Source organism: Bombina bombina, chromosome 7 (assembly GCF_027579735.1).
Source record: "Bombina bombina isolate aBomBom1 chromosome 7, aBomBom1.pri, whole genome shotgun sequence".
Taxonomy (NCBI): domain Eukaryota; kingdom Metazoa; phylum Chordata; class Amphibia; order Anura; family Bombinatoridae; genus Bombina; species Bombina bombina.
Window position 1 is genome coordinate 413,183,616 of NC_069505.1, and position 143,628 is coordinate 413,327,243.

At 40.5% G+C, this 143,628-nt stretch overlaps 1 protein-coding gene across 1 annotated transcript; it reads right to left on the reverse strand.

The window, feature by feature from the left end:
* Positions 1-51,173: 51,173 nt before the first annotated feature.
* On the reverse strand, positions 51,174-119,304 carry CSF2RB (colony stimulating factor 2 receptor subunit beta). Its single transcript, XM_053689426.1, is given in 14 exon segments — positions 51,174-54,005; positions 60,397-60,460; positions 60,801-60,862; positions 62,007-62,094; positions 63,664-63,916; positions 69,159-69,321; positions 82,700-82,880; positions 82,959-83,055; positions 83,057-83,128; positions 83,672-83,817; positions 83,911-84,074; positions 90,385-90,514; positions 91,516-91,598; positions 119,234-119,304. Coding segments are annotated over 13 exon segments (2,259 nt in total). The 5' UTR covers positions 91,595-91,598; positions 119,234-119,304; the 3' UTR covers positions 51,174-53,245.
* Positions 119,305-143,628: the final 24,324 nt, after the last annotated feature.

Below are 143,628 nucleotides of genomic sequence, written 5' to 3' on the forward strand. Positions count from 1 at the left end.
TCTCTGTTGTCTGTTTGTCCAACAAAGTGCCCCTAAGCTTCTTGAATTGACTAAGTCGTGTTCCAATTTCACCCACTCCTTATTTTTTGCGTTTTTACACCAGTCAGCCACTATAGTTAGTTGTGCCGCTTGCTTGTAGAAGGCCAGATTAGGGACTCCAAGTCCCCCCCTGTCTTAATTTCTATATAATGTAGGCTTTGCTATTCTGGGTTTTTTATTTGCCCAAATGAATGTATTGGCTAATGTTTGTGCTGTACAGATATATTGTGGGGGTAGTTGAATCGGAATTGTCTGGAATAGGTAAAGAAAACGAGGCAATATACTCATCTTAAAAGCTTGTATCCTGCCCAACCAGGAAAGGTATTTGTTTTGCCAAACCTTCAAATCCATGCAAACGGTTTCAATAAGGTTTTGATAATTCAGCTTGTACAATGAGTCTATTGATTTAGTTATCTGTAACCCCAAATATTTTATGGAATTGTGCTTTTGAGTGAACTGGTATTGCGTTGTAATCTGACTATTCATCTGATCAGTTAGCCCAAAGCCCAGGAATTCTGATTTAAGTGTATTCAAGTTATATAAAGTACTGTACTTTTCTATTTCCGGCATTAGTGAGGAGAGGGACTGTTGAGGTGAGGTTAAGGTAAATAGGATATCGTCAGCATATAACGTTGTTTTATACTGTGTGTCTCCTATTTGAATCCCATTTATATCGTTATTATTTCTAACCCTGGAAGCTAAAACCTCCATGGCCATCACGAACAGCAAAGGAGAGAGAGGGCAGCCCTGTCTCGTTCCGTTAAGAATAGGAAAGGGGTCTGATAGAGTATCGTTTAATTTGATACGAGCTGTTGGTGCGTGGTATAGGGCGAAAATTTTTCCTATGAGCTTGTCACTTATTCCAAATCGAGTTAATGTAGCTTCTAAAAATTACCAATCTAATCTATCAAAAGCCTTTTCGGCATCTATAGCTAGGAGAATTGAGGGGATATCGTGAGTTTGGGAATATTCTAGCAAGTTTAGAACCTTAATGGTGTTGTCTCTCGCATAATTGATTGAGGTGTATGAGTTGTGGTAGGAATCTATTAAGTCTGGAGGCTATAATTTTAGCGTAGAGTTTGATGTCTATGTTTAATAGGGAGATAGGGCGAAAGTTGGCAGGAGTATCTGTTTGCTTCCCTGGCTTAGGAATTACTGCAATGTGGGCTTCCAGCATAGTGGAGAGAAAAGGGTGATGCTAGTCTGCTTTGTTGAAAAGCAAACATAAGAGGGGAAGTAGGATGGACTATAAACCCATCTGGGCCCGGACTCTTTCCCGTGGGCATTTGTTTGAGGGCCATTTGAATTTCTGCTACTGTGAAAGGTGCTTCCAGCTCGTCTGCTTGTTAGTCTGTTAATTGAGGTAGGAGGGTTTCTGACAAATAGGTTTTTACAATGTTCCCTATGTCTGCTGGTGGGAAAACTTCAGTTGGGGGGAACAGTTTGCAGGCTTAACTGCATTAAGGTATGTTTCAGTCATCTTTTTTCTAGTCAAGACACGATAATGCTAGAAGACTGACAGGAATCCCCATGAGGGAAGGGTAAGCCATGTTCTGAGACTTAGTATAGAATAAGGGCTTATTTAACAGGGCTCAATAGGCTGGTGGACACTGTGAGAGGGCAATCAATTATTTTATTCAGCAAATACTCATTGGTAGACACTTTTAAACACCTTTGGGGTGTTTATTAAGGTCTTTTTTATCCACATGGCATATATTTAGTCACCTAAGTGTGACTTTGAGGGCCTCACAACTCCGGAGTGGAGTGGGAGGGGCCCTAATTTTGCGCCTCTGTTGCGCAGTTCATTTCTCCAGACAGTTCATGCTGCTTCACGTGGAGGTTCCAGAGACTGCTTGAGGGACTCACAGAAGCTGTTTTCCCCCTAAGCTAATACATAAGGGAAGGTAGGGCCACAGCAGACTGCTGTGGCAAGGTGCTGTAGTTTTGAAACCGGTTGTGGGCTTTAGACTGCTCCGGTTTGGGCATTAAGGGGTTAATCAGGCTGAAACTTGGTGTGCTATCATATCAAAGCATTAGGCACATACTGTTTTCAAAAGATTTGGTGCATTTTTCACTGTTTTGTAAAATTGTGTGCGCTTTTTATTTCTTAAAGGCACAGTACCGTTTTTTTCAAATTGTGTTTTTTATTTGATTAAAGTGTTTTCCAAGCCTGTTTGCATATAATACTAATCTGTTTAACATGTCTGACACTAAGGAAAAGCTTTGCTCTATGTGTTCAGTAGCCATGGTGGAACCCCCACTCAAAATGTGTCCCAAGTGCACTAATATGTCTATACAAGTTAAAGATCATACTGTGTCACTTAAAAATGTAGCCCAAGATGATTCTATGATGGAAGGTAATGAAGATAGTCCACCTTCCTCTCCCCAAGTGTCACCACCAGTTACGCCCGCGCAAGCAATACCTAGTACGTCTAGTGCATTGGCACCTATTACATTGCAACAACTAGCGACAGTTATGGATAATTCCCTTGCGGCCTTTCTATCCAAACTGCCAGTTTTTCCTACAAAGCGAGATAGCTCTGTTTTAAGAACAGATTATGAGCAGTCGGAAGCTTTGGGAGGTTTATCTGACGCACCCTCACAACACTCGGATGTAGGGGCGAGGGATGTGATGTCTGAGGGAGAAATTTCTGACTCAGGAAAGGTTTCTCAACGGGCAGATTCAGATTCATTAGCTTTTAAATTTAAGTTGGAACACCTCCGCGTACTGCTTAGGGTGGTTCTATCCACTCTGGATGATTGTGACCCTATGGTGGTTCCAGAGAAATTGTGTAAAATGGACAAATACCTAGAGGTCCCTGTATACACTGATGCGTTTCCAATCCCTAAAAGGGTTGCGGATATTGTTACCAGGGAGTGGGAAAGACCAGGTGTCCCTTTTGTTCCCCCTAATATTTTTAAGAAAATGTTCCCCATTACTGACCCCAGGCGGGACTCGTGGCAGACGGTCCCTAAGGTAGAGGGAGCAGTTTCTACGCTGGCTAAGCGCACAACCATTCCAATTGAAGACAGTTGTGCTTTTAAAGATCCTATGGATAAAAAATTGGAAGGTTTACTAAAGAAGATTTTTGTTCAACAAGGGTTCCTTCTACAACCGATCGCCTGCATTATTCCTGTAACTACTGCAGTGGCTTTCTGGTTTGAGACACTGGAGGAGTCGCTCCAGAGGGAGACCTCATATGACGAAATTATGGATAGAATTAAAGCTTTAAAACTGGCTAATTCTTTTATCACTGATGCCGCTTTGCAATTAGCTAAGTTAGCGGCAAAAAATTCAGGTTTCGCCATTATGGCGCGCAGAGCACTTTGGCTCAAGTCATGGTCGGCCGATGTGTCGTCCAAATCAAAATTACTAAATATCCCTTTCAAGGGAAAGACCCTTTTCGGGCCCGAGTTGAAAGAGATTATTTCGGATATTACCGGGGGAAAGGGCCATGCTCTCCCACAAGATAGGCCTTTCAAGGCTAAAAATAAGGCTAATTTTCGTTCCTTTCGCAACTTCAGAAGCGGTCCTGCTTCAACCTCTGCAACCGCAAAGCAAGAGGGTAACGCTTCACAGCCCAAGGCAACCTGGAAGCCTTCGCAGGGCTGGAACAAGGGTAAACAGGCCAAAAAGCCTGCAGCTGCTACTAAGACAGCATGAAGGGGTAGCCCCCGATCCGGGACCGGATCTGGTAGGGGGCAGACTCTCTCTCTTCGCTCAGGCTTGGGCAAGGGATGTTCACGATCCCTGGGCGTTAGAGATCGTTACTCGGGGATATCTTCTAGAATTCAAGGACTCCCCTCCAAGGGGAAGGTTCCACATTTCTCGTCTGTCTACAGACCAGACAAAGAAAGAGGCGTTCTTACGCTGTGTAGAAGATCTACTCAAGATGGGAGTGATATGTCCAGTTCCAATTACAGAACAAGGACTGGGTTTTTACTCAAACCTGTTGGTGGTTCCCAAAAAGGAAGGAACTTTCAGGCCAATCCTGGATCTAAAAATTCTAAACAAATTCCTCAGAGTTCCATCATTCAAGATGGAGACCATTCGGACAATCTTACCTATGATCCAGGAAGGTCAATATATGACTACCGTGGATCTAAAGGATGCGTACCTACATATTCCTATCCACAAAGATCATCATCAGTTCCTAAGGTTCGCCTTTCAGGACAAGCATTACCAGTTTGTGGCCTTTCCCTTCGGGTTGGCCACTGCTCCCAGAATTTTCACAAAAGTGCTAGGGTCTCTTCTGGCGGTACTAAGACCGCGGGGCATTGCAGTAGCACCTTATTTGGACGACCTCTTAATACAGGCGTCGTCATTTCCTAGAGCCAAGGCTCATATGGAGATTGTTCTGGCCTTTCTAAGGTCTCACGGGTGGAAGGTGAACACAGAAAAAAGTTCTCTGTCCCCGCTCACAAGGGTTCCCTTCCTGGGAACATTAATAGACTCGGTAGAAATGAAAATATTTCTGACGGAGGTCAGAAAATTAAAGCTTTTAACTACTTGCCGAGTTCTTCATTCCATTCCTCGGCCATCTGTAGCTCAGTGCATGAAGGTAATCGGATTAATGGTAGCGGCAATGGACGTAGTCCCTTTTGCTCTAATACATCTTCAGGCATGGCCTCAACTAGCGGCGGCCAAATTCATCAGATTTCAGTCGGACAACATCACGACTGTGGCATATATCAATCATCAGGGGGGAACAAAGAGTTCCCTAGCGATGAAGGAAGTCACCAAAATAATCAGGTGGGCGGAGGATCACTCCTGCCATCTATCTGCAATTCACATCCCAGGAGTAGACAACTGGGAGGCGGATTTTCTAAGTCGTCAGACTTTTCACCCGGGGGAGTGGGAACTCCACCCGGAGGTCTTTGCTCAGCTGACCCAGCTATGGGGCATTCCAGAATTGGACCTGATAGCGTCCCGTCAGAACTCCAAACTTCCTCTCTACGGATCCAGGTCCAGGGACCCCAAGGCGGCATTGATAGATGCTCTAGTAGCACCTTGGTCCTTCAATCTGGCTTATGTCTTTCCACCGTTTCCCCTTCTCCCTCGTCTGGTAGCCAGAATCAAGCAGGAGAAGGCTTCGGTAATTCTGATAGCGCCTGCGTGGCCACGCAGGACTTGGTATGCAGAACTAGTGGACATGTCATCTGTCCCGCCATGGACACTGCCAATGAGGCAGGATCTTCTAATACAGGGTCCATTCAAGCATCCACATCTAGTTTCTCTGCAGCTGACTGCTTGGAGATTGAACGCTTAATTCTATCTAAGCGTGGTTTCTCTGAATCAGTTATAGATACTCTGATTCAGGCTAGAAAGCCTGTTACCAGGAAAATTTACCATAAGATATGGCGGAAATATCTTTGTTGGTGTGAATCCAAGGGTTACTTGTGGAGTAAGATTAGGATTCCAATGATATTGTCTTTTCTCCAAGAAGGATTGGAGAAAGGTTTGTCAGCTAGTTCCTTAAAGGGACAGATATCTGCTCTGTCCTTTTGCACAAGCGTCTGGCGGAGGTACCAGACGTTCAAGCATTTGCACAGGCTTTAGTCAGAATCAAGCCTGTCTATAAACCAGTTGCTCCGCCATGGAGTCTAAATTTAGTTCTTTCAGTTCTTCAAGGGGTTCCGTTTGAACCTTTACATTCCATAGATATTAAGGCCTAGATTTGGAGTTCGGCGGTAAAAGGGCTGTTAACGCTCCGCGGGCTTTTTTCTGGCCGCACCATAAATTTAACTCTGGTATCGAGAGTTCAAACAAATGCTGCGTTAGGCTCCAAAAAAGGAGCGTAGAGCATTTTTACCGCAAATGCAACTCTCGATACCAGAGTTGCTTACGGACGCGGCCGGCCTCAAAAACGTGCTCGTGCACGATTCCCCCATAGGAAACAATGGGGCTGTTTGAGCTGAAAAAAAAACTAACACCTGCAAAAAAGCAGCGTTCAGCTCCTAACGCAGCCCCATTGTTTCCTATGGGGAAACACTTCCTACGTCTGCACCTAACACTCTAACATGTACCCCGAGTCTAAACACCCCTAACCTTACACTTATTAACCCCTAATCTGCCGTCCCCGCTATCGCTGACACCTGCATATTTTTTTTAACCCCTAATCTGCCGCTCCGTAAACCGCCGCAACCTACGTTATCCCTATGTACCCCTAATCTGCTGCCCTAACATCGCCGACCCCTATATTATATTTATTAACCCTTAATCTGCCCCCCTCAACGTCGCCGACACCTGCCTACACTTATTAACTCCTAATCTGCCGAGCGGACCTGAGCGCTACTATAATAAAGTTATTAACCCCTAATCCGCCTCACTAACCCTATCATAAATAGTATTAACCCCTAATCTGCCCTCCCTAACATCGCCGACACCTACCTTCAATTATTAACCCCTAATCTGCCGACCGGAGCTCACCGCTATTCTAATAAATTGATTAACCCCTAAAGCTAAGTCTAACCCTAACACTAACACCCCCCTAAGTTAAATATAATTTTTATCTAACGAAATAAATTAACTCTTATTAAATAAATTATTCCTATTTAAAGCTAAATACTTACCTGTAAAATAAATCCTAATATAGCTACAATATAAATTATAATTATATTATAGCTATTTTAGGATTAATATTTATTTTACAGGCAACTTTGTAATTATTTTAACCAGGTAAAATAGCTATTAAATAGTTAAGAACTATTTAATAGTTACCTAGTTAAAATAATAACAAATTTACCTGTAAAATAAATCCTAACCTAAGATATAATTAAACCTAACACTACCCTATCAATAAAATAATTAAATAAACTACCTACAATTACCTACAATTAACCTAACACTACACTATCAATAAATTAATTAAACACAATTCCTACAAATAAATACAATTAAATAAACTAGCTAAAGTACAAAAAATAAAAAAGAACTAAGTTACAGAAAATAAAAAAATATTTACAAACATAAGAAAAATATTACAACAATTTTAAACTAATTACACCTACTCTAAGCCCCCTAATAAAATAACAAAGCCCCCCAAAATAAAAAATTCCCTACCCTATTCTAAATTAAAAAAGTTACAAGCTCTTTTACCTTACCAGCCCTGAACAGGGCCCTTTGCGGGGCATGCCCCAAGAATTTCAGCTCTTTTGCCTGTAAAAAAAAACATACCATACCCCCCCCAACATTACAACCCACCACCCACATACCCCTAATCTAACCCAAACCCCCCTTAAATAAACCTAACACTAATCCCCTGAAGATCTTCCTACCTTGTCTACACCATCCAGGTATCACCGATCCGTCCTGGCTCCAAGATCTTCATCCAACCCAAGCGGGGGTTGGCGATCCATAATCCGGTGCTGAAGAGGTCCAGAAGAGGCTCCAAAGTCTTCCTCCTATCCGGCAAGAAGAGGACATCCGGACCGGCAAACATCTTCTCCAAGCGGCATCTTCGATCTTCTTCCATCCGGAGCGAAGCGGCAGGATCCTGAAGACCTCCAGCGCGGAACATCCATCCGGACCGACGACTGAACGACGAATGACTGTTCCTTTAAGGGACGTCATCCAAGATGGCGTCCCTCGAATTCCGATTGGCTGATAGGATTCTATCAGCCAATCGGAATTAAGGTAGGAATTTTCTGATTGGCTGATGGAATCAGCCAATCAGAATCAAGTTCAATCCGATTGGCTGATCCAATCAGCCAATCAGATTGAGCTCGCATTCTATTGGCTGTTCCGATCACCCAATAGAATGCGAGCTCAATCTGATTGGCTGATTGGATCAGCCAATCGGATTGAACTTGATTCTGATTGGCTGATTCCATCAGCCAATCAGAAAATTCCTACCTTAATTCCGATTGGCTGATAGAATCCTATCAGCCAATCGGAATTCGAGGGACGCCATCTTGGATGACGTCCCTTAAAGGAACAGTCATTCGTCGTTCAGTCGTCGGTCCGGATGGATGTTCTGCGCTGGAGGTCTTCAGGATCCTGCCGCTTCGCTCCGGATGGAAGAAGATCGAAGATGCCGCTTGGAGAAGATGTTTGCCGGTCCGGATGTCCTCTTCTTGCCGGATAGGAGGAAGACTTTGGAGCCTCTTCTGGACCTCTTCAGCACCGGATTATGGATCGCCAACCCCCGCTTGGGTTGGATGAAGATCTTGGAGCCAGGACGGATCGGTGATACCTGGATGGTGAAGACAAGGTAGGAAGATCTTCAGGGGATTAGTGTTAGGTTTATTTAAGGGGGGTTTGGGTTAGATTAGGGGTATGTGGGTGGTGGGTTGTAATGTTGGTGGGGGGGGTATGGTATGTTTTTTTTTACAGGCAAAAGAGCTGAAATCCTTGGGGCATGCCCCGCAAAGGGCCCTGTTCAGGGCTGGTAAGGTAAAAGAGCTTGTAACTTTTTTAATTTAGAATAGGGTAGGGAATTTTTTATTTTGGGGGGCTTTGTTATTTTATTAGGGGGCTTAGAGTAGGTGTAATTAGTTTAAAATTGTTGTAATATTTTTCTTATGTTTGTAAATATTTTTTTATTTTCTGTAACTTAGTTCTTTTTTATTTTTTGTACTTTAGCTAGTTTATTTAATTGTATTTATTTGTAGGAATTGTGTTTAATTAATTTATTGATAGTGTAGTGTTAGGTTAATTGTAGGTAATTGTAGGTAGTTTATTTAATTATTTTATTGATAGGGTAGTGTTAGGTTTAATTATATCTTAGGTTAGGATTTATTTTACAGGTAAATTTGTTATTATTTTAACTAGGTAACTATTAAATAGTTCTTAACTATTTAATAGCTATTTTACCTAGTTAAAATAATTACAAAGTTGCCTGTAAAATAAATATTAATCCTAAAATAGCTATAATATAATTATAATTTATATTGTAGCTATATTAGGATTTATTTTACAGGTAAGTATTTAGCTTTAAATAGGAATAATTTATTTAATAAGAGTTAATTTATTTCGTTAGATAAAAATTATATTTAACTTAGGGGGGTGTTAGTGTTAGGGTTAGACTTAGCTTTAGGGGTTAATCAATTTATTAGAATAGCGGTGAGCTCCGGTCGGCAGATTAGGGGTTAATAATTGAAGGTAGGTGTCGGCGATGTTAGGGAGGGCAGATTAGGGGTTAATACTATTTATGATAGGGTTAGTGAGGCGGATTAGGGGTTAATAACTTTATTATAGTAGCGCTCAGGTCCGCTCGGCAGATTAGGGGTTAATAAGTGTAAGCAGGTGGAGGCGACGTTGTGGGGGGCAGATTAGGGGTTAATAAATATAATATAGGGGTCGGCGATGTTAGGGCAGCAGATTAGGGGTACATAGGGATAACGTAGGTGGCGGCGATTTGCGGTCGGAAGATTAGGGGTTAATTATTTTAAGTAGCTGGCGGCGACTTTGTGGGGGGCAAGTTAGGGGTTAATAAATGTAATACAGGGGTCGGCGGGGTTAGGGGCAGCAGATTAGGGGTACATAAGTATAACGTAGGTGGCGGTCGGCAGATTAGGGGATAAAAATTTTAATCGAGTGGCGGCGGTGTGGGGGGAACTCGGTTTAGGGGTACATAGGTAGTTTATGGGTGTTAGTGTACTTTAGGGTACAGTAGTTAAGAGCTTTATGAACCGGCGTTAGCCAGAAAGCTCTTAACTCCTGCTATTTTCAGGCGGCTGGAATTTTGTCGTTAGAGCTCTAACGCTCACTTCAGAAACGACTCTAAATACCAGCGTTAGAAAGATCCCATTGAAAAGATAGGCTACGCAAATGGCGTAGGGGGATCTGCGGTATGGAAAAGTCACGGCTGAAAAGTGAGCGTTAGACCCTTTAATCACTGACTCCAAATACCAGCGGGCGGCCAAAACCAGCGTTAGGAGCCTCTAACGCTGGTTTTGACGGCTACCGCCGAACTCCAAATCTAGGCCTAAGTTACTATCTTGGAAAGTTTTGTTTTTGGTAGCTATATCTTCTGCTCGAAGAGTTTCTGAATTGTCTGCTTTGCAGTGTAATTCGTCCTATCTGGTGTTCCATGCAGATAAGGTAGTTTTACGTACCAAACCTGGTTTTCTTCCTAAGGTTGTTTCTAACAAGAATATTAACCAGGAAATCATTGTTCCTTCCCTGTGTCCTAATCCAGCTTCTAAGAAGGAACGGCTATTACACAATCTTGATGTGGTTCGTGCTTTGAAATTCTATTTACAAGCAACTAAAGATTTCAGACAAACATCATCCTTGTTTGTCGTTTATTCTGGTAAGAGGAGAGGTCAGAAAGCGACTGCTACCTCTCTTTTCTTCTGGCTGAAAAGCATCATCCGATTGGCTTATGAGACTCCTAGGCAGCAGCCTCCTGAACGAATTACAGCTCATTCCACCAGAGCTGTGGCTTCCACATGGGCTTTCAAGAATGAGGCTTCTGTTGAACAGATTTGTAAGGCAGCGACTTGGTCTTCACTGCATACTTTTGTCAAATTTTACAAATTCGATACTTTTGCTTCTTCGGAGGCTATTTTTGGGAGAAAGGTTTTGCAAGCAGTGGTGCCTTCCGTTTAGGTTACCTGTCTTGTTCCCTCCCTTCATCCGTGTCCTAAAGCTTTGGTATTGGTATCCCACAAGTAAGGATGAATCCGTGGACTGGATACACCTTGCAAGAGAAAACAGAATTTATGCTTACCTGATAAATTACTTTCTCTTGCGGCGTATCCAGTCCACGGCCCGCCCTGGCAATTAAGTCAGGTTAAATTTTTTTTTTTTAAACTACAGTCACCACTGCACCCTATGGTTTCTCCTTTTCTCCTAGCCTTCGGTCGAATGACTGGGGGGTGGAGCTAGGGGGGGAGCTATATAGACAGCTCTGCTTTGTGCTCTCTTTGCCACTTCCTGTAGGGAATGAGAATATCCCACAAGTAAGGATGAATCGGTGGACTGGATACACCGCAAGAGAAAGTAATTTATCAGGTAAGCATAAATTCTGTTTTTTTCCAGCGCACCCTTAAAGGGCCACTAAACCCAAAATATTTTTTTCATGATTCAGATAGAGAATACAAATGTAAACAACATTACAATTGACTTCTATTATTTATTTTGCTTCATTTTTTAGATATCCTTAGTTGAAGAAAAAGCAATGCACATGGGTGAGCCAATCACACGAGGCTTCTATGTGCAGCAACCAATCAGCAGCTACTGAGCATATCTAGATATGCTTTTCAGCAAAGAATATCAAGAGAATAAAACAAATTAGATAATAGAAGTAAATTAGAAATATGTTTAAAATTGCATTCTCTTTCTAAATCATGAAAGAAAAAATGTGAGTTTAATGTCCCTTTAAGACAATGCTGGTATTTAGAGTTGTCTGAGTGGCTGCGTTAGGCTCAGAAAAGGGAGCGTTGAGCATAATTTAGCGCCACTTCAACCCTCAATACCAGCGTTGCTTACGGTAGCGGTAAGCTGGAAAAACGTGCTCGTGCACTATATCCCAATAGGAAACAATGGGGCTGAGCTGGCTGAAAAAAACCTAACACCTGCAAAAAAGCAGCGTTCAGCTCCTAAAGCAGCCCCATTGTTTCCTATGGGGAAACACTCTCTAAGTCTGCACCTAACACCCTAACATGAACCCTGAGTCTAAACACCCCTAACCTTACACCTATTAACCCCTAATCTGCCGCCCCCGCTATCGCTGACACCTGCATAATATTATTAACCCCTAATCTGCCGCTCCGGACACCACTGCAACCTACATTATAGCTATGAACCCGTAATCTTCTGCCCCTAACATCGCCGACACCTATATTATATTTATTACCCCCTAATCTGCCGCCCCCAACGTCGCCGCCACCTACCTACACTTATTAACCCCTAATCTGCCGACCGGACCTCGCCGCCACTATAATAAATGTATTAACCCCTAAACCGCCGCACTCCCGCCTCGCAAACAATATAATAAATTGTATTAACCCCTAATCTGCCCTCCCTAACATCGCCGCCACCTACCTACAATTATTAACCCCTAATCTCCCGCCCGCAACGTCGCCGCTACTATAATAAATGTATTAACCCCTAAACCTAACACTCCCCTAACATAAATATAATTTAAATTAAACGAAATAATATTCCTATAATTAAATAAATTAATCCTATTTAAAACTAAATACTTACCTAGAAAATAAACCCTAATATAGCTACAATATAACTAATAGTTACATTGTAGCTATTTTAGGATTTATATTTATTTTACAGGCAACTTTGTATTTATTTTAACCTTTTAACGCCGTTATGCCGTTCTATTCCGTCATATTTACACTGGGCTTTAAAGCCGTTATGACGGAATAGAACGTCATATCAAACGGCTGTCCTGAAGCCTTCTGCGCTTCAAGGACTTGATCGCGGTCTGGAGGGCGTTCCTAGGGTTGTAGGGACGCCCCCCAGATGCGATCCAATAATTGAAATCTCGCGATCGTATGCACGATCGCGTAGTTTCAATTTGTCTACATCGGAACAGGTGTTCCGATGTAGACACTTTAACCCTGTCACGAAAGGGTTAACTAGGTACAATAGCTATTAATTAGTTATTAACTATTTAATAGCTACCTAGTTCAAATAATTACAAAATTACATGTTCCAATCAGCCAATAGAATGTGAGCTCAATACGATTGGTTGATTGAATCAGCCAATCAGATTTTTCCTACCTTAATTCCGATTGGCTGATAGAATCCTATCAGCCAATCGAAATTGAAGGGACGCCATCTTGGATGACGTCACTTAAAGGTACCGTCATTGTGTACGAAGACTCTGGATGAAGAGGATGGCTCCGCGTCGGCTCCTTGGAAGATGGCTCCGCTCCGGGTGGATGAAGATTGAAGACGCCGCCTGGATGAAGACTTCTACTGGATGAAGGACCTCCTCTGCGCACCTTGGATGAAGATTTCTGCTCGGCTGGGTGAAGACGACTCAAGGTAGGGAGATCTTCAGGGGGTTAGCGTTAGGTTTATTTAAGGGGGTTTGGGTGGGTTAGAGTAGGGGTATGTGGGTTTTAATGTTGGGGGGGTTGTATTTTTTTTTACAGGTAAAAGAGCTGATTACTTTGGGGCAATTCCCCGCAAAAAGCCCTTTTAAGGGCTGATTACTTTTGTAATTTAGAATAGGGTAGGGCATTTTTTTATTTTGGGGGGCTTTTTTATTTTATTAGGGGGCTTAGATTAGGTGTAATTAGTTTAAACTTCTTGTAATTTTTTTTGTAATTTAGTGTTTGTTTGTTTGTTTTTGTATTATAGATTAGTTTATTTAATTGTATTTTAGTTTAGCTAATTGTAGGTAATTTATTTAATTAATTTAATGATAGTGTAGTGTTATGTTTAGTTGTAACTTAGGTTAGGATTTATTTTACATGTAATTTTGTGATTATTTTAACTAGGTAGCTATTAAATAGTTAATAACTATTTAATAGCTATTGTACCTAGTTAAAAAAAATACAAAGTTGCCTGTAAAATAAATATAAATCCTAAAATAGCTACAATGTAACTATTAGTTATATTGTAGCTATATTAGGGTTTATTTTCTAGGTAAGTATTTAGTTTTAAATAGGATTAATTTATTTAATTATAGGAATATTATTTTGTCTAATTTCAATTATATTTATGTTAGGGAGTGTTAGGGTTAGGGTTAGACTTAGGTTTAGGGGTTAATACATTTATTATAGTAGCGGCAACGTTGCGGGCGGGAGATTAGGGGTTAATAATTGTAGGTAGGTGGCGGTGATGTTAGGGAGGGCAGATTAGGGGTTAATACAATTTATTATAGTGTTTGCGAGGCGGGAGTGCGGCGGTTTAGGGGTTAATACATTTATTATAGTGGCGGCGAGGTCCAGTCAGCAGATTAGGGGTTAATAATTGTAGTTAGGTAGCGGCGACGTTGGGGGGGGGCAGATTAGGGGTTAATAAATATAATGTAGGTGTCGGCGATGTTAGGGGCAGTAGATTAGGGGTTCATAGGGATAATGTAGGTGGCGGCGGTGTCCGGTCGGCAGATTAGGGGTTACATTTTTTTATTATAGTGTTTGCGATGTGGAGGGGCCTCGGTTTAGGGGTACATAGGTAGTTTATGGGTGTTAGTGTACTTTGTAGCACAGTAGTTAAGAGCTTTATATTCCCGCGTTAGCCCATAAAGCTCTTAACTACTGACTTTTTTTGGCGGTAGGAGTCTTGTCGGTAGAGGGTCTACCGCTCACTTCTTCCAAGACTCCAAATACCAGCGTTAGGCAAATCCCATTGAAAAGATAGGATACGCAATTGACGTAAGGGGATCTGCGGTAGCCTGGAGTCGCGGAAAGAAAGTGAGCGGTAGACCCTTTCCTGCCTAACTCTAAATACCAGCGGGCGGTAAAAAGCAGCGTTACGACCCCTTAACGCTGCTTTTGACGGCTAACGCCAAACTCTAAATCTAGCCGTTAGTTTTTAATGCCAATATGTTAGCTTCTTTTATTAATTGATCATGCACTAGTTTCCTAGCGCTCTCTAACTCAGCAAGGGTGTGAGGTTCTAAGGGATTTCGTTTATGTTCATATTCCAATTTAGATAATGAATCTATCGATTTCTTGTAAATAAACGTGCCTTCTTCCTGATATATGCCTGCTGCTCCTCTGATAAAGCATTTGTGGGCCTCCCAGACCACAAAAGGGTCTGTTTCGGGTAGAGAGTTGAACTGGAAATATTCTGGAAGGAGTGTTTCTATCTTTTTTTTGGAATTCAGGAGAATTTAATAGATTCTCCTCCAATTTCCACAGAAAAGTGTTTTTTGGTGCCGAAGGCCAATTGAGTTGTGTGAGTACTGCAGAATGGTCTGACCATACAGTGTGTGACAATCTGGAGAGCTGAACATTAGTCAAACCTTTTTGATTAGTGAGTTGATAGTTGATTCTGCTATAGGAATGGTATGGAGAGGAGAAGAAGGTATAATCCCTTTGTGTAGGATGTTTAAATCTCCAGATATCAAACAACGTCTGATCTCTCATTAACTTCCATAGCTGTTTAACTGTACGTCTAGGTATGGAGGGTTTGGGATTTGTGGTGTCTAGGTTCGTTTGGATAGGAATATTAAAATCCCCCCCTATATAGAGCGCACCTTTTGTGTGGTCCAAAATTTGGGCAAAGTATTTTTAAAAAAAGGGAAGCTGTTTTGTGTTTGGTGCGTATAGATTAACCAATGTAACCGGCGTACCATACAGTAGACTGGTCACGCACAGGAACCTACCCTCTGAATCTGTATGCGTTTGTATGTGGGTGAAAGATATATGCCTGCTTATAAGAATACTCACACCATTACGTTTGTGATCGAATGAGCTGTGAAAATGCTGCATGTAATGGCTCCCTAGATATTTAGGTTCTTTGGATTTTAAAAAGTGAGTCTTCCTGTAAGAAGAGAATATCACCTCCCTTCCTTCGGAGATCTTGTAGAGCTATAGAGCGTTTCTGCGGTGAATTCAAACCTCTAGCGTTCTGGCTTATCAAAGTAATAGCTTTATTGTTATTTGTTGTAGGTGTTTATACGTGAAACTGCTTATTGAAGCCAATGATCAGGCTTCTCTAAAATGCTCTGTGTATAAATGTAGCTTTCGTTGTGCATCTCTAAACCTGCATTTCGGATACGTAACAATAACAAAATAAACAATAAACAAGATTTTAATGAACAGTATATCTTTTTTTTTATATATATAATTTTTTTATTGAGGATTTTCAAACAATACAATAAATGGTGATAATCACAAGTGTTACAATATTTAGATACTAAAACATACATAGTACATGGACAAGTTATATTAAAATTAGAAATTGAAATAGTGAGTGATATGAGCTTCTGAATCCTCTATTTTGTAAAAAGAATAGCATATTGGGATGACTACTGAGTTAACCACTTGTGGGTCATATGGTCATGGAAATAGAACATATATGGTAGTTTCTGGAAAGGCCTCTCCTGGACATTATGATGAATATATATAAGAGGGGGGGGATAGTCAGCAGGCAAAAAGCCGCTCTGAAATATAGGGTGAAAGGGGGGGGGGCGGAGCCGTTTATATCAAAACAGTAGGTTAGCCAGAGAGATGGGGGAGGAAATCAGTGATGTACATAAAACAAGGACTCTACATAACGGTAGGTACTAACAGATTGGAGTACAAGTGGTAAGGACTTACAATACAGCACTGAGGCCCTTTCTTAAAATAAAAGTAACAGGCACAAAATACATATAACAAATAGGACGCAATGGTATGGGAAAACAACAAGAACCTATCTAGTTGGCCGATCTGCCACTCCTTTTTAGACAATTACTGTAGGCATAGCAGAAAGAGACAGTAAACCAATATCTGGATTGTCACAGACATATAGTGTAGTAGATAAGTAAACATGTACAACCATCTATTCTTGATATATGAGTACTAGCAAGATATGCATAAGTTAGTAGGGTAACTAAGGGCTAGATTTATCAAGCCCTTGCGGCAGCAAGTTCTCACAAGAACTTGCTCGCCACAATTTATCAAGCAGCGGTCACCAGACCGCTGCTTCCCTAACATCTTCGCCACCTCTATTGTGGCGAAATGAAATCTCCTCGGTCGAGTCCGACCGAGGAGATTGACAGCTCCTGCCCGCGCGTGATTGGCTGTGCGCGGGCAGGGGGCGGGATTGCACGCGAGCGCAAAATTGCGCTCGTGTGCAATGTTAATTACCTGCGGGTAATTTCGCCCCGCCACAGGCGAGCTATACGCGCCCCTGTACGCCTCAGCATTGATAAATCTAGCCCTAAGGGTTAGCATGATATTCCCTTTACTTAGTAGTGTACAGAACTCTGATATGGAGATTGAATAACAACAGTGCTGTACATATCTAGTGAAAAAGTCTCGGGTATGGATCAACACTTGATCAAATCTGGTAACTATAGTATACCTAACATAAATTTGGCTGATGATAATGGTCTGAATTAGACATACACAAGCTGTACCTATTTACTAGAGGTATTGTATGGGACTTGTTACTATACGCAAGCTGTACCTATATACTAGAGGCACTATATTAGACTTGCTACCATACACAAGCTGTACCTATATATTAGAGGGTACTGTATTAGACGTATCACTATACATAAGCTGTACCTATATACTAATGACACTTTATTAAACTTGTTACTATATCCAAGCTCTACCCAGTCACTAGAGACCCTGTATCATATTTATCACTAAACACAAGCTGTACCTACATATTAGAGGCACTGTATTAGCCTTGTTACTATACACAAGCTGTCCCTATACACTAGAGGGCACTATATTAGACTTGTTACTATACCCAAGTTGTATCTACACACTAGAGGCATTGTATTGAACTAGTTACTATACACAAGCTGTACCTATTCACTAAAGGCACTGTATTATACTGATTGCTATACACAAGCTGTACCTATATACTAGACGCACTGTATTATACTTGTTACTACTATATATATAAGCTGTACCTATTTACTATAGGCACTGCATTAGACTTGTCACTATATACAAGTTGTACCTATATTCTAGAGGGCACTGTATTAGACTTGTTATAATTCCCAAGCTGTACTTATATATCAGAGGCAGTGTATTAGACCTGTCAGTAAACTCAAGCTGTACCCTTGTACTAGAGGGCACAGTATTATACTGGTTACGATACCCAAGCTATACCTATATACTAGAGGCCCTGTATTAGACTTGTTACTATACATAAGCTGTACCTATATACTAGAGATACTGAATTAGACTTATAACTATATACAAGCTGTACTTATATACTAAAGGGCCCTGTACTGGCTTTGTTACTATACACAAGCTGCACCTATATACTACAGGCACTGTATTATATTTGCTACTATACACAAGCTGTGCCCATACACTAGAGGGCACTGTATGAGACTTGCCACTATACACAAGCTGTTCCTATATACCAGAGGCATAATATTAATCTTGTTACTATACACAAGCTGTACCTATATACTAGAGGCACTGTGTTAGGCTTATTACTATATACAAGCTGCACCCATGTCATATGAGATAGATTACACGCAGCATTCAGATTGATAAGCACATGTAGAGTTTGATCATGAAAAAAGGGAGTGCCACTTGAAGACTAAGCAAAGAGAACATATTTCTCCTGTTAAGTGTAGTCAGTCCACGGGTCATCCATTACTTATGGGATTATATCTCCTCCCTAACAGGAAGTGCAAGAGGATCACCCAAGCAGAGCTGCTATATAGCTCCTCCCCTCTACGTCATACCCAGTCATTCTCTTGCACCTAACTAATAGATAGGACGTGTGAGAGGACTGTGGTTGTTAAACTTAGTTTTTATTTCTTCAATCAAAAGTTTGTTATTTTAAACAGCACCGGAGTGTGTTGTTTTTTCTCAGGCAGCATTAGAAGAAGAATCTACCTGAGTTTGTGTATGATCTTAGCGGTCGTAACTAAGATCCATTTGCTGTTCTCGGCCAATCTGAGGAGTGAGGTAACTTCAGAACAGGGGACAGCGGGCAGGGTTCACCTGCAAGGAGGTATGTTGCAGTATATTATTTTCTAAGGAATGGAATTGACTGAGAAAATACTGCTAATACCGATGTAATGTAAGTGCAGCCTTAAATGCAGTAGTAGCGACTGGTATCAGGCTGATATGTATGTATGTTTACACTGAGGTATTTCTAGGGAATGGAACTTCACTAAGAAAATACTGTATACATTTAACTTATATTTGAGCCTCCACTGCAGCGAAAGCGACTAGCAGCAGGCTTATTAATAACATTTCATAATTTTATTTTTAAACGTTTACTGGCATGTTAATCGTTTTTCTCTGAGGTACTTGGTGATAAAACTTTTTGGGCATTAATTTTCCACATGGCTGTCGTTTGTTTCTGAATAAAATCAGTTTACTGAGCTTCCCCACTGTTGTACTATGAGTGGGAGGGGCCTATTTTGGCGCTTTATTGCGCAGTAAAAATTCAGTCACAGTCTTCCTATTTCTTCCTCCATGATCCAGGACGTCTCTACAGAGCCCAGGGGTCTCCAAAACTAGTTTTGAGGGAGGTAATCACTCACAGCAGACCTGTGAGACTGTGTTTTTGACTGTGATAAAAACGTTTATATTAAATCCGTTTTTGGGTACTAAGGGGTTAATCATCCATTTGCTGGTGGGTACAATCCTTTGCTAACTTAATGCATTTACTGTGAAAATTTGGTTGCTATAACTAATTTGGTTCATTGTTATTTCAACTGTGACAGTTTTTTTGTGCTTCTTAAAGGCACAGTAACGTTTTTTATATTGCTTGTAAATTTATTTGAAAAGTATTGCTAGTTTGTTTAAACATGTCTGACACAGAGGAATCTCTTTGTGCAATATGTTTAAAGGCCAATGTGGAGCCCAATAGAAATTTGTGTACTAATTGCATTGATGCTACTTTAAATAAAAGCCAATCTGTACATGTAAAGAAAATTTCACCAGACAACGAGGGGGAAGTTATGCCGACTAACTCTCCTCACGTGTCAGTACCTTCGTCTCCCGCTCAGGAGGTGCGTGATATTGTGGCGCCAAGTACATCAGGGCGGCCCATACAAATCACTTTGCAAGACATGGCTAATGTTATGACTGAAGTATTATCTAAATTGCCAGAATTTAGGGGTAAACGCGACCACTCTGGGGTGAGAACAGAGTGCGCTGATAATAATAGAGCCATGTCTGATACTGCGTCACAATTTGCAGAACATGAGGACGGAGAGCTTCATTCTGTGGGTGACGGATCTGATCCAAGTAAACTGGACTCAGACATTTCAAATTTTAAATTTAAGCTTGAGAACCTCCGTGTATTACTAGGGGAGGTATTAGCGGCTCTGAATGCTTGTAACACGGTTGCAATTCCAGAGAAAATATGTAGGCTGGATAAATATTTTGCGGTACCGACGTGTACTGACGTTTTTCCTATACCTAAAAGGCTTACAGAAATTGTTAACAAGGAGTGGGATAGACCCGGTGTGCCTTTTTCACCCCCTCCTATATTTAGAAAAATGTTTCCAATAGACGCCACCACACGGGACTTATGGCAGACGGTCCCTAAGGTGGAGGGAGCAGTTTCTACTCTGGCTAAGCGCACCACTATCCCGGTGGAGGATAGCTGTGCTTTTTCAGATCCAATGGATAAAAAGTTAGAGGGTTACCTTAAGAAAATGTTTGTTCAACAAGGTTTTATATTACAACCCCTTGCATGCATTGCGCCTGTCACGGCTGCGGCGGCATTCTGGTTTGAGTATCTGGAAGAGACCATTAGCTCAGCTCCATTGGATGAGATTATAGACAAGCTTAGAGTCCTTAAGCTAGCTAATTCATTTATTTCTGATGCCGTAGTACACTTAACTAAGCTTACGGCTAAGAACTCCGGATTCGCCATTCAAGCGCGCAGAGCGCTGTGGCTTAAATCCTGGTCAGCCGATGTGACTTCTAAATCTAAATTGCTTAACATACCTTTCAAAGGGCAGACATTATTCGGGCCCGGTTTGAAAGAAATTATCGCTGACATTACTGGAGGTAAGGGCCATGCCCTGCCTCAAGACAGAGCCAAACCAAGGGCTAAACAGTCTGATTTTCGTGCCTTTCGTAACTTCAAGGCAGGAGCAGCATCAACTTCCTCCGCTCCAAAACAGGAAGGAACTGTTGCTCGCTACAGACAGGGCTGGAAACCTAACCAGTCCTGGAACAAGGGCAAGCAGGCCAGAAAGCCTGCTGCTGCCCCTAAGACAGAATGAAGTGAGGGCCCCCGATCCGGAAACGGATCTAGTGGGGGGCAGACTTTCTCTCTTCGCCCAGGCTTGGGCAAGAGATGTCCAGGATCCCTGGGCGTTAGAGATCATATCTCAGGGATATCTTCTGGACTTCAAAGCTTCTCCTCCAAAAGGGAGATTTCATCTTTCAAGGTTGTCAGCAAACCAGATAAAGAAAGAGGCGTTTCTACGCTGTGTACAAGACCTTTTACTAATGGGAGTGATACACCAAGTTCCGAGGTCGGAACACGGACAAGGGTTTTACTCAAATCTGTTTGTGGTTCCCAAAAAAGAGGGAACCTTCAGACCAATCTTGGACTTAAAGATCCTAAACAAATTCCTAAGAGTTCCATCGTTCAAAATGGAAACTATTCGGACAATCTTACCTATGATCCAAATGGGTCAGTACATGACCACAGTGGATTTAAAGGATGCCTACCTTCACATACCGATTCACAAGGATCATTATCGGTAACCTAAGGTTTGCCTTCCTAAACAGGCATTACCAGTTTGTAGCTCTTCCCTTCGGGTTAGCTACGGCTCCAAGAATCTTTACAAAGGTTCTGGGCTCTCTTCTGGCGGTACTAAGACCGCGAGGAATATCGGTAGCTCCGTACCTAGACGACATTCTGATACAAGCGTCAAGTTTCCAGACTGCCAAGTCTCATACAGAGTTAGTTCTGGCATTTCTAAGGTCGCATGGGTGGAAGGTGAACGTAGAAAAGAGTTCTCTATTGCCACTCACAAGAGTTCCCTTCTTGGGGACTCTTATAGATTCTGTAAAAATGAAAATTTACCTGACAGAGGACAGGTTAACAAAACTTCTAAATGCTTGCCGTGTCCTTCATTCCATTCAACACCCGTCAGTGGCTCAATGCATGGAGGTAATCGGCTTAATGGTAGCGGCAATGGACATAGTACCTTTTGCACGCCTGCATCTCAGACCACTACAATTGTGCATGCTAAGTCAGTGGAATGGGGATTACTCAGATTTGTCCCCTATGCTGAATCTGGATCAAGAGACCAGAGATTCTCTTCTATGGTGGCTTTCTCGGCCACATCTGTCCAGGGGGATGCCCTTCAGCAGGCCAGATTGGACGATTGTAACAACAGACGCCAGCCTGTTAGGTTGGGGCGCTGTCTGGAATTCCCTGAAGGCTCAGGGATCATGGACTCAGGAGGAGAGACTCCTTCCAATAAACATTCTGGAATTAAGAGCAGTTTTCAATGCCCTTCTGGCTTGGCCTCAGTTAGCAACTCTGAGGTTCATCAGGTTTCTGTCGGACAACATCACGACTGTGGCTTGCATCAACCATCAGGGAGGGACAAGGAGTTCCCTAGCGATGATGGAAGTCTCAAAGATAATTCGCTGGGCAGAGTCTCACTCTTGCCACCTGTCAGCGATCCACATCCCAGGCGTGGAGAACTGGGAGGCGGATTTCCTAAGTCGCCAGACTTTTCATCCGGGGGAGTGGGAACTTCATCCGGAAGTATTTGCCCAACTGCTTCGGCGTTGGGGCAAACCAGATCTGGATCTCATGGCGTCTCGCCAGAACGCCAAGCTTCCTTGTTACGGATCCAGGTCCAGGGACCCGGGAGCGGTTCTGATAGATGCTCTGACAGCACCTTGGGTCTTCAACATGGCTTATGTGTTTCCACCCTTCCCGATGCTTCCTCGATTGATTGCCAGGATCAAACAGGAGAGAGCATCGGTGATTCTAATAGCGCCTGCGTGGCCACGCAGGACCTGGTATGCAGATCTAGTGGACATGTCGTCCTGTCCACCATGGTCTCTGCCTCTGAGACAGGACCTTCTGATTCAGGGTCCTTTCAATCATCCAAATCTAATTTCTCTGAGGCTGACTGCATGGAGATTGAACGCTTGATTCTATCAAAGCGTGGATTCTCGGAGTCAGTGATTGATACCTTAATACAGGCTAGGAAACCTGTTACCAGGAAAATTTACCATAAAATATGGCGTAAATACTTGCATTGGTGCGAATCCAAGAGTTACTCATGGAGTAAGGTTAGGATTCCTAGGATATTGTCTTTTCTACAAGAAGGTTTAGAAAAGGGTTTATCTGCTAGTTCGTTAAAGGGACAGATCTCAGCTCTGTCCATCCTTTTACACAAACGTCTGTCAGAAGTTCCAGACGTTCAGGCTTTTTGTCAGGCTTTGGCCAGGATTAAGCCTGTGTTTAAAACTGTTGCTCCGCCGTGGAGCTTAAACTTAGTTCTTAACGTTTTACAGGGTGTTCCGTTTGAACCCCTTCATTCCATTGATATCAAGCTGTTATCTTGGAAAGTTCTGTTTTTAATGGCTATTTCCTCGGCTCGAAGAGTCTCTGAGTTATCGGCCTTACATTGTGATTCTCCTTATCTGATTTTTCATTCAGACAAGGTAGTTCTGCGTACTAAACCTGGGTTCTTACCTAAGGTAGTCACTAACAGGAATATCAATCAAGAGATTGTTGTTCCATCATTGTGCCCTAACCCTTCTTCAAAGAAGGAACGACTTCTGCACAATCTGGACGTCGTCCGTGCCCTGAAATTTTATTTGCAGGCAACTAAAGATTTTCGCCAAACTTCTTCCCTGTTTGTCGTTTATTCTGGACAGAGGAGAGGTCAAAAAGCTTCGGCTACCTCTCTCTCTTTCTGGCTTCGTAGCATAATACGTTTAGCCTATGAGACTGCTGAACAGCAGCCTCCTGAAAGAATTACAGCTCATTCTACTAGAGCTGTGGCTTCCACTTGGGCCTTTAAAAATGAGGCCTCTGTTGAACAGATTTGCAAGGCTGCAACTTGGTCTTCACTTCACACCTTTTCGAAATTTTACAAATTTGACACTTTTGCTTCTTCGGAGGCTGTTTTTGGGAGAAAGGTTCTTCAGGCAGTGGTTCCTTCCGTGTAAAGATCCTGCCTGTCCCTCCCGTCATCCGTGTACTTTTAGCTTTGGTATTGGTATCCCATAAGTAATGGATGACCCGTGGACTGACTACACTTAACAGGAGAAAACATAATTTATGCTTACCTGATAAATTCCTTTCTCCTGTGGTGTAGTCAGTCCACGGCCCGCCCTGTTTTTACGGCAGGTCTAAATTTTAAATTAAACTCCAGTCACCACTGCACCCTATAGTTTCTCCTTTCTCGTTTGGTTTCGGTCGAATGACTGGGTATGACGTAGAGGGGAGGAGCTATATAGCATAAATTATGTTTTTGTGAAAAACAAACAATATTGGACATACAGTCTATAAGTCAGAAGTAACTTGCTCTATACCCTAGACCTCTGAGCTGAAAAAGTGGATTTTCGTAGTGTATACTTTACATCAAAGTCAACCTACAACAATTTACAATGATAATAGCAGTTAACACTCTATTGAGTGATAGTAAGTACATATTGTGCTAGCGACTAAACTTAGTAAGGAGAGGGATCTATAATAAAATGTTTTGTTTAAGGTTAGAGTGAGATGATATGAGGGGTAGGTAACAAGTAACTGTTAATATATATAGTAAGATAGAATATTGGTGTTAAGCAGTATCTATCCAATATTCAGTATACACATTGGCCTAGATTTGGAGTTTGGCGTTAGCCATGAAAACCAGCGTTAGAGGCCCCTAACGCTGGTTTCTTACGGACTCTGGTATTTCGAGTTCAGTTACCGACACTCAAAAAACACCTAACGCTCAAATTTCTACCGACACCTCAGACCCAGTAGTAAACATATACCGACAAAAAAAAAATCCACGAATCACAAAACAATTATTACACAAAGTACACTTACACTCATACAAACACTACACTATATTTATTTTTAATATTTAATAATTTTTCATCAAAATACAAAGGATTAAAGTTGCGAGATCTCGGGTGTTAGAAAAAAAACAACACAAATCCATTTTCCCATTGACTTACATTGACACACGGGAAAAGACCCTCATATACCTACATCTAACTAATAACATTATCACAAACATACACTCATCGATGCATACAAACAATATACACCACATGACATACCCAAAATATTTATTTATCACAAAAAGAACACGATTTAGTTACTTTTTCACACAAGCTCATGACGTCACTCACTTTACGAGGAAAACCAGTCTTAGAAAAAAAAAATTACCAATTTTTAGAGCCTCCATTGACTTCTATTGGGAAGACGTGCTCGTGCACGCGAAACCCTCATTTCCCTAACGCACGCAAATAGCGTAGACAGAAAAACTCCAAATACCTGCGCTAGACCCAGCTATGATAAATAGATCAAGAAATGACTATTTCCCTATGGTGGATTTATGGATTTTACTGTTTGAATATTCACAACACCATTAAATTGTTTCAGACTTTTATATTACATCAACTACAAATCAACATCACTAGTAACAAACTTTTATTTTTAAAAATATTACATTTAAACGGACACAAAAATAATGTCAACTTTCCAGGATTCACAAACACTACACAATGGGAAACAATTCTCATTTACCTTTATTATTGCATTTCAGTTATTCAACTCATATGCTTGAAGCAACAGCATATCTACATAGGCTTAACACATGATCAGTCATGGATGCACATACATTACTTTTAACATTCACTCATACATGTGCATTCAAATGATGGGGGAAAAACACATTACATTCTCTATAGGAATCACAAAACAGAACATATGGATTTTACTGTACTTTTAACTTCATGATTCCATCACCAGAAACCATTAGTAATTACGTACAACAAGAACATCATTACACCAGATTACAGATGTCACTTTATGGGAAGGAACAATAATGCCAGACCGCTATATAGAAGTCAGCATATGTGGGACACAATCACAATATATACGTACATGTACATAACACGCATCACCCATCACGCAACCACAAAGCACACATTTAGATTTTATTCAGCACACAATAACAATGAAGCACAATACAACAACACAATGAGGATTTCAGAACTACATAGGCAGGTTAATAATATCATGACGTCATTAGAAGATTCAACCATACACATCACAGATTCACGACTGTACCGCCTCTTTTGGAACTTTAACACTCAATACTACAATACAACATATACGTAAAGAACAGTTTGGAACAGCATTATTAGGGCGATTTCAATGGGACAATTAATAAATATTGTCAGATCGCAAATCACTTATATATACAATACTACATATGACAGCCGGAAGTTATTCAGTATTATTGAGATTTGAAAGGGACGCATACAATATTGATATCTCGGCAATCACTTATATATACAATACTACAAATGACAGCCGGAAGTTATTCAGTATTAGTGCCATTTGAATGGGACGCATACAATATTTACAGCTCGGCAATCACTTATATATACAATACTACAGATGACAGCCGGAAGTTATTCAGCATTAGTGCGATTTGAAAGGGACGCATACAATATTGACTGCTCGGCAATCACTTATATATACAATACTACAGATGGCAGACGGGAAGTTCTGAATTCTTATTGCGATTTGAAAGGGACGCATACAATATTGACAGCTCGGCAATCACTTATATATACAATACTACAGATGGCAGCCGGAAGTTATTCAGTATTAGTGCGATTTTAAAGGGACGCATACAATATTGACATCTCGGCAATCACTTATATATACAATACTACAGATGGCAGACGGGAAGGTCGGAATTATTATTGCGATTTGAAAGGGACGCATACAATATTGACTGCTCGGCAATCACTTATATATACAATTCTACAGATGGCAGACGGGAAGTTCTGAATTATTATTGCGATTTTAAAGGTACGCATACAATATTGACAGCTCGGCAATCACTTATATATACAATACTACAGATGGCAGACGGGAAGTTCTGAATTCTTATTGCGATTTGAAAGGGACGCATACAATATTGACAGCTCGGCAATCACTTATATATACAATACTACAGATGGCAGCCGGAAGTTATTCAGTATTAGTGCGATTTTAAAGGGACGCATACAATATTGACATCTCGGCAATCACTTATATATACAATACTACAGATGGCAGACGGGAAGGTCGGAATTATTATTGCGATTTGAAAGGGACGCATACAATATTGACTGCTCGGCAATCACTTATATATACAATTCTACAGATGGCAGACGGGAAGTTCTGAATTATTATTGCGATTTTAAAGGTACGCATACAATATTGACAGCTCGGCAATCACTTATATATACAATACTACAGATGGCAGACGGGAAGTTCGGAATTATTATTGCGATTTGAAAGGGACGCATACAATATTGACTGCTCGGCAATCACTTATATATACAATACTACAGATGGCAGACGGGAAGTTCTGAATTATTATTGCGATTTTAAAGGGACGCATACAATATTGACAGCTCGGCAATCACTTATATATACAATACTACAGATGGCAGACGGGAAGTTCGGAATTATTATTGCGAATTTAAAGGGACGCATACAATATTGACTGCTCGGCAATCACTTATATATACAATACTACAGATGACAGCCGGAAGTTATTCAGTATTATTGAGATTTTAAAGGGACGCATACAATATTGACAGCTCAGCAATCACTTATATATACAATACTACAGATGGCAGACGGGAAGTTCGGAATTATTATTGCGAATTTAAAGGGACGCATACAATATTGACAGCTCGGCAATCACTTATATATACAATACTACAGATGGCAGATGTTACTTTATCGTTTACAAACAATGTTGCAGCAACATTGATCGATCACATTCGATGCACATTATACACAACTATGCACTTTCATTCATGTTAGCCTGGACGTGTGCTTTTTACTATAAGATCGCGTTTAAGAAATATTGATTACGCATATGATCAAATATTACAAACATGCAATGTATGTGTGATATTTGACACTTTCACATTGAGATTCATTGTTGCAAAATAACATTTCAGCAAACAACAAATAAACGCCCACTGTGAAAGCATTCGCGCCGCTCACATACAAACAGGTGAATACAATCAGCAATCATTACAAACTCACTACCATTGGACTAATTGTACTATAAATCCCCCAAACAACATGGCCAAAGCATCACTTGTGATCCACATCAGATCAAGTGCATACCTTGTTACGCTGTTTTGAAAGATGGATGACGATGCCATGGTAGACGCTGCTGGTGCTGCTATTGGCGAACTAGCTGTTGGTCGAATCAGGCAGCCTCGGCGGCTCAGACTGAGACGAAGGGGTCGTCTGGTTCGAGGTCCTCCTGTCTACAGGGTGAGACCCACCTTGGAAAACATGAGCGACTTTGAGGTTTATGATAAGTATCGGCTCGATCGCGAACAGCTCATTGGCCTTTACGATCTTCTTAAACCTCATTTGGAGCCACGTATAAGAATAAGGACTGCTGTTCCCGCCATGAGTAAGATGCTAAGCTGTCTATACGTCCTGGCCTCTGGGAGTTTTCAATCCGGAGAACTGTACATGCATGGCCTGGCTCAAGGTACATTCTCTGTGGTTTGCATACAAAGAGAGAAGCGCTCTACCAGGAACGAACAACAGCTCAGTGGCTTGTTCTATGGCGATTTACCACCCGGAAGCAGCCTCTTTTAGACCAGTGTGCTTTTCACAGAAGAAAACTTTCCTGAAGTATATCAGTCTGATCCCGCCAAGTAAGGTCAGTCCAGCCCCGAAATACCAGGCAATTCTCCTCTGAACAAGGAACATGACAACCCCAGACGATCGTTTCGGCCTCCTATGGGCCTCGTCAGTGAGGTGCAGCCACATTCCTCTAAGCACACTGAGCAAGGAGTCCACGTCTGGTTTCCCTCATCACCCATAGGGAGACTTCCCCAGGGTCATAATAATTTGCATACAAAGAGAGAAGCGCTCTACCAGGAACGAACAACAGCTCAGTGGCTTGTTCTATGGCGATTTACCACCCGGAAGCAGCCTCTTTTAGACCAGTGTGCTTTTCACAGAAGAAAACTTTCCTGAAGTATATCAGTCTGATCCCGCCAAGTAAGGTCAGTCCAGCCCCGAAATACCAGGCAATTCTCCTCTGAACAAGGAACATGACAACCCCAGATGATCGTTTCGGCCTCCTATGGGCCTTGTCAGTGAGGTGCAGCCACATTCCTCTAAGCACACTGAGCAAGGAGTCCACGTCTGGTTTCCCCCATCACCCATAGGGAGACTTCCCCAGGGTCATAATAATTTGCATACAAAGAGAGAAGCGCTCTACCAGGAACGAACAACAGCTCAGTGGCTTGTTCTATGGCGATTTACCACCCGGAAGCAGCCTCTTTTAGACCAGTGTGCTTTTCACAGAAGAAAACTTTCCTGAAGTATATCAGTCTGATCCCGCCAAGTAAGGTCAGTCCAGCCCCGAAATACCAGGCAATTCTCCTCTGAACAAGGAACATGACAACCCCAGACGATCGTTTCGGCCTCCTATGGGCCTCGTCAGTGAGGTGCAGCCACATTCCTCTAAGCACACTGAGCAAGTAGTCCACGTCTGGTTTCCCCCATCACCCATAGGGAGACTTCCCCAGGGTCATAATAATTTGCATACAAAGAGAGAAGCGCTCTACCAGGAACGAACAACAGCTCAGTGGCTTGTTCTATGGCGATTTACCACCCGGAAGCAGCCTCTTTTAGACCAGTGTGATTTTCACAGAAGAAAACTTCGTGGGCCTCGTCAGTGAGGTGCAGCCACATTCCTCTAAGCACACTGAGCAAGGAGTCCACGTCTGGTTTCCCCCATTGCATGCTCTATCTGAATCACAAAAGAAAAAATTTGGGTTCAGCGTCCCTTTAAGTTAATAATGCAAACATTACATGCTCCAATGAATTAGAGAATATTATATTTTGTCTTATTGCAGGATTTTATTATTTGTGAATCAGATTTATTCGTTGTGGCACAGACCACTAATTAGTGTAATTTACAGCTGTCTATAAAATGTAGATTTTACTTCATCACATAATAGAATGTCCTAAATAAAATAATAAAAACCAATAAAGGTTAAATTTTAAACACATCACCAGATAATGATGTTATAAAAATTATTATAGGGAGAGTGAAGTGCTATATAGATGCATACTTTTGCCCAACTTCTACGTTGACAATCCTCCAAAGTTAGTATATGCATAAGCACTCAAGCTCAGGAAAACATAATTTATGTAAGAACTTACCTGATAAATTCATTTCTTTCATATTAGCAAGAGTCCATGAGCTAGTGACGTATGGGATATACATTCCTACCAGGAGGGGCAAAGTTTCCCAAACCTCAAAATGCCTATAAATACACCCCCTCACCACACCCACAATTCAGTTTAACGAATAGCCAAGAAGTGGGGTGATAAAAAAGTGCGAAAGCATATAAAATAAGGAATTGGAATAATTGTGCTTTATACAAAAATCATAACCACCACAAAAAAAGGGCGGGCCTCATGGACTCTTGCTAATATGAAAGAAATGAATTTATCAGGTAAGTTCTTACATAAATTATGTTTTCTTTCATGTAATTAGCAAGAGTCCATGAGCTAGTGACGTATGGGATAATGATTACCCAAGATGTGGATCTTTCCACGCAAGAGTCACTAGAGAGGGAGGGATAAAATAAAGACAGCCAATTCCTGCTGAAAATAATCCACACCCAAAATAAAGTTTAATGAAAAACATAAGCAGAAGATTCAAACTGAAACCGCTGCCTGAAGTACTTTTCTACCAAAAACTGCTTCAGAAGAAGAAAATACATCAAAATGGTAGAATTTAGTAAAAGTATGCAAAGAGGACCAAGTTGCTGCTTTGCAAATCTGATCAATCGAAGCTTCATTCCTAAACGCCCAGGAAGTAGAAACTGACCTAGTAGAATGAGCTGTAATCCTTTGAGGCAGAGTTTTACCCGACTCAACATAGGCAAGATGAATTAAAGATTTCAACCAAGATGCCAAAGAAATGGCAGAAGCTTTCTGGCCTTTTCTAGAACCGGAAAAGATAACAAATAAACTAGAAGTCTTTCGGAAAGACTTAGTAGCTTCAACATAATATTTCAAAGCTCTAACAACATCCAAAGAATGCAACGATTTCTCCTTAGAATTCTTAGGATTAGGACATAATGAAGGAACCACAATTTCTCTAATAATGTTGTTGGAATTCACAACTTAAGGTAAAAATTCAAAAGAAGTTCGCAACACCGCCTTATCCTGATGAAAAATCAGAAAAGGAGACTCACAAGAAAGAGCAGATAATTCAGAAACTCTTCTGGCAGAAGAGATTGCCAAAAGGAACAAAACTTTCCAAGAAAGTAATTTAATGTCCAATGAATGCATAGGTTCAAACGGAGGAGCTTGAAGAGCCCCCAGAACCAAATTCAAACTCCAAGGAGGAGAAATTGACTTAATGACAGGTTTTATACGAACCAAAGCTTGTACAAAACAATGAATATCAGGAAGATTAGCAATCTTTCTGTGAAAAAGAACAGAAAGAGCAGAGATTTGTCCTTTCAAAGAACTTGCGGATAAACCGTTATCTAAACCATCCTGAAGAAACTGTAAAATTCTCGGAATTCTAAAAGAATGCCAAGAAAAATGATGAGAAAGACACCAAGAAATATAAGTCTTCCAGACTCTATAATATATCTCTCTGGATACAGATTTACGAGCCTGTAACATAGTATTAATCACAGAGTCAGAGAAACCTCTTTGACCAAGAATCAAGCGTTCAATCTCCATACCTTTAAATTTAAGGATTTGAGATCCTGATGGAAAAAAGGACCTTGCGACAGAAGGTCTGGTCATAGAGTCCACAGATGGCAAGAGGCCATCCGGACAAGATCCGCATACCAAAACCTGTGAGGCCATGCCGGAGCTACCAGCAGAACAAACGAGCATTCCTTCAGAATCTTGGAGATTACTCTTGGAAGAAGAACTAGAGGCGGAAAGATATATGCAGGATGATACTTCCAAGGAAGTGATAATGCATCCACTGCTTCCGCCTGAGGATCCCGGGATCTGGACAGATACCTGGGAAGTTTCTTGTTTAGATGAGACGCCATCAGATCTATTTCTGGAAGCTTCCACATTTGAACAATCTGAAGAAATACCTCTGGGTGAAGAGACCATTCGCCAGGATGCAACGTTTGGCGACTGAGATAATCCGCTTCCCAATTGTCTATACCTGGGAAATGAACCGCAGAGATTAGACAGGAGCTGGATTCCGCCCAAACCAAAATTCGAGATACTTCTTTCATAGCCAGAGGACTGTGAGTCCCTCCTTGATGATTGATGTATGCCACAGTTGTGACATTGTCTGTCTGAAAACAAATGAACGATTCTCTCTTCAGAAGAGGCCAAGACTGAAGAGCTCTGAAAATTGCACGGAGTTCCAAAATATTGATCGGTAATCTCACCTCCTGAGATTCCCAAACTCCTTGTGCCGTCAGAGATCCCCACACAGCTCCCCAACCTGTGAGACTTGCATCTGTTGAAATTACAGTCCAGGTCGGAAGCACAAAAGAAGCCCCCTGAATTAAACGATGGTGATCTGTCCACCACGTTAGAGAGTGTCGTACAATCGGTTTTAAAGATATTAATTGAGATATCTTTGTGTAATCCTTGCACCATTGATTCAGCATACAGAGCTGAAGAGGTCGCATGTGAAAACGAGCAAAGGGGATCGCGTCCGATGCAGCAGTCATAAGACCTAGAATTTCCATGCATAAGGCTACCGAAGGGAATGATTGTGACTGAAGGTTTCGACAAGCTGAAATCAATTTTAGACGTCTCTTGTCTGTTAAAGACAGAGTCATGGACACTGAATCTATCTGGAAACCCAGAAAGGTTACCCTTGTCTGAGGAATCAATGAACTTTTTGGTGAATTGATCCTCCAACCATGATCTTGAAGAAACAACACAAGTCGATTCGTATGAGATTCTGCTAAATGTAAAGACTGAACAAGTACCAAGATATCGTCCAAATAAGGAAATACCACAATACCCTGTTCTCTGATTACAGACAGAAGGGCACCGAGAACCTTTGTAAAAATTCTTGGAGCTGTAGCTAGGCCAAACGGCAGAGCCACAAACTGGTAATGCTTGTCCAGAAAAGAGAATCTCAGGAACTGATAATGATCTGGATGAATCGGAATATGCAGATATGCATCCTGTAAATCTATTGTGGACATATAATGCCCTTGCTGAACAAAAGGCAAGACAGTCCTTACAGTTACCATTTTGAACGTTGGTATCCTTACATAACGATTCAATATTTTTAGATCCAGAACTGGTCTGAAGGAATTCTCCTTCTTTGGTACAATGAAGAGATTTGAATAAAACCCCATCCCCTGTTCCAGAACTGGAACTGGCATAATTACTCCAGCCAAATCTAGATCTGAAACACAATTCAGAAATGCTTGAGCTTTCACTGGATTTACTGGGACACGGGAAAGAAAAAATCTCTTTGCAGGAGGTCTCATCTTGAAACCAATTCTGTACCCTTCTGAAACAATGTTCTGAATCCAAAGATTGTGAACAGAATTGATCCAAATTTCTTTGAAAAAACGTAACCTGCCCCCTACCAGTTGAGCTGGAATGAGGGCCGCACCTTCATGTGGACTTAGAAGCAGGCTTTGCCTTTCTAGAAGGCTTGGATTTATTCCAGACTGGAGATGGTTTCCAAACTGAAACTGCTCCTGAGGATGAAGGATCAGGCTTTTGTTCTTTGTTGAAACGAAAGGAACGAAAACGATTATTAGCCCTGTTTTTACCCTTAGATTTTTTATCCTGGGGTAAAAAAGTTCCTTTCCCACCAGTAACAGTTGAGATAATAGAATCCAACTGAGAACCAAATAATTTGTTACCCTGGAAAGAAATGGAAAGTAGAGTTGATTTAGAAGCCATATCAGCATTCCAAGTTTTAAGCCATAAAGCTCTTCTAGCTAAAATAGCTAGAGACATAAACCTGGCATCAACTCTGATAATATCAAAAATGGCATCACAGATAAAATTATTAGCATGCTGAAGAATAATAATAATATTATGAGAATCATGATCTGTTACTTGTTGCGCTAAAGTTTCCAACCAAAAAGTTGAAGCTGCAGCAACATCAGCCAATGATATAGCAGGTCTAAGAAGATTACCTGAACACAGATAAGCTTTTCATAGAAAGGATTCAATTTTCCTATCTAAAGGATCCTTAAAACGAAGTACCATCTGACGTAGGAATAGTAGTACGTTTAGCAAGGGTAGAAATAGCCCCATCAACTCTAGGGATTTTGTCCCAAAATTCTAATCTGTCAGACGGCACAGGATATAATTGCTTAAAACGTTTAGAAGGAGTAAATGAATTACCCAATTTATCCCATTCTCTGGAAATTACTTCAGAAATAGCATTAGGAACAGGAAAAACTTCTGGAATAACCACAGGAGATTTAAATACCTTATCTAAACGTTTAGAATTAGTATCAAGAGGACCAGAATCCTCTATTTCTAAAGCAATTAGTACTTCTTTAAGTAAAGAACGAATAAATTCCATTTTAAATAAATATGAAGATTTATCAGCATCAATCTCTGAGACAGAATCCTCTGAACCAGAAGAGTCATCAGAATCAGAATGATGATGTTCATTTAAAAATTCATCTGTAGAGAGAGAAGTTTTAAAAGATTTTTTATGTTTACTAGAAGGAGAAATAACAGACATAGCCTTCTTGATGGATTCAGAAACAAAATCTCTTATGTTATCAGGAACATTCTGCACCTTAGATGTTGAAGGAACTGCAACAGGCAATGGTACATTACTAAAGGAAATATTATCTGCATTAACAAGTTTGTCATGACAATTAATACAAACAACAGCCGGAGGAATAGCTACCAAAAGTTTACAGCAGATACACTTAGCTTTGGTAGTTCCAGCACTAGACAGCGATTTTCCTGAAGTATCTTCTGACTCCGATGCAACGTGAGACATCTTGCAATATGTAAGAGAAAAAACAACATATAAAGCAAAATTGATCAAATTCCTTAAATGACAGTTTCAGGAATGGGAAAAAATGCCAATAAACAAGCTTCTAGTAACCAGAAGCAAAGAAAAAATGAGACTGAAATAATGTGGAGACAAAAACGACGCCCATATTTTTTAGCGCCAAATAAGACGCCCACATTATTTGGTGCCTAAATGCTTTTTGGCGCCAAAAATGACGCCACATCCGGAACGCCGACATTTTTGGCGCAAAAGGACGTCAAAAATGACGCAACTTCCGGCGACACGTATGACGCCGGAAACAGAAAAGATTTTTTGCGCCAAAAAAGTCCGCGCCAAGAATGACGCAATAAAATGAAGCATTTTCAGCCCCCGCGAGCCTAACAGCCCACAGGGAAAAAAGAGTCAAATTTTTTAAGGTAAGAAAAAATGATTGATTCAAATGCATTATCCCAAATATGAAACTGACTGTCTGAAAATAAGGAATGTTGAACATCCTGAGTCAAGGCAAATAAATGTTTGAATACATATATTTAGAACTTTATAAACAAAGTGCCCAACCATAGCTTAGAGTGTCACAGAAAATAAGATTTACTTACCCCAGGACACTCATCTACATGTTTGTAGAAAGCCAAACCAGTACTGAAACGAAAATCAGCAGAGGTAATGGTATATAAATAAGAGTATATCGTCGATCTGAAAAGGGAGGTAAGAGATGAATCTCTACGACCGATAACAGAGAACCTATGAAATAGACCCCGTAGAAGGAGATCACTGCATTCAAAATAGGCAATACTCTCCTCACATCCCTCTGACATTCACTGCACGCTGAGAGGAAAACCGGGCTCCAACTTGCTGCAGAGCGCATATCAACGTAGAATCTAGCACAAACTTACTTCACCACCTCCATAGGAGGCAAAGTTTGTAAAACTGAATTGTGGGTGTGGTGAGGGGTGTATTTATAGGCATTTTGAGGTTTGGGAAACTTTGCCCCTCCTGGTAGGAATGTATATCCCATACGTCACTAGCTCATGGACTCTTGCTAATTACATGAAAGAAAGTTAATTCTTTCTAATATATAATCAACTCCCAAATTTAAGTGTAGTGCTGTTGCACGTTCTTCTTTTCCCTTCTGTATTTGGAACTTCTCTTATATAACTTCTGGAAAGTTTATTTCTCAGATTTTCTTAAAAATAGCTTTAAGTCTATCTTGTATAATTCCTTTTTGTGAAATGTCACGCAAACTACCGCTCTAAACTAATACTATATAGAATGATGCCTTCAAAGAAAAGATTAGTCTGAGAATTACATGTAGATGTATTTTTTTAAAGTTTCATTAGCTGTTTAAACATTGACAAAATAAGTGTAAAGTTTTATTGCTAGATTACAAGTGGATGTCAGGGTGCCAGGAATCAGACAGACGAGAAGTGGAAAAATAATCACACCTTTATTAATAACAAAAAAATTATAAAAAGTCCACAAGTCAAATAACAAGCCAGGAGTCAAAACCAGAGCTGGTAGTCAGACGAGCCGAGTAAGGAGCCAAAGCGAATAGTCAGATGAGCCGGAATCAGGAACAAGAAAAACAGCAGAGTCAAAAACAAGCCAGGGATCAGGAACCAGGAATGACGTCAGACAGCCAGGTAATACACAGGAACTCTCACAAACAGGTCTGAGACAATGCAAAGGCAAAGCATACTGAACAGAGGCCCTTTAAATAATAAGTGATGACATCACAATTCTGAGACTGCATCCTGTCTCACACAGATGATGCACACCAGTCTGACCATAAAAGGAAGTTCAGGAAATGAGCAGCATCCCCCACAAAGCACCATAGTCAGCAAGAGAGGTGAGTAAAATGGCTGCCAGCAGCACATGGCAAACAAAACAGGGAAAAAACCCTGACAGTACCCTCCCCTCAAAGACCCCTCCCCTGCAGGAGGACAAAAGGCTTACTGGGGAAATGGGCATGGAAGGCACGGATGAGGGCGGGAGCATGAACATCAGAGGAGGGAACCCAAGAATGCTCCTCCAGACCGTAGCCCCTCCAGTGAACCAAATACTGTACACGGCCCCTGGACATACGAGAGTCAATAATGCCGCTGACCTCATACTCCTCATGGTTGTCAACAAAGATAGGACGGGGATGAGGCAACACAGTGGTAAACCGATTACAAACCAATGGTTTCAAGAGGGAGACATGAAAAACATTGGAGATGCGCATTGCAGGAGGAAAGTCAAGAGCGTAGGCCACAGGATTGACATGTCGGAGTATTCGAAAAGGACCAACATAACGGGGAGACCGTTTATAGGAAGTCACATGAAGGCTTAAGTTGCAGGAGGACAGTCAAACTCTCTCACCAACCTGGTAGGAAGGTGCGGGCAGACGCCTACGATCAGACTGGAACTTTTGGCGCTGCATAGAACGATGAAGGCAATCTGCACCCACGTGGAACGGAGTTGGTGGAGATGCTCCTCCAAAGCCGGAATTACCCTGAGACATGAATGAATCGGGCAGAAAGGATGGTTGAAACCCATAATTCGCCATGAACGGGGATAATTTGGAGGAAGCATTAATAGCACTATTACGAGCAAACTCTGCCCAAGGTAACAATTATTGTGGTCATCTGAGACACAGCAACAGAGGAACTGTTCCAGAGCTTGATTAGACCGTTCCGCAGCCCCATTGGATTGAGGGTGATATGCCGAGGAGAAGGAAAGCTGGATCCCCATTTGAGCACAAAAGGAACGCCAAAATCTGGAGACAAACTGGCTACCCCGGTCCGACACTATCTCCTTGGGTAACCCATGTAAACGGAAGACCTCCCGGGCAAAAATTGAAGCAAGCTCCTGAGCGGTAGACAACTTCATCAAGGGAATGCAATGTGACATTTTAGAAAAACGGTCAACCACCATAAGGATAACAGTATTGCCATCGGAAACAGGGAGCTCAACAATGAAGTCCATGGAAAGATGTGTCCAAGGACGCTCACCATTAGCAATAGGTTGAAGAAGGAAGATGTCGAGGAGTCTTATTCTGTGCACAAACTGAGCAGGAGGCAACAAATGCAGCAACATCAGACTGAAGATCTGGCCACCAGAATTGTCGAGTGACAGACCAAATCATTAGGTTCTTGCCTGGGTGACCTGCGGCTTTAGGATAGTGGTAAGTGTGCAAAAGTTTAGTTCGAAGATTCTCAGGAACAAAACACTTACCACTAGGTTTCTAGGTTTGCTTCAGATAGATAAGTTAAATTCTTGTGGTCAGTAAGAATGAGCCCTGGCACGCTTATACCCTCGAGAAGATGCCTCCATTCCTTGAGTGCCAAAATTATGGCCAGTAATTCCCTGTCACCAATTTCATAATTGCACTCCGCTGGAGACAATTTCTTAGAGAAGAAACCACACGGATGCAAGGAACCATCAGGTGTAGGATGTTGAGACAAGAGGGCACCTACTCCAGTCTCAGATGCATCAACCTCAAGAACGAAAGGCAGGACAGGGTTAGGATGAGCCAGAACTGGAGCGGCAGCAAAGGCAGTCTTAAGACTATCAAAGGCCTTAATGGCAGTAGGTGACCAATGGAGTGGATCATTCTCTTTACGGGTCATGTCTGTGATAGGTTTGACCAAGGAAGAAAAGTTTTTAATAAACTTTCTATAGTAATTGGCGAACCCCAAAAAACCAACCAACTGGGCAAGGCCACTGCAGAACTGCAGATAACTTGTCAGGATCCATGGAGAACCCTGCAACGGAGATAACATAACCTAGGAAGGTTACTTGAGTCTGATGGAACTCACATTTCTCGAGTTTACAAAACAGGCCGTTCTCACGTAGTCTCTGAAGAACCCGTGTAACATTAGAACGATGAGCCTCAAGTGTGGGTGAGTGTATGAGGATGTCGTCTAAGTACACCACAACACACTGTTGCAACATATCTCATAGGACATCATTAATAAATTCCTGGAAAACAGCAAGAGCATTACATAGGCTAAAGGACATTACAAGATACTCATAATGCCCGCTCCTGGTGTTAAACGCTGTTTTCCATTCGTGGCCATCCTTGATCCTAACGAAAATGTACGTTCCTCTCAAATCAAGTTTAGTAAAGACCATAGCTCCCTTGAGGCTGTCAAAGAGTTCCGTAATGAGCGGAATAGGGTAAACATTCTTAATGGTAAGATGATTAAGACCCCTATAATCGATGCATGGTCTTAACTCGCCACCCTTTTTCTTCACAATGAAGAAGTCAGCCCCTGCAGGAGAGCAGGATTTGCGGATGATCCCCCGCGACAGAGCATCAGCAACATACTCCTCCATAGAACAATTCTCTGCAACAGACAGAGGGTAAACCCGGCCCGAGGAGGAATGGCTCAGGGTTGCATGTCTATGGCACAATCATAAGACCGGTAAGAAGGCAACGTACCGGCACGCACCTTGTCAAAAATGTCTAGGAACTCTCGGTATTCCTCTGGCAATTGTAATACCGAAGAAGTGCAAAAGACTTTAACTGGTTTCCGAAGACAAGTGTAAAAAAAAATCATTGCGGGGACCTCGAGAAAATTTCGGACCTGCGCCAGTCGAGACTGGGATTGTGCTTTTGGAGCCAGGGATAACCAGAACAACCAGAAAATGCAGAGCGTTTATCACCTGGAACTGAAGGGTTTCAAAATGGAGAGCTCCAACAGCCATGGACAACGGAGCAGTTTCGTGAGTAACGAGTGCGGGCTGAAGGGGCCTGCCATCAATGGCCTCAATATCAAACGGAATGGACCAAGGCAAAACAGGAATGGAGTGCTTTGATACAAAAGCACTGTCAATGAAATAGCCTGCAGCACCGGAATCAACAAGAGCCTGGGTGACTATGGAGGAGTCCACCCAGGAAAGGACAACCGTGACCAAAGTTTCTCCTTAAGCGGTTCCGGGGACGAGGATAAACCACCCAAGGTCTGCCCCCGACAGGACCTTAGGTGTGAGCGTTTCCCGGCCGTGTAGGACAAGACTTCAAATAGAGGCAGACACATAAATCCCAACTGCATCGGCTCAGCAGTACCTGGTGACTCGGGACCAGGAGGCATGGGAGGAGAGGGAGGCATGGGTGGGAACGAACAAGTAGGAGACAACGGAACAGAAGGCTTCCGCAAGCGCCCCTTGAAAGAGGGCCTCTCTCTTAATCTGATGTCAATTAGGATAAAAAAAGACACCAATGCCTCGAGATCCTCTGGTAAATCTCTGGCAGCAACTTCGTCTTTAATCGCATCAGAGAGCCCATGAAAGAAGGCGGGAACAAGGGCTTCATTGTTGCAACCAACCTCTGCGGCAAGCGTATGGAACTCAATAGCATACTGAGCAACAGATCTTGTACCTTGCTGAATGGACATGAGTCGTTTAGCAGCAGAGGAGGAGCGAGCCGGAACATCAAATACCCTTCGAAAGGAGGCCAGAAATTCAGGGTAATTTGAAATCACAGTTTTATTAGTCTCCCACAAGGGATTAGCCCAGGCAAGAGCTGTGTCAGAGAGTAACGAGATGAGAAATCCCACCTTAGCTCTGTCAGAGGGAAACGCCTGAGGTAACATCTCAAAGTAAATGCCCACCTGGTTCAAAAACCCTCTGCACTGAATATGATCGCCTCCATATTGCTGAGGTAGAGGTGCAGAACCGAACATGCTCCTGGAGCAGCAATAACTTGTGGGACACTTTGGTCCAAATGTACAGTGCGAGTCAGCAGGGTTTGCAGGGCTAGTGCAAATTGATCCAAGCGGTGATCCTGTTCATCCATCCTTGAAATGATGGCAGGTAAAGGTGGATTATTAGCACCATCAGGATTCATGGCCTTTGCGTAATGTCAGGGTGCCAGGAATCAGACAGACGAGAAGTGGAAACATAATCACACCTTTATTAATAACAAAAAAATAATAAAAAGTCCAAAAGTCAAATAACAAGCCAGGAGTCAAAACCAGAGCTGGTAGTCAGACGAGCCGAGTCAGGAGCCAAAGCGAATAGTCAGACGAGCTGGAATCAGGAACAAGAAAAACAGCAGAGTCAGGAACAAGCCATGGATCAGGAACCAGGAAGGACATCAGACAGCCAGGTAATACACAGGAACTCTCAAAAACAGGTCTGAGACAACGCAAAGGCAAAGCATACTGAACAGAGGCCCTTTAAATAATAAGTGGTGACATCACAATTCTGAGAGTGCATCCTGTCTCACACAGATGATGCACACCAGTCTGGCCAAAAAGGAAGTGCAGGAAATGAGCAGCATCCCCAACAATGCACCATAGTCAGCAAGAGAGGTGAGTAAAATGGCTGCCAGCAGCACATGGCAAACAAAACAGGGAATAAACCCTGACAGTGGAGCACTGAATATCGGTGGGAAGCAAACGATATTAGCGCTCCACTGAGTAATACCAGCGCACGATAATTACAAGTGAAGCGCAATGTGAATTCAAGCTCGCATTCACATTGCTAGGAAGCATTGTGCTCACTAGAGCACACTTCCATAGGCTTCAAATGGCAACCTCATTCTGATGCTGGCAGAGATGGCATCAGAACCTTGTGCAGCAAAGGGGTTAGTAGCACATTGATTGCAGCATATTTTTAAATATATATGTATATGATTATATACATATATTAGCACATAAATATATATATATATATATAAATGCTACATTTTCTTTAAATAAAAACGTATAATGACCTCTATTTTGAGGGCATTTGAGGCACTTTTTAAAAATTAACCAGAGATCTGAGTGTTAATTGCTACTGCCAGCTTGTGGTAGCAATAACCAGCCACTTGTAATGGCTGGTTAATTATCGTGTGCCAGCAAACAGGCAAATTTAGCACATATATATATATATATATATATATATATATATATATATATATATATATATATATATATATATATATATATATATATATATATATATATAAAATTTATCATTTTATATTATCATCTCATAGTTTTTTTTAAAAACTTTTCTCTATATACGATCACTGATAGTTCAAATAATCATTTGTTTAATTTTTTTTTTTTTTAAATTAAAATTTTTTTGGATTAAGATTTGTTCATTATGGAGTGCACTGACAAAAGTGTATAGAAACGTTTTTGGGAAGAACTTCTCTTTAAATTTTAAGGTATTAGATATCATATGTATTTTATGGTTCTTGTAGTTTGATTGCTGGTCTTTTTAAAATTTATATTGTAAGTGTATATAACATTTATATTGCAAATGTGTATAGACTTCTATATCACTTACATTGTAAGTTTATATATATATTTACAAAAGTTATGGACATGTAAAGGTTAAAGCATCCACCAATTGGAAGAGAGGAGAAGGTTTAAAGGGAAGAACATACAACACTACAATACTCCTTGAAAAAGCCAGTGGACTTTTGGTGAAACGTACGTCAGAGAGTTTAGAGACTGAAACACTCACAGGAGGCGAGCACATTGCCATTACACTTGTCTTGACATTGGTTCCAAGATCAGGGGAGAATGCTATGTGGCAGTCGGTGTTCTCTTCTCCATAGAACTGTCTGAGGTGTATTCTTGTCCTATATGTCCTGAGTGGTCAGCTTGTATTTACGTTTTTAAAATAAATACTTATCTCCTAATTGAAAATTGTGGAATTAAGTGATACAACCTGTCACTTAGCTCTCTTTCAAGTGAGTAAGGTCCTTTTCATCCCAGCCGCCTCTATTATTTAATAGGACTTCACCATATATATTTTCTCCCTTCCTTTGAGGTTTCCTTGGACCCTTTACCACAATGTTAGCTGTAACAAGCACCAAGGTCCTAAATGAATTGCCTTGAACACTTGCAAATAATTGAAAATTCCTTAATTCATTAAAGGGACAGTCAATTTTTTTATTGTTTAAAAAGATAGATAATCCCTTTATTACCCATTCCCCAGTTTTGCACAACTAACACTCAGCCAGATTACGAGTTTCGCGTCATGAGCAACTTGCAAGTTATTTCCACTGCTCACCTTTAATAGCGCTGCTATTACAGGTTTTCCAAAAACCTGCATTAGCGGGCAATATGGCAGCGTTGAGATCCATACAGCATACAAATACCAGCGCTGCTTTGAGCTGGTTTTACGTGCTTGTGCACAATTTCCCCATATACATCAATGGGGAGAGCCGATTGAAAAAAAAGCCTAACACCTGCAATAAAGGAGCGTAAAGCTCAGTAACGCATTGATTTCCTATGGGGAAAGAAAATTTATGTTTAAACCTAACACCCTAACATAAACCCCGAGTCTAAACACCCCTAATCTGCTGCCACGGACATCACCGACACCTACATTACACTTATTAACCCCTAATCTGCCGCCCCCAACGTCGTCGCCGCCACTGTACTAAAGTTATTAACCCCTAAACCTCTGGCCTCCCACATCACAAACACTAAATAAATATATTAACCCCTAACCCTAAGTCTAACCCTAATACCCCTAACTTTAATATAATTAAAATAAATCGAAATAAAACTTACTATTATTACCTAAATAATTCCTATTTAAAACTAAATACTTACCTATAAAATAAACCCTAAGCTAGCTACAATATAACTAATAGTTACATTGTAGCTATCTTAGGTTTTATTTTTATTTCACAGCTAAGTTTGTATTTTATTTTAACTAGGTAGACTAGTTAGTAAATAGTTATTAACTATTTACTAACTATCTAGTTAAAATAAATACAAATTGACATATAAAATAAGACCTAACCTAAGATACACTAACACCTAACATTACACTAAAATTAAATAAATTACATTAATTAATACAATTAACTAAATTACAAAAAAATAAACACTAAATTACACAAAATAAAAAAAATGATCAAATATTTAAACTAATTACATCTAATCGAATAGCCCTATCAAAATAAAAAGCCCCCCAAAATAAAAAACCCCTAGCCTACACTAAACTGCCAATGGCCCTTAAAAGGGCCTTTTGCGGGGCATTGCCCCAAAGAAATCAGCTCTTTTACCTGTAAAAAAAATACACAAACAATCCCCAACAGTAAAACCCACGCGCATTCTATTGGCTGATTGGAATGTAAGCTCAATCCTATTGGCTGATTGCATCAGCCAATAGGATTTTTTTATTAGCCAATCAGAATTCAAGGGACGCCATCTTGGACAACGTTATTTAAAGGAAACTTCATTCTTTAATAGCCAGCGAAAGAAGAGGATGCTCCGCGCCGGATGTCTTGAAGATGGAGCCACTCCACATCAGAAGGATGAAGATAGAAGATGCCGTCTGGATGAAGACTTCTGCCGCCTTGAGGACGACTTCTTGCCGCTTGGATGAAGACTTCTCCCGGCTTCGTTGAGGACTTCTGCCTGCTTGGATGAAGACTTCTCCCGGCTGGATGAGGATGGATGTTCCGGTCTTCAAAATCTGTAAGTGGATCTTCGGGGGTTAGTGTTAGGTTTTATTAAGGGTTTATTGGGTGGGTTTTATTTTTAGATTAGGGTTTTGGGCACAGAAAAATAGCTTAATGCCCTTTTAAGGGCAATGCCCATCCAAATGGCCTTTTCAGGGCAATGGGGAGCTTAGGTTTTTTAGGTAGTTTTTTTGGGCGGGGGGTTGGTTGTGTGGGTGGTGGGTTTTACTGTTGGGGGTTGTTTGTATTTTTTTTACAGGTAAAAGAGCTGATTTCTTTGAGGCAATGCCCCGCAAAAGGCCCTTTTAAGGGCCATTGGCAGTTTAGTGTAGGCTAGGGTTTTTTATTTTGGGGGGGCTTTTTTATTTTTATAGGGCTATTAGATTAGGTGTAATTAGTTTAAATATTTGATCTTTTTTTTTATTTTGTGTAATTTAGTGTTTTTTTGTAATTTAGTTAATTGTATTTAATTAATGTAATTTATTTAATTTTAGTGTAATGTTAGGTGTTAGTGTAACTTAGGTTAGGTTTTATTTTACAGGTACATTTGTATTTATTTTAACTAGATAGTTAGTGAATAGGTAATAACTATTTACTAACTAGTCTACCTAGTTAAAATAAATGCAAACTTAGCTGTGAAATAAAAATAAAACCTAAGATAGCTACAATGTAACTATTAGTTATATTGTTTATTATTTTAATTATATTAAAGTTAGGGTTAGGGTTAGACTTAGGGTTAGGTTTAGGGGTTGATATATTTATTTAGTGATGTGGGAGGCCAGAGGTTTAGGGGTTAATACCTTTAATATAGTGGGGGTGGTGACGTTGGGGGCGGCAGATTAGGAGTTAATAAATTGATGTAGTTGGCGACGACATTGGGGGCAGCAGATTAGGGGTTAAAGGGACAGTCTAGGCCAAAATAAACTTTAATGATTTAGATAGGGCATATAATTTTAAACAATTTTCCAATTTACTTTTATCACCAATTTTGCTTTGTTCTCTTGGTATTCTTAGTTGAAAGCTTAACCTAGGAGGTTCGTATGCTAATTTCTTAGACCTTGAAGGCCACCTCTTTTCAAAATGCATTTTAACAGTTTTTCACCACTAGAGGGTGTTAGTTCACGTATTTCATATAGATAACACTGGGCTCGTGCACACTGGGAGCAGGCACTGATTGGCTAAACTGCAAGTCTGTCAAAAGAACTGAAATAAAGGGGCAGTTTGCAGAGGCTTAGATACAAGATAATTACAGAGGTAAAAAGTATATTATTATAACTGTGTTGGTTATGCAAAACTGGGGAATGGGTAATAAAGGGATTATCTATCTTTTAAAACAATAAAAATTATGGTGTAGACTGCCCCTTTAATAATATTTAACTAGTGTTTGCGATGCGGGAGTGCAGCGTTTTAGGGGTTAATATGTCGGGAGCGGCAGATTAGGGGTTAATAATTTTATTTTAGTGTTTGCGATGCAGGAGGGCCTCAGTTTAGGGGTTAATAGGTAGCTTATGGGTGTTAGTGTACTTTTTAACACTTTAGTTATGAGTTTTATGCTACAGCTTTGTAACGTTAAACCCATAACTACTGACTTTAGATGGCGGTACGAATCTTGACGGTATAAGCTGTACCGCTCACTTTTTGGCGTCCCAGGCAAAATTCGTAATACCGGCGCTATGGAAGTCCCTTTGAAAAAGAACTTTTTGAAAGGTGGGTAGTTACATTGCATTATGGTCAAAAAGGTGTGCAGTACAGCTATACCTACAAGACTCGTAATAGCAGCGGTAGTGAAAAAGCAGCATTATGAGCCATAACTCAAAACTCTTAATCTAACCAACTGTTAATTTAATATACTTTTTACCTCTGTGACAACATGAACTAGCAGTCTCCTGTTGTGAAAACAAAAATAAAAAGCGTGATAAAGAGGCTGTCTTTAGTGGCTTAGAACAGGCAGAAATTTCTAGGTTTAAAGGTTATAAAGTATATTAATAGAACAATGTTGGTTGTGCAAAGCTGGGGAATGGGTAGTAAAAGCGTTATCTAACTTTTTAAACAATAACAATTTTAGTGTTGACTGTTCCTTTAACACCTTCACCTGCCATGTTTCTGAAAACATACAGATATCAATATATACCAGGCATAATCAGCTCTAATTCCTACTAGTCGTCACTGGTGATTTTTTTAAGTTGGTTATGACCCTATTATTTGTTTTTATGAAAGGTGTTTCTTCTAGCTCTCACACACCCTAACACATTTGGTAATATGAATTTAATATTCACTCACAACAGATATCACTTCACAATAAAGTACATTAGTAGTTATTAACCATAAACTTACAGAGTAATCTCTCTGCTCTCTCTCTAATGTTCAGCCTTCTCTCTTCTTTTTAACATTACTCTCATGTAAAACTGTTCTCTCTCTGCAGGACAACTCTGTATCTACATTTTAACTCTCTCTTTGCTCACAAACCGCCTACCGTCACTCACAATAAGATATGACCAAAAGGACACGCAGACTCCCCCACCTCCTTTTATTTGTGTCCATAACCGCAGCATGCAGGAAACTGTAGTTTCCCAGTTGCAAAGTTGCTATCAGCTGCAGATATTGCCTTTCATAGTGCTCTGATGGACATAGAAATGATAACTTCACAAAGGTTTTGGAAAATAGCACACCTGTCTCTTAGTTGAGGGGCACGGAATATAGGACCTGCCCTGTTCTAATTGTAATCCAATAACAAAAAAAGGGATATTCCAGCCTCCAAAATTTAAAAAGACCTTTATTGTTCACATAGGGTCCAGAGAGCAAAATATACAACTTTCAGGCCTGCTTTAGGCCCTGACTAAGGGCCTAAAGCAGGCCTGAAACGTTGTATGTTTTGCTCTCTGGACCCTATGTGAACAGTAAAGGTCTTTTTTAAATTTTGGAGGCTGGAATATCCCTTTTTTGTTATTGGACATAGAAATGATATCACCTTGAGCCGGAGCATTGTGGTTATATAATAATAAAATCCGATGAGTAGACAGTCATGATAAAAAAAAATGGGACATCCCTTCAAAAAGCTCTGGGGACAAAGGGCCAGTATGTTAAAAAACAAGACGATCCTGTTAAAAAACAGTATTATTTTGTATTTATAGCAGTGATGGGGACACATGGCGGGGGGTAATAGGGTGTTAATATATCTTAAAACGTACTGCTCCTCCACTTTTTGGACAAAGAAGTATCGCCAATTTAACCTTTACAGGGGACTTACAGAGTTAATCAGTGCCAGTTGGTAATAATGAACTGTCCTGGTGGGGCAGAGAGGGATATATGAAAGGTCCCCAAACACAGAGAAAAAAAGGGATTATGCATCAAAAAAGTATAAAAGGAAAAGAAGAAACACTTCTGCTGATATATAATATACACCCCTCAAAAAAGTGTAGAGAACAGCAACCTGTTAGCAGTCCAGTCAAGCTATTGTATAATCTCTGACTTTCCCAAATGTAATGTTGTGCAATATGTATATGATTTTCTAAAAAATGTTTTTGCAACTCACTCACAGTAACTTTGTAGAACATCTGCACATTAATATGTGTTAGTTAAAGTGGTGGTTCCAGCAACCAATTAATGGGATAGGGCAAATGTGAGTGGCTGATCTGTGGGCGGAACCAGCTTGTGTGGGTGTGGGGTAATTGGTGTACTCTGAGTGTAGTGAGTGTAGTTGGGTGATCCATGGAATTTATTTTCCGCTTGGAGGATGGGGCAGGGATAGACAGGAAGAAAAAGTGGCAGGGAGCATGGACGTCCACAGGAATTTTTCTAGGGGTTGCAAACCAAAATTAATTGCATGATTATCTACAGCATAGGTCAGTGGGGGTTCTATAACTTAATATTTGGGGAGGCTAATAGGGGGGCTAAAAAGGTGGTAAAGACACAGTACACATAATATATGGATCCCTTTTCTGCTCAATAGGGGTGCTACAGGTACATTTTGCATACTACCCCTCAGCACCCCCATGGAACTACTACTGCACTAGGTGTCCAGGGCTGGATTGGGAAATCAGACCGGCCCTTGAAATGTTTAAATACTGGCCCCAGACCCCACCCTGGCCCAGCCTGCACCGCCGGCCCTGCCTTCACCCCCTACCTTGCCTAGGGCCTTTTTATTTTGTATAATAATAATAGTCCATAGTGCTCCATAACATGTGGGAAATATTTCCCACCGCTAGGAGGAGACCAAGAACCCACGCAAGAGCTTAAAATACCTCCCATTTCTCCTCAGCTTTGTTCTTTGCCTCCAGGAGAAGGTTGAGAATAGAGGTGTTAAAACTACTTGCTTATGGATTAATGTTTGGGAGCTCAGATCAATGTGAGACCCTTATCCCTGGGACATATCATTCACAAAGTAGAGGTTTCCAGCAAGCTGAATGATACAGGGACATAGGAATACCCTGTTATGTGTGCACTATCTTCTTATGGCATGTCATCCATAACTACAATTAGGCATCATGGGGGCCTATCCCTTAGCCTCCTGGTATTATCCTCTACTGTACTTGGACAAGCACTGGATAGGCTCTCTACTGGACACTGCTGCAGCTTGGTGACTGGTAAGCCGGTGGAGGAATGCTACCTAAGGTAAGCTACTTACCACAGCACAGACACAGCGCTGAGGCTATTAGAAGGTAAAGTAGAAAAAAGCAATTTGTTGCTACAGATCCGCTGGCAATGGATCTTGTAAAGGCAGGGAATAAAAAAAATACTGAGTGGGGTGCAGGCAGTAAGGGTGGACTTCAACCTCCTAAGTACAACACAACCAAAAACACTTCCGCAATCCGCATCTGTTATGCGTAATGGAAGTATTCCATCATGTTCATCGATATTTTTAATCTGAATTAATAATGTATTTTTTTAGCCTTAGATTGCGGCAGTGTTTTTGGTTGTATCATAATAATAGGTGTGCCTGAGAAGTCGATGAGCGTATCAAAGCTGTTTGTGGGCGTGTCTGGGCAGTCTATTGGTGGGGCCATTCTGCAAATCAGAGTGACATCAGGACAAAAGTTAGAATTAGGGACTGTCAAATAGGGATAGTTGAGAGGCCTGAAAATATACAAACAGGTGTCTCGCATTTATGGCAATAGCTCTTCACCGGATTTTAGTTGTGTCCTCTGATGACACTGACACCCACACTACTGTTCTGTCAGTACCTCTTGTCATTCATTCACCTAGCACCCAGTAGTGCATTGCTCCTCCTTCAACAGCTTAGGACAATCCCATATTAAGTGTATCTAATCTGATGAGCTGTATAAACACTAGGTGCAGACATCTAGTGCTCCCGACACCCACTTAGAACAAAGCCGAGGAGTGATATAAGCTTGGTGCAGTAATTTTAAGTGTGATTCGCATAAAGTCACAGATAAAGTGGTTCCCCTAATGCTATCAAAGCTAAAGATACTTGTGGTTCGGAATCATCAAGAAGTCTTAAGGTTTTCCACTTAAGCAAGATTTTTTGAAGGGAAACAGATTCAAAATGTGCTACAATCAAGTTATAAGCATGCAATATTGATTCAGAGCCAGATTTGGCCATTGTGCAGAGCCTATCAAGATTTGTGAAGTCCACAGTTAGTAAGCCTTCAATTTCAGTATATAGTGTCTACACTGATAGTATTATTGTTTATTCAAATGAAGGAGAAAGTCCTCCATTAATGATGAGCGAAGCCGTGGAGGGAGTATAAATTTGACACATTTTTTTAATGAGCAATTTGTAGGGAATTATAGCAGCTCATAAAAAATGCTGAGACCCCCAAAATCCTTGTTTTAAAGCCCAGACGTGCCTAATTAAAAATAAAGCCCCTATATAAGTTTTAATCATCAGGTGATCACTGTAGTAATAGTGATAACTAGGGATGGGCGAATGTGTCGAAAGTGCAATTCGTTTGGTCGAACCAATAGTCCTGTGAACAGTCATTTTGGACAAACAAATATTGATAAAGACAAAACCCCTTAAAATTAGTTAAACTAATGTTATTTCTGATTTTCAAATGTTACTTTTGTTTTTGAATGCTCATCATTTAGAATGAATATCCATATTCAAAATTTTTAATGTAACATTCGATTTAACAAATACTGTTCAGAAGTTCAATAGTTTTTGTGGTAGAGAATTTAGTAAATTGATACATAATAGATACAAATATATTGATTTCAATTTTTCTATTTCCAATACAGGAATACCCCGCTCATACAGCGGGTTAGGAACTGGAGCCCTGCTGTAAAGTGAAAACCGCCTTAAAGTGAAATAAGGCGGTTTTTGCTTTCTTTTCACTTGCCAGTGTGTTTAAAAACTTAAAAACATGTTTGAACTAACATATATTAGGGGTGTAATAGTGCTACGTTTAGTTTAACACTAGCACAGCACAGTATTCAATTAGTATTCAATAAATAGTGTACCTGTAAAATAGTGACAATTACTGTAGTAAAATTTGCCAGACTATAGCGCTGAGACACAGATTGCACTGTAAAGCTGTAAACAGAGTGAACTGCGCATAACAAAATGGTGCCAGTCACTTTTCTCACAATCTCACAATGATTACAGCACTGTTTCAAAATCCTTGGAGGTTGAACTTCAGCTCCATAAAACGCTGTATTAGCGAAGCGCTGTAAAGTGAGGTATACCTGTATTGCATAATTCAAATATTAAATATAAAGAGAGCATTAGAAATACTGTTACATTAAACAAATGTTAGAATGTTGTACAAACATTCAAAATTTGAATGAACAAACAAATGTGTTAAAATCTGTTTAATTTTTTGAAGGTTGCTAAATCTATCCCAAATGATCACTTGGCATGGATAAATGCCCATTTATTTGTATAGGGGCTCATGGTAACATGTCATAGTTATATACATATACCGAAAGGCCCTAATTTATATGAAGACAACCCCTTCTTTTTACTATAGAATTAAGCTGGGACACACACACACAAACGATTGTTTTTAAATTTGTTTATTAAAATTTTATTTTAAAAAAATGTTTTCACACTTTTTGCTGCAAGTTTCCCATGTCATGACTGGGGTTCACCAGGGAGTAATGAGGCAGGTAAATGGTCTCCGTGACAGACTGAGGTAAATGGTGAGCAGGGATAATGCTGTGAGGTGGTGAGCAGGTACAATACTGTGAGGTAAAATGGTGGGTGGGACAATACTGTGAGGTAAATGGTGAGCAGGGGACAATGCTGTGAGGTAAATGGGGGGTGGGCACAATGCTGTGAAGTAAAATAATGAGTGGGAACAATTCTGTGAAGTAAATGGTGAGCAGGGTCAATACTGTGAGGTAAAATGGTGGGTGGGACAATACTGTGAGGTAAATTGTGAGCAGGGACAATGCTATGAGGTGGTGAGCAGGGACAATACTGTGAGGTAAAATGGTGGGTGGGACAATATTGTGAGGTAAATGGTGAGCAGGGGACAATGCTGTGAGGTAAATGTGAGGTGGGCACAATGCTGTGAGGTAAAATAATGAGTGGGAACAATGCTGTGACGTAAATGGTGAGTAGGGACAATACTGTGAGGTAAATGGTGAGCAGGGACAATGCTGTGAGGTAAATGGTGGGTGGGCACAATGCTGTGAAGTAAATGGCTAGTGGGCACAATACTGTGAGTTAAAATAGTGGGTGAGGAAAATCCTATGAGGCAGAACAGTAGGTGGGGATAATGCTATGAGGTAAAATGGTAGGTGGGGACAATACTGAGGTTAAATAGTGGATGAAGACAGTGCTGTGGGACAATATTTATATTGTGCTGCTCAACCTGCATGTGTAGGAAAAAAGGAAATGGAAGGAGGTATAGGCACATAACAAAAAAAGACAACATAATAATGGAAACTAAAACAGAAAACAATTGCAAGAAAATAAACGCAGAAGAGGAAATGTGTTCAAGTGGATTACTAACTCTTCTCCCATAGCTAGTAAACGATTGTGATAGGTTTCCTGCCCTGTACACATATTTTATATATATATATATTTATTTTATATAGTTTTAACTTTCAAATATCTCCTGAATTAATTAATGATTTAATTTAAGCAGATTTATTCACTGAAATACTTTTACTATTTTGCTACCAGTCACATGATCATTATGTCCACTGGTGAAGACGTTCTATTAGATAGCGCTATTATAAGGTATTCTGTAAGCTCTGACTTTTAATATGCATCTAAGAACAGACTTGCGTAGTAGGTACTGTATTATCTACGCACTCAACATACTTGCAAAATCATTTTTATATCTATCCAGGTTTGAGCACAACACGTAGTAACGTTTTTTAAAGAATCCATAGTTTCTCCCTTTTTAAAAAAAACAACCACCTCCTGTTTTTAACAGGTAGCAATATTTCTTCTTTAAAGGGACATGTTTCTTTTAGGATTCATATGGAGCATGTAATTTTAAACAACTTTCTAATTAACTTCTATTATAATTTTTCTTTGTTCTCTCGGTATCTTTTGTTGAAAAGCAGAGACATGAGCCGGTCCATTTCTGGCAGCAGTTTTGCAAACATTTTATCCATTTGCAAGAGCACTAAATGGCAGCACTATTTCCTTCCGTTTAGTGCTCCAGATGCTACCTAGGTATCTCTTCAACAAAGAAGGACATGAGAACAAAGCAAATGTGATAATAGAAGTAAATTGGAAACTTTAAAATTATATGCTTTGTCTGAATCACAAAAGAACATTTTTGGTTTTCATATCCCTTTAAATAGTCCCTGGCGCTTCTTTTATACCTTTCGGTTTTCTTTAACTTGTTTATCAAATCTGCAGTTTTATATTATCTACATTACAAAACTTAGTAAGCATATTAGCACAAACATATATTCAAGAAATTACATTAACATAACAGATGAGATTGATAATAGACAAATGTCTGTTGAGTTCATCCATCTCAGATCCCATTTGAGTCATAACATCTGTTATTATAATAGATCAGAAACAGAGATTTCTCCTTGTAATTTACAAATAATTGTGGTTGTGCTATTTATTCTTTATTAGCTAACATGGCACATCGGTTTTCTAAGTTCCAGGTAGGGTCAGATATCCTCTCTGCATAACCTTGAAGGCCTGCACAGCGGGCAATGGGGTATCCAGGATTATGGGCGGCTCTTTATGCCTACTCTGTGAAGCTACCTTTGATTCTAATTTCTCTTGACTTCCACGAAGCCCAGGAAAGAAACAATAGTCTCCAACCTGCTTCAGCATGAGAGGTCCAGCTCCATCATGGTTTATGATCATCAGTGGTCCCTGTCCCTCTGAAGGAACCTTGATGTCCGAAGGTAACGGTACAGAGATATAACTTCTATCTGGAACAGTAAGCCCCACCTGAGTCTGTTTTTTGGATTGCTGTTGAATAGCTTGAGCTCCCATACCTAGCACATAACCCATTTGACTCCTGTTGAGCTCATTGTCAGTGAATGGGGTCTGATTCTTCTCAGGCAGCATCCATAGCTTGTCATGACACCTTGGTAGGGTAACATAATCTGGGTTTCTTATCTTTTTGCTCGCCAAATTTAACATAGATTGGGCACGGGAGGACATCAGATAGGATTCCATACAACCTATGTTGGTGAGCTGCTCAATTCTCTCAGTTATGGTTCCATCAACAGAATCTTGTGGTCCACCAATGTTGGTCACTTCTTGGGCAGAGTGGTGACTTTTTGTATTGTCCTCTGCAGATGGGATAGTGGTGTCAGATCTAAGTGAACCTTCATTTGACTGCAGAGAGTCTTTGTTTGCATCTTCCCTTTCACCTATGAGTAGCAAAGTGTCTACTGCTCTGTTGGAACAAAGAGAAAGACTGAGTTACATCTCCAGAAATGTGTTCTTCGTGCATAATTTGTACAGTATTTGGCAAGAGTCAAAGACAGGGGAATTTTAACCTTGAGGCAGTGCTGTATTTAGTTTTTGTGCTGCTCTAGACACTGGGAAATCTGCTGCTCCCTAAAACCCCCCCACAACAGCTACATTAGCTCATATTGGCATCATTTTTTCACATTTGTGCGAAGCATAGAGGGCTTGTGCAACCCCAATAGATGTTAGTATTTTGGCCTAAAATACTCCCCTACCCTATAATATCCTGCATTGTTAACTTTATTCTTGGGAAAATATTTGCATAATTAAAAAAACAAATTTTTCACAGTTAACTCAACAAGTTTTTGATCAATTCCTTAATGTTGTGTAATTCCCTTTTGTAAAAATCTTCCAACACACACGCTAATGACTTTATACGGCATATACAAATAATTACTGACACCCAAGAGAATATAATACATTTTACATACATATTAAATTAAAGTTTACATTTAAACTTTACTTTAAGTTATCCAGATTTGCCAGAGGCCTGGAGGACAACTTTCCTGTACACAGCAACATTTTGTTTACCAAAGAATTGACAGAGTGATACCCTTATTTTAGGAGCTGCAGCAGACCCTTGAAGCAGCAGCAGTAGTATTGGAGGTAGCTTTTAGTAATTGACTTAGTGACACTGTGACAGAATTACAATTATCCTCAGATACATGATGTGGCACAACGCCATCTATTGGTTGAATCCTATACATGGACATTGTGTGGCACAGCGCCATCTATTGGTTGAACCCTATACATAGACGTTGTGTGGCACAGCGCCATCTATTGGTTGAATCCTATACATGGACATTGTGTAGCACAGCGCCATCTATTGGTTGAACCCTATACATAGACTTTGTGTGGCACAGCACCATCTATTGGTTGAACGTTCATAGTCACCAATATGTTTGCATATATTTTGCATGATGTGACGTGATAAAATGTTTTGAGCTGGAATATGTTGGTATATGTTCCCCAGACTCTCTTTCCCTTTCGTCAGAGTCAGATTTCATGATTGTATTGTTACTTACTGTGTGGTTATATTTTAGGTTGAGTGTGTCACAACAAACTTTTGTGGCTACTTCCAGTTGAAATCAAGATCAAGCATTAATTGTTCCTTTTGGAACTGTAGATCTTGCATAGATCTTTCACGGATTTCAGTGGCAGAGTCTAAGTCACCTAATTCCTTTGTTGTGAGGACCTGTAGGTAAAAAACTGTCCGGAGCCAAAAGCATATTTGTAAAGTCTGCATCAATAGCTGGCTTGATAGGATTAAAAAAGTGTCTTTGTAAAGATGTCATCAGAAGCTGGCAGAGGAATTGATACCTGTCTAGGATGTGATGTAGGCAGAGGGATTGATATCTACCGTGGATGAGGCTGTCCACTGACACCAGCCCAGCTGGGGGAGATACTGTATAGCCGCTTGCTTGACCCCAGTCTCAGCAATTATTTCTCTGAAACTTTTCTGGTGCTGTCCCGGCAGATGAACAAAGAAAATGGAGTGCACTACGTAGCAGAACAGGTAAGGATCCCAAGTCGGGGATCAGTCATCCCTGTTACAGATTCCCTTAGTCTAGGAACAGCAGCAAGCAGCAACGGTATTGGAGGAAGTCTTCGCATAAACTGCAGCAGCAGCAGAGAGTAGCAGGAGCAGCAGCAGGCATTGGAGGAGGCTATTACATATACTGCAGCAGAAGCGGAGAGTAGCAGGAGGCTATTACATATACTGCAGCAGCAGCGGAGAGTAGGAGGAGGTTATTACATATACTGCAGCAGCAGCAGAGAGTAGGAGGAGGCTATTACATATACTGCACCAGCAGCGGAGAGTAGCAGGAGCAGCAGCAGGCATTGGAGGAGGCTATTACATATACTGCAGCAGCAGCGGAGAGCAGGAGGAGGCTATTACATATACTGCAGCAGCAGCAGACAGTAGGAGGAGGCTATCACATATACTGCAGCAGCAGCAGAGAGTAGGAGGAGGCTATTACATTTAGTGCAGCAGCAGGCATTGGAGGAGGCTATTACATATACTGCAGCAGCAGGCATTGGAGGAGGCTATTACATATACTGCAGCAGCAGGCATTGGATGAGGCTATTACATATACTGCAGCAGCAGCAGAGAGTAGGAGGAGGCTATTACATATACTGCAGCAGCAGCAGAGAGTAGGAGGAGGCTATTACATATACTGCAGCAGCAGCAGAGAGTAGGAGGAGGCTATTACATATACTGCAGCAGCAGCAGAGAGTAGTAGGAGGCTATTACATATACTGCAGCAGCAGCGGAGAGTAGGAGGAGTCTATTACATATACTGCATCAGCAGCGGAGAGTAGGAGGAGGCTATTACATATACTGCAGCAGCAGCAGAGAGTAGGAGGAGGCTATTACATATACTGCAGCAGCAGCGGAGAGTAGTAGGAGTCTATTACATATACTGCAGCAGCAGCGGAGAGTAGGAGGAGGCTATTACATATACTGCAGCAGCAGCAGAGAGTAGGAGGAGTCTATTACATATACTGCAGCAGCAGCAGAGAGTAGTAGGAGGCTATTACATATACCGCAGCAGCAGCAGAGAGTAGTAGGAGGCTATTACATATACTGCAGCAGCAGCAGAGAGTAGGAGGAGGCTATTACACATACTGCAGCAGCAGAGAGTAGGAGGAGGCTATTACATATACTGCAGCAGCAGCAGAGAGTAGTAGGAGGCTATTACATATACTGCAGCAGCAGCAGAGAGTAGGAGGAGGCTATTACATATACTGCAGCAGCAGCAGAGAGTAGTAGGAGGCTATTACATATACTGCAGCAGCAGCAGAGAGTAGGAGGAGGCTATTACATATAATGAAGTAGTAGGAACAAGCCTAGAAGTAAGTGAAAGCTCACATACATTGGAAATTGCCTCTGAAACCACATAAAAGTACAATAAGAGACATAAGAGATTAAAGTAGATGTGCATCAGATTTCCACAAATTGAATATCCAAACAAATGTACCCTGACAATTAAATACTGACGAAATTCATCAGTTTCAATTAATTTACTTTAAATGGTTCAAATAAAATTTGCCAGCTCCTCCTTTGACACTGCAACACAGGAATGAGGGGACAGGATTACTGCTGATAGTGCTGCATAAAGAAAGGTGGCATTGGGGAGCAAGGACCTCAATTAGTCTCTTGAAAGGCTTGCATGGTGAAGAAAGCACCACTGACAGCTACCAACTAACCTATCAGCCTTGTAATTTTCCTTGACTGCTACCTGGTGCATTCAGAGAGTTTGGTTCATCCTGGAGCTGGTGATGAACTCAACACTCTCCCATAGCTAACTTTGTTCCCACACAATCTGAACTTCCAATGCTCCAATACTGTCAAAGTGGTCACTTCTGAGCAACTTGACACCATCACCTGCTTGCTCTTCTGCTGCGGAGGTCTTGTTGGTGGTTTTAGCTGTGACACCACTATCTGTCTTTGTTCTAATAAAACCCTTTTCCTCTCCTAGTGTTAATGCTGGAATTGCTAGTGCTACTGACAGTGATTGCGCTACTAGTGGGGGTTGCAAGACGGGTAGTGAGGGGCGCCGTTCTAACTACTGTCTTCTCAATTGGAGATGATGATGGCAATGGAGAGGAAGATAAAATAGGTGGACACTGCTGACAAAACTGGGGAAGAACTTGCACTGTTGCCTGCTGTGCCTGGCCTCTATATTGGACTCTCCTCCTCCACTATCTCTTCAGGCTTGTTATCCTCCTGTCTCACCTGGTCCAGACTAAAGGCTATAACAGCGATGTTGAGGGTCGGACTAATATCCCCATCACCCAAACCTGAGACTGGGGAAATGTGATCAATTTTTCCTAACTACGTAGTACAATGAGATCTACTACTCCTGCTGTGTCTGTCCTGCCGCTAAGAGGCACAGTAAGATGAACCCACCCAACTGCTACTATAAAATATGGGGATTTAAAACAGAGGTGGAACTGGCATTGATTCAACTGATGGTAGTACCAGGGCTAACAATAGTGCAGGTGGTTTTTGGAGTATAAAGAGCTGAAGTGTACATGGAGGTTGCTTCATAACCTCAGACCCTCTCCCAATGCAACTGCTATGCTTGAAACAATCTAAATTCACCACTTACACTTTAAGTTTCCCTCATTGTTTGCTTTACTTTTATGGGTGGACTGAGATGACCCTAATTGCTATGGATGCTGCTTCTACTACTAGTACTGGTTGTGGTAAGCTCTGCATATCTCCTGCTGGTGGACATGGGCTTGCCTGTTACTGATGCTAAAGCAGATGCTGAAGAAGACCCTGATGCTTCTTCTCTAGATGTTTGAGTCCAAGCAGCAGACACTAGTTTGAAAACGTAATTTGATTCTGATTCCAGTTCCTAGATAGTGAACAACAGTGATTTTCCCACTTCCAGCCATTAGATGTCTAGAAGCAAACACATATTGTGCAGGTAATGGCGGTGCTGGAGGTAATACTGTTGGTGGCGGCAGGAAACAAATCTTCTGCCTCCCATATAGACATTTCATTCTTTCAAGGATCCATTTAAAATTTTTGGATTTTTTTTCATATGTGAACTGGAGTGACTGATCTCACTGGAGAAAATATATGTGCATCTCATTGCTTTTTGCCTGTCACGTGATGGAAAGCAATAGTTTACATTTGCCATACACAAAAACCCCACCACCACCTCCTTATTTTCTATTAAAGTTGGCTCCCAGACTTGAGATTCAACTTGAAATTATTTTGCAAGTACTTGAGACTCAAACTTGGGACTTGATGCTAAATCACTTGAAACTGATACAGTATAACTGTAAAAAGCTGACAGGAAAATATCACCTGAGCATCTCTATGTAAAAAAGGAAGATATTTTACCTCACAATCTCCTCAGCTCGGCAGATTAAGTTCTGTGTAAAAAGTTATACTCAGCTGCTACCAGCTGCAGGTAAAAATAAAAAAAAAATGAAGAAATGAACAGCAGCCAATCAGCATCAGCAGTGCTGAGGTCATGAACTCTTACTGTGATCTCATGAGATTTGACTTAACTCTCATGAGATTTCATAGTAAGCTTCCTTTACCTGATTGGTGAAATAATATGAGAGTTCACGAGGCTCATCCTTTTAGCTGTCCCAGGACAGACATAATAATATGCTGCTTAGAAATCCTTTACAATGGGAGGTGGCTACTGAGGAACTTTTGAGGTAAAATATCTTTCTTTTTTACATAGAGATGTTCAGGTGATATTTTCTAGTCAGCTTTTTACAGCTATGCTGCAGCACTTTCAAGTGTTTAAACATTTGGGTTTTATGGCCCTTTAGGACTTGACTTGAGACTTGGAGGCCCATTTATCAAGCTCCGAGCTTGAGGGCTCGTGTTTCTGGTGAGTCTTCAGACTCACCAGAAGTGCAAGTTATAGAGCAGCGGTCTAAAGACCGCTGCTCCATAACCTGTCCGTCTGCTCAGATGAGGCGGACAGAGATCGCCACAATTCAACCCGATCAAGTACGATCAGGTTGATTGACACCCCCTGCTGGCAGCCGATGGCCGCGAATCTGCAGGGGGCGGCGTTGCACCAGCAGCTCACAAGAGCTGCTTGTGCAATGCTGAATAAGGAGAGCGTATTGCTCTCCGCATTCAGCGATGTCTGTCGGACCTGATCCGCACTGTCGGATCAGGTCCAACAGACCTATGATAAATAGGCCTCTTGGAGTAAAAGGCTTGAGACTTGGAATAAAAGAATTCAATACATCACTGTTGCAAAGAATAAACAATTCTCTATGTCTCTCTCTTGCTCTCTCTCTTTCTCTCTCTCAGAAGCCATGGAAAAATCACTAATAAAATTTGCCAATGACTTGCTCACAGAGGCACAAAAGTCTATAAATGCTCTAGTCAAAATGATTTAAAAAGACTCAAATATCATAACCAATGTTAAAGGGACATGCAACCAAATTTTTATTTTCATGTTTGTGATAGAGCATACAATTTTAAAAAAAAACTTTACTTCTATAATCTAATTTGCTTTATTCTCTTGATATTCTTTGCTGAAAAGCATACCTAGGTAGGTTCAGGAGCGGCAACGCACTACTGGGAGCCAGCTGCAGATATATTTCTCTTGTCATTGTCTCCCCGAAAGTGCTCAGCTAGCTTCCAGTAGTGCATTGATGCTCCTTCAACAAAAGATACTAAGGGAATGAGACAAATGTTTTAATTGAACCAAACGTAAGTAAAATTGCATGCTCTGTCTCAATCATGAAAGAAAAAAATTGGGTTTCATTTCCTTTTAACAATTAACTGTGAATAAATGAGTGAATAATCCCACCACACTTACAGCTCTGGGGGGTAAGGTTCCTCTCCTTCTTCACTTGAGTTTGTAGATGAAGTCAATGACCATTATACCCTTGTGAAAAAGAAAATATCATTTTAGTGCTCAAATGCCCTAGAAACCACAATATCCCAAAAGTTTGTCTATTACTTAATTGTATTTATCATCCTCCCCTATTCTGGTTTCTCTCTGTTCTCAGGTTTTCCTCTGTCCTACTTGACTTTACTTGACTTTTATCAAGTATTACTCAATCATTTCCTTTCTTTCTCTATATGTTTGTATTTTTCTGTCTCTTTTCTAAATTCCTTACCACTTTAGCTTCAAAGTTCCCTCAATACATATTATTTTCTTATTAATACATTCCCATTAATTTCTTTACCTATCACCCCCCCCCCCCCCTCATTTCTCACCTCCCGTAGGAGATTGCTCTTGCTGGGATCGGGCAAGGATTGCTCCCATCTCTTTTTTGGACCTGTTGAAGAGAAAGGTATGTGTAGACATATTATAGAAGAAGTGGAGGAGGATGAGTTTAACGAGCTATATTATAGATATACATATATTACAGATTATATAACATGGTCTTATATTTAAATTTCTTTCCTTGAAGTTTGATGAAAATAAGCGTTTACTTGGATGATGTCAGTGGAATACATAATGGTACACAGAAATGTATAGTAGACTTAGTAGGTTAAATCCCCTTAAGGGAAAAAGTAAATATGTTCTGTGTGTGTGTGATCGCAAACAATCTTGCAATGTTGTTGGTGGGATTGGTACTTACCTATATATGTGCAATGCAGGTATGTCCCTGCCTCTTCCTTCTTCTCTCCCTTCCAACCCCCCCCTTTTCTTTTCTGCCTTATTGGTCCAGAGTTGAAGCAGCTGCGTTAGACTAGGTTAACTAACCCTAACCTGTCATGGTGCCTAAAACCATCCTACCAGTAAGATTGTGGTCTCTCCCTGATTTCTGCTTGCTGTATGACTTGCAGCAAAAACATGGCTAAAGGTTTGCATACCATTGAATCCTCTTGCCTTGGCTGCAAGTTTCAGTCAGAGACAATGACTGTTGGGCATTGACCTTGAGTGTTGGCCTAGGAATGCTCCTCCTCACAGATGGCTGGACAAATATCTCTAAGAGCATCTGAGTCTCTTGTGAGCTGTGTTGTCCAACTAAATTCTAATTAAGCCACAGACATTTTTGGGTTTGGGATATTAGTAGAGTTATGGTCGCTACAACAGTTAAATTTGGCTAATTATTTCTAAAAACATTTAGTTAGACACCTATTGAACGTTTTCTTAATAAATGCAACTCACATGGGCCTTTCCTCCAACCTTGTGTTTTGTTTATACTTTGGAATTATGCTATGGTTCTTGTGGGGAAATAGTAAGATGGTGGGGGGGGGGGAGTCTGGTAAGAAAAGTGTTAGGTCATTATGAGTGACGCAATGGGAAGTTTTATCTCTTATGTTGATATATTTTATCCAAAGGACAATATTTGCTATGGGATAAGTTATAGTAATAAAATTATTTACTACTAGAGCTACTTAAAGTATAATTAATGATATCTTATACAAATAACTTCTTGCTCTTCATATATCTCTGCTACGTCCAACACTCACCTCTTAAAAAAATGATGTCCCGTATAAGTGCAGATTAACAGCAAAACTCCAATTGGTACAGCGTAATAAATACTTCGTTCATCCACAGCTGAAAATAAAAGATTACAATATAGTAATTTATTTCCTACTTGAGGTTGTAAGATGAAGATAAGAAGAAGCAATTGCATTGGCATTACTGTTGGAAAGCTGAAAACAATTTGCAGATCAGAGACATGAGTGGAGATGACCAATGCATGGAAATATAAGTCTTTGCACTAGTGGGGGACCTCTAAATACAGTACAAGTGTTTTAATAAACAATGCATAATAAAAAGACATGCAATAACGTACTTGGAATTTAAATGAGCAGTACATTTTTTTTCTGATGAATTTCAAAATTCCCTTTACTCAACCTGTCCCCTATATCACATGACAGGCATCAGCCAAATCATTAGACTTATTAGATATAAAATTAAAATTCTCTGCACTCTGCCGCCCACTTCAAAAGTTAATTTTTCTATGAGCTAAAAGTTTGAATTGCTGTCCAATCAGAGCTCTAGCTACAACAAAAGTGCCCATAAGGGGAGAGCATGATTGGAGAACAATTTAAACCGTTAGCTCACAGAAAAATTGGACATTTGAAGGTGGGCAGCGGAGCACGGGGAATTCGATTTTCATATCTATATTAAAAGTAAGTTATAGTGCAACTTCAGTAAAACTGATTAATTAAACTCCATCTAAAATATCACTAACATTCCGGATCTGTTTTTAAAAAGGGGAACGTTTACCATCACTTTAAATACCTTGCGCAATCCTCCAATAAGGAGCGGCCTGTCCTTTTAGAATTGTTTGTTTTGCACTAGCTCTTATACAGACAAAGGTTTTTTGTCTCCAACAGCTAAACAAGTAACTTCTGCAAGTGTAAAATGGAACTGTGAAGTGTTGTGATTCTTCTGAATCAATTGTTAAATTTTGACTCCAAGTCGAGAAAGAATATAAATGGATAGAAATTAAATGTAGAATGCTAGTAAAAATATAAAATGTAACTGAGCAAATGAGTATTAAAGGGCCATAATACCCAAATGTTTAAACACTTGAAAGTGATGCAGCATAGCTGTAAAAAGCTGACTAGAAAATATCTCCTGAACATCTCTATGTAAAAAAGAAAGATATTTTACCTCAAAAGTTCCTCAGTAGCCACCTCCCATTGTAAAGGATTTCTAAGCAGCATTTTAGTGTGTTTGTCCTGGGACATCTGAAGGGACTAGCATCGTGCACTCTCATCTTATTTCACCAATCAGGTAAAGGAAGCTTACTATGAAATCGCATGAGAGTTAAGTCAAATCTCATGAGATCACAGTAAAAGTTCATGACCTCAGCACTGCTGATGCTGATTGGCTGCTGTTCATTTCTTCATTTTTTTTAATTTTTTTACCTGCAGCTGGGAGCAGTTGAGTATAACTTTTTACACAGAACTTACTCTGCTGAGCTGAGGAGATTGTGAGGTAAAATATCTTCCTTTTTTATATAGAGATGCTCAGGTGATATTTTCCTGTCAGCTTTTTACAGTTATACAGCATCAGTTTCAAGTGATTTAGCATATGAGTATTATGTCCCTTTAAGTTAAATGCCACAAAGAAAAGATTTGAGTGATAATAAATATGGACAAAGGAGATCACCTTTCTTGGTCTTCCAGGACGTTTTTATGCTCCACTCACTCCAGGGGCCACTATAGATGTTGTGAGATAGGGTCTTCTCAGGCTGTGAGCGGACTTGGGCTGAGTACATGGTGGTGCCTTGGAGTTCGGAGTTTGGTATGTAATATTCCAGCAGATTGCCCGAGACATTAAACACCATGTGATCCGGACATTCTGCATCATCCTGCATAGACCATAGAGTTACAATGCATGTAGGAAGCAAGACAACTAGAGACTATGCTGAAGAAAAGGAACAAGAATGATAGAAAGACTGGAGAAAGGCAGTGTAAGTAGATAGAAAGAGAGAATTATTAAAAAGAAAGTAAAAAAAAGAGGAGTACAATAAAAAATAGACACCTGAGATTGTCTTTATCAACTTATCTCTAGTCATAAATAAAACTTGGGGGTCAATTTATCAAGCTCTGTACGGAAACAGAAGTTATGAAACAGAAGTTATGAAGCAGCGGTCTAAAGACCGCTTCTCCATAACCTGTCCGCCTGCTCTGAGGAGGCGGACAGAAATCAACCCGATCGAATACGATCGGGTTGATTGACACCGCCTGCAGGGGGCGCCGTTGCTGGTGCAATGATAAATGCTGACAGCATACGCTGTCGGCATTTATCGATGTGCGGCGGACATTATACGCTACATTGTATCATGTCTGTCCGCACAATAATAAATAGACCCCTTGGACTCTTGTTTTACCTAGGATAATCCTACAACCACTGTACGCTGGACTTAAATCTATAAATATATTAGTCTATATTATTATTAGGAGCCACTATATTTTCCTATACACTAATGTACTAATCACACAACAGTTTATATTGATACTAAACTCAATTTTTTTCTTTCATGATTCAATTCGTTCTCTTGGTATCTTTATTTGAAAAAGCAGGAATGAAAACTTAGGAGCCGGCCCATTTTAGGTTCAGCACCTGGGCAGCGCTTGCTGATTGATAGCTAAAATGTAGTCACCAATCAGCAAGTGCTATCCAGGGTTCTGAACCAAAAATGGTCCGGCTCCTAAGCTTTCATTCCTGCTTTTTCAAATAAAGATACAAAGAGAACAAAGAAAAAAATTATAATAGAAGTAAAATTAGAAAGTTGCTTAAAATAGCTGCTCTATCTGAATCATTAAAGAAAAAAAACTGGGTTTAGTATCCCTTTAAGTAGTAGGTAGCTATTTTTGACACAAATGTAACGACTGCCGAATCTCACATGAATGACAGACCATAGACATTTCATTATGCATTATCAAAAATATAATGTAAAGTCCACATAGAGACAAATATTTGTTAAACCCTGATTGCAATTTGTGTTTTTACTGATTACAGATCTTTTGCATCCACCAAGGTCAAGATAATCAGCTACTGATTAGCAGGATGCAAAAAAATAACTCTTACCTTATTAGGTTACATACATTCAACATCCAATTATCAGCTAGATGAAGATCAATCACAATAGGAGGTTACGTCACACTAACAATCTGCCACAGTTATCTAAAAACATAGATGGCACTTGATATTCATAGTGTACAACTGAAGAAGAGGTCATTAACCCTTCAGCGTCTGTATAGCAGGACACCACAAAGCACCCTAGTTTATATAGATGTTACACAGCCTGAAATCCTATATAATAAAAGGCCAAATCCTATATAATAAAAGGCCAAGTGTGTTTGTCTGAAGCTGTCATGTGCAGTAGAGACAGCACGAGGACAAACACACCTGGCCTTTGAGTCCCTAACTGAAGATCTGAGCCCGGCAGAAGTGGGCGTGGGCCGGGCGTGAAGGGGCGTGGCAGGGAGCGCGATAGAGAGAGGGAGAGAGAGATAGAGAGGGGGGGGGAGAGAGAGAGGGGAGAGAGACAAGCAAAAGACAGGGGGGGGAGAGACAGCAAAAGAGAGGGGGGAGAGAGACAGCAAAAGAGAGAAGGGGAGAGAGACAGCAAAAGAGAGGTGGGAGAGAGACAGCAAAAGAGAGGGGGAGAGAGACAGCAAAGAGAGGTGGAGAGAGGACAGCAAAAGAGAGGGGGATAGTCACAGCAAAAGAGAGAGGGGGAGAGAGACAGCAAAAGAGAGAGGGGGAGAGAGACAGCAAAAGAGAGGGGAGAGAGCGCAAAAGAGAGGGGGGAGAGAGACAGCAAAAGAGAGGGGGGGAGAGAGAGAGAGCGCAAAAGAAGGAGGGGGAAGAGCGCAAAAGAGAGGGGGGAGAGTGCAAAAGAGAGGGGGGAGAGAGACAGCAAAAGAGAGAGGGGGAGAGAAGACAGCAAAAGAGATGGGGGGGAGAGACAGCAAAAGAGAGGGCAAGAGAGACAGCAAAAGAGGGGAGATAGAGACAGCAAAAGAGAGAGAGAGGGAGAGAGTGCAAAAGAGGTGGGGAGAGAGAGTGCAAAAGAGAGGGGGAGAGAGAGAGCGCAAAAGAGAGGGGGAGAGAGTGCAAAAGATAGGGGGAGAGAGAGAGCGCAAAAGAGAGGGGGGAGAGAGCGCACAAAAGAGAGGGGGAGAGAGAGAGTGCAAAAGAGAGGGGGAGAGAGAGCGCAAAAGAGAGGGGGAGAGAGAGATCGCAAAAGAGAGGGTGAGAGAGAGAGCGCAAAAGAGGGGGGAGAGAGAGAGCGCAAAAGAGAGGGGGAGAGAGCGCAAAAGAGAGGGGGGGAGAGAGAGAGAGCAAAAGAGAGGGGAGAGAGAGAGCGCAAAAAAGAGGGGGGAGAGAGAGAGCTCAAAAGAGATGGGGAGAGAGCTCAAAAGAGAGGGGGGAGAGAGAATGCAAAAGAGAGGGGGGAGAGAGAGCGCAAAAGAAAGTGGGGAGAGAGAGAGCGCAAAAGAAAGGGGGAGAGAGAGAGAGCACAAAAGAGAGGGGGCAGAGAGAAAGCTCAAAGAGAGGGGGAGAGAGACAGCAAAATAGCGGGGGAGGGAGAGAGCGCAAGAGGTGGGACTGCTTTGCTGCAAAAAATGGCCCATGTGAACGGGCTTTAGGACTAGTTAATAAATAATGTAATAATATGTTAACCTTCTAGCTGCTGTTTTAGGATTGCTGAGAACAATATATGCAGATATGTTGAGGACTTACTTTTATGTTTTACTTTTACTAAGACAAAGTTGAAAGTTTCACAAGAAGGTGACATTTTATGAGATAGTCATGTTTTCATCTTTGCTGCTGCAGTGATTGTGAGCAATAAGTTAATAGACCCAGAAATGATCCAGTAAATCTGTATTTTTTGTAAATTCTGTGAATTCCAGTCCCAGCACATGCAGAGCCTGAGGTGTTAACCCCCTGCTAAGCAAAGCCTCAGTATATACATGAGGGAAATTACAAATTTTAAAAATTGTGCAACACTACTGAGCTGCCTGGCTTCATCACCCCTTGTCTCCTACCCTCCCTGGTATTATATATCACATGACTTTCCCCTTACTTGAACATCTCACTACACACTGCTAAACAGCAGACCACAGATAAAGAAAACTGCAGAAAAAATACTGTAAACAATAATACTAATGCCACAGTGACCCCTGTGGTGGGAGTACTGCACTGCACATAATATTATTAAACTACAGACTCAATTGAACATGCGACAGAAGTAAAATGCAGGGACAGGAAGCAAAAAAAAAATGGGCTGTCCCTGGTAAAAAAACAGGACAGTATGGCAATTATTTTGATAGTGTTATTTGTTTACTACAAAAATAGCACCATATATAGTTTACAAAGCTGACAGATTTTCATTTATACACTAACTCCAGTTCTCAAGTGCCCCTAACAGACCAGATTTTCACAACATCTGAAGTAGAGCCCAGGTGAAGTAATCAGCTGATCAGTAAGCATGCTTACAATCCTGCTCTCACCCATTGGCTGATTATTTCACCTGTGTCTAGTTAAGATATCACGAAACCCTGGCCTGTGTTGAAAAACACTGCCTTAAAGGGACACTGATCCCAATTTTTTTCTTTTGTGATTCAGATAGAGCATGCAATTTTAAGGCAACTTTTTTATTTACTCCTATTATCAATTTTTCTTCGTTCTCTTGCTATCTTTATTTCAAAAAGAAGGCATCTAAGCTAAGGAGCCAGGCAATTTTTGGTCCAGAACCCTGGACAGCACTTGTTTGTTGGTGGATGAATTTATCCACCAATCAGCAAGAACAACCCAGGTTGTTCACCAAAAATGGTCCAGCATCTACACTTACATTCTTGCTTTTCAAATAAAGATAGCAAGAGAATGAAGACAATTTGATAATAGGAGTAAAATAGAAAGTTGCTTAAAATTCCATGCTCTGAATCATGAAAGAAAAATGTTGGGTTCAGTGTCCCTTTATATAATTTTAGAAAGGCAAATTGTAGCTTGAGAGATGTTTATTTCACCACTATACATGCTCTGGATGTGAAGAAGAGACACATACAATAAAATGTAATGCTTAAAATGCTTCTCTCTAAACCAGTGAGTTTTTCATCCTCAGGAAGCCAAAAAAGTGTAATAATCAATTACAAATTAAGGCAAAAAATATGCAGAACACAAGATAAGAGGGTGAGAAACGGCAGCAGAGGAATACACATGTTTCTTAGTACCTCCTTCCAGTAACAAATCTGATATTTCAGATGCACTTTGTGACCAATCTCCCCAGGGCTCCATTTTAACACATATCCACGTCCTGGTCTCTCATCCACTTGAAGGCTATGGGGAGGCTGAGCCTGGACTGGTGCACAGAGAAACACAAGAGTGATTAGCAAGACATCCAGTTATATGAGGACACTAATGTGAATGATATTTGTTTGCCATGTTTGTTTGTTTTTTAATTATTTCATGTGTGGGGAAACATAAATTGTTGGTATAAATGTTAAGGTGGGTTACTGTTAGCCAATAGAGTTGTGGGAGTTGCCGTTATTGTTATCAGCATGTGAACAGATGCCGATGAGATGGTTTTGATGTGGACTCAATTGCAATAAGCTATTTTTATTGCTTATCGGCAGCTCCTCTTAAACTGATAACCCAACAAACACACATTCCCACTTTACCCATAATGCCTCAGTTTAAAGAGACACACACACATATCTTTATGGTTTGGAGCACAACTAATTAGCATACGTCACCTATTAGTATCACTACACACTATTATAAGGAATCAATTAATGTACAGGCCCATTTAACCTGTGATGTAATCACTAAAACTGCAAAATCACATATTTTCTTTGTTATTAATTGCATACATTTTATCAGTTATGTAATTGTAAGATTAACAGTGCTGATTAGGCTTGGTGCTGTTGTGGGGAGGTAATGATTTTCAAGATTCTATGGGTATTAATGGCAAAAACGTTTTACAATTGTAATCATGGAAATAAACACTGACCGGTGGAAGTTCAGAAATCAGTATCTATCTGCCATGAACAAGAGCAACCCCCATGTTTATTAATGGCAGCCCACATGATAAGAGGGAGGTGCATGAGTAATTATTGTCCCTTTAAATTTCCTACTAAGAAGACACTCACTATTCTGAGAAGGAATAAAGTCTTCACTGTCTCCATAGGTCTGACCTGGATATTGAAGGAGCTTTGTGCCTGTGAAGGTGGTACTTGCAGGGTGCAGCTTGTAGAGGATGTAGGGTGGAAACCAGCTTTGGCCACACTCGTGGTTGGAAGACAGAGCTTCTCCCTGCAAAAAGAGTCAAACGAGGAAAGCGAAGATCAAGAGATGTTGTTGAAATTAACTTGACTCAACAGATGAGATAATTACCAAGACTATAGATGCAAATGTGAATCTTATAATAATAAAAGAGATTCCCAGTGTGATGTCCTAGATAAACAAATGCATTTAAACATTTGTTTGGCAATTAGATGGCAGCTAATTGCAGCTGCGCACCTTATGTGAAATTCCTTTTTTTTTTTTTTTTTTTTTTAATCTTTTTATTAAGTTTTTTTCACACAAACATTGAACATTAAAAGGACACAAAAAGAAAGTAAAGTAAATCTCATTACCAGCATTACACTTTTACCTTAATTAATACCGTACAATGATAGTATTCCAACATACATATCATATTATCATCATCTTATTACAAAAATTACTTCATTATCTTTAATTATCCTTGGTGCCTTTACAAAAATAAATTTTACATCACATTATACAGTGTATGACAGGGAAAATTTTAAATTATAATTACCTAACATAGAATATTCTTCAAGTGCTATCTCATTTTTTACGGGGAGAGAGAAGAAAGACAACAAACAGAAAAAACAAAAAAAAAACAAAAGGGAATGGAAGGAAAAATCACTCTTTGGATGACGAGCCTTTGGATGGCGAGCCTTGTCGTTATATTACACCCCAAATTGGGTTAGATCTATCCAGTGATAGGGTAGTTCACCATCTAGTACTAGAGAAAGAAATATTGAAGAGTCTCTGAATCTAGCAATAAATTGGTGTTGCAGCGGTGCTCGGCCAGGCAACTTATATATTATTTCCACTTTGCAAAGAAAGCTCGGTAATGTATTTCGAGTTGAATTAGGTATCATATGATTCAATTGTCATTTGTAAAGTTAATAAGTTTACTAGTTCGGGGATGGTAGGAATCTTTGGTGTTTTCACCTCTCTGAATAGTTGATTCTTAACTGCCTATTATGATCAAATTGATAAAGAGTTGTTCTCCTTACTTCTCCTTTCTGAGTCTAGCATAAAAATCAGTCGAAAAGTTATGATAATTTTTTTTTCGAGATATTTATTTAGCCAATAATTAACTTTTCTCCAATATTGGTTAATTTTCGGGCATGCCCATATACAATGAATGATATCTGCCATTTCTTCTTTACATTTAAAGCAACAACTTGTTTGTCTAGTCTTTGAGATCTTATATAGCCTATATGGGGTTAGATAGTAATTATTAAGTAATTTTATTTGGGCTTCTCGCCAACTTATATTACTAGTTGCTTGTGATGAAAGAGAGATACTCTTTTCTATCTCCTTGCTCTGTTATATTAGGAATTATTTTCATTATATTTTCTTTGAGTTCTCTTATATTATTTTGGCCAGACTTTATAGTTAAAGATTTATACCAATAAGACGATGATCGTCGGGCCTATCTCATACAGTTTAATTCCATCAGGAATCTCCTTAGACACCCCACTCAAATCCACTTGTTCTGCACACTTGGCTAGCATAATTCCTTATCTGAAGGTAAGCATAGAAGTTCTTGGCCCGAAAGGGCATATCTACTGGATAGATTTTCAAATGACTGTAATGTCTTGCTATCATCCTGAAAGAGTTGGGACACATAGACAAGTCCCTTCCTTTCCCATTCTGAAAATACCAAATCCCAGATTCCTGGTGTAAAGTCGGGGTTACCTTTAATAGGGAGCAAATGTGATGACCTTGGGTTGTGTCCCAACTCCTTACAGTACTTCTGCCAAGCATTTATAATATTGACAAAAGTCAGACTATATGCAATTTGCAATGGTAGGATGAATACAGCACTTAGTGTAAAGGTGGTGCACGGTGTGGGAGGTAGCTGCAATCGCCTCTGTGATAATGCATTCGTAGTAACACCAGCACCTGGTGTTACTACGAATAGACTATATGCAATGTTACTTGGTAACTTCTTCACAGGACAATGCAGTAATAAAGCTCTCAAATCAAATGGTTTGACGAGCTTTGTTTCTATATCATAATAAGTCACATAGTTTGCTTCTGTTACCCAGTCTACCGCAAATTTTATCATACAGATCCAATTATAGTATTCAATGTTTGGCAGTGCTAATCCCCCATATTTTTTTAGGCTGTGTTGATCTATTCCTTGATATTCTAGGCCGACTCTTTCCCCAAATAAACAGTGAACATGCTGTATAAAACCCTTTTAGTATCTTGCTTGGTTATAAATAAAGGGAGATTGATTATGTAATAAATACAAGATCTGTGGAAAAAAAATTGTCTTTATTAGCATAATCTTAGCGGAAATCGATAGATAGTATAATTTCCAATTTTTTCATCTCATCTGCCATTTTGATAAATATATCCTCAAAATTGAGCTTATACCATTCGCTTTGGATTTTTTGAGATTTTAATTCCCAGATATTTCATATTATCCGCTTCTTTAAAGACATGCAGAAAATTACTATTCGGAGTCTTATGAATCCACAAAATCTCAGATTTTATTGGGGTTAATTCTATAGCCAGAAAAAGTACTAAAACGGTTAATTAACTGCATAGATTGGGGAATACTATATCTTGTATCGCTTAGGTACAGCATAAGGTCGTCTGCATAGAGAGATAGAATAACATTCTGATCTCCCAAGGCTATACCTTTTAATTCATGTCTAAGCCATATTGCCAGTGGTTCTAATGACACATTAAATAAGAGGGGTGACAAGGGGCATCCTTGCCTCGTGCCCCTCTGTAATGTAATATACTGTGATACGAGACCCATTGACTAATACTTGCGATCTTGAGTTTTTATATATATTTCTGAGCATATTGACTATACAACCAGAAAACCCAAAATTTTCAAGCGCCAAAAACAGATGTTCCCATATAATTGAATCAAAAGCCTTCTCCGGCATCTAGCATAACTAACAGCAAGGTCTGTCTTTATCTTATTTTTCTCTCTTTTTTTATTATAATAATTATCTAGAGTCAGTAATACTTTCCTAATATTACGCGCTACATTTCTTCCTGGTATAAATCCTGTCTGGTCGCTGTGAATTATTGTTCCAATAACTTATTTAAATCTTTGGGCAAGTATTGCCATCAACAATTTATAGTCATTATTTAGGAGGGATATGGGTCTATATCCGCCTGGATCTTCTGGATCTTTACCTTTTTTATATATTAGTGTTATAATTGAGTCTGAAAAATATGGGGAGTTCATCTGACTTTCACAGAGATAATAGTTAAATAATTGGGTTAAGGTAGTTGTTACCTCTTTAGTTAAAATTTTATAGAATTCGGCGGGTAGCCTATCTGGGCCAGGGGCTTTATTCTGTTTCATAGCATTAATTGCCTTTTCACATTCTTCAATTGTTATTGGCTGGTTAATCATCTTTAAATCGTCATCAGTAATTTTTGGTAATTTAATATTCTGCCAGAACTTTTCTTGCTCTAATTCATCTATCTTTACCTTTGAATAGATTCTTTTATAATATTTATGGAATATATCACAAATTTCAGTGGTTTGGGTACATTTTCGCTCTCCATCTCTAATGCTTGTTATTATATTTTTATTTTTCCTAATTTTATATATTCTTGCTAAATGCTTGGCAGTAGTGCCTTGGAATCCTTGATAGCGAGCTCTATTTTTTAAATCTTCTAATGACCAGGCTCTCCTCATGAAAAGCTCCCCTAGCTTCTTTAGCTTGCATGTATTTATTCCAATGAGTATTATTCGGCTCACTCAAATATCTCCTGTATGCATTTTTGAGTTGGTTAGCAAGTTGGGTCTCTTGTTGTTTATATTTCTTTTTTTCCTTGATCATGTGTGCTTTTATCTCACCTCTCAGGACAGTCTTTCCTGCCTCCCAGAAAGTTTCTATTTTATGTAAATACCCCATATTATTTCTATAATATTCTCTCCAGGCTTCCACCAACCAATTTCTAAATTGTGTATTGTTTGACATGTAATTTGGAAAATGAAAAATGTTATTATTCTTACCCCTAGAAGGAGAACTCTGTAATTTTATACTCACTATCGCATGATCCGACAGGGTGATTTCCGAGATTTGTGACTCAACATCTAGAGATAGCAGTTTCTCTTCTAGCAAAAATAAATCTATTCTAGAAAAGTTTTTATGTGATTTTGATTCACATGTATAGTTGCGTGTATCAGGATGTTGTATTCGCCATATATCTTTTAAATTAAAATTTTGCAAAAGTCCCTAAAAAATTTAGCTTCCCTTGCCTAAAATCTTGGCGAACTCAATCTGAACCTGTCTATCTCGGGTGTTGAGTCATATTAAAATCTCCGGCTATCACTAAATTACGGTCCAAATATGGAATCAGCTTATTCTTAATTTTATTCCAGAACTGAATCATCGAGTTCATTTGGTCCATATAAATTACAAAGTGTCCAGAGTTTATTATTTACTTCTATTTGTGTAACAATATATCTACCGGATGGGTCTAGATCCTGGTTTATAATCTTATAGCTAAGGTTCTTCTGGAATAAAATAGCCACGCCACATTTTCTACTATTACATGGAGTGGCCAGCACCTCTGCAATCCATCCCAACCTTTAGTTTATCAATTTCAGCTGCCTTTAGATGCAATTCTTGCAAAAAGATTATATCAGGTTTCTGTTTTTTTTTAAGCTGCTTCAGAATATTCTTTCTTTTAATTGGAGACGTTATCCCTCCCACATTCCTTGATATTAGTTTGAGCTCAGAAGTCATTTCTAGTTTTGTATATTCTCATATTTTTTATCACAGGGGGGGTGGAGGGGAGCATAAAGAGAAGAAAAAACAAAAACATAAAAAAAAAAAAAAAAAATTCTCTCCCCCCGTATAGAAAGCATTTATATTAGGTAACACACTTTTGACTTCTTTTTGGTTACCTGTAGCACTTTAAAAATATAAACAAAATTAAAAACATTTAATTCATACTCCCTCCTTTTGGGGGGAGGGATGAAAACACACCAATCACAATTGTCAACCTTATTTCAGTCATTCCAAATACCTAGAACAGTCTTCCTTGAGTTTAACTTAATTTGACTCCTATATAATTTTTATCTAGGAATGTATCTCTATTTTTGCTCTCTGTAGTATTAGGGCTCCATGTACTAAGCAGTCAGCGAGCTACCCCGCAACAAAATCTCGCGTCAAAACTCGCAAACTGATATGACAAAGTCGTCAACTATGTTCAAACTCGCATCTTTAAAATTGCGAGCGTACTTATCCGCCAAACCTCGCTACCTCTCCATTTTTTCACTGTAATTAGACACATTTGACCACCCAACTCGCACAAAAACGAATGTACTAAAAAATCTATTTGTCCGCTCGCTACAATTTCCGCTCCCCACCTCGTTATTTTTGCCTCGCCACCTTTTAGGTGGCGGGCAAGGTACAAAACAATAGGAAAGTCAATCTAGACGCCAGTCTAGACATATATAAAAGGCAGTAATATCAGCATTGTACAGCATAACTGGCGTCTAATTTGTCTCTCATTTCCATGTACATAAATTGCGCCAAATTTGTCGACTGTAATTAAAGAGTAATCTATATTTTAAATTTGTATTGTATAGTTGTCAATCTTTATAATTATTTTTATATTAATATTTAGATATTATTAGATCCAGATGAAGCCATATCCAAATTGTAAATAAATATTACAAAAATAACGCTCTGTTATCACTCTTCAAAAAATTTAGAACAATAATAAAGTTGTTTAGATAAGTTGAACTTTTATAGGAGCAAAATTCTATTCCCGCGACTTACTATGATGTTCGTGACACCTTGCATGTCACGTGTTAATAATTGGCCAGACAATTCAACTGAAAGTTAAAAGTACATCAGCTTAGTCGCGGCGAGCGAGACGTCAAATTTATCAATAATCCGCCAACTGCTCGCGGCGGGCTAGACTTGTCTATTTATTGGGGGATTATTAGTACATAGTGACAGCGGACACCATTCGCCCGCGGCGAGGTAACGGCGAGTTTATCCGCGTCCTAAAATGACGGATGAATTGACGGCTTAGTACATGGAGCCCTTATTAAACTCTATTTTATATCTTTCAAAAAAGAGCTTCACTTCTGATGCATTATTAAACGTTTGAGTTGTATCATCCACATCAACCAATATTTGTGCAGGGTATCTCATTCTGGCTCTGTATCCTGCCTTAATAATAGCTGTGCCAATATGGAGCCATTTCCTTGCGTTTAGTAGAGGTTTCTATTGAAAAATCTTGAAGAGATGTATGCGTGTATTACCTATCATTAGTGTATTTAGTTTTCTAAAGTGTCTTAAGATGTTAATTTTGTCTTGAAAGTTAAGATAACGTATGACCACTATACGCGGTCTACTATACCCATCACTGAAATCTCTTTATCTGTCCTGTCCTGTGGGCCCGCTCAACTAGCACCCCTTCTGGTTGAATATTCATCTCGAGCAATTGGGGGGAGCGTTTGTGAAGCAAATTTTATTAGGTCATCAAACTCTCTAGTCTCGGGCAGTCCTACCACCCTGACGTTATTACGCCGAGACCTGTCTTCCAAATCTTCTATTTTAGATTGCATGGTTTTAATCTTAACATCGTATTCTCTAAGTTGAACTTCTTGGGAGTTTTTATAGTCCTCCAGCTCGGAAACCCTAGTTTCTACCTCGGGCAATTCTGTTTGAAAATTGTCGGAATTCATTCGTCAGTCCAGCTATATCTTTTTTAAGGGATTCGAACTGGGGGAGTATAAGGTCAGCTATTTGATTGAACATTATGTTTACCTCTGGATTTTGTGTAGGTGTATTTGTTGTATCAATTGAGTTACTCTAGAACAGATCTAGGTTTTTTATCCTTTTTAGCAGGCATGGCAGGGGATTAATTTTTAGCATTGGTAATAAATTTTTCCATAGATAGTGAAGAAAAGATAAGCCTTTATTTTTCGGAATGTGTGGCTGTGTTACAGTGAGGAAAAAAAATAAAAAGAAAAAAGTGAAGTGAAATTACGTGCACTCTTCAAAAACTAAAAAACAAACAAAAAAAACCCCCCCTAATAGTGTGTATATATAGTGTGTAGAGAGTAAATAAATTCAATCTAGACTCCCTCCTTTATCTCTCCCTTTCACCTTATCTTTAAGTCTAGTCCTTACTTGATTAGACTAAATTGTGTTGATATTGTTAGTGGTGATACTAGTGAGAAAAAAAAAAAAAAAGTGTTTAATGCGTGTCGTGAATGCCTGTATAAAAAGGATACCAACAGATCACTTTAAATTTATATAGATCTGTTCAGCAGAAACAATTTTAGTTCCTATTCAATTTTCAGCAATTCCTCAGTTTTATTTACAGCAGATATTTATCTACGTAATATGAGGCTATAGATATTATGATTGGTCTTAGCAATACTTTTATTTTTATATCCAAAATATAACTCATAGATATTTCAAGAGAAAAATGTTTTCTTTTCTCCCCTTTCCTTTTGAGTGGGTGTTTATTGGTTTATTTTACTTCAACCATCTAGGTTAACCTTAGCTTTAAACTATTTGCAATACAGATAGCAAATTTTATGGAACAGTCTTAATACAGTCTTAATACTATATACAAATTCAGTATCACCACTTATTTTCTACCTTTATGCCTTATCATACAAAAAAAAAAAAAAAAAAAACTTCATACAATAAATCTTAGTATGTTATATCCTCTCACATCTCAATATATCTAAATTCAAATAAAGGCAGACCATTAATCTATAATAGCTGCCCCTTATCAAAAAAACACAGTCTCTGGGTTTTACTAAATGCTTTGTGACTCCAATGTCTCTTGAATCTTGTAATTACTTGTATAGTGTCCTCTTCCTCAGTCTTAGAGCAATTTTTAACCCAGAGAATATAAGTCCCCCTGAGATTAGTATCTTCAGGGTATATCAAGTGGTGTGGGCTTTTACAGTTTTCCTCTCCTGTTACACACCCTTTATTATCTTAAGGGCCTCAGGTACACACAGCAGGCAGCCAATACATAACTGGTTAGAGTAAAGCTCTATATCTTCAGCTTGCAAACTGTTTTGTTTAAAGAAATGTCAGGGACAGCCTCCCTGACAAGACTGTTTATCAGCAAAAGAAAGATAAGTATATACTTGCGGTCTATGCGACACTTCTTCCTGCGGTGATTTTAGTATCCAAAGTCTCCTTCTTCACCCAAAAACCAGGTTTGGTGTAACTCCTCCTATCTATTCCGGAACAGCTCCCCCCTTTTTAAGGTACAAGATCTCAGCTCTATACCTTAGGTCTCCTCAGCTGTCTTTCTTCTTTTTATTCGGGAGGAATCCTCTGGTCTAGATCTCCTGTCTGCCCCAGTTTTGGTGGATCCTCCCCTCCGCTCCGGGCACGGCTCTGTGTATATTTATGGAGGTATAGTTTCCAGGTCTCTGTGCCTCTTTCTCTCACCGGGTCTTTCCCATCCTTTGCGACCCAAGTGCTCCGGTACTTGTCAGGCCTGAATAAAGATTGTGGCCTTGGCAAACGGCCGGCAATTGCCTTCAGGGAATCTCCGGCGGTCTCCAGCTCCAAAGATGCTTCTCCAGGCAGACACAAACAAACAAGCTGCCTATGGAGCGATGGAGGTTTACTCCACGTGTAGCTGGGACTCAGCGCAACTTCGATCTTGCGTGCTTGTCGACGTCATACGCCCATTGCGTCTTGCGCTGTGCCGGGGCCAAGCTCAGAGATCTCTCTTACTGCGTCTCCAGCGGTTCCGGGATCCGCATTGCTGATTGACCCACCTTATGTGAAATTCCTGGCAGTGAAGGAGTTAATCCATTAGTAGCTTGTTAGGTTAATTTTTGATGCAGAGTAGAAATTACCCTCCCACCTGACACCTCCCACTCCCTTAATCCCTACCTGATCCCTCCCAGACAGCTCTCTTCCCACCCTCACCCCACTGGTCACTACCATCTTAGGTACTGGTCGAAGGTTTTTGGATTTTATTTTATTTTACTTTTTTCTTTTATTCATTTTTTTCTCAACGTGTTGTGATCCCTTCTCAACCCTCCCACCTTTCTGATCTTCGCCCCCAAACAGCTCTTTAAGCCTCTCCCCTCCTACTAGTGGCGACCATCTTAGGTACTGGCCAAGTTTATATGTTTTTGTATTATTTATTTTATAAATACCCTTCTCCCTCCCCGTGATCATTATAGAGGGTTCCCCCCCACGTCAAATTCCCATTTTCTTGTAACTTGTTCCCATCCCTCCCTCTCCCTTCAAAAATTTCCTGTAGTTTAGGGCCCCTCCCACTCCCCTCCCCCACTGCCTCTTGTTCTGCACACCCGCCTCCCGCATTCCCTCCCACACTTCCTGCCGGCACAAGAAGCTGATTGTTACAGATGGTGACACACACAGTGTTATTATCTGTAATGATAAGGCATCTACCTTCTATACAGACAGATGCCATGAGTTCAGAAACTCCAGCACTTGCTTGTATTTTTACAGCCATGACTGCTGGAGCTTCCTGCAGCTCAGACATATATATTTATATAAAACATACAAATGAAGCGGCCACACACCAGCAAAAACAACACCCCGGTGCATTGCTTATTATCATGTACAAAGTTCGTATAGAGATCAACGCTCGGTTTCCAGCGTTTGTCAGACCCCCAAAGCAGGCACAAGAGACAGGGAATATGTTCAACTCCTTTATAAGTGAAAAACAAAGAAACAAGGGCCTTGCCCAAATGTTTCGGCTCACGTAAGAGCCTTTCTCATTGGAGGGCCGTGCAGACATAAATGACAACATACACAAACCTTACTTAAATACCATTACCCAATTAGCACAAACAATCACAGCTGTTCCACCCTGCAAACAAGCCAAAGATCACCAGGCCCTAATGCGTCTATAACAATGGCGCTTACCCGGTTTACGTCATCATCCGGCGCCTACGCACGTCACCGCCCATGTCACCAGTTGGCATGGTGATGAGGTACACAAGCAGCCAGATGATGCATCATAGCTGCAGAAATGCGATCGCTTGAAGGGGAGAGAAGCGGCTACTGTATAAATATAAACAAACACATGTGAAGAACATTACACTTAATTTCATACAATATATAGAAAAATATGATCGTTAATCACAAAAATACAGCATGTCTTAGAGCATTTACTGACATCATCTATACACAGAGATATCAAGGTGTCAGTATGCGTATAACAACATAACACCTAAAGTATTTTCCAAAAACAAAAGTTATGAATGTAAAACACCCACACTATTTCAAGCTTCTTGCCTCAGGAATATGTAGAAACATACGGACAGCTACCACCATTTGTTCTCACTTGCGGTAGCAGCAGGCAAAATCTATGTTCGCATTCAATCCCTTAGTAGAGTGTCCAGAGTGAAAAATCCATCTTGACTCCAATTGTAATAATGCTAAAGCTCTATCCCCCTCTCGTCAAGGGGACGGGACAGGGTCTATAAGCATCAACCTTAGCATGGACACTGAGTGTCCTGCTTGCATGAAGTGCCGAGCAACAGGCTGGTCAGATCGACCCTTATCCAATGCGTGCCTAATGGCTGTTTTATGATTTGCAAGTCTTTCACGGAAAGATGTCACCATTTTACCAAAGTAGTAAAAAGTACAAGGACAGGCAATGATATACACCACAAAATCAGATGTGCATGTAAGCCTGTGTCTGATAGTAAACCTCTTGTTGGTATTGGGGTGATGGAAAGTGCTCCCTGTTTATGAGACTATTAGACGTAATACAGTTCCCACAGCAGAAACAACCTTGCTTGCCCTTAGGAAGCCAAGTACGTCTGTCATAACAGAGAAGGGGATCATTTTAATAACAAAAGATCTCGTAAATGTTTTTGCCCTCTTATAACCCACCCTTGGTGGTGGGGTTTTTATAGAATGGGAGGCTAGATTCCTCAGAAAGTATATTCCAATTTTTCTTGTTTGTAGATGCCAAGACATTAGTGCCCGGGGTGTAGGTGGTAATAAAATTCAGGCTTTTATCATCTGTCTTGGTGTGTTGCCTAATAGTCAGCTCTTCCTGTGTCCATTGTTCTGCCTTCTTGCTTTGTTCCACAATCAACTTCGGGGGGATATCCTCTTTGGAGAAAACGTTCCAACATCTCATTAAGTTGCTTCTTCTTGTGATAAGCTATCCGTATTATTGCGCAGGACCTGCAGGAGTTGCGAAGAAATGATCCCATCACGTTGGAATTTAGGATGAAAACTATTATAATATAAAATAGAATTCTTATCAGTCATTTTCTGGAAAAAGAGTAGTTTGTAACCTGTATTCATTCTCTGTATGTACCTTATAGATTTCCAAATCCAAAAAGTGTATCCTATGCACATCACACTCCATCTTTAATCTAATGGTGGAGTCTAAAGAGTTCAACCCTTCAAACCATGGATAGAGATTATCTACAGTGTCACTCCAAATAAAAAAGACTTTGTCGATGTAACGACGATATTGTTGATGGGGTTCCGCATGGAGAAAATATTGGACCGTTCATACATAGCCATATAGATATTAGCATATGATGGGGCCATATTTGACTAGGATGTCTGTGTCCTGCACAGCACCGATGAGACCGATGAGTTCAAAGGAATCTCAAAGGTATGATTTGGTTTCTGGACTACCGTCTGTAGAAAATAATCTACATATTCAGCCAACGGTTGAAGGAGAGAGCCCCTGGCAGACACAATCAGTCTGCCAGGGGACTCTCCAATGACTTATGTATCTTTGGAAGAAGATATAGAATAGGGACATACTGGAAAAGTCAAAAGAAAGAAAACCAAATGCATCCTCATCAATAACATTGGCCAAAAAGGCCATTCTCAAGAACTCATCAATCTAATTTTTTATATTTACTAGTAGGATTAACAGCCAATTTGCAGTAAGTGATCCCATCCAGTAATTGTCTTTGAGCCTCCTGTCTGTAGTCACTATAATTAAGGCTTACTGTAGCCCCGCCCTTATCAGCAGGGTGAATAACTATCTCGCTGTCCGAAGACAGAGAACCAATAGCTGCCCTTTCAGATTTGCTCAGTTATCCCTATAAGGGGGAATATCATGATCAATATCCATTAGGACTGGAAGCACCTATATTCGGTGAAAGGTTTTAATGGAGGTATGAGTATTACTTGGTTCAAAGACACTTGTGGGTTTAAATGGTTTAACCACATAATTACCTTGTTCTTTAAAAAATTATTTTAGCTTCAGTTGTCTCTGAAATCTGCTCATATCTACTTGAAGAATAAATTTGTCACATGTAGGGGTGGGGACAAAGGATAAGCCTTTATTTAATACCTTCAGTTCATCAGTTGTAAGAGGCCTTGAACTGAGATTATAAACTATTGTTTGTTCTTCCTTAGTGTATTTTTTCTTTTTACGCCCCCCCCCTCCTGTTGTGTCTTTGTCCGGAGCCTGGGGTGGTAAAGGGGTTTTTTGTGTAGATCTCATAACCACCCCAGTTTGGGTCTGTGTATGTGTCTTAGCCTGTGGTTCATTATCAGAAGAATCAACTCCACTGCTGTCTACTGTAGTAAGGGTTTACACGTCTGGTCTTGTTATAGGGTTTTCCTACGACCATAAGAAGAAGTGTTTATCATGGCCATACAGCCACCTATTAAATTTTTTAAACTGTAACAGATGTCTTGTTCTTAAATGTCAATAGGTCATTCTTGTACTTATCAACTTGTGTCTTTAATCTAGACACCCAGTCTGTTGTAGTGTCCGCAGTAAGCACTCCTAAAAGTGTTTTCCTTAACTGTAGCAATTTCATTTTTTACAGAAATATTCAACCTAGAGACCTCCTCTATTACTAGTAACATGAGATTGTGTATATATTATATTACATCTTTTTGGATTAAGGAGTTAAAGAGATATGAAATCCAAAAATGTTTTTTTGGGTGATTCAGACAGGGCATACAATTTTGTAAAAGTTTCCAACTTACTTCTATTATCAAATTTGCTTTAGTTCCCATGGTATATGTTGAAGAGATACCTAGGTAGATGTATTGAGCACTATGTAGCCATCTAGTGCTCTTGTAAATGGATAACATTCTTGCAAAACTGCTGCCATATAGTGCTCCAGACACGTGCACACTCCTGAGCTTACATCCCTGCTTTACAACAAAAGATATCAAGAGAACAAAGAAACGCGATAATAGAAGGAAAATAAAAAGTTGTTTAAAATTGCTGCTCTATCTGAATCATGAAATAAAAATGTTGTGTTCCTTGTCCCTTTAATTTGCTAGTTATTGTAACTGAAGGTGTTTATTAAAGGAAATGAGGGTACAGTAACGTGTCTGAATAATAAATGTTTGCTGATGGATATAAAGTTAATTAATTAGCTAGGAGTATTTATGGGTATGTAATGACATGATACACCAGAACTCACCTTGTAACAGAGGTTGGTCCTGGAGACGTGGTGGCATCTTTATGAGATTTAGTGAAGATCTGAGTGTAGTACAAGGCAAACATCACAGATGATGTGACCTCTGATCTCACTTCCCAGCTGCACTTCATCTCCACTAAACCATCGTACACACACTGAAAGTTTTGAGGGTTTTCCTCATCATCTGGTGAGAAAAAGAAGCCGTTAGTGGGGCATAGCTATAAGCTAAAGCCATGACACCATAAGGATTGTCGCCAGATACCTTTAGGCACCTCCCAGTCAAGGGCTTTGCTCCAGGTGCTCCATATACCCCTTAAATTCTGCCCTTCCTTGATTCGAGCTCTAACCCTGAACAGGTAAAGTGCTTCCTGGGACAAACAGATGGGCATCAAGTCTAACCTCCAACTCTTCCACATTTACGGAAGGAGCATCCTGCAATGCAAAACAGGAAGGGAAAAGAAGATCACTTTTCTGCCTGTAGTATCCATACTCATTGTTGTGGGCACAATTACGACCTAGACAATGTCGAATTAAAATGTCTATTCATCTGCGTTCAGTATAAGTTTAGTGTTGAGTGATATGTTTTGCCTCTTACAAATCCACTCCCCTTCTTTCATAAAGGGTCCACTAAAGCAACATGTCACTACGAAGAACTATACTCCTAAGGTAGAAGGTTATGTAACAAGGCTACAACATGGCAGTAAGTGTAACGCTAAGGACCACAAAGTGCTATTTTTAGCATTTAGTGTTTTCTTGGGTAAAATAGGTTGATACATTTTTTTCTGGTGGTAACAATAAGACATTGTTTTAAAATTTTAAAAGAAATGATGGGGTCAGATTGTAAACTTCTAAGCACAATATACAGCCCTCAGGTCCAATAAGGTGCCCACTAATAATCTAATTAATGACTAAGTTAGGCTATACCACCACACACAATTGTACTGTAAGGTAAGTATATAGTATATCTTAGTTTACCTCCCATTTTTCCCAGTCCTTTCTGCAATATGTCATCTGATAAACCAGAGCCAGAGACGGGTTAGAAAAACTTGGGGTCTTCCAGGTCATAATCAGTTGTCCATCCTCAGAACGTATCATGAGCCCCTGTGGAGGAGGTACCTGGACTGCAAAAAAAAAAACCACCATAAATTTTCCTTGTTATCTTTTCTACTGCTGATAGTCTGCATCTATCAACTGGTTCTACCATGACATCTAACCTCTGTGAGCCGGTGTAATTTCTGCCGTGCTCTGTATGATGTGCTCTGGCAGGAAGGTGAAGTTGGCCTTCATTGTGATAATGAATCCAGACACATTAACTCTGCAACTCATTTGTAGGCCATCAGGACCATCTGGCTGGGGATATGAGGGCACACAGCGACTTCTGTTAACATATAAGACTGAGATTAGGATATTTATGTTTAATCAATTAAAATTCATCTTATTTCATTGTTAGCGTTAATCACTCTTAATAAAAACCTAGAGCCCATTAATGTCAAGTGTTGTAGAGAAAAGCTCGGTAAACAAGTTGGAGGCATGTTAAGCTTGTAACGGTCATGTTGATCTCTCTTGAACACACATGAAGTATAACGTTTACAAAGCAACAAACTTTGTATTATAAAAATAAGTTATGATATTGTTTGTAGGAACACGGAAGTCAAAGTTAAACTTCCATTATTCAGATAGAGTGAATCATTTTACATAATTTGCAATTTACTTTATATCATCAAATTAACCTTTCTTTTTTATGACATGATGAGTCCACGGATCATCTTAATTACTAATGGGATATTCACCTCCTGGTCAGCAGGAGGCGGCAAAGAGCACCACAGCAAAGCTGTTAAATAGCTCCTCCCTTCCCTCCCACTCCAGACATTCTCTTTGCCTATGTTAGTGATAGGAAGTGGTAAAGTGAGGTGTTAGAAAAAGATTCTTCAATCAAGAGTTTATTATTTTTAAAGTAGTGCAAGATTGTGCTGCTTTGTTCTAGGGTGTAGCCTTAGTCCATATCAGTCTCTTCAGTAGAGCAGTGGTGGCTTTAGAGCAATGGGAACTTGTGGGACATAATTCTCACTGGGCCTCCCATATATTGTTGCTGCCCTTACCCTGAAAACCTGAGGGATTTTACTCAGAAGATGAGGTAAGTGCTGACTTTATTTCTGGTGGTTGAAGGTACTCAGAAAAAGTTTGGGCACTTTATTATTTTTATTAAGACCTCATTGAACTTGGGCTCTTGTTAAAGGGTTACACAGATTCACAGGAGACCATGGCATTTAGGACACATGCACTGGGGCTGAATGTGACATGTGACTCATCTCCCGGCGGTCTCATAACTAATAATAGCCGACCGGGAGATTACATATTGGGATTATTTATTGAGACTCCATTGAGCTGTTTGGCGGGGCGTTTCTATGTTAAGTTGTGGCAAACAAACTAAGCAGCTATTTAATCTGAAGCTGTTCAGTCTATTCCTTTGCTCCCGGTGACTGCACTACATAATGGTGACCGGGAGATGCCTATTAAAATGCCCACGAGGGGCGGAGCTTGTGAATGGCGCCAATTTCATTACGCACCTACTTCCTAGCGCTTCCGGTTATCGGAAGGAGCAAAGGAATTTGAGTCTAAGAATTTACACTTATCAGACAGCTCCTCCTTCCTAACTCTTCCGGTTATCGGAAGGAACGGTGGAATTTATGTCTGCGTGTTTGCGCTCAAGATAGCACTAAGTTGAGTCAGGATGTTAAACAGAGAGGCTGACTGACACCTCAGCTGGGTTAAGCTGAGGTGTAAAGGAGTGTGGTAGTATAAAAAAGGTTTTGTAGTACTCAATCAAATTCCTCATGTACATTTTCAGCCATTTCTGACCTCATAAAAAATAAAAAGTTACACTTTAACATTTAAAGAGGCAGTAACGTTTGTTATATGTTAATTTTTTTTTTAACATAGGGTTAAGACTTTTATTTATTTCTTCTTCTATATGTGAGTCAGATTGATAAAGAAAGTGTCCATAAAATTTTATAGCCCACACATGCAGTGCCCTGCTGTTCCTCGCAAACTCCATCTGGAGTTACTTTGCAAGACATCGCTTCTTTAATGTCATGGCGATATCTGTTGCATTGTCTGCTTTTCCCATACTACAGGGAAAATGCCTGATGAAATGTATTTAATCAGATACAGTTATAGCTACTCCGAATGCTTCTTCCTTGAGCCTGAAGAGGAAGATCTGTCTGGGTATTACCTTTATCTGATACTGAAGTTGTCTCTTTCAGTTTAAGTTGAACACCTCCGTTTGTTGTCTAAGGAGGTTCTAACCTTTCTGAATGACTCCGACATTACGGCGTAGTCAATCCTTATCTGTACAGTAAAATGAAACAAGTATATTGATGTGTCCTCCATGGTGTACGTAATTTTGGGTACCAGAAAGGGCTACAGAGAGACTGGGTACCCCCTTTTTCTCCATCTCCTAACGTTAATGGATACTTTCTGTGTAAGGCTCTATTGCGGAGTCTTGACTGACAGTTCCCTAGGAGGTTAAAAGAATGTTTGTTCACCAGGGTTTACAATGGCTACCTTCAGTGTTAAACATCACTAGTGTGGTAGCATAAAAAAAAAAGAATTTTACTTAATGTGTTGTCTATTCCTATCGGATAGACACTTCCCCTTAAAGTGGCCTTGAAATTATCCAACTTCCTTTCTGCTGATGTTCACTTTCAGGGGGAGTTAGGATTTCAGACTTCCTATAATGGCCCGAAGAATGTTATGGTTAAAATCCTGATGTCTCATCTAAGTCTAACCTTTTGGTGAGAGTTAAATTGGACATCAGAGTAATTTTATTTCCTTTCAAATTTTTAAGGAAAATCCTCCACTCCCTCTTCCAAGAGGGGAGCAGTCCAAGCCTTCCTGGAGGACCCAATCGGTCTTGGAATAGGGGGAATGAAATTCAAAAAGCCTGCTATTGAATCAAAGGCAGCATGAAGAGTCTGCCCCCGATCCAGGACAGGATCTTGGGGGGCAGCTTTTCCTTCCTCATTCAAACTTGCTTTTGAGATTCAAACTGAAATTTAAGATCTTCCTCCTAAGGTTCTGTCTTCAAGATTTTCAGTAGACCAGACAGAAGGAGAGGCGCTCTTAGATTTGTAGGAAGCTTATCCGACCTGGGAGGGATAGTTTCTATTCCTTTCTGTTCATGGTCCCTGAAAAGGGAACTGTCAGACTAATATTATTGACTAATCAAGATGGAAGCTATTCGTTCCATTCTTCCTTGGACCCAAGAGGGTCTATTCATGGCATATAGGACGTGTACTTACATATTCCTATTCACTAGGATCATCACAAGTTTAAAGGGGTTTGCCTTTAACTTCCAATTTGTGGCTCTTCCCTTCGGTCTTGCTACAGCTCCCAGAATTTTTCTACAAGGGTTTTGGGGTTGCTGTTGTTGGTGCTCAGTTACGGGCATTGCAGTGGAGCCCTATCGGGAACGACATCCGGCTCCAGGCACCATCCTTTCAACAAGCAACATTGCCCACTGCAATCTTGTCTTCCTTCCTGCGATCTCACAGTTGGAAGGTGAATTTGGAAAAGAGCTGCTTAATTCCAAAAAGGGCAATCTTTCTTAGGATCATTGTAGTTTTTTCTGACAGAGGTCAGGAAATATAGGATTTTGATTCTGGTCTAGTTCTGCAGTCCACTCCTTGGCCATCAGTGGCTCAGTGCATGGAGGTATCAGGCTGATAGTGGCCTCAATGGACATCAACCCGTTTGTTCGGGTTCACCTCAGTCCTCTGCAATTAAACATGTTCAAACAATGGAATGGAGTTTATGCGAACTTGTCTCCTCAAATATTACTGGAGCAGGAGACAAAGGGTTTTCTTCAATAGTGGCTGTCTTTCTGGCATAGCTTAGTGGCTAGCACAGCTGCTTGGAAAGCAGAAGTTTGGGAGTTCAAATCCATCCCCCAGGTGCTGGTACTTTGAAATTGTGTCCAGATCATCTTCCCCAGGGATCCCTGCTTTCGCGGACCATCTTGGGTGATTGTGTCAACAATCACCAGCCCTTCTAGAATGGGGGCTGGGGATCTCTAAGGGCATTGGGGACTTTTCGACTTAGTCAGAGTCTGTTCTTCCTATAAATATTCTAGAGCTGAGAGCAGTCTTCAATGCTCTTCAGGCCTGAGACTCGGTTCAGTTTATCTGTTCCAATCGGACGATTACATCAATCATCTGGGAGGAACGATGAGTTCCTTAGCAATGTTAGAGATAACCAAATTATTCCAGTGGGTTGAAACCCACCCCTGCTGTCTGTCGGCGATCCACATCCCAGGAGTGTTCAACTGGGAGGTGGACTTTCTGAGCAGGCAGACTTTTCATCCGGGGGAGTGGGAACTCCATCCATAAGTGTTATCCTGCCTGATTCTAAAATGAGGTCGTCTGAATTTGGATTTCCAGGTATCTCGGTAAAGTGCCAAGTTTTCCATGGTACGGGTCAGGGTCCCTCAGGGCAGTACTGATAGATGCCCTGGCGGCACCTTGGACTTTCAGTCTAGCTTACCTATTGCCTGCGTTGGTTTCTTCCTAGGGTCATTGCTCAAATCAGGCAGAAGAGAGCCTAGGTGATCCCCTGTGCTTCGACTTGGCCTCGCAAGATTTGGTATGCAGATCAGGTGGACATGCCATCTCAGCCACCCTGGAGTCTTACGTTGGGAAAGGACCGTCTAATTCAGGGGCCCTTCCTTCACCCAAATCTAGTTTCTCTGAAGCTGACTGCTTGGAGATTGAACGCTTAATTTTATCCAAGCGGGGGTTTTCTGACTCCGTCATAGAGACCATGATTCAGGCTCGTAAGCCTATAACTTTAAAGATTTACTATAAGATTTGGCGTAAATATCTCTATTGGTGCGAATCCAAGGGCTACTCATGGAGTAGAGTTAGGATTCCTAGAATTTTGTCTTTTCTCCAAGAGGGTTTGGAGAAGGGATTATCGACAAGTGCCTTAAAGGGTCAAATCTCGGCCTTATCTATTTTGTTACACAAACGTCTGGGCGGATGTCCCAGATGTACAATCATCTTGTCAGGCCTTGGTCAGGATCAGGCCCTGTCTTCAAACCAGTTACTCCTCCATGGAATATTAATTTAGTTCTCAAAGTTCTTCAAGGGGCTCCATTCAAGTCCATGCATTCCTTAGATATTAAGTTGTTATCTTGGAAAGTTTTTATTTCTTGTTTCTATTTCTTCTGCTCGGAGAGTGTCAGAGCTCTCGGCATTACAGTATGAGTCTCCTTATCTTATTTTCAATTCAAATAAGGTAGTTTTACGTACTAAATTAGGATTTCTTTCTAAGGTTGTTTCTGATCGGAACATTAATCAGGAGATTGTTGTTCCTTCTTTGTGTCCTAATCCTTCTTCTCAGAAAGAACGACTTCTGCACAATTTGGACGTGGTCCGTGCTTTAAAGTTTTACCTGCAGGCGACTAGAGACTTTCGTCAGTCTTCTGCCTTGTTTGTGATTTTTTTCGGGACAACGTAAGGGACAGAAAGCTATGGCTACTTTTCTTTCTTTTTGGCTGAAGAGTATCATACATTTTGCATATGAGACTGCTGAACAGCAGCCTCCTGAGAGAGTTACGGCTCATTCCACAAGGGCTGTTGCTTCCTCATGGGCATTCAAAAATAAAGCTTCTGTGGAACAGATTTGCAAGGCTGCAACTTGGTCTTCTCTTCACACTTTTTCAAAATTCTACAAATTTGAGACTTTTGCCTCGGCTGAGGCCGTTTTTGGGAGAGAGATTCTTCAAGCAGTGGTGCCTTCCGTTTAGGTTCCCTGTCTTGTCCCTCCCGTATCACCTGTGTACTCTAGCTTGGGTATTGAATTCCATTAGTAATTAAGATGGTCTGTGGACTCATTGTGTCATAAAAAAGAAAAGAAAATTCATGCTTACCTGATACATTTATTTCTTTTTTGACACGATGAGTCCACGGCCCGCCCTGTTCTTGTAAGACAGGTTGTTGGTTATTGTAAACTTCAGACACCTCTGCACCTTGGTTTTTCCTTTCTATCCTTAACTTCAGTCGAATGACTGGAGTGGGAGGGAAGGGTGGAGCTATTTAACAGCTCTGCTGTGGTGCTCTTTGCCTCCTCCTGCTGACCAGGAGGTGAATATCCCATGAGTAATTAAGATGATCCATGGACTCATCATGTCAAAAAAGAAATACATTTATCAGGTAAGCATACATTTTCTTTTTTCTATTAGCATCATGTTAAAACCTCCCCTTTAAAGCCTAACTCACGTTTGGAGTAATGAAACTCCAAAAGAAAGGGTGCTCCAGCCTTTGCAGTTTAAAGTAAAATGACCTTTATTGTGCCACGTTTGGAGTAACACATTTAACCGCATAAACAAAACAACAACATTTTCACTTGATTGCTTTTGTTGGTTCATTTTGGACCAATGCAACGAATATGAAAAATTCTGTTATTTTACATTAATTCCAAATCAAATGCACATTAAAGTATAAATACATACATGAGAATTACAAGTCACAGTTATGAGTTTCATTTCTATTTGAATAAGCATGACAATATGTGTATTGCTTGGTGCTTATGGACTTGTGCGGTAGCCAATACCCATCATTTCAGGAGCCAAATCTTTTTACATCTAGCTGTATATACCGTTTTCTGCTTTTGTTCTGACTGTCACCAACCTGCTCACGCTGTCCTCATAATAAAGTCCAAGAGGGACCACTCTGTGAGCATCTGTCCTCTCTTTCCAATGACACATCCAGTGTGTGCTGTAGTCATTGGTGCAGCTCAGTGATTCCAGCACAGCAGCACCTGTGACATGAGTAGAAAAAGAAGGAAATACATGTTACTGAGACATGACACAGAGGAACTTTGTAGTTAGAGAAGCAGGAAAATGAAGATAGACATGTCTGTTGCTCCACCTTGGTCCAAGTGATGGTTGCTGGTATCTGAGATATGGGACATCATAAGCAACAACAGAGAATAAGGAACAAATGGTGGTTCCAGAAATTAAAGTTTGGGGGCAAGCATTCTGCAGAGCTTCATGCAGTTGACAAAAAGTTAGGGACTATGTTAGGGAGGCCGGTAGGTGGAGTCAAGAGAGCTCCAATGACTGAACTGAGAAAAGGATATGTAGTCTGGTGGTGTGGTTAGGCATTAAAATACTTTGGCAGTGAGTGGCAATTTTAGTCTCCTTCTCAGCCCAACCAGTTCAACTCCATGCATCATCATAGAACCACCACATAAATTGTAGGACCAAACTAAAAATAATTAAAGGACAGAAGAAAAAATGACAAGGAAAAGCAAAAGGTCATACATTAAACTTAGAAGATGTCAATCAAAAGAGACTGATAACTCATATAATCAAGGTTTGAGCTCCTCAAAAGACACTGTACTCAAATATTTTATTTGTACCATCTGCAAGAGGCCATAGCAGAATGTATTATATATTTTTTCTTTGCTGTTCTTGCACTAAATAAACCAAACATGTTTTTGCTCTGGGCATATGGAAACCTGCCCAATAGAACAAGAGGTACTGTCCCTATCAGCCAATGATCATTGATACTGCAGTATTTGTTGTACAGAAAAAACACTTCTTGATTTAATTTAAATGTAAAACAGATTTTACATGCTCTTTAATGGGCATGATAAAACACTTCTGAGTTCAATGTCTGAACTCAGTGTCTCTTTAATTGCTGCTGTGAAATGTTTGAGAAGTGTGGGAAAGTGAGAAGTGAAACATAGCTCAGATTATTGTGTAAATTACAAGCAATTGTGATGTGTATAAAAGGAAATACGCTTAGTGTACCGACCTTGGACCCCCTGCAGGCTGAGAAGCACGTTTAGGATACAGAGTACATGATAAGAGCAGGGAACCCCCATACTGCTCATGGAGCTGGAAGGGAACACAAGGCAAATATTAGACGCTGGGATGTCTCCTAAATATATAATACAAAACACATGCACAAATATATCTCACATTCTAAACAAAGAAGCATGCCATGCACATATATCAAACATATGCACTGCACATGCACATATAGCCTTATACTTAAAAACTGCACATACACAATTAGCCCTGTGCCTTCACACTGTGCATGCACACCAAGCCCTGTACATATACAATGAAGATGTAAACTTTAGCCTTGCACATACACTGCTACACACTGCACATGCCCCCCTTGCCTTGCACATGCACATACAGCACTGTGCAAACATTTCAGGCAGGTGTGAAAAAATGCTCTAAGGTGAGAATGCTTTAAAAATAAAAATGTTAATAGTTTATTTAATCAATTAACAAAATGCATAGTGGGAGAACAGAAGAGAAGCATTAATCAAATCAATATTTGGTGTGACCACCCTTTGCATTCAAAACAGCATCTATTCGTGTAGGTGCACTTTCACACAGTTCTTCTAGGTGCACTTACACACAGTTCTTCTAGGTGCACTTTCACACAGTTCTTCTAGGTGCACTTACACACAGTTCTTCTAGGTGCACTTACACACAGTTCTTCTAGGTGCACTTACACACAGTTCTTCTAGGTGCACTTACACACAGTTCTTCTAGGTGCACTTACACACAGTTCTTCTAGGTGCACTTACACACAGTTCTTCTAGGTGCACTTGCGCACAGTTTTTTAGGGTACTCAGCAGGTAGGTTGTTACAAACATCTTGGATAACTAACCACAATTCTTCAGTGGATTTAGGCAGCCTCAGTTGCTTCATGCAATCCCAGACATACTCAATGATGTTAAAATCAGGGCTCTGTGGGGGGGACATGCAATCACTTCCAGGACTCGTGGTTCTTGTTTACGCTAAATATAGATCTTAATGACTTTGGCTGTATGTTTAGGGTTGTTGTTATGCTGCAGGATAAATTTGGTGCCAATCAAATGCCTCCCTTATGGTACTGCATGATGGATAATTATCTGCCTGTACTTCTCAGTATTGAGGAGACCATTAATTATGACCAAATCCCCAACTCTATTTGCAGAAATGCAGCCCCAAACTTGCAGGGAATCTCCACTATGTCTCACTACCCCGCAGACAATCATTCATCATATACTGCTCTCAAGCCCTTCACTGAACACACTGCCCTAAAATTTTGACTCATCAGTCCTGAGAACCTGCTGCCATTTTTCTACACCCAAGTTCCTGTGTTTTCGTGCATAGTTGAGTCAATGGGGGAGATTTATCAAGCTGTCAACCACAAATACGCCGGAATTCCGCAGCGTAATTGTGGCGAGCTTGATCCGACCTAGTTATCAAAGCTTTCAGACCGGCAAAAGTTGACATCTGTGACGTAATATACGATCTTTCAGTCTCAATCCGATGCAGATCGATGCTTACGTCATTACAGATGTTCCTATCACACATTCGGCTCTATTTGACACTTTTTCAAAGTTATTAAATAGTGAACAGGTACGATTGCGGCTATTCCGACGCATCGTACCTGATTTTCCATCCGCCACCCTGGAGGCCGCGGATGCCATAGGAATTAATGGGAGTCTGAAAGCAGTGAAAGCTTATGTTTGATGCTGCCAGATATCCCATTGATTTCTATGGTAGAAAACAAGTAACGTTTACACCTAACACCCTAACATAAGCCCCGAGTCTAAACACCCCTAATCTGCCGCCCCCGACATCGCTGCAACCTAAATAAAATTTATTAACCCCTATTCCGCCACTCCCCGACCCCGCCGCAACCTAAATAAAGTTATTAACCCCTATCCCGCCGCTCCCGGACCCCGCCACCACTAAATAAATGTATTAACCCCTAAACCTCTGGCCTCCCACATCACAACCATTAACTAAATCTATTAACCCCCAAGCTGCCAGCCCCCCACATCGCCATAAACTAAATTAAGCTATTAACCCCTAAACCTAACAAGCCGCTAACTTTAAATTAAAATTGCAACATCCCTATCTTAAAATAAATTAAAGCTTACCTGTAGAATTAAAAGAAACTAATTTTAAACTATTAATTAACCTACCCTAACTATTATACTACAATTAAATTAAACTATCAATTAAATTGGAACAGCCAATAGGATTTGAACAGCTCTAATCCTATTGACTAATTGGAACCTTTCAGACAATAGGAATGCAAGGGACGCCATCTTGGATGACGTCACTTGCATTGAAGATCCAGTTTACGGCGGCGACTGTATTGAAGCGGCGCTCCGCGCCGGATGTCTTCAGGATGGACCCACTCCGTGCCAGATAGATGAAGTTCGAAGAGGCCGTCTGGATGAAGACCTCTCCGGCTTTATGAATCCTTCAAGCGGGACTTCAATAACTGTAAGTGGATCGTCGGGGGTTAGTGTTAGGTTTATTTAAGGGTTTTTTGGGTGGGTTTTATTTTTAGAGTAGGGTCTGGGCAGGTAAAAGAGCTAAATGCCCTTTTAAGGGCAATGCACATACAAATGCCCTTTTCAGGGCAATGGGGAGCTTAGGTAATTTTAGATAGAGTTTTTATTTGGGGGGTTGGTTGGTTTGGTGGTGGGTTTTACTGTTGGGGGGTGTTTTTGTTTTTTTTACAGGTAAAAGAGCTGATTTCTTTGGGGCAATGCCCCACAAAAGGCTCTTTTAAGGGCCATTGGTAGTTTATTGTAGGCTAGGGTTTTTTTTATTTTGGGGGGGCTTTTTTATTTTGATAGGGCTATTAGATTAGGTGTAATTCTTTTTTATTTTTGATAATGTGTTTTTTTTAGTAATTTTTAATAGGGTAAAATAGTAGATTTAAATAATTTGAGTAGGGTTAGGGTTTTTTTAATGTTGTAATTTTAATTTAAAGTTAGCGGCTTGTTAGGTTTAGGGGTTAATAGCTTAAATTAGTTTATGGCGATGTGGGGGGCTGGCGGTTTAGGGGTTAATAGGTTTAGTTAGTGGTAGTGATGTGGGAGGCCAGAGGTTTAGGGGTTAATATGTTTATTTAATGGCGGCTGGTCCGGGAGCCGTGGGATAGGGGTTAATAACTTTATTAAAGTTGCGGCGGAGTCCGGTAGCGGCGGGATAGGGGTTAAACATTTTAGTTTAGTGGCGGCATTTAGTGACAGGGTATAAATAAAGTTGGTAAAAAGCCGAATAGACGTGAGATCGATGACTGCTAGTTAACAACAGTCCGATGCTCATCGCCCCGTACTTGGTGCGCGTCTTTTTGCCGGCTTTCTTTATAAATATGGAGAGCGTATTCAGGTCCGCGGCCACGATATTAGGTGATGTTAGGCAAGCGTATTGGTGCCGGCAAATGCAGCATGGTTGAGGCTTTGATAAATATCCCCCAATAGGCTTTCCTTCCACATCAGATGTATGGCTTTCGGCCATAAGCCTCCATGAAGACCACTTCTGACCAGATTTCTCCAGACACTAGAAAGGTGTACCTGGGTCCCTCTGGTTTCTGCCAAATCTGAGCTGATGGCACTGCTGGACATTTTTCGATTGTGAAGGTCCTCAGCGTTGCTCGTTTCTTTGTGCTTCTTCAGAAGAGCTTGGACAGCACATTTGGAAACTCCTGTCTGCCTTGAAATTTCTGCCTGGGAGAGACCTTGCTGATGCAGTATAACTAACTTGTGTCTTGTTGCTGTTCTCAGTCTTGCTATGGAGTATGACGTTTGACGATAAAAAGATGAACTTAGAATATCACGCGCAGTGGAGCAAAAATATGGAAAAAACCTAACACCCTACTCGCATGCAAACACGATCGCATATTCTCAAGTGCACTAACCTGACATGAAAATATTTCATATTTCACATTCCAATGTTCCTCACATAGCAGAATACATTCTATTTATTCATAAAAACATATTTTTAAATATATCTGATGGTATTTTGCACAAATATATATTTATACCTATATATATATAATTTTGTTTTATTATTTATAGGTATAGATATTTACAGATATATATATATAACTATTTAAAAATACTTAGAACATATTCCCCTATGTGCAGAACATTGGAATGTGAGTAAATACACAGTTTAACACTTTATTAAATATGAATATTGCGGGGCGGAGCTTAGCCACGCAGGCCGATGGCAGCTTTTTGCTAGAGCTCCTGAGCCCCGTGCTGTAAAGAGTGTATATACTGACCAAACGGGGGGTTTTCTAATGACCCCAGGAGCACCCATAATCAAGTGACAAGCAGGCTTATAAATAACAGGAGAGAGCAAAAGGCGGTGAGAGAACGCAACATAGGGACAAGAAGAATGCAGGCATATAGCGGCCTGTGGCACGCATCCCGGATCAAACAGTGGTAAGCGAAGTAGCTGACTAAAAGGACTGCATCAGTATTAGAAAGTAACAGTCAAGCGAACCGCAGTTACAGAGTACAGACCGCAAGAGCTGATCATAAGACCGGGTGTGATCTGGTCAGACAGGAGTCGGCGCCAAACAGGTATAAGAGGTGAGCGGTACTTTGAGGTAATTGGGTGAAGGAAATAAAAATAAAAAAGCGGTTGTAGATATACTAATATCACAGTCCAACACAACGGAGGTTAGTACCCTGTAACAAGCTGGGGGAATAAGTGCAGAGGCGGAGGGAAAGTGACTAAGACAGCGGCGGCCATTGGCCACGAGGGTACTCTGACAGAGGACGGGTCTTGTATCTGTTAAACATACCGGAACAGGCACAGAGGGAGTGTCTTTTATTTGGCACAGAGCAGATTGCATTAGCCCTCAAAATCTACCTTGAAACACGAAATACTGTTTTCATACCCAATTTCCCAGCACTAATAGTTAATACAGGGGACGTTGCCTGAGGACCTATAGCGTTCAGGTAATCTGTCATACAACTCCAGTGGGCCCCATTTTACGACAGTACAGCACCATAAACTATTGAAAAAACTTAATTTTAAAATATTCTGCTTGATACATCCAGCTTTGAAAGGAATTTCTCCTCTTTTAATACACACTGGGATACCCAATAAAAAGCTGACCAGAGGGGAGAAAGGCAGCAGCAATAGAACATTGGGCCATTACCTTAAACCAAAAGACCCACAGGGAGCTGCACCTTTGAGCCAAGATACAGCAGACCAACAGTTGATAATGGCTGAAATGACTACAGCAGACATATTACCTAGTAATTATGTTACAAAAGAGGACCTCAGCCATCTGTCATCCAAAGAGGATATTAATATAGTAATGCATGAAGTACGTACCCTATACAAAGAGTGGGTCCCTGGGAATCACCCAAGACATCTCAACCTGAGCTGTATGACAGTATATACCATCTGCTGTTCCATTATGAATAAAGAAGATTTTTAATTGCACGATTGTGGAGGTGCCTCTATTTCTTTGCATTGCATGTCTATGGAGTAATCGGAAGAGAGCACTCGCGGAGAGCGAGAATACTTGGCCCCCACGCCCCCACTGTTAGTCATGTGACTGAAGCACGCCTTGAGACATAACCGCAGATACACGGAAGAGGGATTCGAGACACAAGACGCTGAAGGAGAAAGAGCCGGGCATCCACGAGTGAGTGGAGTCTCCGCGACAAACCACAGGTAATATACTGGGTTGTCTTGCTGAGGAGATGGGTCCCGGACAGTAAGCATATAAGTGTGTAATCCCGAAGTCATTGGACTTACTTGAATGTTTCGTGTGTTTGAGGCGGGTATACGGAGGAAAGATTTACTAGGGTCACTAAACAGTGGGGTAAAATTTGGATTGATTACAACAAATACAGGACTCTGCAGGTGCTAAGCATTTGGTGATTAAAACCAAGATACAGCAGACCAACAGTTAATAATGGCTGAAATGACTACAGCAGACATATTACTTAGTAATTATGTTACAAAAGAGGACCTCAGCCATCTGTCATCCAAAGAGGATATTAATATAGTAATGCATGAAGTACGTACCCTATACAAAGAACTGCATAAAGACATATCTACAATAAAAGACAGAATTACAGTGATTGAAGATGATCAGACTACGACTTCCAACTCTGTGGCACAACTCACCACTAAGGTGTCCTCTCAAGATGGACTAATACAGTAATTGAATGATAAAATAGAGGACCTAGACAACCGCAGTCGCCAAAATAACCTGAGGGTGAGAGGAGTACCAGAGTCCATATCACCTACTGCTATAGAGGGATATCTTCAAAGTCTATTTAGGACTGTTAAAGGGACTCCCAGCAAACCTGACATAACTATCGAAAGAGCACACAGGGCACTGCGGCCTAGGCCGCCTCCTTAAGCGCCTCCGCGTGATATTATCCTCAGATTACTTAACTTTCGAGACAAGGAGCAAATACTTCGGAACTCCCGTGCAAAACAGACGCTTCAACATGCGGGCATCCCAGTGCAAATCTACAGTGACCTGAGCCCGGTGACATTACAAAAACGTAGATCCTTGTCACACATAACTGCAGAGTTGCAGGCCCACAAGATTCCATACTGCTGGGGATTTCCAGTGGCAATTATCGCCACCAAAGATAACAAGACCGTAATCTACCGCACAGCAGAGGATCTTCCGCAATTTTGCCGGGAACTTTCGATTAAAATACCGCAGCCGATGCTTTCTCTGGCTACTGCATCACAGCTGGACCCTGCAACAGAGGGTTCGGAAAGGCTCAACTAAGCTTTTTCCTCCATCTTATTAGTGGAACAGTTGCCGGATTACAGGACTCACGGCCTCAGGGATATGAGGACATGTTTTCTTTACACTAGAAGATGGACGCCTCTTTTGGTTATAAAGTAAGATATGGAACTTTATAAAGATGGTGCCCAAAAAATGTATTGCTCCTCCTCTTAATAATAAATTGCTTAAGCTTAAGAAATACCCACAGTTTTGCTTCCTGCCGAATAACACTCAGGTAAGAAAGTAATGAAAACACATCTGGCCAAGGCTTTGACCCTGCCTGGCTTTGATAATAGGGTATTATTTGTTTCAGATTATGTATCAATATGGTTCTGTTATGGAAGTATTGGTTGGATGAATATGCAACATAAAGAATATAGAATATGTTTTAAATCATCCACCCTAACCGACCAAGTGTAGTATACTTTCAAAAAAACTGCAATGGACTAATTACTGGCGCTAATGCCCAATATATCAAGGTTTACTGTTGTTATTGTTTAAGTAGTTAGCACTTCTTTAGTTAAAAATGTTATGTTGTGTTTTGCCTGTTCATTACATAGTCCAGCAGGTGTTTCCACATTACTGTCACTTTCATACATCACTGAGCCTATGGGATCTCCCTGTTAAAGGGGATAAATATAATAGTAAACGAATCTCCTGTTTGTTCTACATTGAGACAAGGCCTCTTCTTGTTTCGAGATTTACCAAATAGTAGTACACAACACGTATGCATCACGGGGACACACCCCCATTTATATTTTCTGTTTCTTTTCCTTTACTACAATTTTGTGACACACCACCGGGTAGCTCTTTTCATATTCACCTGGGTGGTTTTCCTCTCACCCTCTCATTTTAGTGTTCACTCTGGTATACACTACAAAACCTTAATCTGACACACACCTTTACTATAACCTACACACTCCCCACCTGATTACCACTATCTGGTATCACTCTTACCTCGCATAACACCCCTTCTCCCTCCCCCTTTTTCCCTGTGGGAATTGAGAGCTACACATACCACAGATTTAGTTCCTGGCCATGTCGACCTTTAGGAAGAAGGTGAACCCTGAACATGTCATAACATTAACTACCATAAATGTAAAAGGATTAAACAGCCCAGGCAAAGGATCGATTGTCTCAAAGGAACTCAATAAATATGGTCATTCCATTCTTTTTTTGCAAGAAACACACTTTCATAAGGGCAGAGAGCCTAATTGGAACAATCCAAAATATCCCTTAATGTATTTTGCCTCTAATACCAAGAAGAGGAATGGTCTGGGGATACTGCTCCACGGGTCCATCTCTCTACAGCCATCAACGATAATCAAAGACCCTGAGGGTCGGTACATTTTAATTGTGGGCCTCCTGTTTGGGAGACCTATCACCCTTCTTAATATCTATGCCCCCAATACAGAACAGCACTGGTTTATTAAAAAAATTTCACACCTTTTACTAGACCACCGTAAGGGAATGGTGCTGTTGGGCGGTGACTTTAATTTCTCCCTTAACCCACTCTTAGACACTTCTAACTTGGTGACTAGCATCCCTAAAAATATTCTGAAGTCAGCCAAAAACTCCATTACTGACCTTAACATGCACGACATATGGCGCACTCTACATCCCATGACGAGAGATTACACATATTATTCCAGTGTTCACAAAAAATACTCTCGTATTGACTACACATTCACTGACTCGGTTGGTCTTTCATCGGTGAATGGTTGTAAGATTGGATCAATAACATGAACAGATCATGCACCCGGTTACCTGTTCAGTGGTCTGGCCTGAAACACCTTTAACTGAGTTTATATGGAGACTGGACGACCATTTACTGACGGACCTGCTTATTACAGAAACCATAGGTAAAACATTAACAGAATTTTTTACTTTAAACACACATACCGAAACTTCTAGCACTAATAACTGGGAAGCACATAAGTGTGTTTTAAGAGGGGAGCTCATCAAAATTAGAGCAAAAAGATTGATAGACAAAAGACTGCAGTACGACAAATTACACTCCAGCATACATCTCCTAGAACAAAAACACAAAGCTGACCCGCAGAATCCCTCCCTCTGGGCACTATTAACTTATACAAGAAAGGAACTCAGGGACCTCATAACGGCAGACTCACAGAGACAGGCCCTATACCTCCGTTAACTATATTACGACGAGGGCAAGCTCTTGGCCAGATCTGTGCAACGGAAAAAATATAAATCATTCATCCATTCTCTTAAGACGGCCGAATCAAAGGAGATTAAAGATAGCAAGGGCATAGCTAACTTATTTGACAATACTACCAGTCCCTTTATAATTTAGATTTGCCTATAAATACACTTGCTAACTCACAGACAGATACTAAACAATCTTTAATAATGGACTACTTAAGAGACCTGCCCCTCAATACCCTTTCAAATAAGGAATCGTCCACTCTTGACTTACCCATAACGGTGAAAGAAATAATGCAAGCTATAAAAGATTTACCATCGGGGAAATGTCCCGGACCCGATGGTTTCACCCCCTAGTATTATAAAACCTATAAAACTCTCCTGGCCCCTCATCTTATCACCCTCTTTAATGAATTGACCATTACTAAAAAGTTACCACGGCAGATGCTTGAAGCACATATTTCTGTACTACCCAAGCCAGGTAAAACCCCAAACACTCCAAGCAATTTTCACCCAATTTCCCTCTTAAAGGGACAGTCTACACCAAAATTTTTCTTATTTAAAAAGATAGATAATCCCTTTATTACCCATTCCCTGTTTTTGCATAACCAACACAGTTATATTAATATAATGTTTACCTCTGTGATTACCTTGTATCTAAACCTTTGCAGACAGCCTCCTTATCTAAGTGCCTTTGACAGACATGCAGTGTAGTCAATCAGTGAAGACTCCTAAATAACTTCACGGGAGTGAGCACAATGTTATCTATATGACACATGTGAACTAGCACAGTCTAACTGTGAAAAAACTTTCAAAATGCTCTGAGCTAGGAGGCGGTTTTCAACTGTTTAGAAATCAGTTTGAGCCTAGCTAGGTTTAGCTTTTCAAAAATACCACCAAGGGAACAAAGCAAATTTGATGATAAAAGTAAATTGTAAAGTTGTTTAAAATTGCATGCCCTATCTGAATCATGAAAATTTAGTTTTGACTTTACTGTCCCTTTAAATACGGATATAAAAATCCTGGCGAAAGTCTTGGCCAATTGTTTGAATAACATTCTCCCTAAATTAATTTCCACAGACCAAGTGGGCTTTGTCCCCGGTCAAGAGGCCAAAGATAACACTATCAGAATACAACATATTATAAACTATGCAAAGGCTAATTCCCTTTCTCTCTCACTCTTATCAACAGACGCTGAGAAGGCCTTTGATAGGGTGGATTGGCTTTATCTTAGGCAGGTGTTAACTAGGATGAACTTTGGGGAACCTTTTTTGCATATGGTCTTCTCGCTCTACTCCAATCCAAATGCTAGGGTAAGAGTTAATGGTGGGTTATCTGACACATTTGATATAACCAAAGGAACCAGGCAAGGCTGTCAGTTGTCACCACTGCTGTTTGTGCGTATTAATGATCAGATCACAGGAATAAAGATAGGTAAAATGGATAACAAACTAATGATGTATGCTGATGACATACTTTTTACCCTATCCAATGTAGAAGTCGCAGTCCCAGAATTACTTGAAGAACTACAAGCATATGGCCGAGTTTCAAATTTTCACTTAAATTTGTCTAAATCTGAGCTTCTTAATATTTCTTCTCCCCCACAGATAATAGACCAATTGGTTTCGGAACACCACCTTACAGCAGCCAAACATAAGCTTAAATACTTAGGTATATATATCACTAAAGACCCCGGGACCCTATTTTCAAATAACTATATCCCTCTGAAAGATGAGATTGTGCGAGATTTGGGTTCCTGGAATAACAAATCGCTGTCTTGGTTGGGTTCATCAAAATGAACATTCTGCCCCGTTTGCTGTATCTTTTACAAACTTTGCCAATACCTATGCCTCCAAGGTTTATAACACAGCTACAATCTATCATAGACAACTTTATTGGAAGAGGCAGGAGAAACAGGGTGAGAAGACAGACTATGTGCTTGCCCAGGGGGAGAGTGGGACTGGGAGTTCCTGACATAGCCCTTTATAAGAAGGCCATAGCCTTACAACACATAATAGAATGGAGCCACAATTCAGAACACAAGGCCTAGGTCCAATTAGATAATGTCATATTGAACAGGGGTAATGTGGCGACTCTGGCATGGACGGAACCTAGAAAACGCCCAGACACTATATCTCAGTACCCATCTATATTGGAGACCTTTAGGAAGTGGGACAGATTAATTGCCACAAATTCACATGTATCATCTATTTACTCACCGCTACTCCCCATCAGAGAAAATCCAGACTTACCTACTTGTACCACACAAACATCAGAAAGATCAATATATAGACTTAGAGACGGTACACTGCATTTTGCAGTAGACCAGGGGAAAATCATCACCCTTGAGAAACTACAAATGTGGGATAAAGCGCTATTCCCCAACTGGTTGTCAAGAGCACAGATTGTACATTTTATTATTACCCACAAATATAAACATAAATTGCATAGGGAACTTACCCCTTTTGAAAAGTTATGCACACAACTCATACCACCAAGACATACAATCTCTATCCTATATAGACTCCTTCTTCTCCAGGATGAACACGCACTACCAACATACACACAAGCCTGGAATGCGGAAACTGGTATGGAATATGAAACAAAAGTGTGGCGTGATTCCTTCCAGCGTGCATTGAAGGCCTCTTCGTCAGCCGGAATGCTAGAAGTGCACTTTAAACTATTAAGTCGCTGGTACTTGACCCCCTCCAGACTTCATAGATCTGCTACGCATATCAGTGACAGGTGCTGGAGGGGATGCGGACAAAGGGGATCCATGTATCACATCTGGTGGACATGCCCTATTCTTGCGGACTATTGGAGAGAGGTGTTCTCTTCAATGTCTACAGTTATTGACTCACCACTGGAGCCTACCTTCGGTGCCCTCCTATTTTTAGACATACCCAAACTACAGAATGACATTAAAAAATCACTTCTATTAATTATGATTAACAGTGCTAAAAAATTGGTACCTAAACATTGGAAATCCAGCCCTCCCCCACATTACTAGAATGGCGCTCCCAGACAGATGACCTGATGAGACTAGAACGCTTTCACTATTTAAAGAAAGGCCAAATGGAAAAATACCAAGGGATGATGGACCTGTGGAGTGGTGCTACAGCCTAGGGGTGGTTTTAAACAACTACCACCAATATTGCCCTGAACTGGATATGTGTGCAGTCCCGTCTTTCACTTATAATATTAGATGTAGCTCTCCCTCAGAGCACCCCCTCTTTCCCTGTCCATTTCAGTCCCTCCTCCCCTTGCCTTTTTCTTATCTACCTCTTTCCTTCCCCCCCTTACTTAAGTCAGCTTCCAGACCCTGGATATAATAAGGATCAGCAGCTCTCTGGAATACTATGAGCTATTATTACTGACTTATTATCAGATTAATTCTGTACCTTGCTCTAGTCAAATGAAAATGCTGGTTTTATTTGTAACATGCTGATTCTGTAAGACTGTTAATGTGACTGTTTATTCAATGTTGTAATCTTTACTTCTCTAATAAAAACCTTAAAAAATAAATAAATATATATATGAATATTGCATAAATATGTTTTCACATGATTTCATCTACTTAATGCACTTACAGTATATATAATCGCGTTTACTTTCAACTTGTAATACAAGCAAAAAGCCAGATGCGCTAACACATGCGATAAACCGCTTTTTGCTCGCACATAACTGTTATCACTTATCATCTAGTCCTTCATGCTTACAAAATCCCTGACTTTGCGCAAGTGCACCTAGAAGAATTGATGCTGTATTGCAGGCAAAGAGTGGTCACACTGAATATTTATTTGATTTAGATTTTTCTTCTGTTCGCTCACTTTGTATTTTGTTAATTGATAAAATTAAACTATTAGTATTTCTATTTTTGAAAGTATTTTTACTTTACAACATTTTTTTAACACCTGCCTAAACCTTTTGCCCAGTACTGTACATATTGCACATACACACACTGCACGTGCCCACCTTACCCTGCACATACACACTGCACAACAAACAGCACATACACACTGCAAAACATTCAGCACATGCATACTGCACATAAACACTTTACATACATACTGCACATGCACACTAAACATATATACTGCACATGCACACTAAACATATATACTGCACATGCATATTACACATACATACTGCACACTACACATATATACTGCACAAGCACACTAAACATATATACTGCACATGCATACAACACATACATACTGCACACTACACATACATACTGCACAAGCAAACCTAGCCTTGTACATACATACTGCACATGCACACTACACATACATACTGCACATGCACACTACACATACATACTGCACATGCATACTACACATACATACTGCACATGCACACTACACATACATACTGCACATGCATACTACACCTACATACTGCACATGCATACTACACATACATACTGCACATGCACATTACACATACATACTGCACATGCACACTACACATACATACTGCACATGCACACTACACATATATACTGCACATGCATACTACACATAAATACTGCACATGTACACTACACATACACACTGCACATGCATACTGCACATACATACTGCACATGCATACTACACATACATACTGCACATACTGCACATGCATACAACACATACATACTGCACATGCATACTACACATACATACTGCACATGCACACTACACATACATACTGCACATGCATACTACACATACATACTGCACATGCACACTACACATACATACTGCACATGCATACTACACATACATACTGCACATGCATACTACACATACATACTGCACATGCACACTACACATACATACTGCACATGCATACTACACCTACATACTGCACATGCATACTACACATACATACTGCACATGCACACTACACATACATACTGCACATGCACACTACACATACATACTGCACATGCACACTACACATATATACTGCACATGCATACTACACATAAATACTGCACATGTACACTACACATACACACTGCACATGCATACTGCACATACATACTGCACATGCATACTACACATACATACTGCACATACTGCACATGCATACAACACATACATACTGCACATGCATACTACACATACATACTGCACATGCACACTACACATACATACTGCACATGCATACTACACATACATACTGCACATGCACACTACACATACATTCTGCACATGCATACTACACATACATACTACACATACATACTGCACATGCACACTACACATACATACTGCACATGCATACTACACATACATACTGCACATGCACACTACACATACATGCTGCACATGCATACTACACATACATACTTTACATGCACACTACACATACATACTGCACATGCAAACTAAACATACATACTGCACATGCATACTACACATACATACTGCACATGCATACTACACATACATACTGCACATGCATACTACACATACATACTGCACATGCACACTACACATACATACTGCACATGCATACTACACATACATACTGCACATGCACACTACACATACATACTGCACATGCATACTACACATACATACTGCACATGCACACTACACATACATACTGCACATGCATACTACACATACATACTGCACATGCACACTACACATACATACTGCACATGCATACTACACATACATACTACACATGCACACTACACATGCACAAACATTCAGAGCTTGATAAATGGGCCTCATATTCATACATACAAACTGCACGTACACGTTTAGTGCTGTGCATAAACACCAAGCCATGTACATACACAATGCACACCTACACATAGGCCTCTAGTTATCAAAGTCTGGCGGACCTGATCCGACAGTGCGGATCAGGTCCGCCAGACTTCGCTGAATATGGAGAGCAATACGCTCGCCGTATTCAGCATTGCACCAGCAGCTCACAAGAGCTGCTAGTGCAACGCTGCCCCCTGCTGACTCGTGGCCAATCGGCCGCCAGCAGGGGGTGTCAATCAACCCGATCGTACTCGATCGGGTTGTATTGTGGCGATGTCTGTCCGCCTGCTCAGAGCAGGCGGACAGGTTATGGAGCAACGGTCTTTGTGACCGCTACTTCATAACTGCTGTTTCTGGCAAGCCTGCAGGCTCGCCAGAAACACGGGGCATCAAGCTCCATATGGAGCTTGATACATATGCCCCATTGCCTTCTACATACACACTGCAAATGTGCCTCTAGCCCTGCACATAAACACATGCATATACATTCTACATATGTACACCTAGCCTTGCACATGCATACTGCACATGCATGCATAACATTGAACGTACACACTGCACATGGAATTCTAGTCCTGTACACTTCACTTTTTTGATTGGGTATCTGCTCCAGTAGGGAGTCCACTGTTTATTTTTACAATACATTTTTATGCACACCTTATATACATTTATACACTGCCTAATTGGTCATTGCTCTCTACACCTCTATAGTAGGTGGTCATTAGCATAATCCTGTATGCATTTGTTATTAATGTTTTATATATTGATCTGCTATTAGCCTGTTTTAGATCATTTTCATTAAATACTTGGTTTTAGATTTAATCACAGTTTTATTTTTTACGTATATTTTACTTTGCCTATTGATCACACAATTTAGTCTACAAATAACCTTAAGCCGTTGGTGCTCCTATATTTTCACCTTAGTCCTGCACATACGCACTGCACATGGAATTCTAGCCCTGCACATACGCTCTGCACCTGGAATTCTAGTCTTGCACATACGCACTGCACATGGAATTCTAGTCCTGCACATACGCACTGCACATTGAATTCTTACCCTGCACATACACACTGCACATGGGATTCTAGTCCTGCACATACGCACTGCACATTGAATTCTTACCCTGCACATATGCACTGCACATTGAATTCTTACCCTGCACTGCACATACACACTGCACATGGTATTCTAGTCCTGCACATACGCACTGCACATTGAATTCTTACCCTGCACATACACACTGCACATGGAATTCTAGTCCTGCACATACACACTGCACATGAAATTCTAGTCCTGCAGATACGCACTGCACATAGAATTCTAGGGCGCGATCCGATATGCAGCGTAGTTTGCGGCGCAAGCGAGGGAACCCCCGCCGCCCGCAGTTTCAGCTCGCAACTCGAGCTATCCTATATACGGCGCCGTCAGAGGCTAAAGTGCCGTAAGTCTGATAAACCAGCGATGTCCAGAAATCTGCGTAAGTACAAATTTCTGGAGTCGCCAGTGACTTACGGCACTTTAGAAACTGCCGGCGCCTACAAAACCTGACTAAAGTATAAAATCACCCGTACTGTCTAACACGCCTCCCAAACATAGCCCGACACGTCTTACTCTCTATCCGCTATCCCCCCTCACTATCCTAATAATAAAAAAAGTATTAACCCCTAAACCGCCGCTCCCGGACCCCGCCGCCAGCTAATAAAGTTATTAACCCCTAAACCGCCGCTCCCGGACCCCGCCGCCAGCTATATTATATATTTCCCCCTAATGTGAGCCCCTACCCCGCCGCCATCTACCTTACCTACCCCCTAAAGTGAGCCCCTACCCCGCCGCCATCTATTTTAAAATTATTAACCCCTAATTTAATCCCCCTACACCGCCGCCACCTATATTCAATTATTTAACCCCTAATCTAATCCCCCTACCCCGCCGCCACCTATATTAAATTAATTAACCCCTAATCTAATCCCCCTACCCTGCCACCACCTATATTAAATTATTTAACCCCTAATCTAATCCCCCTACACCGCCGCCACCTATATTAAACTATTTAACCCCTAAAATACTAAACTATCCCTACCACTAAACCTAAGTCTAACCCTACAAATAGCCCTGAAAAGGGCTTTTTGCGTAACATTACCCCAAAGTAAACTGCTCTATTGCCAGCCCTTAAAAGGGCTTTTTGCGGGGCATGCCCCAAAGAATTCAGCTCTTTTACCAGCCCTTAAAAGGGCTTTTGGTGGGGCTTTGTTCCAAAGTAAACATCTCTCTTGCATCTAATCTAAATCCCCCTACACTGCCGCCACCTATAATAAATGTATTAACCCCTAATCTAAATCCCCCTACACTGCCGCCACCTATAATAAATGTATTAACCCCTAATCTAATCCCCCTACACCGCCGCCAGCTATATTAACTATATTAACCCTAATTATATTAGGGTTAATATAGTTAATATCGTTATTATATTATATATATATTAAGTATAATAACCCTATCTAACTCTAACATCCCTAACTAAACTCTTATTAAAATAAATCTAATATTAATATTATTAATTAAAATATTCCTATTTAAATCTAAATACTTACCTATAAAATAAACCCTAAGATAGCTACAATATAATTAATAATTACATTGTAGCTATTTTAGGGTTTCTATTTATTTTACAGGTAACTTGGTATTTATTTTAACTAGGTACAATAGCTATTAAATAGTTAATAACTATTTAATAGCTACCTAGTTAAAATAATTACCAATTTACCTGTAAAATAAATCCTAACCTAAGTTACAAATACACCTACACTATCAATAAATTAAATAAACTACAAATATCTAACTAAAATACAATTAAATAAACTAAACTAAATTCCAAAAAAAACAAACACTAAATTACAAAAAATAAAAAAAAGATTACAAGATTTTTAAGCTAATTACACCTATTCTAAGCCCCCTAATAAAATAATAAAGCCCCCCAAAATAAAAAAATTTCCCTGCCCTATTCTAAATTAAAAAATTGAACCAATGAACCAATCAGCCAATCGGATTGAACTTGAATCTGATTGGCTGATTCAATCAGCCAATCAGATTTTTCTACCTTAATTCCGATTGGCTGATAGAATCCTATCAGCCAATCGGAATTCGACGGACGCCATCTTGGATGACGTCATTTAAAGGAACATCATTCGTCGGGAAGTCGTTGTGCCGGATGGATGCTCAGCGGCGGAGGAGCGAAGAAAGAAGATTGAAGATGCCGCTTTGCTTGAAGACATCACCGGATGGAAGAAGACTCTCTGCCGCTTGCTTGAAGACATCGCCGGATGGAAGAAGACTTCACTGCAGCTTGCTTGAAGACATCGCCCGGATCGGATGAAGAGTTCTGCCCGGCGGGGTGAATACAAGGTAGGGAGATCTTCAGGGGGGTAGTGTTAGGTTTATTTAAGGGGGGTTTGGGTTAGATTAGGGGTATGTGGGTGGTGGGTTTGAATGTTGGGGGGTGGTATTGTGTTTTTTTTTTTTCAGGCAAAAGAGCAGTTTTCTTTGGGGCATGCCCCGCAAAAGGCCCTTTTAAGGGCTGGTAAGGTAAAAGAGCTAACTTTTTAAATTTAGAATAGGGCAGGGAATTTTTTTTATTTTGGGGGGCTTTATTATTTTATTAGGGGGCTTAGAATAGGTGTAATTATCTTAAAAATCTTGTAATCTTTTTTTTATTTTTTGTAATTTAGTGTTTGTTTTTTTTGGAATTTAGTTTAGTTTATTTAATTGTATTTTAGTTAGATATTTGTAGTTTATTTAATTTATTGATAGTGTAGGTGTATTTGTAACTTAGGTTAGGATTTATTTTACAGGTAAATTGGTAATTATTTTAACTAGGTAGCTATTAAATAGTTATTAACTATTTAATAGCTATTGTACCTAGTTAAAATAAATACCAAGTTACCTGTAAAATAAATATAAACCCTAAAATAGCTACAATGTAATTATTAATTATATTGTAGCTATCTTAGGGTTTATTTTATAGGTAAGTATTTAGATTTAAATAGGAATATTTTAATTAATAATATTAATATTAGATTTATTTTAATAAGAGTTTAGTTAGGGATGTTAGAGTTAGATAGGGTTATTATACTTAATATATATATAATATAATAACGATATTAACTATATTAACCCTAATATAATTAGGGTTAATATAGTTAATATATATAATATAATAACTATATTAACTATATTAACCCTAATATAATTAGGGTTAATATAGTTAATATAGCTGGCGGCGGTGTAGGGGGATTAGATTAGGGGTTAATACATTTATTATAGGTGGCGGCAGTGTAGGGGGATTTAGATTAGGGGTTAATACATTTATTATAGGTGGCGGCGGTGTAGGGGGATTTAGATTAGATGCAAGAGAGCTTTTTACTTTGTGACAAAGCCCCACCAAAAGCCCTTTTAAGGGCTGGTAAAAGAGCTGAATTCTTTGGGGCATGCCCCGCAAAAAGCCCTTTTAAGGGCTGGCAATAGAGCAGTTTACTTTGGGGTAATGTCACGCAAAAAGCCCTTTTCAGGGCTATTTGTAGGGTTAGACTTAGGTTTAGTGGTAGGGATAGTTTAGTATTTTAGGGGTTAAATAATTTAATATAGGTGGCGGCGGGGGTAGGGGGATTAGATTAGGGGTTAATTAATTTATTATAGCTGGCGGCGGTGTAGGGGGATTAAATTAGGGGTTAATAATTTTAAAATAGATGGCGGCGGTGTAAGGGGCTCACTTTAGGGGGTAGTTTAATGTAGTTGGCGGCGGGGTAGGAGCTCACATTAGGGGGTTATACTTTTATTGTAGGTGGCGGCAGGGTCCGGGAGCGGCGGTTTAGGGGTTAATAACTTTATTAGGGATAGGCGGGGGATCGCGGTTGACAGGTAGATAGACATTGCGCATGCGTTAGGTGTTTTATTTTGTAGCTAGTTTAGGGAGTTACGGGGCTCCAATAGACAGCGTAAGGCTTACTACGGCTGCTTTTTGTGGCGAGGTGAAAATGGAGTAAGATTTCTCCATTTTCGCCACGTAAGTCCTTACGCTGTATATTGGATACCAAACTGCGCTGGTTTGGTATACCTGCCTATGGCCCAAAAAACTACGGGCGACGGCAGAAATATACGGGCGTAACTTCAAGGTTACGCCATATATAGGATACCAAACCAGCACAAAATTCAGCGTCGCGGGCATTTGCGGGCGACACTGCATATCGGATCGGGCCCCTAATACTGCACATACGCATTGCACATGGAATTCTAGTCCTGCACATACGCACTGCACATGGAATTCTAGTCCTGCACATACACACTGTACATGGAATTCTAATCCTGCACATACGCACTACACATGGAATTCTAGTCCTGCACATACGCACTACACATGGAATTCTAACCCTGCACATACACATTGCACATGCACACATTGCTCTGTGCATAGACACTGCACATGCAGCCCTAGACCTGTACATACACATTGCACATGCACAAATACAGACCACTGAACATTTCCACCTAGGGCTGTGCATAAACACAAGTGCACTTAGTCCTGCACATATTCATGCACACATTGCACATGAACATGTAGCCCTGCACTTATACAATGCATACTCAAACCTAGCCTGGCACATATAGGATGCACATGCGTACCTAGCCTTGTATATACATACTGCTCATGCACACCTAGCCCTGTGTATACATACTGCACATGCGCTCCTAGCCCAGTATATACATAATGCACATGAGCACCTAGCCCTGTATATACATACTGCACATGTGAACCTAGCTTTGTATATACATACTGCATATGTGCACCTAGCCCTGTATATACATACTGCACATGCACACCTAGCCCTGTATATACATACTGCACATGCACACCTAGCCCTGTATATACATACTGCACATGCACACCTAGCCCTGTATATACATACTGCACATGCACAGCTAGCCCTGTATATACATACTGCACATGCACACCTAGCCCTGTATATACATACTGCACATGTGAACCTAGCCCTGTATATATATATACTGCACATGTGAACCTAGCCCTTTATATACATACTGCACATGTGAACCTAGCCCTGTATATACATACTGCATATGCACACCTAGCCCTGTATATACATACTGCACATGTGCACCTAGCCCTGTATATACATATTTCACATGTGCACCTACCTCTGTATATACATATTGCACATGCGCACCTCGCCCTGTATATACATATTGCACATGCGCACCTAACCCTGTATATACATATTGCACATGACCCTTCCACTAAGTAGTTACTCATAAAAAAAACAACACCATAAATGGGGTACAAAGGCCGCAGCTTTTTATTTATAAAACACACATAACAAGTGATAAATAACTAAACACTTAACCCAAAATAGAGCTTGCCCATAGCAACCACAGTTTTTCCAATATCTAAATAATTATCCACCAACTTCTCTACTGCTAATCTAGGAGGTACCTATAAAATTGCTATTCCACCAGGCAAGCACTCCGCCACGTTAAGCTGTGACAATACACTCAAACACTAAAATAGGGGAGGGAGCTTCTTCTCACACGTACCTTTGCTAACTATTTTGGCGCTCTTTCCAAACCACCCCCACCTATTCTATATCCCCTTACCTAAGCCACTCCTATCACCACCCCTAAATCCCCATCTACCTATCTCTTTCACCTAGGCAGGGGTCAAACGCCCCCCCATGTACAGGCACACGTCCAGGGCTTCCTTGCGCACCTAGCCCTGTATATACATACTGCACATGCGCATCTAACCCTGTATATACATACTGCACATCCGCACCTAGCCCTGTATATACATACTGCACATGCACATCTAGTCCTGTATATACATACTGCCTATGCGCACCTAGCCCTGTATATACATACTGCACATGCACACCTAGCCCTGTATATACATACTGCACATGCACACCTAGCCCTGTATATACATACTGCACATCCGCACCTAGCCCTGTATATACATACTGCACATGCACATCTAGTCCTGTATATACATACTGCCTATGCGCACCTAGCCCTGTATATACATACTGCACATGCACACCTAGCCCTGTATATACATACTGAACATGCACACCTAGCCCTGTATATACATACTGCACATGTGCACCTAGCTTTGTATATACATACTGCATATGCGCACTTAGCCCTGTATATACATACTGCACATGAGCACCTAGCCCTGTATATACATACTGCATATGCGCACCTAGCCCTGTATATACATACTGCACATGAGCACCTAGCCCTGTATATACATACTGCATATGCGCACCTAGCCCTGTATATACATACTGCACATGCACCTATTGTATGCACCATCACAACACCGAAAATGATGAAATTCAGAGAAAAATGACAAACAATCAGATAAAGAGTGTTTCCCAAGTGTTTCAGGTATAATTATTGTCTTACAGTTGCTGACGGTTCTTTTTTTAATGTGCGTATTGGACTCCTCAGATAACTATAGATGTTAAAGGAAGGAACGTCTACTAACAAAATGCTAGAAAAGATATTTGAAGTGATGCTCAATGGATTTCAAATATGCTGTCACAGTGTCACCTGAATGGGCCCCCTCAACCAGCCTCAGGAGCATCTCTGTATTTAGGCCATTGCCACGAATAGACCTGCTGCACACACATACATATAGACAAGTGATGGCGAACCTTGGCACTTCAGATGTTTAAAGTGAAGGTAAATTTAGATAATAAAGTGCCCGTTTTTTAAAAATCCGATTAAAAACAGGGGCACTTTAATTCATCAAAATTTACATTTCACTCGTGTTGTGAAAATACTTACCTTTTAATCCTGACAGCCGATGCATCGCTTCCGCCTTTTCCCGGGTCAAAAATGAGGAATCCGGTTTCCTCCAATCACGGCGTTGAATCAGACACTGATTCCCCCTGGGGGGAAGCCATGATTGGAGGATGACCGATCCGTCATTTCTGACGTATGAAGAGGCTTGCAACGACCGGGGGAATCGCTGGAGCGACTGTCAAGATTAAAAGGTAAGTATTTTCACAACACGAGTGAAATGTAAATTTTGATGAACTAAAGTGCCCCTGTTTTTAATTGGATTTTTAAAAAACGGGCACTTTATTATCTAAATTTACCTTCACTTTAAGAACTACATTTCCCATAATGCATAGGCACTCTGAAGTCCAGTCGAGCATCATGGGAAATATAGTTCTGAAACATCTTCTGGAGTGCCAAGGTTCCCATTACTGATATAGGGTATGTCTTGCTCTTGTGCGCTTGAACAGCTGAAGAATAGTTAAAGGGGCATGAAACGCTAAATTTTCTTGTTTAGATAGAGGAAAATTTTTTAAACAACTTTCCAATTTACTTCTATACTTATTTCTCTTAGTATCCTTTGTTGAAAAGCATACCTAGGTAAGCTAATGAGCATGGCGCTAGCTGCTGATTGGTGGCTGCACATATATGCCTCTTTTCATTGGCTTACCAATGTATTTAGCTAGCTCCTAGTAGTGCATAGCTGCTCCTTCAATAAAGAATACCACGAGAATAAAGCAAAATTGATAATAGAAGTAAAATGGAAGATGTTTGAAAATATTTGCTCTATCTGAATCATGAAAGAAACTTATTGAGTTTCATGTCCTTTTACTTTAAGTATCTGTCTATGGCTTTTATTAAAATTTCACGCCCCTTTAAGTGTAACTTGCAATATAGAAACAGCTGATTTGCAATCGTAGCTCTGAATATACTTTGTGTTCTATGATTGCCAGAATTAAAACATTTTTAAAGACTTAAATTTTAAAAAGAATTTGATTAGACCAAGTCTTGAAAAAAGCATTTTGTAATAAACCAACGAGTTTAGTTTCTAATTCACGCGTAGTGTACAAATGCCACCAATACCCCCGCACACGTAATATTTACACTTGTTATTCTCTTATTTGTAGCCTATAATGTTACAGTCTAGAAACTCCCGCTGAGTAGCGTACAAATGCCACCAATGCCCCCGCACACGTGATCCTTACACTTGTTGTTCTCTTATTTGTAGCCTATAATGTTACAGTCTAGAATCTCCCGCTGCGTAGCGTACAAATGCCACCAATAACCCCGCACACACGTGATCTTTACACTTGTTGTTCTCTTATTTGTAGCCTATAATGTTACAGTCTAGAAGCTCCCGCTGCGTAGCGTACAAATGCCACCAATAACCCCTGCACATGGGATATTTACACTTGTTCTCTTATTTGTAGCCTATAATGTTACAGTCTAGAAGCTCCCGCTGCGTAGCGTACAAATGCCACCAATAACCCCCGCACACGTGATCTTTACACTTGTTGTTCTCTTATTTGTAGCCTATAATGTTACAGTCTAGAAGCTCCCACTGCGTAGCGTACAAATGCCACCAATAACCGCCCGCACACGTGATCTTTACACTTGTTGTTCTCTTATTTGTAGCCTATAATGTTACAGTCTAGAAGCTCCCGCTGCGTAGCGTACAAATGCCACCAATACCCCCCGCACACGTGATATTTACACTTATTGTTCTCTTATTTGTAGCCTATAATGTTACAGTCTAGAAGCTCCCGCTGCGTAGCGTACAAATGCCACCAATACCCCCGCACACGTGATCTTTACACTTGTTGTTATCTTATTTGTAGCTTATAATGTTACAGTCTAGAAGCTCCCGCTGCGTAGCGTACAAATGCCACCAATACCCCCCACACACGTGATCTTTACACTTGTTGTTCTCTTATTTGTAGCCTATAATGTTACAGTCTAGAAGCTCAAGCTGCGTAGCGTACAAATGCTACCAATAGCCCCCCCACTGCACACGTGATCTTTACACTTGTTGTTATCTTATTTGTAGCCTATAATGTTACAGTCTAGAAGCTCCCACTGCGTAGCGTACAAATGCCACCAATACCCCCCGCACACGTGATCTTTACACTTGTTGTTCTCTTATTTGTAGCCTATAATGTTACAGTCTAGAAGCTCCCGCTGCGTAGCGTACAAATGCCACCAATACCCCCTGCACACGTGATATTTACACTTATTGTTCTCTTATTTGTAGCCTATAATGTTACAGTCTAGAAGCTCCCGCTGCGTAGCGTACAAATGCCACCAATAACCCCCCGCACACGTGATCTTTACACTTGTTGTTCTCTTATTTGTAGCCTATAATGTTACAGTCTAGAAGCTCCTGCTGCGTAGCTACAAATGCCACCAATACCCCCGCACACGTGATCTTTACACTTGTTGTTATCTTATTTGTAGCTTATAATGTTACAGTCTAGAAGCTCCCGCTGCGTAGCGTACAAATGCCACCAATACCCCCCACACACGTGATCTTTACACTTGTTGTTCTCTTATTTGTAGCCTATAATGTTACAGTCTAGAAGCTCCCGCTGCGTAGCTACAAATGCCACCAATACCCCCGCACACGTGATCTTTACACTTGTTGTTCTCTTATTTGTAGCCTATAATGTTACAGTCTAGAAGCTCCCGCTGCGTAGCGTACAAATGCCACCAATAGCCCCCCCGCCGCACACGTGATCTTTACACTTGTTGTTATCTTATTTGTAGCCTATAATGTTACAGTCTAGAAGCTCCCACTGCATAGCGTACAAATGATACCAATACCCCCCGCACACGTGATCTTTACACTTGTTGTTCTCTTATTTGTAGCCTATAATGTTACCGTCTAGAAGCTCCCGCTGCGTAGCGTACAAATGCCACCAATACCCCCCCTGCACACGTGATCTTTACACTTGTTGTTATCTTATTTGTAGCCTATAATGTTACAGTCTAGAAGCTCCCGCTGCGTAGCGTACAAATGCAACCAATACCACCCGCACACGTGATCTTTACACTTGTTGTTCTCTTATTTGTAGCCTATAATGTTACAGTCTAGAAGCTCCCGCTGCGTAGCGTACAAATGCCACCAATACCCCCCGCACACGTGATCTTTACACTTGTTGTTATCTTATTTGTAGCCTATAATGTTACAGTCTAGAAGCTCCGGCTGCGTAGCGTACAAATGCCACCAATACCCCCCCGCACGCGTGATCTTTACACTTGTTGTTATGTTATTTGTAGCCTATAATGTTACAGTCTAGAAGCTCCCGCTGCGTAGCGTACAAATGCCACCAATACCCCCCGCACACGTGATATTTACACTTGTTGTTCTCTTATTTGTAGCCTATAATGTTACAGTCTAGAAGCTCCCGCCAGCATCCTCCACAAAAATACATGAACAACCTGTAAGTGACTTGACACAGGTCCTAGGTAGAGGTTACACATTGTCCTCTCTGTAATACTATTACTTACGCTCCAACCCTCACCCCACTATATATATATGTATATTTCATAATTTAGCAATGATTTTATCAGTATGTGACTGTGTGTGTATTTATGTATGTGTGTGTATGTATGTGACTGTGTGTGTATTTATGCATGTATGTGTGTGTGTGTGTATGCATGTATGTGACTGTGTGTGTATTTATGCATATATGTGTGTGTGTGTGTGTATGCGTGTGTGTATGTATGTGACTGTGTGTGTATTTATGCATGTATGTGTGTGTGTGTGTGTATGTTTGTGGAACCAGCAAATTACAGACACCTTGTTACTACAGCATGGGGGGGGGGGGGTAAACAGTGTCACTATACAGTACCACTATATACAGTACGGAGGAGCTGGACCATGTCACAGACCAATGTGGTCACTTTATAAAGTACTGGGGCGGGTAGGGTCAGGCCAGCCATCTCACCTACAGATTACAGACTGTGTCACTGACTCACTATATACAGTACTGGTGGGTTAAACAGTGTCACTATATACAGTAATAGGGGGTTAGACCATCTCACAGACTGTGGGCACAGGGTACCTCCTTTTGCAGACATGTAATCTGATTCACATTTTTTTTCTGTGTTAAATGTAAAAAAAAAAAAAAAAAAAGATACGTATCAAATTCACTTTTTTTTTGGGGGGGGGGGGGCCTTCTTAGATTCTGTGGTTTTTAGTTACACCTCTGCAGAGCAGTGATTTGACCCTTCCATGACAGCTAATAGCACACACAGAGCAGTGATTTGACCCTTCCATGACAGCTAATAGCACACACAGAGCAGTGATTTGACCCTTCCATGACAGCCAGTAGCACATACACAGAGCAGTGATTTGACCCTTCCATGACAGCTAATAGCACACACAGAGCAGTGATTTGACCCTTCCATGACAACCAATAGCATACACAGAGCAGTGATTTGACCCTTCCATGATAACCAATAGCATACACAGAGCAGTGATTTGACCCTTACATGACAGCTAATAGCACACACAGGGCAGTGATTTGACCCTTCCATGACAGCTAATAGCACACACAGAGCAGTGATTTGACCCTTCCATGACAGCCAGTAGCACACACACAGAGCAGTGATTTGACCCTTCCATGACAGCTAATAGCACACACAGAGCAGTTATTTGACCCTTCCATGACAACCAATAGCATACACAGAGCAGTGATTTGACCCTTTCATGATAACCAACAGCATACACAGAGCAGTGATTTGACCCATCCATGACAGCTAATAGCACACACACAGAGCAGAAATATTACCAGCAGTAACTGCATGTACCATAAACAGAGCAGCTCATTGTAACACCCACATGACACATGAGTGATTTGTTTTATACTTGGCTGCCAGTAACACAAACTAGTGCATTTATAGCGTCACTTCTTTCTGGGACATGGTTATAATGCTTAGAAGCAAAATTTAACTGACACTGAGAAGATTTTAACAAACTGGTTATTTAGTGTCCAGTCTTTTGTTATATATTTCACTGGGCAGCCTGCTAAAATCTGGACTGTCCAGTTGAATGCAGGACACCTGGTAACCCTACTGCCCCGAACTGTACTCTTGTACATTAAGCTCCCACTTTAGCCCCCATATCTCTAATACACGTTACCTTTTTCCATCTGTGTCGCGGATCTGATTGCAGTTTGTCTTCCCTGATGGCTGGAAGCCAAAAACATAGTGTGCGTGTATCTCAGCCTGCGTCCGACACTCATCTTTCCTGTGTGTTGAAATCATTTATGGGAAAAAGGAAGTTGTTGTGTGACTGTTGTCTGTTTGTTGATGTCAATAGCAGCACAGAAAGGGAAATCTGCACACTGAAACCCCCTGAAGTAGAATTACCATAGAACAGACCAGGAGAGACCCCAGCACCTAAAACTAATACATTTCTAATTATGCTAAATCCTATTTTTTTAATTGAGATGTTTTATATAAAATGTTTAGTTATGCATAATAAAACAGCTTTGCAAAATATTTTTAATAATTATTTTGTCCCCTTTTCATGTAATTTAGCACAGAAAACAGAGCAATTTTAATTCCCTAGATCATGAAAAGCACCTGCTGACTTCTCAAGGGTAACCCCGGAACATATCTTTTACTAAGTGGCTTCAACTGATAACAACTGCAAAACAATGCACTTTATACTAGCTTTATGACAGTGGCCTTGTTGTCTGTGGACTAAAGCCCGGATTGGCTCCTACAAATAAGGTAAATGGTGGGTGGAATTTGTATTTTAAAAAATAATTTCCGTAAAAATTATGTTAATTTGTTTTAAAAACATTAAGACTTGGCTGATATATTATTATATAGCTGCACAACAGAAATGTCTTGTAATTACAAGGTTTTTAGTGTCCCTTTTATGTAATTTTAAACAACTTTCTATTTTGCTTCTATTATCACATTTTCTTCGTTCTTTTGCTATCTTTTGTTGAAAAGCAGGGAGGTAAACTTAGGAGCCAGCTTATTTCTGGAGCACTATATTGCAGAAGTTTTTCAAGAATGTTATACATTAGCAAGAGCACTAGAGGGCAACACTATTTCCTATCATGTAGTACTAATGTTATACATTAGCAAGAGCACTAGATGGCAGCACTATTTCCTGTCATGTAGTACTAATGTTATACATTAGCAAGAGCACTAGATGGCAGCACTATTTCCTGTCATGTAGTACTAATGTTATACATTAGCAAGAGCACTAGAGGGCAGCACTATTTCCTGTCATGCAGTACTAATGTTATACATTAGCAAGAGCACTAGAGGGCAGCACTATTTCCTGTCATGTAGTACTAATGTTATACATTAGCAAGAGCACTAGATGGCAGCACTATTTCCTGTCATGCAGTACTAATGTTATACATTAGCAAGAGCACTAGATGGCAGCACTATTTCCTGTTGTGTAGTACTAATGTTATACATTAGCAAGAGCACTAGATGGCAGCACTATTTCCTGTCATGTAGTGCACCAGATGCCCACCAAGGTATCTCTTCAACACAGAATTTCATGGGAACGAATAGAAGTAAATTGGAAACGTATTTAAAATTGTATGTTCTGTCTGAATCACAAAAGAACATTTTTGGCTTTCATATCCCTTTAAATATATATATTTAAACAGAAGTGGATAATATCACTGAGGTTTATTTATAAGAATAGTCCAGCAAGGGAGTTGGGCTAAGCCGTGCAGGAACATGGCTGCACGCTAGAGAAACTCCGTAGCCTTTTCTCTCCTAACGGCTCAAAACCAATGTAAAACCAGCCAAAAGAGTATGTACGGACAAGCTATAGCCCAGTGAACATGAGGGCGAACATCGGGGAAAGCCTGCGGGCATTAGAAATAAGGACTCGCAACAGGAGTGGCATAAACACACTCCACAAAGGACGCCATTACTAAGGCCTACGTCAACACGCCACACTTTGCTAAAAATACCGGCGTCTTCTTACAAAAGACACCGGGCCAATACAGAATATCGGAGCCGAAATTGGAAATCCGAAATAACGGATTGCCCTACATGCAAAGAGAAAGCTGATGGGGTAAGAAGTGATTACCAGAGGTGACCCACACAGTCATAAATACACCCTATTCAACTTCTGAACGGAACCAGTCACAGTATAACCCCACGGTTCCTGACATGAAAGGAAGAGATAGCGATATGCTAGAGAAGGAAATCTAACACCGATGGGGTAAGAAATGAGGGCATAATAACCCAGACAACACACAGGCTAAATAAAGGGCCATGTAATATAGAACTAGCCACCTATTAAACACACAGGCAGAGGCCCTACATGAAAGATTGTTTTTTAGAACAGTGAATACCCCAAGCTGGCCTGAATACCTACACATGATGAGGTTAAACTATCTTTCAAGAGACTGATATTCTCAAACCATGCCATCTGAAGCTAATAACTTATAAAACCTAACTATAATTCTAAAGTACAGCTCTATTAGAACTCCATAACCAGACACAACAGCATAGCCAGATGTACTACTAAACAGATGGCATAATAACAACAAAAGGATAAAAAACATAATATTAAAAGAACTACTATAACTATTCAGGGAGTGGAAAACTAAGTAATACCCCTTACAGTATATCTCCCTATACAAATAACTGTGTATAATTCCTAACAAAAAAAAGGAAATTGTGATAATCAATAACACATGGCAGCAAAAAGATCTACAAGACTTAATACTACTAATAAACTGACGGACGCACAGACCCCCCCCCCCCCCCAGTAAACTCATACTTCTAAAATACTAAACAAGGGCCCCCTATTGACCCTAAAAAAACAATGCATCAGGCTAAAATGGTGACACAAAGCCCAACAAAACTACCATAATCATCTATTGATCAGCTCACACAAATACAGCAGACAACAGCTGCACTTCCATCAAAAAACGATATTGCTGACCTAAAAACCTTCATAAAATCTGAGATTTCCTCTCTAAGAAAAGACATAAAAAAATGAGCTAAAAAAATTTATTTCTGGAAGAGGAACAAGAAACTCTTAAATCTCTGGTCAGCAAACCTTACAAACAAAAGTTGAGGACCTTGATAATAGAAGCTGCTGCATTAATTTACGGATACGAGTGGTACCTGAGGAAATTAATTAAGAAATCCTGACTACCTACCTACAACAACTCTTCAAACAATTGGATCCCACATTGGAACTTTCTGAATCATCACTGGAACGAGCTCATAGAGCACTCCGCCCAAAGCCAAACCCCTCGAATCCCCCAAGAGATATAATTATGAAATTCACCCAATACCAACAAAAGGAGACTATATGGAAACAAGCCTGAATCCAAAGGTATATATATCATTTCAAGGCCATTCTTTGCAAGTCTACCAAGACCTATGTCCTGCTACCATTGAAAAGAGATGCCCCCTTAGATTCATAACAATTCAACGTCAAGAACACAAAATAAAATATAGATGGGGATTCCCATTCAGCCTACTGGTTCATAAAGATAACAAAACATTCGTATATAAAGATGTGAAAGACCTTGACAACCTATCAAAAGGACTAAACATAACTTTCTCACAGCAACAACATACAGATTCATCAAACCACAACACCCTGCAAGAACATCCTCCTAAACAACAAAGACCACAATGGACTGAAGTGTCCAAAATAAGATCCACAGATTCTCCAATCAAGTGATTGGACTTTAAAAAGTAAAATTCTCTCTTGATGGACTTCTGCTTCATCTTAACAGTTTGTATGCATATCTTAGGCTTAGATTTGGAGTTTGGCGGTAGAAGGGCTGTTAACGCTCCGCTGGCTTTTTTCTGGCCGCACCATAAATTTAACTCTGGTATCGAGAGTTCAAACAAATGCTGCGTTAGGCTCCAAAAAAGGAGCGTAGAGCATTTTTACCGCAAATGCAACTCTCGATACCAGAGTTGCTTACGGACGTGGCCAGCCTCAAAAACGTGCTCGTGCACGATTCTCCCATAGGAAACAATGGGGCTGTTTGAGCTGAAAAAAAACCTAACACCTGCAAAAAAGCAGCGTTCAGCTCCTAACGCAGCCCCATTGTTTCCTATGGGGAAACACTTCCTACGTCTGCACCTAACACTCTAACATGTACCCCGAGTCTAAACACCCCTATCCTTACACTTATTAACCCCTAATCTGCCGCTCCCGCTATCGCTGACCCCTGCATATTTTTTTAAACCCCTAATCTTCCGCTCCGTAAACCGCCGCAACCTACGTTATCCCTATGTACCCCTAATCTGCTGCCCCTACCACCGCCGACCCCTAGATTATATTTATTAACCCCTAATCTGCCCCCCACAACGTCGCTGACACCTGCCTACACTTATTAACCCCTAATCTGCCGAGCGGACCTGAGCGCTACTATAATAAAGTTATTAACCCCTAATCCGCCTCACTAACCCTATCATAAATAGTATTAACCCCTAATCTGCCCTCCCTAACATCGCCGACACCTAACTTCAATTATTAACCCCTAATCTGACGACCGGAGCTCATCGCTACTATAATAAATGGATTAACCCCTAAAGCTAAGTCTAACCCTAACACTAACACCCCCCTAAGTTAAATATAATTTAAATCTAACGAAATAAATTAACTCTTATTAAATAAATTATTCCTATTTAAAGCTAAATACTTACCTGTAAAATACATCCTAATATAGCTACAATATAAATTATAATTATATTGTAGCTATTTTAGGATTAATATTTATTTTACAGGCAACTTGGTAATTATTTTAACCAGGTACAATAGCTATTTAATAGTTACCTAGTTAAAATAATAACAAATTTACCTGTAAAATAAATCCTAACCTAAGATATAATTAAACCTAACACTACCCTACAAATAAATTAATTAAATAAACTACCTACAATTACCTACAATTAACCTAACACTACACTATCAATAAATTAATTAAACACAATTCCTACAAATAAATACAATTAAATAAACTAGCTAAAGTACAAAAAATAAAAAAGAACTAAGTTACAAAAAATAAAAAAATATTTACAAACATAAGAAAAATATTACAACAATTTTAAACTAATTACACCTACTCTAAGCCCCCTAATAAAATAACAAAGACCCCCAAAATAAAAAAATGCCCTACCCTATTCTAAATTAATAGAGTTAAAAGCTCTTTTACCTTACCAGCCCTGAACAGGGCCCTTTGCGGGGCATGCCCCAAGAATTTCAGCTCTTTTGCCTGTAAAAAAAAACATACAATACCCCCCCCCCAACATTACAACCCACCACCCACATACCCCTAATCTAACCCAAACCCCCCTTAAATAAACCTAACACTAAGCCCCTGAAGATCTTCCTACCTTGTCTTCACCATCCAGGTTCACCGATCCGTCCTGAAGAGCTCCTCCGATGTCCTGATCCAAGCCCAAGCGGGGGGCTGAAGAGGTCCATGATCCGGTCAAAGTCTTCATCCAAGCGGGGCAGAAGAGGATCTTCCATCCGATTGAAGTCTTCATCCAGGCGGCATCTTCTATGGTCTTCCATCCGGAGCGAAGCGGCAGGATCCTGAAGACCTCCAGCGCGGAACATCCATCCGGCCCGACGACTGAACGACGAATGACTGTTCCTTTAAGGGACGTTATCCAAGATGGCGTCCCTCGAATTCCGATTGGCTGATAGGATTCTATCAGCCAATCGGAATTAAGGTAGGAATTTTCTGATTGGCTGATGGAATCAGCCAATCAGAATCAAGTTCAATCCGATTGGCTGATCCAATCAGCCAATCAGATTGAGCTTGCATTCTATTGGCTGTTCCGATCAGCCAATAGAATGCGAGCTTAATCTGATTGGCTGATTGGATCAGCCAATCGGATTGAACTTGATTCTGATTGGCTGATTCCATCAGCCAATCAGAAAATTCCTACCTTAATTCCGATTGGCTGATAGAATCCTATCAGCCAATCGGAATTCGAGGGACGCCATCTTGGATGACGTCCCTTAAAGGAACAGTCATTCGTTGTTCAGTCGTCGGGCCGGATGGATGTTCCGTGCTGGAGGTCTTCAGGATCCTGCCGCTTCGCTCCGGATGGAAGACCATAGAAGATGCCGCCTGGATGAAGACTTCAATCGGATGGAAGATCCTCTTCTGCCCCGCTTGGATGAAGACTTTGACCGGATCATGGACCTCTTCAGCCCCCCGCTTGGGCTTGGATCAGGACATCGGAGGAGCTCTTCAGGACGGATCGGTGAACCTGGATGGTGAAGACAAGGTAGGAAGATCTTCAGGGGCTTAGTGTTAGGTTTATTTAAGGGGGGGTTGGGTTAGATTAGGGGTATGTGGGTGGTGGGTTGTAATGTTGGGGGGGGTATTGTATGTTTTTTTTTACAGGCAAAAGAGCTGAAATTCTTGGGGCATGCCCCGCAAAGGGCCCTGTTCAGGGCTGGTAAGGTAAAAGAGCTTTTAACTTTTTTAATTTAGAATAGGGTAGGGAATTTTTTATTTTGGGGGGCTTTGTTATTTTATTAGGGGGCTTAGAGTAGGTGTAATTAGTTTAAAATTGTTGTAATATTTTTCTTATGTTTGTAAATATTTTTTTATTTTTTGTAACTTAGTTCTTTTTTATTTTTTGTACTTTAGCTAGTTTATTTAATTGTATTTATTTGTAGGAATTGTGTTTAATTAATTTATTGATAGTGTAGTGTTAGGTTAATTGTAGGTAATTGTAGGTAGTTTATTTAATTAATTTATTGATAGGGTAGTGTTAGGTTTAATTATATCTTAGGTTAGGATTTATTTTACAGGTAAATTTGTTATTATTTTAACTAGGTAACTATTAAATAGCTATTGTACCTGGTTAAAATAATTACCAAGTTGCCTGTAAAATAAATATTAATCCTAAAATAGCTACAATATAATTATAATTTATATTGTAGCTATATTAGGATGTATTTTACAGGTAAGTATTTAGCTTTAAATAGGAATAATTTATTTAATAAGAGTTAATTTATTTCGTTAGATTTAAATTATATTTAACTTAGGGGGGTGTTAGTGTTAGGGTTAGACTTAGCTTTAGGGGTTAATCCATTTATTATAGTAGCGGTGAGCTCCGCTCGGCAGATTAGGGGTTAATAAGTGTAGGCAGGTGTCGGCGACGTTGAGGGGGCAGATTAGGGGTTAATAAATATAATATAGGGGTCGGCGGTGTTAGGGGCAGCAGATTAGGGGTACATAAGGATAACGTAGGTGGCGGCGCTTTGCGGTCAGAAGATTAGGGGTTAATTATTGTAAGTAGCTGGCGGCGACGTTGTGGGGGGCAGGTTAGGGGTTAATAAATGTAATACAGGGGTCGGCGGGGTTAGGGGCAGCAGATTAGGGGTACATAAGTATAACGTAGGTGGCGGTCGGCAGATTAGGGGTTAAAAAATTTTAATCGAGTGGCGGCGATGTGGGGGGACCTCAGTTTAGGGGTGCATAGGTAGTTTATGGGTGTTAGTGTACTTTAGGGTACAGTAGTTAAAAGCTTTATAAACCGGCGTTAGCCCAGAAAGCTCTTAACTCCTGCTATTTTCAGGCGGCTGGAGTTTTGTCGTTAGAGCTCTAACGCTCACTTCAGAAACGACTCTAAATACCGGAGTTAGAAAGATCCCATTGAAAAGATAGGATACGCAATCGACGTAAGGGGATCTGCGGTATGGAAAAGTCGCGGCTGAAAAGTGAGCGTTAGACCCTATTTTGAGTGACTCCAAATACCGGCGGTAGCCTAAAACCAGCGTTAGGAGCCTCTAACGCTGGTTTTCACGGCTACCGCCGAACTCTAAATCTAGGCCTTAGAATGTACACGGTTATACCAAAATTTAGCAACAGCAACCTATAAGTTATAATAACCAGTTAAATGTATACTGTTTTTTTATCCTTTGATGTTATTTCTAGAGTTCTCAATGTTTAAAATGTTGTTTGTGGTTAGTAACCTAAGACAGTAAAAATATACGAAAAAAGCATTATCGACTACTCCTGTTCTAGAATCTTAAGCCTAAAATTATCTAAATAATAGAATAATGCTATTAGATTTAATTAATTGATTGTGGTTATGGCTGCCTAAACATGGAAGGATAATAAAATGACAGTATGACAGTCTCTCAGTGGTAAGAAAAATAAAATACCTTCCATGGACGGGCAGTCAAGATTGGATGCTTGACTTAAACCCTTCCCAGTTACCACCCCCCTAGAAACCAAGATAGAAGGGCTTATACAGAAATTATCAGATAAAGTATATGTTACGGATTCTGGCTACCCTGACTGGGAAGCTCCGCCAAAGGATCCTCCCGATACCTGGAACCTGCCGCTATGTAGCAGAGAAAGCAATTCTAGCAGAAGCCCACCCAAATAACTAGACAGAATAGTATTCAGGTGAAAACACGCAGTACCTCTTTATTGGGAAAATACACAGTTTTTATACAAAATCTCATCAAGATAAGATGGAAATGTACAAGTATGTGTGCAGAGAGATTTGCAACACAAAAAAAGAAAGACTGCAGGTTGCTGGATTATATAATGACTCGACCCACTATAGATAAAGGTCAGACAAATAAAGGATAAGTAAATATATGGATCAAATCATCTAAACATGCTCATTTATACTAAATAACTTTATTGGTGAAAAATATTTAAAAGTCCGACTGGACTCAAACACATGCACACACACACATACAATTAAAACTAGCTGGAACTCAGGTAATATAATTGGTATATCAAATAGCACTCTAAAACTCAAATTGTATTAACTGACAAGGGATCTTGACTGTTATAGTATTTTAATATTGATCCCTAGTAGTATATGATGGGCTATAGACAGCAAGAAAAAATGACTGCTGAATTGGTTAGTCCTCCCTAAAGGCAAGTCTGCACAAAGCAAGATGGGCAAAACACTATATAATTTGATGTGCTGGGTATTAGTGCATTAATTAGCTGTCCCTGCACATCCTTAAATGTCTAAGTGTTTTATTCCCAAACTAAGTGAAGGTTGCACTATAATTATTATTCTCAGTATTGTTGCTGGTAATAGTTAAGTTGTCAGTATATAGGGCCCATAGATGTTAGGTATAAACCTTAGATTCAAAGATAAAGTATGGTGAGTGCCTCTTATTAGATCACCAGTATAGCAGTTGCTGTGTGTAACCTGCTGCTCGGGGTGAATATATTGAAATAGAATAGCATAAATGGATGTTATTTGCTACAAACTGACAAGCGTTGCCGCAAATGTATCCAGTGTATCAAAGGGTCACTGAAAAAATTATAGTGCATGAAATATACAAAATTCCCCAGTATCCAGACAAAACGATCACTATTGATCATATGATTTTAACAAGTGCAATATTGGTTTACATAATGTTAGAGTCAGAGATATATCTGTATGGTAAAATGTCTAAATTCGTTAGCATAATGTTTGTCAATCCACCAGTTTATATCTGAATCACGAATGTAATTTTAGCACATTGTATAGTAGTGCTTTGTCAGCTAGTCTGAATACTGTGCAGTTAAACCGCTTTGATAACGTAAGCTTATGAATTTTGAAATCTGACCCCTACTATTCGCAGGAGAAATACCACATAAATGCTTAGAAATATCCCATTACAAACAACTAACAAAGTTTAGTAGGAAATAAAGAAGGACTAAGCTACCAAAAGGTCTCTTCTATAGCGGAGACCTGATTACTTTTAACTGTCTATAGATATTCTGTATATATTGAGAGTGCTAAGGCTGAGTCAGCAAATTAAAAAATAGAGGTTCAATAACCCCGTGTTCGTGCCCCTGACGCGCGTTTCACATTACACTTCCTCAGAGGGGTACGCGCCGGCCGGACGGAGCGGGTTATGTTGGAATCAAAAACCCGCCTACGTATTCTGATTGGTTCACCAAGATGACGCTATGTGGCTTCTCATTGGTCAGTATTTGCAGTGTGACAAATGGAAGTTCGAAAAGCACATTTCCTTAGCGAGCTGACAGATTCTCATTTGCGAGCTGGATTGTCAGAAAATTTTAAAGGGCAAGAGTTAATGTTTCTGTCAAATACTTATAATCACGCATCGAGAGAAAAATAAAGTATTAAGTGCGCTTTATTATTTGCATCGAAGTGTGATACTTGTGATGTATATCTCTGTTTGTGATGAATTATATCAATAGAATGCTGCTAGTCGTTTCATAGATATGGCATCTAAGTCATCTGTATCTGCTTGATTTTACACTATACTGTAGGTTAATTTGTAAAACTTATTTATATGGATACTAGAATAGACAACAAATAATAATTCAAACAAAGTGAGATATTGATTATCTACTATTGGTTATCCAAGATTTTAAACAATATGTCACTGTTATATTGGTCAAACTAAAAGTTCAAAATTTGAAGAAATTTGCTGTACTGTACTGTATTTTAAGTACCGCATACAATAGACGCCCTGTGATTTAAAAATTCCTTGAATATACAGGATAAATAAATCCACCATAAAATTAAAAGAACTGAATGGTGTAAATATAATATAGTATTGTGGAAAAATGTGAACAAAAAACAAACATGAATAATAAAGGGGATGTGATGCTCTCTAAAAGTAAAAAAGTGTGGGTGAACATTTATAAAATACCACAAAGAGTGTATTAGGCCGTATGTACAAATAACATGTAGAAATAAAAAATATTACTACACTGTGATAGAGTGAAAAATTAATTAATAATTGTGTAGAATAATGTTTAGTGAGGTGACTTATTAGATAGAGAATGAAAATTATATTAAATAAATATATGATTTGTAAATACCAGAGTGTGATAGCATTATTAATCGCTCATGAAACTTAGTGAAGAGCTAGTGTATACATAAGTTGTGTTTTTATTAACTTATTCTGAAGATAGTGGATTTAGGGAAAAGCTTTTTTGGGAAAAAAACTTTTTATAAATAAACATTGTAATTGTTAAATTCATTTAATCCATGTGGATGTACAGTATTGAGTAGATGTATCCAGCGGCATTCTGCTTTTAGTAGTGAATTTTCTAAATTGCCCCCTCTGATGCCAAGGGAGACTTTCTGCAGAACAGAGAATTTTAAATGACTGCTTTGACCTCGATGTTTCAGTAGAAAATGTTTAGCTACACTTGTAATCTTTTTTCCTTTTTGTAAATCTTTTTCTGCGTTCTTAATATTGTTTTTATGTTCTAGAATCCTGACCCTTGCCTCTCTGGTCGTCATGCCTACATAGGCTTTTTCACATTCACAATAGATGATATAAATGACTCCCAGAGATCTGCAGGTGAAGTGGTGTTTAAGTTTTTGACTTTTCCCATATTTGTCCTTAATTTCTTTAATTTTTCTGACGTGAGGACAGACAGAGCATGTGCCACATGGGTACATGCCAGGGTCAGTGTCACTTTTTTTCGGAGTGTGTACATAATGACTCTGTACAAGTTGATCCTTTAGATTTCTCGGTCTCTTATAGCCTATTTGTACTCTTGCTCCTAATGTGTCTTTAAGCTCAGGGTCACTAGTGAGGATGTGCCAGTTCTCATTGAGTATCTTAATCACACTCTGCATCTGCGGATTATATGTTGTGATCAATCTGGGAATGGCGGTGGAATTGTCTTTGATTTTAGGACACAGTAGAGTGTCCCTAGATGTTTTCAGAGCTTTGAATTTCGCATGTTTAATGGTCCTATTACTGTAGCCTCTTTGTAATAGCCTAGTTGTAAGGAGTTTACTCTCATTTTCATATATAGAGACATCTGAACAATTTCTCCTCAGCCGTAGAAATTCTCCATATGGAATTGCTTTTAAAGTGCATCCTGGATGTGCACTTGTCCTGTGCAGCAGTGAATTTGTGGCAGTTTCTTTCCTAAAGACCTTGGTTGCAATAGTGCCATCAACGTTTTTTGTAATTGTTAGTCTAGGAAATCAATTTTACACAGATCAGCTAGGTATGTCAATTTGATATTAAATTTATTTTGATTGAGGACTAAGAAGAACTCATCAAGATGTTCACGTGTGCCTTCCCAAATAAATAGCACATCATCGATGTACCTTATCCATAAAGGTACATGGTCTGTGTATTTTTCCATGCCTTCAGAAAAAACAACTTTTTGTTCCCAGTGCCCTAGGAACAAGTTGGCATATGTCGGGGCACAAGAAGTGCCCATGGCAGTTCCTTGTGTTTGTAGGTAGAAACTATCTTTGAATGTAAAGATATTGTGAGTCAGGACATACTTCAAAAGAAGTAAAATAAACTCATTGTGTTCTTTATTATCAGATTCATTGGTGGAGAGAAAGTATTTTACTGCCTGTATACCATCATTGTGTCTGATACTGGTATATAATGACTCTACATCTGCGGTAATAAGCCAGGTATCACTATTAAGATGTAGGTTTTGCACAATCTTTAAGACCTCCATAGTATCGCGGACATATGAGGGCATAGCAGTCAAATATTCTCTTAATCTCTGATCTATATATCTGCTGGCTGCCTCAGTTAGATTATTGTTGCCCGATACTATGGGTCTTCCTGGTGGTTTGGTAAGATTTTTATGAACTTCCCCAAATCTCCCACCATTCCCAAGACAGGGGCAGAGATTAAGGCAGACTTAAGGCTCTGGAAGGCAGTTTCACACTCTGGGGACCACAGGTCTGGTCACTGCTTCCTACAGCTCACCCTCTGGCCCAGATACTGGACCTCCGAGTATCCGATGGTCAGTCCGGCAGCCCTGATGCAATCTAGGATGACCCCCAGGTGGACCAAATGGTCCTTCCTGGTGTCGCTATAGATGACAATGTCATCCAGGTATGCACAGGCATAGTCCTGGAGACCATATAGCAGGCGATCCACCATCCTCTGGAAGGTGGCCGGAGCATTCTTCATCCCAAACGGCATGACCTTGAACTCGTAGAGGCCGAAGGGGGTGATGAAGGCTGACTTAAGGACCGACTCTGGGTCTAAAGGGATCTGGTAGTATCCCTTGCAGAGGTCGAGGGTGGTGAGAAAGTGGCAGCGGGCGATTCTGTTCAAAAGATCATCAACCCAGGGCATGGTGTAGGCATTGGTCGTAGTCCTGTTATTAAGCCTGCGATAATCTATGCAGAACTGGGTGGACACATCTCTCATGGGCACTAGCACCATCGGGGAGACCCAGGGACTGTTGGACGGCTCAACAACATCCATATCCAACATTTCCCTGAGTTCCCAGTGCATACTATCCCTGACTGCCTCAGGAAACCGATATACTGCCTGTAATAGGGGCGCCTGTCCCGGGGTCTTTACTCGGTGTATCCCCACGGTAGTGTACCCAGGGACAGTGGAGAACATCTCTTGCCTGTCTTCCAGTACTTGCTGGATCTACCTCCTCTGGCTAGCCTCTCATCCAGGGTTATGTCGGCTATTTCTTGGGGAAGGTAATTTTGACCGGGGAGCTCCGGCATAGGGAGACACTCAGAGTCTTCCACAGCCAGAGCACAGATGGTGGCCACATCCCCTGCCCTTTCTAAGGCCTTGAGCATGTTCACATGGAAGGTCCGGTGGACCCGCTCATCTGAACATTTGGCCACCAGGTAGGTAGTGTCATTTACCTGTTCCATTACTTGGTAGGGTGCTTACCAAGAAGCCTGTAACCTATCCGTTTTGACAGGCTTCAGGGCTAGGACATTCTGCCCTACTGTCAGGGTCTGGTTGCGGGCATTCCGGTTGTACCACTACTTCTGCCTACATTGAGCGACCTGAAGGCTCTCTCGTACTCTCTCGGCGAGGTCCTTCAGTCGAACCCTGAAGTTTAAAACATACTCCACAATGGAGTGTCCGTCCTCCCCTGTGGATCCCTCCTAATGGGCTCTCAACAAGTCTAGGGGTGCTCTTATTTCCCTGCCATACAACAGTTCAAAGGGGGAGAACCCAGTGGATTCCTTGGGCACCTCTCTGTATGCAAAGAGCAGATATCATTCCCAGTCCTTGTGAGAACGTCCTAAGCAACTGCTTTAGGGTCCTGTTAAACCTCTAACATAACCCATTAGTTTGGGGGTGGGATGGAGCGCTGTACAGGGGTTTGATCCCGCACAGGTCCCATAGCTGTCGGGTGTTCTCTGCAGTGAACTGGGTTCCCTGGTCAGAGATCATTTCCTGGGGGAAGCCTACTCTGGTATATATCCAGAGCACTGCATCTGCCACTGTCTCCGCCGAGATATTAGTCAAAGGGATTGCCTCCGGGTATCTAGTGGCATAGTCGACCACTGTAAGGATGTATTTCTTCCCGGTGGGAATGGGTCGGGCCAAGGGACCAATGATATTGACAGCGACTCGGCTAAAGGGTTTGTCAATAATGGGTAGGGGGTGCAGAGAGGCTTTAGAGCAGTCCCCTTTCTTTCCTACTCTCTGACACACTTCACAGGACAGTAGTTTTTAATGTCTACTGTAATTCCTGGCCAAAAGAAAGTCTGATTTAGTCGGTGGGGTCTGGCTTTTCCCAGGTGTCCTACTAGGGGAATGTCATGCCCTATCCGCAGCAGGTCGGACCGAAACTTCTTCGGTACTACCAGCTGGCGTTTGGGCACTGGTCTTTTTCTCCTCTCAGAGATCCAGTATAGGAGCCCTTTCTCTCACTGAAACGGTTCCTCCCTAGGGACGGGTCACTAAGGGTCTCCTGTGCGAAGTCAGTAGGGGATGCCCAGGAGAGTTGGTCGGGGGTAGGGTAGGAGTTGGGGCGGAGGGTCTTACCTGGGTCCCCAGAACCGGAGTGGTGGCTTGGTGTCTGGCCTGCTGGTGGGTGGTTACGTGGCAGGTATCTGGGGAGTTATTCCCCACAAAGGCTGAGGCAAGGTGGCCGAGGTCGTTCCCCAACAGGACCTCGGCAGGTAGCTGGGGCATGATGCCCACCTCTATGGTACAGGAGCTGGCACCCCAATTCAGGTGCACCTGTGCCATGAGGATCTGTAATACAGCACTTTCAGCCACTCGAACAGCAAGGGTACTCCTGGTGTAACTAGAGGCAGGGGATAAGCGGGGCTGGATCCAAGTGACGGTGGCTCCAGTGTCCCATAATCCCTGGGCCGCCTGACCATTGACCCATACGTTCTGTCGATAGTGCTGGCAAACAGGGGTTGATTGAGCCTGGGGTGGCCAGGGAACTGCTGGGAGATGAACAGGTGTTGAGGTGGAGTGGGGTGCTGGCTGGGGTTCTGGGGCAGTCTGGCGTCTGCTATCCACATACTGATCAGCCTGGGCAGCTTCTTGATCAGCTGTTGTGGGTCATTTGTCCTTAACCTAGTCCCTTATCTCAGCCGGGGTGCTGTTATAGAATTGCTCAAGAAGAATGAGCTGCACCGCTTCGTCCAGGGTGGTTATGTGGCAACCAGTGATCCAAGAGTCCAAAGACCGGGCTAATCGGTGTGCCCACTCGGTATATGGCTGCCCCTCTTGTCTCTGGAGTCCTCTGAATTTCAGCTAGCGTGCCTCTGGCATGAGTCCATAGCGGGCAAGGATGCGCTCCTTTACCCGGTCATAGTTAGCTTGGCTTTCGGAGGGGATGGTATGAAAAGCCTCCAGAGCCCTGCTGGAATCTGGAGCTGGAGGAACCAATCAATGTCCACTCCCTCCTTGTCTTTGAAGGCTCTGAAAGCCTCATGAGGTAGTTTCCTGGGCCAGGTAGATGAGTCCAGGGGATCCGGCACGAGCCCTCCCATGGAATTCTGGAGCTCCATCAAGTGTACCTTGGTGGTTTCAGTAATTAACCGAGTAATAATCTCCTCGGCAGGGTTGGGTCCATAGAGCCAGGAGGTCAGAATCTGTGGTCTCTGGGGTTGAGCTGGTACTGGGCCGCCTACTACATTGGCCATTATCCGACCCACCGGCCGGCTCATTAGCCCAATCATCCTCCATCAGCTCGGCTATGAGCACCGCCTTTGTCTTGCTGCCAGTTACTCTTCCTCTAACTTGCAGTAACTTCCTTATGTCATCCTTCCGGAGCTCAGTATATTTTTCCATCCAAAAAGGTCTTCAGGTGGTGATTTGGACCTTTCAGGTAGACGGAAGCATCCCACCGCTGCCACCTCTGTGACGGATTCCGGCTACCCCAACTGGGTAGCTCCGCCAAAGGATCCTCCTGATACCTGGAACCTGCCACTATGTAGCGTAGAAAGCAATTCTAGCAGAAGCCCACCCAAATAACTAGACAGACTAATATTCAGGTGAAAACACGTAGTAAATCTTCATTGGGAAAACACACAGTTTTTATAGAAAATCTCATCACGATAAGAGCCTTATCAGTCCACCAAATCTCCCACCATTCCCGCCCCTCCAGACAGGCTGGTGCCTTCCATAGAGTCCATTGTCCCATAGTGTCCAGTGGTATAGTGATGGTGGTTACGGGGTGATCCCGGGAGAGCGGCGGCACTTCCAGGGTGTCGTTGGAAAGCCCTCGGTACCCAGCTAGGGAGCGGAGCTCTGGGGCAAGGAGCAACTGGAGCGACCTGGGTTGAAGGACACTGGAAATCTCAACTGTTGTGGCCGACCAGTAGTTTCATGGGCTTGGCCGGCCAAAGAAAGATGGGGCGGTCAGGGACCAGCTCTTCCAGGATGAGGTCCAAACACAAAAATACAACAAAGGGAAGGTCTGGGAGATTGTGAATACTTCTAATTGCTCAAATCCAGGGAGAAACACAAAGGGGGTAGGTGCTAGGGGGGGTAGAGGTTTAACACTTGCAGCCCGGTATCCGTGACAGTATACACATTCCGAGACATACATAATAATTGTAATTTTATATTTCCAAACATATATAAACTAATTTAAAGAGCCAACGGAAAGGAAATGCTACCTCCCCTACGTCATCCTGTTGACAATGTTAATGTTATTGTTATTACTCAATTTGCTATGTTATGTTATTTGTTTTATGAATGTTACAATGATGCATGCTCAGACTAGTGTCGACTCGCATTACTCGCCATCATCCTTCCATATACATAATGCTAACCACAGTCCAGAAGCAAATATAACAACTCTCAAAACATACCCTCATGGCTAACATACTCAATATGAATCAAAATGATAAATGCAAAAGGTTTGAACATTCCATCTAAGAGATCCCATGCTTTGAGGGATTTTTATAGACATAAATTAGATTTGGTATTTATACAAGAAACCCACTTCATTAAAGGCAGATAACCAATCACCTTCACACTTAAGTTTGGCAATTGTTACTATGCCTCTAATGTAAAATTTAAGAAACATGGGGTGGGAATATTAATAAAAAAAATCTAAATAATAAGAGATAGGGCAAGTAGATACATCATTCTGATTGGACTATTGTATGGGCAGCCCATCACTTTAGTCTCAATATACACACCGAACACCAAACAAGCAGCCTTTCTTAAAACAGTCACAAATCTCATCTTAGAACATCAGAAAGGGATCCTAATAATGTGTGGCGACCTTAATATGCCATTAAATCCTGAATTAGACTGCTCAGACAAAAACTCTTCAGTCCCCACACCTCAAATAAATCAAACTCTCAATTGCTTGAAGAAACTGACAGCCCATGATTTATGGAGAGTTTAACACAGAAAACAAAGACTACACATTTTACTCATACCCACACAAACAATATTCAAGAATTGACTAAATTTTCACGGATGCCACAGGTCTATCTTTTTTCACCTCAACAAAAATAACTCCCATGACATGATCAGACCATGCATTGATCCTTGGTTCAATGAAATGGCCATCTAAACTATACACGGCTACATATGGAGACTAGGTGAACATCTCCTGACAGACCCACTAACAGTCCAGCAAATTAAACAAACTATATCCGAATATTTCCTACATAATGACACACCAGAAATATCCCCATTAAATGTATGGGAAGACCACAAATGTGTGTTACCAGGGGAACTCATGGCTATCAGGGCTTCTATTCTAAAACAAAGACATATATATCTAACAACCTTAACCAACATAAACAGTGCCCCACAAACCATACTCTACTAACCTCACTACAAATAGAAAAAGATAAATTGGCAACACAAATAAACAAAGAACACAAACGTCAAACACTACGCCTCCAACAACTAAACTATGAAGGTCAAAACAAAGCCGGTCGATCATTAGTGCGATATCTTAAACAAAAGGCTCACAAAAACTATATACTCCACATTAAAGACAACCATAATAAAACACATTGCTCAACCCAGGCCATATCTAAGATACTTAGGGAATACTACCAAAATCTCTATAACCTTAACCACAACACTGATCAAAAGACCCCTTCAAAAGAATCGAAAATGAATGACATAAACTCATACCTCTCATCCATACATCTACCCCCCTAACGGATGACCATAAGGATAAACTAGAGGACCCTATAACACCTGAGGAGATACAAATCACTATTAAAGATCTCCCTAATAGGAAATCCCCAGGCCTGATGGCTTAAGCAACAGATATTACAAATTATTTCAAAAAGAACTCTTCCCCCACATCACAAATTTTTTAAATTATATAGACAAATCTAAAGCACTTTCAACTAGATCGCTAAAGGCCTACATTATTGTTCTACCTAAACCCAAAAAAGCTCTAGATCACACATCACACTACCGCCCTATCTCATTAATAAATACGGACGTAAAACTATTTGCGAAAATACTTGCAAATAGAATAAATCTCATACTCCCAAATTATCCACCAAGATCAATTGGGATTTGTCCCAAAAAGAGAAGCTAAAGAGTCAAGACAACACGGTCAGGGCCTTAAATTTAATTCACTATGTCCAAGACAAGAGAATTCCTGGAATCCTTTTGTCTATAAATGCAGAAAAGGCCTTTGACCGCGTTGACTTGGACTTTTTACACTCCACATTGACTCATATGGGCTTCGGCTCAAAGATTTTGACTAGAGTTTTCTCACTATATTCCCATCCCAATGCAAAACTATTGATAAATGGTACCCTGACAAAATCATTCACCATATCCAACTGAACACGACAAGGAAGCCCCTTATCACCTTTGTTCGCTTGCTTCATAGAGACCCTAGCAACAAACATTTGAGAAAATCCACTTATCAAAGTAATAGACATCGGCTCCCAAACATACGTTCTGTTCATGTTTGCAGATTACATTTTATTCTCCACCACAAACCCACTGACTTCAATAGAACCACTATAATGGAGTTCATTCAGCAGAGGGGGCTGTTACTAGTGGTTTTCCTCAGGGGTCAGTTCTGGGGCCTGTTTTGTTTAACATATTTATCTGCGATATCAGCAAAGGGCTACAGGGGAAAGTATGTCTCTTTGCAGATGATACAAAAATTTGCAACAGAGTGGATGTTCCAGGGGGGGTAGACAAAATGAGAAGTGATATACAACAATTGGAGGATTGGACAAACGACTGGGATCTAAAGTTTAACACAGCAAAGTGTAAAATAATGCATTTAGGGAAGAAAAATCCAAATGTTAATTACAGACTCAATGACACTTTACTGACTGTTACAGACGAGGAACAGGACTTGGGAATTATTATTTCAGATGATTTAAAACTTAGTAAACAATGTAGTAAGGCAGCGAGTAAGGCTAGCAGAATGCTTGGATGTATTGGTAGAGGTATTTGCAGCAGAAATAGTAAGGTTCTTATGCCACTTTATAGATCATTAGTTAGGCCTCATCTTGAGTATTGTGTGCAGTTCTGGAGGCCATATCTTCAGAAGGATATTAACAAACTTGAATCTGTGCAAAGGAGGGCTACCAAAATGGTACATGGTCTAAAAAATAAAACTTACCAGGATAGGCTCAATGACCTAAATATGTATAGCTTAGAGGAGAGAAGGGAAAGAGGTGATATGATAGCAACTTTCAAGTACATTAAAGGGTTTAGTAAAACTGAGGCTGTGGGTATTTTACATAAAATGGAAAATTCAAGAACAAGGGGTCATGAGCTCAAGCTAAAGGGTAGTAGATTCAGGAGTAATTTGAGGAAGCACTTCTTTACAGAAAGAGTGATTGATTTATGGAATAAACTTCCTCAAGAGGTAGTAGCAACAAACACTGTGGGGGACTTTAAAAATGCATGGGACAAGCATAGGGCTATCCTACGAACTAGATAAGTTTATACTGTTAGGTAAGGTGGGGCAGACTTGCTGGGCCTATGGCTCTTATCTGCCGTCAATATCTATGTTTCTATGTTTCTATTACAATAAGTCCAAACATTTAAACTACTCTCCAATTTTACAATAAATACCACCAAATCAGAGGTGCTAAATGTCAATCTAGACAAAAACATGTTAGACAAAGTTAAAAAGATAACTCCACTCTCATGGTGCCCTCACTCCTTTCAGTATCTAGGAATCGAACTAGCAACCACAATAGAAAAGACCTTCACAACTAATTATATCCCCATCAAAAACACCATTATAAGAGACTTATCATCATGGCTATCCAAAAAACTAGCATGTTAGGTCAAATAAATGTACTTAAAATGAATGTATTTCCTAGACTCCTACTTATACTCCAGGCCTTACCAATCCCGATACCAAAAACATACATACCTAGCCTACAGAAAGCTTTTAGCGACTTTGTATGGAACAGGAGACCACCTAGAATTAATTAAAAAAACTATGCAAACTCTGAAACTCCAAGAAGGCCTGGGAATACCCAATATTAGTTTGTATAGACAAGCCATATTCCTGCTAAGAATAATAGACTGGTGTATTCATTATGAACATAAACGATGGGTGCAATTAGAACACTCACTTACAAATACCTCTCATTTGCGATGAATTTGCTGGAATTTAGAAAAAATATAGATCACACAAACAACTAACTACCCGCTGATAGCTGAATTTTTTTAGAACATGGGAACTTGTCTTAACCAGATTACCTAATAATTCATCCATACCATCCCCCCTAACTTCATTAATAGAGAACGGGCAATTAAAGCTAGGTTCTCAAGTATTAAGAGACGCTCCCAACACTTTTTACCAAAATATTCCAATACACTTCATAATAGATAACGAAAAAATACGGGCACAATCAGACCTAACTGATAAAGGTTACGATTGCTTTTGAAACTGGCTAACATATAATCACATCTATCACTTCATTACTTCTCATAAGAAATCCAGAAATATGACTAGACCATTGACTAACTTTGAAAACCTTTGTATCTCATCACCCCCACTATCACATACCCTCTCATTGCTTTATACAATGCTGACTCATAACCCACCAGGACACATACCTCCATACCTTGAAAAATGGGAAGAAGAACTGGGCATTATAATTCTACCACAAACCAGCATAACTATCTTTCAAAATATAACTAAAACTTCAATCTCACTGTCATTACAAGAAATAAACTTTAAGATACTACACAGATGGTATTTCACCTCTACAAAGTTACAACGACCGCCTCTTTCATAATAGATTAAATCACTGCTGGAGATGTGGACACGGTCATGGAAACATGGCACATATGTGGTGGTGGTGCAACACTATTCATAAATTTTGAAGAGGAGTTATTGGAGAAATAGAAAAATTAATAGAAACACAATTCCCACTAGTCCCCCTGTTATGGCTCCTAAATAAACCCCCAAAAATTAAATACAAACCCAGCTAACATAATGACCAATAGCACCAAATACCTATTAGCCAGAAATTGGAAGAGTAGAGAGGCCCCACCTTTGACATTGTGGACGCAATGGGTCTCTGAATTCTTAGACTTAGAAGAATATTTTTTCCTTAAAAATACTAAAATTGATATCTATGCAGAAATGTTGAACACACTATCTTCAAAATGAAAACACACACAAGTAAGGTAGAAAACGACTTGTTTATTCTAAACCATAAAATACATCAATACACCAAATCACATAAGTTCAAATTTGTTTTTTCTTTAAACGAAATAAGGACAAATGGTTTGCTAACCCTAACAATTACGTGGTGATGAGTCGACCTTCACAATTTTATACTCTATCTAATTAATAAATAATACAAAGTAATGTAGCATCTTTCTCTTTTTCTTCTTTCTCTTCCCTTCAACCTTCTCAATGATTTCACATTGTCTGATCAGGACTAACTTGGCTAGAACTGCCAAAAACGAAAGAAGGCCTCCTCTTCTCTCTTCTTTTCTTTTCCTTTTAATTTACATGCTTAAAAACCACCGATTATTATGTCATACACAGGGAGCTGCGCCTCCCACATTGTAACTTGATATTATTTTTATAATGCCGGTTTAAAAAAATAAAAATAATAATAAAACAAAATAGTCCAGCAAGAAAAAGTTTTAATATAAGGACACACAAGGGCACAACACTTCTGGGGATCACCATCAGGGCAAATGTGGGCACAACACTTACTTTTTAATTTTAAGTTCACCATCATGGCAAAAGTTGGCACTAAACTTACTTCTGGGGATCACTATCAGGGCAAACGTGGGCACAACACTTCTGGGGATCACTATCAGGGCAAACGTGGGCACAACACTTCTGGGGATCACTATCAGGGCACACGTGGGCACTACACTTCTGGGAATCACTATCAGGGCAAATGTGGGCACAACACTTACTTTTTGAGTTCACCATCATGGCAAACGTTGGCACTAAACTTACTTCTGGGGAACACTATCAGGGCAAACGTGGGCACAACACTTCTGGGGATCACTATCAGGGCAAACATGGGCACAACACTTCTTGGGTTCACCATCAGGGCACACGTGGGCACTACATGTCTGGGGATCACTATCAGGGAAAACGTGGGCACAACACTTCTGGGGATCACTATCAGGGCAAACATGGGGACAACACTTCTTGGGTTCACCATCATGGCACACGTGGGCACTACACTTCTGGGGATCACTATCAGGGCACACGTGGGCACTACACTTCTGGGGATCACTATCAGGGCAAACGTGGGCACAACACTTCTTGGGTTCACCATCATGGCAAATGTGGGCACTACACTTACTTCTGGGGATCACTATCAGGTGTAAACCAAGTCAGCAGAACTCTTGGTGCAAGCTGATTCCACTTCTCATTTCCACTAGTTTTCCAATGACAGGCAGCTGGCACTGAGTAGTAGCACAGTATATGAGATGCACCTCTCTTACAACCGTGTTATTTGGCTAATGCTCTAGAACACGCACAAGCTATCACAAATTCATCTTAGTCTAAAAAAATACTTATTGAATATTTGATTACATGATATGACCACAGTCCTAAATAAACGTATTAAAGTTATTTATTTGGACACAATTTAAATCATATTTATTGATTTGTCTTAGATCATTGACATTCTCCAGATAATGTTTTGAATTGCTCATTATATATTAAACATTCCCATATGACTTTACTTCCATCACTGATGCATTTAATTGTATTGCAATAATTCATGTTATGTTTAGAGCTGCTGTTGTGGGTTATTTTAGGGATCTACAAAAGCACGAGTAACATCACAATATACATGTACAGTACATCTTTAGAACGTTGTTACAAATAAAATAAAACAAGTTCCCTGAGTATTCTTTCAATAAACATTGATCTGAAGTTGAAGCCTAATGATTAGGTCATATTAAGTCATACAATCAGGCTCTAAAGGTCTAAAGACTGCTCCATAACTTGTCTGCCTGCTTTGAGGCGGCGGACAGAAATCAACTCGATCGAATACGATCGGGTTGATTGACACCCCCTGCTAGCAGCCGATTGGCCGCGAATCTGCAGGGGGCGGCATTGCACCAGCAGTTCACAAGAACTGCTGGTGCAATGATAAATGCTGACAGCGTATGCCGTCGGCATTTATCGATGTGCAGCGGACATGATACGCTACTTCGTATCATGTCTGCTCGCACATTGATAAATATGTCCCATAGTATTTGCAAGACATTTATGTTATCTTGCAATAGAATTACATATTGGCCAAGTCTAAACATTTTCAAAGGAAATTAACACCTTGTGTGTTACTATTTATTTTTAATAGACATAGAATAAATAATATAAAACTGCTTGTCACACAGTCACAGACTTTTATTTTAATTTATAAGACCACTGCTTCCCTAGTTCAGCAGATAAAAGGCTTTAGGCTAATATAATATTTTACAATCGGCCCATTTCTAAACTGCTTGTCACTCGCAATAACAAAATCATTGAATTGACTTGGGGACATTAAAGCGACAGTCGCATGCAATTATAAACAACTTTACAATTTACATCCATTAACAAAATGTTCAGTCTTTTTATATGTACACTTTTTATGTCACTAGCTTCTACTGAGCATGTGTAAGAACTGACATCATATATACGTATATGCACCCTTTTATGATTGGCTGATGGCTGTCACATGATAGAAGGGGTGTTGAAATAGACATAACTTTAAAACTTGTCAGAAATAAAGCTATTACTCAGTTGGAATTTAGACTCAGTACTATTGCATTGTGTTGTTGTTGTGCATTTGTTGGTTATTATGCAAATTAATTTTTTTTTTTGGGGGGGGACTTCCTTCTTGGATTCTTGCACCCGGGCCCTGTGGTTTCTAGTTATGCCT